Source organism: Stomoxys calcitrans, chromosome 1 (assembly GCF_963082655.1).
Source record: "Stomoxys calcitrans chromosome 1, idStoCalc2.1, whole genome shotgun sequence".
NCBI lineage: Eukaryota > Metazoa > Arthropoda > Insecta > Diptera > Muscidae > Stomoxys > Stomoxys calcitrans.
Window position 1 is genome coordinate 5,817,951 of NC_081552.1, and position 144,179 is coordinate 5,962,129.

General features: G+C 37.8%; 5 protein-coding genes and 1 long non-coding RNA gene across 13 annotated transcripts; 3 read left to right on the top strand and 3 right to left on the bottom strand.

Annotated features, from left to right (window-relative positions):
- Nucleotides 1-322: 322 nt before the first annotated feature.
- On the top strand, nt 323-1,437 carry LOC106087800 (small ribosomal subunit protein mS26). Its single transcript, XM_013252973.2, has 3 exons — nt 323-660; nt 727-1,015; nt 1,084-1,437. The coding sequence occupies exons 1-3, from the start codon at nt 452-454 to the stop codon at nt 1,282-1,284; spliced, it is 699 nt and encodes a 232-aa protein (XP_013108427.1). The 5' UTR covers nt 323-451; the 3' UTR covers nt 1,285-1,437.
- LOC106087799 (uncharacterized) lies at nt 1,281-3,400 on the bottom strand. 2 transcript variants are annotated; one of them, XM_013252971.2, is made up of 6 exons: nt 3,007-3,399; nt 2,558-2,937; nt 2,228-2,305; nt 2,021-2,154; nt 1,714-1,959; nt 1,281-1,655 (listed from the first exon to the last, which is right to left on the bottom strand). In XM_013252971.2, the coding sequence occupies exons 1-6, from the start codon at nt 3,237-3,239 to the stop codon at nt 1,515-1,517; spliced, it is 1,212 nt and encodes a 403-aa protein (XP_013108425.2). In that variant the 5' UTR covers nt 3,240-3,399; the 3' UTR covers nt 1,281-1,514. The 2 variants fall into 2 exon arrangements, with proteins under 2 accessions (XP_013108425.2, XP_013108426.2); XM_013252972.2 differs by lacking the exon at nt 2,228-2,305 and having other exon boundaries at nt 3,007-3,400.
- A 1,991-nt stretch (nt 3,401-5,391) lies between these two features.
- Nucleotides 5,392-14,443, bottom strand: LOC106087803 (uncharacterized). 3 transcript variants are annotated; one of them, XR_001221325.2, is made up of 6 exons: nt 14,372-14,443; nt 14,230-14,303; nt 14,108-14,168; nt 8,356-8,474; nt 7,022-8,263; nt 5,977-6,941 (listed from the first exon to the last, which is right to left on the bottom strand). It is a non-coding gene; the product is annotated as an uncharacterized LOC106087803 (long non-coding RNA). The 3 variants fall into 3 exon arrangements; XR_001221324.2 differs by having other exon boundaries at nt 14,230-14,435; XR_001221326.2 differs by lacking the exons at nt 5,977-6,941; nt 7,022-8,263 and adding an exon at nt 5,392-5,829 and having other exon boundaries at nt 14,230-14,435.
- A 2,563-nt stretch (nt 14,444-17,006) lies between these two features.
- Nucleotides 17,007-17,846, top strand: LOC106087802 (uncharacterized). The gene has a single exon (XM_013252975.2). It carries the CDS (start codon nt 17,115-17,117, stop codon nt 17,757-17,759), a length of 645 nt encoding a protein of 214 aa, XP_013108429.2. The 5' UTR covers nt 17,007-17,114; the 3' UTR covers nt 17,760-17,846.
- Nucleotides 17,847-21,529: 3,683 nt separating this feature from the next.
- Nucleotides 21,530-66,449, bottom strand: LOC106090471 (uncharacterized). Of its 5 annotated transcripts, none has more exons than XM_059360724.1 (9): nt 66,368-66,449; nt 65,754-66,200; nt 65,611-65,696; nt 53,221-55,333; nt 52,976-53,165; nt 52,408-52,921; nt 40,477-40,640; nt 39,225-39,441; nt 21,530-22,089 (listed from the first exon to the last, which is right to left on the bottom strand). In XM_059360724.1, exons 1-9 carry the CDS (start codon nt 66,392-66,394, stop codon nt 21,678-21,680), a joined length of 4,170 nt encoding a protein of 1,389 aa, XP_059216707.1. In that variant the 5' UTR covers nt 66,395-66,449; the 3' UTR covers nt 21,530-21,677. The 5 variants fall into 5 exon arrangements, with proteins under 5 accessions (XP_059216707.1, XP_059216706.1, XP_059216708.1 ...); XM_059360723.1 differs by having other exon boundaries at nt 65,754-66,290; XM_013256655.2 differs by lacking the exon at nt 21,530-22,089 and adding an exon at nt 38,824-39,116 and having other exon boundaries at nt 65,754-66,290.
- LOC106087801 (uncharacterized) lies at nt 25,768-39,223 on the top strand. The gene is made up of 4 exons (XM_059360727.1): nt 25,768-26,138; nt 26,300-26,471; nt 38,414-38,716; nt 38,787-39,223. Exons 1-4 carry the CDS (start codon nt 25,816-25,818, stop codon nt 39,195-39,197), a joined length of 1,209 nt encoding a protein of 402 aa, XP_059216710.1. The 5' UTR covers nt 25,768-25,815; the 3' UTR covers nt 39,198-39,223.
- Nucleotides 66,450-144,179: the final 77,730 nt, after the last annotated feature.

Here is a 144,179-nt window from a genome sequence, read left to right on the forward strand (position 1 = left end):
CGCTAGCTTATGGATTAAAAAAACGCTCTTTCCGCTAATTAATTTATACTTTAACATTGGCAGCATTTTTCTCCATACAAATCAAGCGAGAAAATCCGCTTAATGCAATGGGTATGTATGTCTGTTGCGTATTCATATCACATTAAACCGTTTCAAACAAATAAAATTTCATGTTTTTTATTTTTTGTTTCTTTTTACTTGCAAATTTAACGCCTTGTCTATTTCCGACAGTTTGATTATTTTGTTCCCATAAAAGACAACTGCGCAACAGAGTTATATTCTAAAATAATTTTCTCGCACACTAACAGCTGTTCGTTTCATGTTTCGGCTGTCAAATCGCGTAACACTATTCAGATCTTTTTTTTAAGGCAACGCTCGTGAGAATCAATACTTCTTTTTACATTCATTTATTAAAACAACTAAACTATACAATTATTGAAATACCCCAGCAATGTTGAGGGCCTCTACTGGTATTTTGAGCCGTCTTTCTGCCGCAGAGGGGAAAACTGGAAGCTCCGAATTTGCTTTGGAATTTGTAAGATGGAGACGCAAGCCCCGTTGGTTGCCAACAGCAAAGAGCAAAATGTACAGAGTTCCTGAACGAAAAGAACAAACGACAGAGGAAAAGGCTGAGTTATTGCGTCTTCATAACAACTACAAGTACGTTTTAATTAAATCAATACCTGCAGACTTCTATAATGTATGGACTTTTTTTGCCCAACTTAGGACACAGTTACGTTCCGTACGCCAGTATTTAAGGGAAGAAAATCAGCGAATTGCTGAGACATCCACTGCGGACCATTTTGTTTTGACACCAGAACAGGAAGAAGCCGATTTTCAACGTTGCCTGAAGGAAAACGAAAATTGGAACCAGGAAATAGCCCTCATTCGTGAAGCACGTCTGGCCAAGGAGCGACAAACTAAGGTCGACTATGTACAAGAAAGACTAAGACTGGCCGAACAACGAGAGGAGGAGAAAATGGAAAAAATTGAAGATTTAGTAAGAAAGCAAAAGGTAAAAAATAAATACATAAGAAACCGACATCGGAAGCTATATATTCTGCCTAATTTGGTTTTATTTAGGAACTTTCCAAGACATTCATTACACGTGACAATCTGGATGCAGCCATTGAACAAGCCATAGCTAATCCCATTGACTATAACTTCTCTATAGATCTTCAGGGAAATATGTATCGGGGACGCACCAACACTCCCGGCAACCCTGGCGGGCAAAGCAGCCAATCCCTTTTGGAATCAGAAGATCGTTTGGAAGCCAAAAATTAAGTTGTAATTAAGCCTCAACTGTATTGTTTATTGTTGCATCGAAGTTTCTTTTCTTTCTCTTTTCTTTGTAAGACATGTGAAGTGCAAATGAATGGGTAAAATAATTTCAATTGTATAGCATAATAAAAAAAACTAACAAAATGCGAAAAACGATGTTGACTTGTTATGTACACACGAAAGGAAGAATCGTGACAACTAGTCCAGTGTAGAGTACGTAGGAAAAGTATATGCTATAGTTTGTCATCATCTGTCAAGGACTCTTTCAGTAAATGTTCCCAGTCAGGTGTGGCGGTGATTTTGGCTTGTATTGGTCCCAGGTTTATCATGTTACCACTACGTTCTTCGCGATTACAGCTAATTGACATTAAATCCTAAAACAAGACAAAATCCTTGTAGCACTTTTTAAATTTTCGTTCTGCATTTATCTACCTGAAGAAATCCAGTTTCCATTCCAATGTCCATGTCAAATTGAGTTTCTCCCAATATTAGTTTCGTTTTACCAGATCGATAGCGTATCAAACGACCCACCTGACCTTCATCCATTTTCTTTAATATATGCTCTTTAGTGGATTTTTTCTGAGTTTCGGCGGGAGTTTGAGATTTCGCATCATCTGTAGCCTTGGAAGTTTCCGGGGAATCTATGTCCTCGTCAACACAAGGTAACGTATCTGGCAGCTGGAATAAAGTGGCATAGCGTTAATAATATGAAGGATGTGCTGTCAAACGATTTACTCACTTGCATTAAAAATATTTGTGATTGTGTCGTGCTTGTTAGAAGTTCATGCAACGACTGGGGATAACGAGGCAACGGTCGGTTTTGTTGCTCAGCAACGTGCATTGCTTGGATCTGAGATGCTATGGTTACAGATTCTGTTATGATGCAAAAAAAATTCATCAACTTCGTGATATCAAATAAGTTTTTCATCTCACTAGCTGTATTTACCTTCACTCGATATATTTATAGACGTTTCAGAGTTGGGGAGTTCCATTTTGATTTCAGGTTTTAAATATTTCCATTTGCCTTGATATTAAGAAGGGTGACAAAGAGTTTACCGCAAGCAAAACACGGTAAGTGACAGTGGGATATGTTAAAAGTTGTTTGTTATTTGCTCAAAATATAACTTTTTATGTTGAATGTCTTTGTGGCCTTTCAACAAGGCGTTGACAATTAGGGAGCATGTGGTAGCAACTTAGGATCAAAATTTAAAACCTAGTCGTTCCGCTCAACTCCGGTCGCATATATATATTTAAGACTTTACTTCCTTTGACCTACCTTCTTGCAATTGAACAGGAATCCTATCCAAATCAGTCTTTTTTTCATCTTCCTCCTCCTCATCATCGTCAAGCACTTTTAGTATGTCTTTATCTCTAGCCAATTCTGCTTTTAAGTCCAGCTTCTTTTCCATTTTAAGTATAGTGGGTTTTCTCATAGCAGACGGCGAATCATCCACATCTCGGGAGTAGCTGGATAGACTCGCAGCTTTTCGAATATTGACAGCTCCAGCGCCTTCAGAAAAGACACCTGCTGTTTGTATTAAAGTTGAGGCACCACCTCTGCCTCCACGACTTGCACCTCTGCCAGCCCCTCTCTCTACACCACGTCCTCGACCACGACCTCGCATTTGTGTGGTGTCCTTTGAAGTTTTAACGTTTCTAAAGTCCCCATAAAACAGATTTCTATTTCAAGTTTATGAGCTCGTCCCTAATCATAATTTTACTTACGCATTTTTATTTCTTACAGCATTCAGATTGGGTACGAATACTTTCTTGGCCGCCGATGATATACCGCCTCTGCCACCTAGCGTCAGATCCCTGGCTGGGGTCAGGGAGGATAATTTTGTTGTTCCATTTGTCATAGACATTGGTGGGGCAGATTCACGTTTGGCACTTGTGTCGGCGACCGCATTGACAGCTGGCATTTTTGAGGTAAGCTTTTTTGCATCACTTGCGGACATATGATTTGTATTTTTCTGTCTGATTAAAATGTGTTTCAAAACTTTGTGCGTAATATTTTATTAATATTAATTAAAATTAATAAACTAATATTATCAAACTATTGCAATTCCTCATCTAAATTCCACTCCATGAGAACCGAAAACAACGTTTTTCAAAATACTCAAACGTCAAATAAGCATACAGATGTCAAAGAAAATCAGAGAGTTGCCAGAACAACGAAATTAAATGTTCCACTATATATGTCTACTACACACAAAGAGGTTTAAAGTACCAGCAAAGTATCCAATATATTCAACATGTGAAAACATATGCTTAAATATAACAACTTTGACGTTATATCAAAGTAAAGTTCCGTAAACAGCTGAATATAATTTTTTCTGTTTGAAGATTATTTCATGAAAATGTTGGCCGTGACTGCGCCTCCATTCGCTTAAGGCGCTATTACACGCCACGTGAATATCCTATGACATGCCACTTTTTGTATTCACATGTTATTGAAAATGTTTGTAAAAATTCTCAATTTACATACGATTCATCATTTTTGCTACCACACATGTGTGTTGTTTTCATATGACATAACCTAAAAATTTGAGCAAAAGCTGATTTTTTTATTAGTAATAATTATCAAATTTGTGAGAAAGCGGGTTAAATCATAAATCTCTTAAAACAGTTTAATTTGGGGTTGCTTTTATTTGACTGACAACCAAAACAGCTGATTTCTTTATGTTTTTGTCAGACGGAATAGAGCAGACTCTTATAGAAAAAAATTACAGGTGATAATGTACCCCGTGTACAAATGTACCCCGTTTAATAGAGCCTTTAGTCCAATTTTGGTATACCCTTTCCAATATTTCGGCCGATATCTCACAAAAAATGCTTCAATGTTGTCTTTGAATCGGGCTTGTCTGTATAGACACATGACATAATTACCAGGGAGTGTACCGTAAAGTACAAGTGAGTACAATTTTTTCACGCGAAGTGCACTATCTGTCTACGAGTTTTGGTTGTGTGTATATTATAGTTAAGAGTCAATAGATACACAAACAACAAAAAATGGCGCGAACTAGTAACATACTCAAAATCAGAGTTGGACTGGTAATTGATTTTGATAGATAGTGCACTCAATATTTTGTTGGTGGGCAACTGCCACTACCTGTAAATTAATACATCTTGTATAGACATGAGCTTTAACTTAGCCCTTAAAAGAAATAGTCTAAAGGTGTTAAATCGCACGATCTAGACAGCCAATTGACCAGGCCCCGAACGTGAAATAAAACGTTCACCGAACTCGCCTCGCAATAAGTCCACTATTTCTTTATATAAGAAAAGCAATATATAAGAAACAATCTGCGTAATAGGGGAAATAGTTTTATTGTGGTAGCCATATATTAATATGTGGAGGTAGTGATCCAAGTCAAGCTCTACAAGTAAGCAAACTTGGTTCGGTCCATATGATCGATCGTCGCGGAAGTGTGATTGACATTGGTTTTTTTGAAGTTGCCAATCAGGCCTGTTCCGGTGACTGAAATTGTAAGAAATTTGTAAATTCAACTTTAATTTACGATTTGTATTCGCAAATTTCAGTTGGAATCGGAACAGGAGTGAATAACTCGCCTTGTCACAACGAGTATCATAGGCAAGACAAATTTTCTCGCGGAGTATACTATCTGTCAACGAGATTTCATAACGTTCGCTTGTGTGTGCTTTATAGTTAAGAACCACAGCACACACAAGCAAAGAAAAATGGCGCCAACCAGTAACATACTCAAAGTCAGAGTTGCACTAATCACTGATGATAGATAGTGCACTCGATTTTTTGTTGTTGACCAACTGCTACTACCTGTTTAATTTGTCTTGTATCATAGGCACTGAGCCAGGATGCCCTTATAAGGTGAGGTCATGCGAACAGCTGAGTAAAAATTTGTTTTTTTTTTTTGTTTTGATTTTGAAGTAAATCAGTTTTTTTCTAAATTGTTAAATACATGTTCTATTTGATCCGATATTCAACACATGAGCAACAAATCAGTGTTATAATTATGGAAATAATAATCAAAAACACATTTTAAGAAGATAAGTCGTAAAGCCAAGTTTATTTCTAAAACGACTTTGACATTTTGTTGTGTGCGCAATGGCAAAACTTAAGTAGGGCCATTGACCGAATTATTGTGAATGACACGATGTTTATTCGATTGGCAACACGGCAGAAACAGCTGGCCGTATTGGTGCCTATGTTCATGGCTGGTCGCTTGGGGACAAATATGGACAATGAGAATAAAAGTGAAAGGAAAAGGGGCATGACAGGAAATTTTTGAAAAATGGACGATTTCCTAGGCGTCAAAATAACCAAGAGTGTTAGAAGTCGCTTGAACATAAACTTAAAAGTTGTAATGTGAAATTGAAAGTCTTTTGTTTCAGTGCTTTAATGAAAGTGGTTAGGCACAACAATCGCTCATTTTCTTTTATTAACTTACCTTTTCCAGCTTTGGTAGGAAAGGTGCCCGAAGCGCCTAGGGTGAGCTCATTGTAGGTACCTTTAGTGGTTTAGGAATAGGGTTTTTTGCCCCCATTAACGCAAGCCGATTGTGCTGTCTTCAAAAAATATGAACATAAATAAAAAAAATATGATTGATTATACGACACTACAAAAAAAACTGCAAATTGGAAAGAAAGCTGTAAAAACATTAAGAAAATAATACATATATGGGTACAACAAGGAAGAGGAAAAAAAGAAGTGTATACTTGTAAGTGTTTGGGTAGTTTATTTTACTATGCAGTTTAATTTAGCAAGTAAGTTCATTCAGCTCTTAAGATTAAAGTCTTTTTTTCAGGTTTAACTTTTTTATTTTTAGGTTACAGATTCAAGTTTCAATGTTTGTTTGGCACACAATTAACAATCAATAAAAAACATAAGCATTAGCATCTCTTTCTTCTTCTTAAAAAGTGTTGGTTACGTCATACTACAAGGCATATGCCTGGCTTTAGTTTCACAACAACAAAAAAAACTTCGATTTCACTCGATTCCACACGTCCAACCAGCTTTAATGTTCAAATCCAAGAGGTCGGAAAAAGCCCAGGAAATCGGCCATCTTCCCAAAATTTCCTGTCATGGCCATTTTCCTTTCGCTTTTTATTTTCCATATTTGTCCCCAAGCGACCTGACATGCCTCGACTTCAATATGCGGCCAGCTGATTCAGCCATGTTGTCAATCCAATAAATATTATGTCATTCACAATAGTGACAATCCCATGAGCAAAGGGGGGTGACCACAACATTTATGCGAAGTATCGTCCAAATCGCTCCATACCCTGATATAGCTACCATATAAACCGATCTGGGATCTAGATTTCTTGAGCCTCTAGAGAGCAAAATTCTCATCCGATTTGGCACATATTTTGTACAACGGCTTTTCCCATGGCCTTCAACATACATGTGCAATATGGTCTGAATCGATCTATAGCTTGACACAGCTCTCATATAAACCGATCTCCCGATTTTGCTTCTTGAGCCCCGAATCGAACTATATGATATAGCACCACCTCCTCCTCCGTCCATATTTATTATTCTTTGTTTGCCTAAAAAGAGATACTGCGCAAAGAACTCGACAGATGTGATCCATGGTGGAGGGTATAAAAGATTCGGCCCGGTCGATCTTAGCACGCTCTTACTTGTTTTTGTCTTCTGCGTTTATACTCACGAAACCCTAGAATTAAATAAATTAATAAATTAGAACATGCATACACTGGCTCTATGCGATGCGTACATCATTTTACATTTACTTACCTTTTTGTTTAGTTTTTACATATCACCGATCCATTACATTAATTTGTAGTTTTTCTTCTTCTGTTTTTACTTTGGTAGATTTATTCCCTTAGTAGCAGGAGGGTGTTTCAATATACCAAGCAAATTTTTAACTTCTGTTTTTTGGCTTTTTAGCAATTTTTGGTTCTTGCACTGTTAGCTTTTGTCTTTTGGAGTTCGACGTTCTATATTTTGGGTTTTTTTCAAGTTTTTCTGATTTTACATCCAGCATTTTGCACGAGTACAACCCAACCAGCTGTGACTTCCGCATCAGCGCTTTCGCCGTGGCATGGACGATTTGTACCCTTGTCCCAAAACTTAGGGCCTTTGCATGTCCGGGTTAAAGAATATAATAAGGTAAAAGCAAGAAAAAAAAAATTACGAGAGCATTACAAAAAGAGGAAGGCTTTGCGGCGACAAATTGCCGAGGCATCGCTCTATGAGGGCGATAATACGCGTTTTTATACCCCTTAAGAATTAATGATCAGGAGATAGAAGGGTTGCTAGACAGCGGTGCTACGGTATCCTGTCTCGGTAAAGGGTGAGTCGATTTCGTCAAACGCGCTGATTTATTCCTTCATTCATACGGCCGACGAGAGTCCGCATAGGATTATAGGAAAAGTTTCCGTCATGGTCTCATTTAATAAATTGTCCCATGAGATAACATTCTTTTTGGTGCCGTCTTTGGGAAAGTCGCTTTTGTTGGCATTGATTTTATGCGTACATTTCAGCTTTTTCCCAAATTGAGAGTTTGACCACCAACAATGTCTATGTGAAGAAGCTGACGGTTGTGTCAATGATGACAAGAAAGTCCATGTGTTGTCAGCCTTTCAGGGAAGACGCTTGGAAGATGTGATAGAATAATTCCCTTGCTTTACTAAGAAATGCTTGGGTAGGACAAAGTCTGAGGTACACTATCCGGTGTCGCCCGCTGTGCAAAAACTGATGTATGCGGAACTGGATAGGATGTTGTCCTTGGCCGTGATTGAGCTGAGCGAGCGTCCCTGGAGTCATCCAGTGACACTAGTTCGCAAGGGCGAAAAGAATCGGCTATGTATTGATGCAGCACGTCCAGTCATCATCACCGCTCCAGCCATCGGAGGAGACGCAGAAAACCGGCATGATCTCACATGACCATGTAAAAAAACCCTATGTGGACAGATTATGTACTCGTAACCTTGGACAGACGAACGACCGACAGACTTCTTTTTTTATTTCAGTGGTCTAAATTTGTAGCAAATTAAAAGAAAAAAGAGTCAAAGTTTATTTATGAAGGTGGTTAGGCATTACAATTGTGCGTAGACGAGATTACTTACCTTTCAGCGTTACATAGAAAGGGTGCCCAAGGCGACATAGGTTGAGCTCAAGCTAGGTACCTTAGGTAGAAGTCGTAATATGGTTATTGCCCCATTAACGCATGCCGATTGTGGTGTCTCTGTAAAGGAGAAACAAAATACATCATTATTCCATCGCCACTTAATTATTAAGAAAGTAAAAAGTATCACATATACAAATATAATCACACAAAAAAATGAGAAAAGAAAATGATACATACATATACCAACCGACGGACATGTACTGACGGACGGATCAATAGGGTCTAGCTACAGCTGCTGATGCGGAGCCATCGACTACTGAGCCCGAATATCCGTCTTTTAGGAAGAAGTAAAAACAGATCTATCACCAATTGTTATGGGTTCACTTTTTTTTAAGCATAGCATTGTTTTACTTGATTTGAATACACTAATTGTTGTTCCCTTGAGTTATACATTCGAATTGTTCTTTTATTAGGAATCCATTTGCTTTCTTTGACTGTAATTCATTTTGCTGTCTATTTCAAAATTAGATTTCTTTTATATTTGAATGTGTTCTGATGCTCAGGAAATAAATACACCCGTTTATAACATGTGAAGAAAAGAAATCATAACAATGTTGGCTTAAGCTAGGTCAGGAGCATGTAAGGGGTAAATAAAGGTTCCGATGTTGGGGTGCCTAGTGCATGAAGGCCTGGAAGCAGCATACACGCTGATTCGGTCGGCAAGCTAAACTTGGCTAGATGAGGGATTAAATTTGATGGAACCTCCAAAACAATGAAAGTTCAAGAGTTTATATTTCGCGTTGGCGAGTTGAAGAGGGACTACGAATGCCCGAAAGCGAATTTTTGACAAAATTTCACCAGCTCTTGGAGAAACCAGCTCTAGACTGGTACTGAACCACCGCAAGTTTGTACAATTTCGGTCTTGGGATGGAATTGAGAGGGCTCTGCTGTCGCAATACCAGCGGTTCGAAAACGAATTCTAGATTCAAACGAAGTTCTTAATTGTCGTCAGCATCCCCAAGAATCCTTCGAAGATTTTTATAATGAGGTGATTCAGTTGCAAAACCAGCAGAGGCGGTTTCGCAACTGAGAGGCGGAGATGGTGGAGATTATGAGGGGCAACCTGAAAACAACATTGGCGCAGATGATATTCACAGTGAGAGTTAATGACTTGGGGAGCTTCTACAGAGAAGTTAAAAGAGCGGAAAGCCTTCTTGCAAGCCACTGTCAGCACTACCAGTAACCTAATCTGGTGCCACAGCGCGTTCATGAGTTAGCCTGGGAGGAAGAGTTGCACCCAGAGGCCATGAAAGTCGATGCAATTCAAGGCAAAACAAATTTGAAGTACTGCAATTGTGGAGTTGAAGGTGTTAGCTGGCTGGATTGTGCCGCGCCCAGAAAATTCGTATGCTATAGGAGTGGTCATGATGACTCCATCAGGAACTGCCCGAAATGTCGGGGAAACAAACAGAGGATCCCATCTCAGACTGGAGAGGTGTGGTCGACAACAGTTTAGATCCTGTTCAATCGTCTGATAGAAAGATCACCCTTCTAAGTAATTCCCAACAGCGTAAGCATAGCTCTACATTTGTCCCAAAGCTTAGAGAATTGAAGCCGTTACATGTCCGGGTTCAAGAGCAAAGGGAAGCAAAGGCGAAGATTTTTAGGATTTCCAATAAGGTTAAAAGGGCGCGCGAGCGTTACAAAAAGAGAAAAGCCTTACGACGACAAATTGCAGCGGCATCGCTCTACGAGGGCGGTGACACACGCTTTTATACCCGGTTGGTAATTAACGGTCAGAAAATAGAGGGCTTACTCGACAGTGGTGCCACGGTATCCTGTCTGGGTAAAGGGTGAGTCGACTTTGTCGACAAATCAAATTTAGTGGTACATCCATTCCACTCGTATATACACACGGCAGATGAAAGTCTACATAAAATAGTAGGCAGGGTCACAGCCACCGTCTTCTTTAATAAAATGTCTGCCGTCGTTGGGAAGGTCTCTTTTCCTCGGCATAGATTTTGTGCGAAAATTTAAACTTTTTGCCCAAATTGAGAGTTTGGCCACCATCAATGAGAGTCTTTGTGAAGAAGCTGACAGTTGTGTCAATGATGACAAGAAAGTCCATGTGTTGTCAGACTTTCAGCCGAAACGCTTGGAAGATGTGATAGAAAAATTCCCTTGCTTTACTAAGAAAGGCCGGTGAAAAGTAGGCACTATCCGGTGTCGCCAACGGTGCAGAAATTAATGTAAAGGAGTCATCCAGTGACATTAGTCCGCAAGGGCGAGCAAAATAGACTGTGCGTGGATGCTCGCAAACTGAATGCTCTCACCGTCAAGGACGCCTATCCTCTTCCGCATATTGAAGGTCTACTCAGCCGGCTTGGTGACACCTATTGTATATCCAGTGTCGACCTAAAAAATGTTTTCTGGCAGATACCCCTTGACGAATCCAGTAAATAAAAAACAGCCTTTACAATGCCGGGGAGGCCTCTTTACCATTTTACCGTCATAACTTTAGGGTTGTGTAATGCAGCACAGAGGTTATGCCGGTTAATGGACAAAGTGATTCCCGCAGCACTAAGAGACCGTGTTTTTGTTTACTTGGATGACCTCTTGGTGGTGTCGCTAGATTTTGACACTCACCTGGAGTTGCTGAAGCGTGTGGCCGAATTGTTAGCCAATGCGGGGCTCACAATAAATGTGGCAAAATCAAAATTTTGCTTTAAAGAGCTCTGATACTTAGGCTATATTGTTGGTGGAACTCTCAAGGCGGATCCAGCAAATGTTGACACTATAACGCGATTTGACTACCCAAAGATGGCCAAGCAAGTGAGAAGTTTCATGGGCGCCACCGGCTTGTATAGGCGGTTTATACCCGAGTACGCGACGATAGCTACCCCGATCTTCGATACTCTTAAAAAGGGTAGGACTTTTGTTTTTACCGACCAGACGAAGGCTGCTTTTGATCAGTTGAAACAGGCCCAGATTACCAGCCCGGTACTCTCTCTCTGTGATGCCTCCGACCTAGGAATAGAAGCAGTCCTATTTCAGAAGGATGACTAGGGTGGAGAGCATCACATTGCATATTTTTCACAGAAATTAACGTCCGCGCAAAGAAATTATTCAGTGACGGAGAGAGAGTGTTTGGCTGTGGTTATGGCCGTAAAGAAGTTCAGCCCCAATATTGAATTACCATCATCATAGCAGCCTCCAATGGTTGATGTCCCATAGGGATTTAATCGGAATACTGGCGAGGTGGAGCCTCGATTTACAGTCCTTCGCGTTCGATATCGAGCATAGGCAGGGTACCCAGAACATTCTTCCGGATACCTTGTCTAGGTACGATATGAACGAAATGAAATGAAATTGTCTACGGACTTAGGACAATTATTGGACCTCTCCTCGCCAGCCTTTAAGTCGGATGCCTATTAAAATCTTACCTGGAGTATTGAAGAGAATGCTGCAAGTTTACCCTATTTTCGGGTTATCGATGGTATCGCCTTCAAAAGAACGCGACACTACGACGGTGATCCTTTGCGTGAGGATTTCGCGTGGAAGTTGTGGATGCCGGCCGAGCTGACCGAACAATCATCATAAGGGCTCATTCCCCACCTACATCAGCACATGGCGGTTTTCACAAAACTTTGCACTGTGTAAAAGAGTACTTTTACTGGCCAAGCATGAATGTGCAGGTGCAAAGTTTTGTGAAACAATGCCTAATTTGCAAAGAAACGAAGCCAGCAACCACAACTTTACGTCCGCCAATGGGAAAGGAATTTGAGGTGAAACGACCATTCCAGCACATCTACGTGAATTTCCTAGGCCTCTATTCGCGCTCCAAGTCCGGGAATTCCTTTATTTTTATTGTCTTAGACCATATTTCTAAATACGTGCTGTTGAAGGCAATGGCTAAGGTGAGTGTAAATAAGGAATTTCAGGACTTGGTTAAAAATTTCGGCGTGAACCATATGAGGACCGCTACCCATTCGCTACAAGTCAACGCGTCGGAGCGTGTTACCCAGTCGGACTGGCAGCGATAAGGTCGTACCTTAGCGAAGACCATCGCGAATGGGATAAGCACCTTTCAGAGGTGGAGTATTCGCTGCGCTCGTCGGTGCATAGCGCGATAAAGGTGACACCGTACTACACCTTATTTGGTGTTAACATGATTAACCACGGAAGCGTGTACAATATTGCGCGTAAGCTTCAAATATTAAATGACCCGGATATCGACCTTATCCCTAACTCGGAGAAGATGGAACAAACCAGGGAGCTGATCAGATCTAACCTACATAAGGCTTACCTTAAAGGAGAAAGATCCTACAATCTTAGCTGCCGAAAGGTTAGATTCTCGCCCGGACAAGAAGTGTTTCGCCGTAGTTTTCGGTAAAGTAGCTTCTCTGATAACTACAACGCGAAACTTGATAAGAAGTTTTTCAAGTGTAGATTTGCGGCCTGTAGGGAATTTCTTATATGAAGTGGAGGATCCGCAGGGAATGAGGCAATTGGTTAAGAGTCACGTAGTTAGTAGTCACATAGGTTTAGGCTTCTAGGTTTAAATAAGTGAATTACTTTTTCTTTTGCTTTGAATTAAATATGGATTACGTTTTTTTTATTTCTATGTTTTGTAGTCCGTTTATTTGCCTTGAATGGCATACGGATTGTGTTTTTGTAGGCTAGGATAGATATAAGTTCGTTAGTTATTTTTTTATATACTTATTTTAAAGTGGGATAGCATAGTGTCCCAATGCCAGAGTAGCGTAGTGCTCTTGGCGATATAAATATATTTTTTTTTGTGGACGTCTCTGGGCGGTCGGTTTGTGACGTGTCATAGACCTCCGGAGCCTACCCCCTGTGCCCCAGCGAATCTATGACATTAGGATGCACTTCGTAGTAAGGGGAAAGACGGTAAGGACTATGAGTTTCCAGAGGACAATTATCGCGGATGGAACCACGGTTTGAGAGAGACATACGGCAGATTCAACACGGTGAATAAGCCGAAAGCGCAATATCCGGTGACGATGGCTCTGGTGCACATGTCCAGATTGGTGGTCAGGAGCACGACGCATATTTTTGGAAAAGTGAACGGTCTGGGGAAAGCTTTAGCCGCGAAGGGCAGTGTCCTGAATATGTGCTTAAGGGAAACAGAATCGACAGACGTAGAACGGAACCCAAGCACTTATTGGCTTCGTTTTTTTCTTATTTCGTGGCACGCACGAAGTTTGATTTTTTTTCTCTATATACTTGGTTCCCGGAGATTCCTTTATTTATTTTTTCCCCCGTTTCTTTTCTTTCACACGCACGTAATAGCGAAACATTTTCTAAATGCCCGGTTGTAATGATAATGTTTTAACTCTAAGAGCAAGCTTAAGGAAATAGCCGCTGAAATTTTCAATTGATTCGCGAGCAAAATTTGACAGCAAACAAATGTTTTTGTTTCCATACCGTAACACGTTTCTTTATCTGCACTTATTGTTTTCTTTATTTTATATGTTTTTTCTCAAAAAATAGAGAAAAACGAACCATTGAAATCGATAAAATAAACTAAAATGATGCCGGAAATAGATTCACGTGTTGCCACTATAATAGTTTTTGCCATTTTCCTCACTATAAACAGAGTACTACTTCTTCGCCGATTTCAGCCAACGTTTCACCGTTTTTTTATATGGAGCTTGACAGCATTCCGCTCTAAGAATTTAACTGAATACTCAGCTTAAGGAGGGAATGAAAAGGGAAAACTGACTCACCTGTTTCCTGTTGGATTGGGTTGTGCCTTATGTGTGTGGCTCATTTGTTCCAGGGCAAGACCTGTTTGGAATCGTAGGGAAGTATGAGTGCAGGACAATTATGGAAATAGAGGCATACTTACCTGTCCTTTTGAAGCCGGTCTGAGTTCCCCTTTGGTACTGATGTCAAGGTGTGGGCTACCTAGCTGTTGACATGCTAGAAGGGAGGTATTGGATTTGAAAGAGGCGTTAGGTGTCAGTTGGCCACACCTACTTAACACCTACCTATTAGCCCTGCAGCTGGATGTCAATCCTTCATATTGAGGTTTCTTTTTCCTGGGGCTGTAGTCCTCTGATCTGCCAGTAGAAGATGAGAAATAATGATTTAGTGGAATGCACCTGATATGATTTTAATTTTTTTTATTTTATTGGTTTTTGCATTTTTTATCACTTTTTTGCATTTTATTTTCTTTTCAATCTCATGATTTGGATCGTTTTTCACATTGTGGTGTGCGTGATAATGCACTTTTTCCCCGAGAGGCATTTGAGTTTGAAAATTCGAGTTTCTCTTTGATTTTAAATTGGTGTTTTAAACTTTCAACCACGGTTTCACTAATTATATTATTTCCCCAGAATAAACATTCACTTTTAGCTAAATTATTTCAGAGAAGTCTTCAAATTCTATGTAATTCGAAATTTTTTAAAATTTTTAATATTTCAGAAGGCCTATTTGTAATCTTTATCGTATATTCACAATCACTTATTATTTCGGAATCTTGACTTTTTTTAGAACTTTTTGATCTTTCACTTTTCAGGCCATTGAACTCGGTTACTCGGAGTCGAATTTTGAAAATTTTGCGCATGAACATTCCACTAAGGAATAGGGGCAAACTTCTCACATATCAATGAGTGCAGTCCGATTCAAGTTTAAGCTCAATGATAAGGGCCTCCTTTTTATAGTCGAGTCCGAACGGCGTGCCGTAGTGCAACACCTTTTTTGGAGAGAAGTTTTACATGGCATATTACCTCACAAAATGTTGCCTACATTAGGAGGGGAAAGCCACCGCTGAAAATTTTTTCTGATGATCTCGCCAGGATTCAAACCCAGGCAAAATATCAATCAATGGTTGGTATCTTAATGTTGGTATGTTAATGTACCTATACTGCATTCTATATCCAAATTAGCTCAACGGAATTCGGACCCTCGAAGAGAACACCTGACTCGGCTAAAGCATATCCTTCGATATCTGGCAGGTACAATTGACCAAAAGCTGCGTTATGAATCCAATGAAAGTCAGTTGCATGGTTATGTTGATGCCGACTGGGGAGGAGATTCGACAGACAGGAAAGCTTATATGGGATTCATCTTCTTCCTTGGTAAGGGTTCAAAATCCTGGGAGTTACGGAAACAGAAATCAGTAGCACTGAACAGTACAGAAGCCGAATACATGGCCGTTTCCGAAGCATCAAAAGAGGCGATTTATTTAAAACGGCTTTTGGCAGAACTGAATTGTTATGATGATCAGTGTACTATATTACATATTGACAACCAAGGAGCACAAAAATTGGAAGAGAATCCAGTGTATCATAAGCGTTCCAAACATATCGACATAAGATACCATCATATACGAGACTTAGTTCAGAAGAAGGAGATACATTTGGAATAATGCCCAAGTGCTATTATGTTGCTGATGTATTTACTAAAAACTTGTCAAAAGCTTAATATTATAATTATGTTGATTTAATTAATCTTAAATGAATTAAATTGTTCTTTTTGTTAAATATTCATGTTGAGGAGGAGTGATGAAAATATGGAAACTATTTTTCTGCAACACGAATGTTATTTCGTCTTACTTTCAGTTTTTACTTTATCTCTCATTCTCTCTGTAACCATCTAAGTGTAAAGATCTACGTAAATGCTTAGCATACCAAATTTACTTGAAATTAAACCTTTTTGCAAACTATTATACAAAACCAATAAGTTTTATCAAAAACTTTCCACATTAAAATAAATTTTATCAGAATTAATGTGCTCATATGAGCAGAGAATATGCGAAATCTTAATACCGTCAAACCAGCTGTTAACTGTTGTTCACGTGAGACTGCCTTATTAAATACGCCTTGACTAAAACCCTGCAAAACATCAGATTCTGACAAGTTCAATGCGCCAAAATTCAAATGAGATTGCCCAATGTAATTCCTTAAACTACTAACAACAGCATTATCTTCGAAATAAGACAAAAAAATCAGCAAGAGTTTAACCGCTTCAGAAAGATTGTTAGAAACTTTACCATTAAAAATCATATTTGTTTTATAAATAGAGGTAGTACATTTAGAATTTATAAAACTCCAAAAAGACTTTGGATCAATTTTAATATTAGTTTCAAAGTTAAGCATATACTGATTATATAAAAACTTGTTTAGAAGGTTGACTTCTCTCATAAAATTTTCATAACAGTTAACATAACTAATTGCTTGTAAAACGTATTCTTCTTATTTTGAAGTTCCTTTATGAATATAACTTGCATAGTACCAGCTAAGATACATTAATTTACAGGTAGGGGCAGTTGCCCAACAACAAAATATTGAGTGCACTATCTGTCAAAATCAGTGATTAGTGCAACTCTGTTTTTGAGTGTGTTACTAGTTCGCGCCATTTTTCGTTGTTTGTGTGTGTTATAGTTCTTTACTATAATACACACACAACCAAAACTCGTTGACAGATAGTGCATTTCGCGAGAAAAAATTGTACTCAGCTGCTTACGGTACACTACCTGGTAATTATGTCATGGTACCAGCCATAACACAATGTGAATTAAAGCAGACGATTTATCTTAAAATGAAAACTCCCCACAAAATTGGACATCTACTTGTGTGCACAACCCTTTGTCTTTACAAGCTTTAGTCGATTGGAGGTTGCCATATCGTTATACGTTCAAATACGACACAAACAAACTCAGCGGAAACAAGCGTCGTAAACATTTCGGAAATAGGAATTGTCTATTGTTAATAACTTTTGGAATACTAAATGGAAAACTCACATGATCTGGACTGGAAACAAATACGATACGCTCTACAACCGAAACGAATACTTTTCATTGACCAGCCTTCAGAATGGGTGGAATTTCTCAACTCGTATGAGGAAAATAGGAACGAATACCACGACTTTACTTCAGAACAGCTTTGTACACGATTCCTGCAGCGGGTTTTGACAAAAATATATCAATACGAATTGAATGAGCAAGAATTATGTGTGCTACGACTCATTGATCTGCATCCGAACTTTGGACAAACAGAAATTGGTTATAAAAAAATCGAAGAACAAGAAAAGATTGATTTAAGAAATAACGAATTGAATGTCAGAACCAGCATAATGAAAGATGCAGGCAACGATCTGAATTGCCAAGTAGTGCTGACTGCAACAGATCAACCAACGAAGTTTCAATTGTCTGCAGAAAATGCCGCTATACTTTCAATATTTTTGAGCTCGGATAGTGACTTGGCCAATTGTGAGCGTTTAACGAACATTGAAATATTGAGGCGACTACATAAAAACAGAAGTATTGATATGTCTTTGAGTGATGTTATAGAGAAGGCTACTAGTATATTGGAGCTCAGAGAAGCAATTGTCAACCTTGTGCGAACAAGCATGATGAGTTTGGAAAACTTTTGATCTCTGGGTTATATACAAATTGGGATATAGAAATATAAACTGTGTTTGTTCGGAAGAAACTATAATATAATATTATGTAGATATAAACTATTTACTTTTTTATTGCAATTTCAGTTCAGCCAAATGAACTACAAATGGTTTTAACCATTGGTTGGATGAGAAGCAGAGAGTTTTCTATTTCCTATTGGGTTTGATTTTTTCTAGTCGTTGTTGTAGCCGTTTGTTGTGTTCTATCCTTCGTCTGCTTGGTTTTGTTGAGTGTCGAGATACATGTACTCTGCGATTAAGATGGGGTGCGTTCAGAGGGATCTGGGTTTGGCTGAGGGATTAAACAGGTGACGTGTATCGTGTGGTTCCAGGTCATAGTGGATATATCTTGAACGTCGGCATCAATCCTTGCTCTGTAGGAGTTGAGGCAGTTGCATCTTCCGGAACGTATTTGAGCCAGCACTACTCTGGTTTGCCGGGGGAGGTCAATTTCTTCATGTGCGGTCGTTCTCCAAGGACTACATTCACGCGGTAGCTATTTACCGCATCTGCTACCGTGTCTGCATGAATGTTTTCTAGGCCCGCTTGATCTAGAGGTTCTCTCTTGTAGCGCTGAACTTCACGCTCTAAATCATGTAGATCTACTTAAAGGCTTCTGGGCGCCACAAGATGATGATTTGGATGGTTTCTGCGATAACAGCCCAAAAGGTATTGCTTAGACAGCATGTAGTTATGTCTTCGCACTGGTAGGATCTTTGTCTCCTGATGGAGGTGGTCCACATGAGAACTGAGGAGAGAGCCCGTCGTTCGGAGGGCGGCATTCTGACACATTTGAATATTATTCCACTGCGTGTCACAAAGTTGACGAGACCACACTGGCGCTGCATAACCTACCACAGACCGGCCAATTGCTTTGTACGTGGTCAACAAGGTTTCTTTGTCTGCACCCCAAGTGCTGCCAGCAAGTGACTTGAGGACCTTGTTTCTACTTTTGACCTTATTGCAGATTGCTGTGGCATGTGAGGAGAATGTGTCAAGAGCTGTCAAATGTGACGCCATGTATTTTGGCACACTGGATGGTCGGAATCATTTCTCCATCGACCATCACAGTCAGCTCAGTATTCACCTCACGCGTATTTGTAGTGAACAGTGTGGCTGAAGATTTGGTGGCGGATATCTTCAGATTTCTTGCAGCGAAATATGAGGCAAGCTCGTTGAGGTAGACGTTCAACCTATCGCAGAAGTCATCAATGCGTGGGTGGCCTGATGCCATGATCGTGCAATCGTCCGCATATGATACGATCTCTATGCCGTCTGGAGGGGGTGGAATGGAGGATAGGTAGAGGTTAAACAGTGCCGGAGATATCACCCCACCTTGGGGAACTCCCTGTTTCACTCTACGGTGTTTCGACTTCTTATCCCTAAATTCCACTAATGACTGTCGACCACACAGATAATTCGCGACCCATCGTTTCAGGCCTGGCTGGAGGGACGTGTTGACGATGTCCTCAAATAATTTGGCATGGCTGACCGTATCGAATGCCTTCAAGGACCGTCCTATCACATGGCCTGGGCTGATTGAAGCCACGGCAAATGTGTGTGGTGATGGCATGCAAAGCTGTTGTTGTTGTAGCAGTGTGTTGTACACTGAGGCGGCAGCCCTTGCCGATGAAAGACTTCATCGGGTCAATCCGGTACGTACAACCGGCTGCCACGGGATTGCAAAGCTTTTGTTGTGCTGTGCAGTCTCCGAAATCCATGTTGATGCTCGGCGAATGGAAATTCTCCTACGAGGCTCGGGAGGAGTAATGCCTCAAGCGTTTTGCCACTGGTGAGAGAAGGGAGATCGGTCTGTATGACTCCCCCAAACTCGGGTCTTTTCCAGGCTTCAGTAGCGGGATCACTCTGTCCATTTTCCAGACATCGGGAACTATAAGAGTGTTCAATGACAGGCTGAGGACAGTGGTAAGGTACTCAACTCCAGGTGAATCCAGATTCTTCAACATCAATGTAGAGATTCCGTCGGGGCCCAACGCCTTGGAAGATTTGGCACCACGGATGACATTCGTAACTTCGCCCACGGTAAATTGTGATGGCTGTTCATCGGCTCGGAGACCACGAATACGGCGAATGGCTCTCCTCCTTGCCATGTCTCTCTCGGGATGCACAATAAATTGACGGTTGAACAACCTGGCGCATCTCTTCGGATCAGTCACGGTTATCTCGCCAAAAGTGACTAAGGTCCTGTCATCCCGTCAACCGGGGTTCGAGAGTGACTTCACAGTGGCCCACAGTTTGCCTACACCGGTGCCTAAGTTACATTGCTCCAAGTATCCAGCCACAAATTCCGCTTATGTTCGTTGACTACCCTGTTTATTTTCAGATTCAGCTCGCTGAAGTGGTCTGACCCCAAAGAGATGACGGCTTGCCAGGATACGTCCCTCAGGAGATCAGGGGATGCAATTGAGATGTCTGGCGAGCTGCTGCTGCACCTCCTCGTAATCCTAGTGGGGGCATCCTCATTCACCGTGCAAAACGTGGAGCTATCTGTCTGCTCTGCCAAAGCTATGCCACGCTGGTTGTTACCTAGGGGAGAATGCCATGACGTGAGATGCGCATTTAAATCCCCCAGAACCAGACGATTATGGCCAGATAGCAATCCACTTATGTCGGGGTTGTAAGCCTGGCCATTAATCGGCACACAGCAACCAACCGGCGGTATATACACATTGTATATCTCTATCTCGGCAGTACCAGACCTGACTGCTACCCCCATACATTCCATGTAGGGGTCACTAGCGTCAAGCGCAGGCGAGATAGGTCTATACTGCACGGAATGGTGTATAACGAAGGCCATTCCCCCACCTCCATTCCTTGAGCGATCCTTACGTGGCACATTGTAACCGTGACAACTGTGCAAGCTGCAGTTGTTGGTCAGCTTTGTCTCCTGGATCGCTGCGACCAATATGCTCTTCCCACTCATAAAGTCCACGATCTCATCAATCTTGCCACGCAGTCCGTTGCAGTTTAACTGCAAGAACGATACACTTCCCGGCACTGGCCTGGCAATATTAGGGCTAGGATGCTGCTGTTGCGGGGGGGTCACATAGTCCGACGACGAGGAGGTCGAAGGCGACGACGACGACGCTTGTGATCCACTGCTGGCCATGTTCGAACAGCACCTTGCGACATAGCCAGTATGACTATACTCCCGTAGTGAAGTTAGGCCAGAGCAAGATCGAAAATGTACCCACTCCATGCACCGGTTACACCTCACCGACACCGACCGATGATGAAGGCGGTTCTGGCAAACCGAACAGAACCAGGGTCCGGGGTTCTTTTCAATCCCGGCACGGACCAGAAGCGTGCGGAGAAGGCACTCCGGGATGTGCCTCTCCCATGACGAAAAAAGGCGAACACGTACACTGAGGCGGCAGCCCTTGCCAATGAGGATTTCATCGGGTCAATCCGGTGCGTACAACCGGCGGCCATGGGATTGATCTTTGGGACACTTGATGGTCGGAATCATTTCTCCATCGACCATCACAGTCAGCTCGGCATTCCCCTCACGGGTATTTGTAGTAGCTTATGTCAGTATGTTAAGTTTAGAAAAGTATTTTTAATTTGTACTCCCTTCTTTTGAAATCTAATTTATTTACATAAAAAAGTAGTTCATGTTCTAACGTACACCCTTATGTTACGACTTATGAATTTTCAAGGAAATGTACCTCGAAAATCTTGAAATATAAATAAAAATTCTTATGAGGCTTTTTTATGTTAAGTTAAGGTGATGTAAATATATTTAAAAATTAATTTCAAATTGCCCTTCTAATTCCAATACACTCCATACTTCCAGTTTCCAGTTTCTCATACCTTTTTCTTTTCAATGAAATTTGTTTCTGCATTTGGGTATTCTTATCATACCTTTTCCTATACGATGCTATTGTTTTTCATTTTCCAACCAGTTTCTTCAGCTTTAACTTCATCGTTCTTACACTTCAGTGCAACAAATTGGAAAAAATCTATGTTGCACACATGACCTTTATAGTCCCTCATAAATTTGAAATAATTGGGATACACGCTGTATTTAAGCATTGCCTGATATAGTCCTGTTCTTTGAAGTGCTTGTAATTTTCGTTGTTTATGATATTCATGGCGTTTCTGCCATATATTAGAACTGTATAATCGCATTGCTTCTTGTTTTATTTGTGGTCTTAGGTAAATATCTAGAAGTTCTTTAATTTTATGGCGTAAATTTTTGAAATTTACATTTTTGAATGGTTCCAAAAATTTGTCTATATCTTGAATATTTTGCAACAAAGGGGGAATTTTGCAGTAAACCCTAAAAGGGAAAAAGGAGAGGGAGGAGACAATGATAAGAAAAAGCCAGAAAAATTTATAAAAAATAGTTTAGCGTAAAAAAGGAGTGTTTTGCAACGAAAAATATGTTGTAGTTGGTGTTTCTCTCGATGGCATCCAACAAAGTTTAGTAACCTTAAAGGAAAAAGGAACGAATCGTCAAGATTTTCATAAAGCTTAATCGAGTGTACAATATAATACCGAAACGAATGACACAAGTTTTAAAATAAAGCGAAGAATAACAACTGCAAACAGATGCCACTTTGGATTAAGCAAGCTATTTAGAAACGCGGCCACCTCTCTACAGACGAAGATTACACTATACAAGACACTGATACTTCCCGTGTTGTTAGATGATTCCGAGGCATGGGTACTTGTGAAAGCAGGCGAGGCAGTACTTTGAGAGTTTGAGAAAAAGAGTCTACCATTTTTGTTTGTTTCTCTTTCGAGACGAGCTCAATGATCGGAGATGCAAATGGAATAGGAAAGAAGAAGAAGACTTTTCAATCATATTAGGTGTGATGGCTTCAAGGGCCGTGCGTTGGTATGTTGTATTTGAATCGTATTAATCGTAAAAAATAGCGGCAATGGCTCTCGCTGTTGCTCCGTGTGCCAAGGTTTGAATCCCGGCCGGGGTCTGCCCAATTTTTAATTTTTCTAGTTTTTGTCTGTTAGGGCGAAGATCATTAAATTTTAAAATTTTACGCAAAATTTATTGACCAGTTGTCACGATAAGCTAAGCGCATCCACAGGTAGCCGATAGTGGAATGATCCATACGGAGTAGATGCAACGGCAGCCGCGGACCATCAGCGGTATTGAGTGGAGAGTCTCAGTGAGATGCCGGGAGGCACGGGCTTTTGCACATATACTGAGTGACAAGTTATTGTCGCCTTTAAATAACCAATGGCTCCATATTCCGCGGCGATCGGTCCTTTGGACCGGAACGAGCTTGTTCGCATACAGGAGCTTGACGAGGATCGCCACCTCCACATGAAAATGTGGCTACAACAACAACAACCAGTTTGCATTGTTGAAGTGTATCAGATTCGTATGAACTATGAACAGTTGAACTGTAAGACGACGTTAACATAGTTCAACGTATCAAAATACAACGGTTGAGTTGGCTAGGTCACGTTGTCGGAAAGATTGAATAATATATAGAGAAAAACTCTTTTGAAGGCAATCACGGTGGCACACGCAAACCGGGACGAACAGCTGTCCGTTGGAAAGACCAAGTAAGACATCCCGAAACATGGTGGCAATGATCGGGACGCCTCAAACAAGACCCAGCAGATTCACTGATTGATCTAGATGATCTATGGCGTAACATTAAACCTGTAGCTCTGGATAAAGTTGCTATTTAAACTCGCCTTGTCATATCGGAATCAAAGGCACTTACTATTTATGCAGTTTTAGTGCTGCCCGGCCTCTCACTGAGACTCTCCAAACGAGGCCGGTAAGAAGCAGAATAAGAAGCATCCCACTATCTGTAATCTGTGGACGCGGAAGCTCTCAGCTGAGCTACTCATGATAATGAGTACACAGATCAAAGTTTCAACCTGCGTGGTGCTCATAGTCATCATGTGCCGGTCTCCACTCGGTATCGCCGATTGCCCGCCACGAGATGGATAGGATATATGGATTGCCGATAACGCCAAGTAGATACCGCCGAGACAACGTATGTGTTCGAAAAGAAAAGATTTTTGCTCCTAATAGAGAACCTGTCGCAATTCGTAAAGTGGACAAAATCCGCCGAAACTCATTAACTCACATACGACTAGCGACCACCGATATAATTTGAGATACGTTTTAGGGTCAGCTGGAGAGACATGACGGCGAAGTCCTTGAAAAACATTGAATGGATGACCTAATGGAAAACCTAATAAAACGTTCGATAGGGCATGACTATAACTGTTTGAGACTTCGACTTATTGTTGTAGCAGTGTTGCTGTGCTCTATTTCTCGTCTGCTTGATTCTGTTGAATATCCAGATTCAGGAACTTGGTGACTAAAGAGGAGTGTGTGCAAAGGGATCTGAGTGGAGTGGGTCTGCCAGGGCAGTTAACTAGGTGACGTCTGCACATCCTGCACGTTGGAATTAATCCTTGCTTTATAGGAGATTTCGGCTTAAAATGCGGTAATGAGTGCTATGCAATTCATATAAAACGTGCTGTCACATAGAATTTCAAAATTTCTCCAAAATGGCTAGGAAAGAGTAGTCTCCCAATCGTCTTTTCCAAATCAATTACACTTGGATCGCACTAAGCATGAAAGTAGCATGTATGTTATAATACAACTCTTCAATCAACAAACAAATTGACGATCTGAACATATTGATTTATTATACCCTCCACCATAAGATGGGGGGTATACTAATTTCGTCATTCTGTTTGTAACTACTCGAAATATTCGTCTGAGACCCCATAAAGTATATATATTTTTGATCGTCGCGACATTTTATGTCGATCTAGCCATGTCCGTCCGTCTGTCCGTCCGTCCGTCCGTCCGTCTGTCTGTCGAAAGCACGCTAACTTCCGAAGGAGTAAAGCTAGCCGCTTGAAATTTTGCACAAATACTTCTTATTAGTGTAGGTCGGTTGGTATTGTAAATGGGCCATATCGGTCCATGTTTTGATATAGCTGCCATATAAACCGATCTTGGGTCTTGACTTCTTGAGCCTCTAGAGTGCGCAATTCTTATCCGATTGGAATGAAATTTTGCACGACGTGTTTTGCTATAATATCCAACAACTGCGCCAAGCATAGTTCAAATCGGTCCATAACCTGATATAGCTGCCATATAAACCGATCTTGGATCTTGACTTCTTGAGCCTCTAGCGTGCGCAATTCTTATCCGATCAGAATGAAATTTTGCACGACGTGTTTTGTTATGACATCCAACAACTGTGCCAAGTATGGTTCAAATCGGTCCATAACCTGATATAGCTGCCATATAAACCGATCATGGCTGAATTTTTGGATGACGTATTTTATTTTTACTTTCAACAACTGTGTCAAATAAGGTTCAAATCGGTTCATAACCTGATGTAGCTGCCATATAAACCGATCTGGGATCTTGACTTCTTAATCCCTAGAAGTCGCAATTATTATCCGATATGCCTGAAATTTTGTACGATGGATCCTCTCATGACCATCAACAAACGTGTTTATTATGGTCTGAATCGGTCTATAGCCCGATACAGATCCCAAATAAATCGTTCTCTCTATTTAACTTCGTGAGCCCCAATGGGCGCAATTCTTATACGAATTGGCTGAAATTTTACACAGGTCTCCAACATATAATTTAATTGTGGTCCGAACCGGACCATATCTTGATATCGTTTTAATAGCAGAGCAACTCTTTTCTTATATCCTTTTTTGCCTAAGAAGAGATGCCGGGAAAAGAACTCGACAAATGCGATCCATGGTGGAGGGTATATAAGATTCGGCCCGGCCGAACTTAGCACGCTTTTACTTGTTTTTCTTTTATTATTTTAGAAGATAACTCCCTGAGATAACTTTTCTATTTAATATCAATTATTCGATTTGCCTTCGTTTGAATTGAAATTCACCGCCCTTATTCTGACAAACTTAGAAACGTTCTTCGAACCCAATAAAGTTACAACTTTTCTAGTGTATAACACGATTCAGTTCTCTTTCGTCGTTGCTTCTGTTAAGTTCGATAAGTAGCAGTGCATTCTTTGTTACTATGACACATTTGGTAAACAAACTTCTTATCGCACGTGTTCTGGCCAATAATCACCACACAAACGTTGACAATATTGAGGTGCAAACCTCAGATGTAAAGCTTTCTTCAACGAATGGAGAGAATTTTTGCAGCGATATCTATGTAGCAAAAGTCACTTACAAACTGAATGGCAATGATTTGCAGAGTTCGTTTATTGTGAAAATTATGAGACCGGAAATAGCAGAAATTGGCACAAACGAAGAACAGATGTTCACAAGAGTGTTGCCAACTATGGAGGAATTTTTTAATAGATTGCGTAATGCGAAAAATAAATTGTATCCCAGGTGAGAACAAAGGAAACATCATAAACACCGTTGATTTTAAATATTTACCGTAGAAATATTAAATAAAAATAGAAGTTTTTGCACTTTAAATTTTGTTTTATCGTTTAATGAACTAGAGAGTAGAGGTGTGGATTTTATATATTTATCCTTTGTTTCTTTAGATGCTTCCTTACCGAAAAGGTCGATGGTCATGAATTCTATGTTTTGGAAGACTTGAATACAATGGGCTATTTTTGTGCCGATCGCATTAGGGGCTTGGACGAAGCCCATGCTCGTTTGCTTATGCAAAAAATTGGGCAATTTCATGCAGCTTCTTTGATGTATGAGAAAAAGGTAGGTTGAAGAAGTCATTGAAAATTTTCATTTGCATAGAGTTCTATTAGAGTATACATCTCGTTTGTAACTCAAAAGTCAAGGGCTTAGAGCGATTAAGCGGACCAAGGAGTATGTGGCTATAATAACAACCTGTGGACGCACCCGGTAGCTCGAAGCTGAGGTTCTCGCGACAGCAATGAACACCACACAGATCGGAGCTCAATGTTGCGGCCTGTGTGGTGCTCACAGCTATCCCGTGCCGGGAATTTGGCACACATTCTGCATTTTGGCGTTTTTCCTTGCCAAAGGGAGTTAAGGTTGCTGAATCTTAGAGCTGGCAAAATATCGATGACACTATTGATATTTAATTATCTGACTATATATTGATTGATATTTTTCCGATGGATACTATCGGAAAAGTTAAATTTTTGGCAGAATTAACAAAAAAAGCGATTCGACACTAAATGTATCTTTTAAGATGCATTACGCGTATAGAGGACGCAATTTTCATCCGATTAGGCTAACATTTTTTACAATGATTTCTCTTATGACTTCCACCTGACTTTAATAATCTTGGTTTTATTTGATCTGTGCATTGATATTGCTTCTATATAAATCGATCTCCTGATTTTTAATTCTCATTTTCGTTTGAAATATAGGAAATGAGAAAAAAACGATAGTATCGATATTTATTATTAAAACTGTCGAAAATATCGAATGTTGTGTATAAAGGTTTGCTACTCCTTCGTCGTCATAAATGCTGTGGTGGTCTGCAACTTGATCTTGGAACTTAGAACTTGAAGATCTAATCGACATTTCAGGGCGGCGCCCGCTTTTCTTGGTGCGACTTGGTTAAAAGCGACTTATGGATTTATTCATATTCCTGTAGGAAAGCTGCCAAAGGTGGCGCCAAGTATTTTTGAAAAATTTCCGACGAATATTCCATTAAGCAATAAGCAGAAGACTTCTTGTATACCATTGAGTGCCGCCCGATTCTACTTTAAGCTAAATGATAAGGGCCCCCTTTTAGTATCCGACTCCGAACGGAGTGCCACTAAGGGACAACTCTTTATACATATGGGTCTAAGAATATTAAAATATGAACCACATATTTTGAAACCTATGTATATCATATACCAATTCTAGAATGCTCGTATTTTGCCAATAAAACCGAAAACTATGGTGGGTACATGACATATTTAAACCGGGGGAATCTAACAAAATTTATCATCAATGATCACTATCACATATTCTATAAAAATATAATATATATACTAGCAATGTGCATGTGCTGATTTGTTAAATCGATAAATAAGGGCTCATTGATGATTTTAGGAAAATCGCTAAAAAAAGATAGGGTCTATTGTGATCAACGACGCCTGTTGACACTGCTTGGAACTAAAATATAACTGAAGATTGGCAATCTTATATATAAAAATCAATTTGTGTTTGTTTGTGTGTTCCTTATAGACTCAGAAACGGCTGAACCGGTTTTCTTGAAATTTTCACAGATGGTGCATAATTACCCCGTGGTGAAAATAGGGGACGGACCCTCCCCCTTACCCAGATCTCGGAGGTGGGTGGTGCGATTTAAGCGAAATTTTGTGTGCTCTCATATAGTACCCTAAAAATAAAAATTTGGTATCCAAATTTCGGATGGTGTACCTAGGGGGGGCTGCCCCACCCTAAAACCTACCAAACATATATTTAGACCAATCACGACAATATGGGACTCAAATGAAAGTTATTTAGGATAAGAAAACGTATCTGATATCCAATTGTCGGACCAAGTGCTAGGGGGACCACCCCAACCCCCAAACACCCCTAAATCGGACAAATTTACCGACCATGGCGATATGGGACTCAAATGAAAGGTATTTGCGAGTAGAATACGAATCTGATATCCAAATGTGGGACCACGTTTCTGGGGGTCCACACGTTTCCCAAAACACCCCCCAAACTGGACTTATTTACTGACCATGGGAATATGGGGCTTAAATAAAAGGTATTTGAGTGTAGAATACGAATCTAATATCCAAATATGGGACCAAGTGTTTGGGGTGCCGCCTCTCACCAAAAACATACCCCAAAGGGGACAAATTTACGACCATAGCAATATGGGGCTCAAATTAAAGGTCTTTGGGAGTAAAGCACGAATTTGATACCAATATTCGGCAAAAGTGTCTATGGAGCCACGCCACCCCCACAATACCACCAAAATAGTAAGTATTTTCTGACTATTGCAATATGAGGCTCAAATAAGAGGGTTTTTAAAGAGGAATACGAATCCGATATATATTGTCAAGGCCAACTCACTGAATGGCCGCCCATCCCCCGAAACACTCCCAAGCCGGTCATGTTTGCCGACTATGGAAATATGGGGCTCAAATTTAAGGTATGTGGTAGTAGACCACGTATCTGATATCAACATTTGGGGCCAACTGTCTAGCGGACGTCCCATCACCACAACAACCCCCAAATAGGACGTATTTGCTCACCAAGACAATTTGGGTCTTAAAGAGAGGGGAACTAAATATTCATAGATTTTAGGGCCAATACTCCAAACCGGACATATTTGCTAACTTTTGCAATAAGGAGTTTAAATGAGATTAGAAAACGAATTTGATATCCAATTTTGAGGGCAATGGCAATATGGGGTTCAAATAAATGATATATAGATATATGAGAATAGAGCACCTTGCTGATATATTTTCCAGGCTCAAATCCCCAAAACACCCCTAAATCGGGCATATTTACCGACCATGTGGATGTCGAGCTTAAATGAAAGGATTTGGGGGGTAGAGCAAGAATTGATTTCCATTTTCGGGACCTATTTTCATGGGTCTACCCCTTTCCCAAAATACCCCACAAACAGCAATTTTTTAGTGACCATCGCAATATGGGGCTCAAATAAAGGTATTTTAACCCCTTCCCCAAAGGGGTTAACATTTTTCGACTATGCCAATATGTGGCTCAAATGAAAGGTATTTGAGATTAGAAAACGAATTTGATAACCTATTTTGGGGCCATGTGTTTGGGGGACGTCTCATTCTGTAAACTCCTCTTAAGCCAATGGCAATATGGGGTTTAAATAAATGACATTTTAAAGAAGAGCACGATGCTGATATTTTTTCAGGGCCAAGTATATGGGGGACCACCTCTCCACCGAAAACACCACTAAATCAGACATCATGAGAATATCGGTCTGAAATTAAGTATTTTGAGAATGGAGTACACCTTACATCCAAACTTAAATTCGTAGACCAATAAAGATCATATGGGATTCAGACAAAGGCACTTATATTTTTAAACTGTTAGTCAAGTTAGCATGGCATTTCACTAAAAGATCTTTAATTGTCGAAAATAAATATTCGAAGGAAACTTTTGTTCCATATAAAGTAAAAGAAGGCGCAGCGGAGCGGGCCCGGGTCAGCTAGTGACAAATAAAATACCCTTTCTTTAAATAAAATAAAATACCCCATATTGAATGTGTTTGGTTCAATCAGACATCCTATACGCAGTATTTCATTTGCGCCTTTTGGACGCCAGATGTCGTTAGTAAAATTAGGCCCAATCTTCAATTATATTTTAGTTACAAGTAATGGTCAACAGATATCGTTGGGAAAAATGGACCCAATCTTTTTTTTGCGATTTTTCCAAAAATATATTTATGGATTAAATTAATCCGTAAACGTATTGGGCTAGTATATATATAGAATATGTGATAGTGGTTCAATCACAATGAATACAATGCCATCTATGCGTTCAAAATTATCCCTAATCGGATTTTGTCAAACCTATTCTGAATAACAATGCTCTGAGAGTTTATTCCCTAATCTCTTTTTCCCTATTCTGAATAACAATTTACTGAGAGTTAGTTCCCTACTCCCTTTTCCCCTATTCTAAACAAACTTCGAAAAAGGGAAATGCCTCCCAGGGAAGAAAGTAGCTATTCTGAATCGAAATAAAAGGGAGAATGAGTTGATAAAACTTGGGAAAAATTCCCCCAAACAAATAAAAGGGAGCTACGATAAAAAATTATGAATTTAATTGTTTTATAAAAAAATGGTACTATTTCTTACTATTTACAAACAATTTAAAATGTACGGAAATTATTTTTCACTTTTTCATCAAAATCAAAAAGAAGTTTTGTTTGATTCCCCCGGTTTAAATGTGTCATGTACCCACCATATTTCTCTGTATTATTGAAAAAATACGAGCATTCTAGAATGTCAGAATGTCTATGATATACATAGGTTTCAAAATATGTGGTTCATATTTCAATATTTTTAGACCCAAGGTATAAAGAGTTGTCGCTAAGTTGCATTCCGTTAGAGTCGGATACTTAGAGGGGGTCGTTATCATTTAGCTTAAAGTAGAATCGGGCGGCACTCAATGATATACAAGAAGTCTTCTGCTTATTCCTTAATGGTATATTCGTGGGAAATTTTTCAAATATACATGGCGTCACATTGGCTTCCTTTACTCCACAGGAGTAGGAATAAATCCATAAGTCGCTTTTCAGCAGCACTATGTCAAGCAGCCGTCCCAACCGCCAAGAAAAGCGGCCGCCGCCCTGAAATGTCCATTAGATCTTCAAGTTCTAAGTTCCAAGATCAAGTTGCAGACCAACACAGCATTTATGACGACGAAGGAGAAGCAAACCTCTATACACAACATTCGATATTTTCGATAGTTTTAATAATAAATATCGTTACAATCGTTATTTTCTCATTTCCTATATTTCAAACGAAAATGAGAACTAAAAATCAGGAGATCGATTTATATAGAAACAATATCAATGCACAGATCAAATAAAACCAAGATTATTAAAGTCAGTTGGAAGTCATAAGAGAAATCATTGTAAAAAATGTTAGCCTAATCGGATGAAAATTGCGTCCTCTATACGCGTAATGCATCTTAAAAGATACATTTAGTGTCGAATCGCTTTTTTTGTTAATTCTACCAAAAATTTAACTTTTCCGATAGTATCCATCGGAAAAATATCAATCAATATATAGTCAGATAATTAAATATCAATAGTGTCATCGATATTTTACCAGCATTTCCGGAAGCATCTAATTGTTCGATGAATACGGAAAGTTGTTATCACAACACAGAAATATGGTGACAAGCTGTAGGCCATAATTGTGTACTATTAAAAACAAAAATTACAAAAGCAACATTTAACATGTTCGTAAACTTTTTTAGCAACCTCTATAAATTAGTTTTGCACATTTTTCCATTTTATGTTAATTTTTCAAAAAAATTATTGTCAAATGTTCAGCCTAAATAAACAAATGAGGCAAAACAGCTGTCTTCGAAAATTCGGAATTCCCTCTCCCATATATTTCTTCTCCCCATTCAAACGGAATAGGAGGACTTTATTCGAGGGAAAAATTTATTCCCAAGGCGTTTTCAGAATTGGGCTGTGTATCTTTGGGTTCAATGTTAAAATGTGAATTGTCATCTTGCAATCCAATACTATTGACATCCGACCTGACACCTGTTTTATTTGCTATTTTTTGTACTATATAGTGTACAGACAATAGATTCTTATAGATGAATTTTCCCTCTCTTAAAAAATGGGAACCACGAACTACGATTAGAAATCTGACATTTTATTTTGTTTCATTCTTAAAGCTGCCATTAGACGATAAGACATGTCATATGAGCTGTCACTTTCTGTTTTCATAAGACTTATCTTATGTACGTCTGAATACGAATAGAGCGCGCTCTAATCGGCATGTATTCTCATATGTATTGTACTTTCTTAATATACATGTATCTATGTGTACGTGTTCGATGATATGTAAGCTCGATTTGAGGCTGGTATTATATAAATTTTTCGCGATATTTTTCGCTGATTATTTTTTGAGATAATAGATTTTAGAGCAAAAAACATACAGTATTTCAGTTATGCCTTTTGGATGCCAGATGTCGTAAGTAAAGAGGGCCCATTCTCTCAGATATATTTTAGTTACCAATAGTGTTCAACAGACGTCGTTGGTCACAACCTTCTTATTTAGCGATTTGTATAAAATTGAACCTTTAAAGTTATTTTCATTAAATTCATTAAATTAATCCGCTTATGCACTGTACTGTATGTACTTTCTATAGAATATGTGATAGTGGATGAATGAATACAATGCCATCTATGTATTCAAAATTATCCCTAATCGACTTTTGCAAATGCCGTACCTTATTGTATTTTAGGTCTTTGATTTAACGAAATATTGAACTGTAAGAGAAAAAAGGAAGATGGCGGTAGGGCAGTGCAGAAGTTAAGAAGAACCGTTAATTCAATTATCATTTGATTCGCTAAAAGCCAAATAATTTAGAAACGACCCAATAAACAAAATGTGAAAAATCCCCAGAAGAAGAAAACATGGCAAAAAAGGGGATATCTCTTTGAAATTTTAAATGATTAGAGCTGAGGTGCTAGCGAGATTGTGTGCAAAATTTCAAGGCCTTAGGTTCCGGGCGTCTTTTGGGAATCCGGGAGCTTGTGGCAGGCGCTAAAGTTGGTCACCTCGGTATTTCAAAAATTGTTCGGGCTGTCAAAACATCATTTGTGGTCCGATTGTAAGAAAAAACTAATCGAGATATCTTAGTAATTCTTTTTGAATTGTGTAGATAAAAGTGTCATTAAAAACCAAAAGTAAATTCTGCCCGAATTTTTTTACAAAAATCTCTAAATGAATGGTATGGCTAGGTTATGTCGTCAGAATGAATGAAGAAGCTACAGCGAAGAAGTCTTTTAAAGGCAATCGCGATGTTACCCGCAAACTGGGACGGCCAAAAGCCGGATGGAAATATCAAGTGGTAAGAGACACCTCGGAACTTGGTGTCAGGGATTATAGATGGATCGCAGATGATCAAGGCGCTTGCAAATCTATTCTACGTTCGGCTAATGGGACAAGTGTTCTGCCATAGCCAATTAAATTAAGTAAAAGAGCAAATAGTAGTGTGTCCCGTTATGATACCGAAAGCTATACTGACTTCCTTCTTACTTTGTTTAAGTAATAGCGTCGTCTTCTCACGATCAGAATATCCCTATAGGGATTTCGTCCTACCGGACGTTTTGCTTGTTGTGTTCGTCTCCTACGCCCTTAACTCGGACTGCGTCGACCCGAAAGGCTTAGAGTTAAAAATGTTTATTCACGGCAGACCTCTTACCTTCAGTGCCAAAGCGTCTGCCTTTTTCATTACACCTTACTTCGCTCTGGCTCGGTATCAAAACGAAGCGGATCTAGCCATAATCAGAGATGGCGTTAATATTTCTTTTTACTACAAGACTGTTTCTGACCATACCGTCCACACTATCTCACGCATTCCGTGATCGCCCTGATCTCCGCCTGCAGGACCGTATTATGGTCAGGCAGTCGAAAACAAATCTCAGTCCCTGGGTTCTCAATATAGACTCCCAGGGCACACTCTGTCCTCTAGCTTTGATCCATCTGTGTAGCATGATCTTCCAGATGGCAATACCAGAGTTCCGTCTATCGAAGACTGTGCCGCTGGCAGCAGTGCCTCGATCGGAAACCTCTTACATTCCTATTGTCGCCTCGACTATATCGCGATGGTATAACCTGTTCCTTTCCTCTATCCATTCTCCCATCGCCTTAAGTCTCATAGTCGCAGTGGCTGCCTCACACTTAATCTGTATGTTTATGGGTCAGATATCTAGAAAAGTCTCCAGTGCCCTCGGCTCCGACTACGCCGAGAGAGTATTGTACCAAAAAAAAGAGATATCGTAGTTACAATCGGTTCTATCAGAAATAGTAATTTTTATCAAAAAGCGGCTCAGGTTACACCCTACCTGAGCCGCTTTTTGATGAATCCACACTACCTGGAACATCGGACATTGTATTGAGAATAATACAGTGTCCATAGCCGCCACATAACCAAAGAGAAAGCTCCCTTAGCCTCACGGCAGTTGTTGCAGCAATTTGTCTAGCTAGAATGTCCAGAGGTATTAGATGTAGCATTAAATTCAGAACATCAGATGGTGTCGTCCTCGGTGAGGCTGCGATGCACAAACAAGCCATCCTTTGGATCCGGTTGAGTATTGAACAGTAGGTGGACTTTTGAAGCGCCGTCCACCAAACCACAATACCATATAGAAATATAGTTCTGACAACTGCAGTATATCCCAATGCATAACGCGCTGTCTAAGCCCCCAATTTCTGCCAATTGTTAATGGCTATATTCCAAAGTAGAGTACACCTCCTTGAGGTATTTCTCTGCTGACCTTTCTTTTTAGATCCACAAATCCCAAGACTGCCGTAGTGCATCTTTTAGTAAGCAAGTTTTTTACATTATGGAAAGCAACTTCAATGTCAAGAAATGCTACTACTGTATATTCCTTGATAGCGAGACCTATATGACCCTATATGTAGCCGACTAGGTCGTGAAGGGCTGTTTCAGTGGATTTGCCTTTACTATATGCATGCTTCTGTCGAGACAGGCGATCTTCAGAAGAAACTCCAACTCCTTCATGATTGACGTCGGTTTTACATTATTGAAGGCAAGAAATGCTACCATTGTATATTTCTTGACAGCGAGAGAATCCTATATGTAGCCGACTAGGTCGTGAAGGGCTTGCCTTTACTATATGTATGCTGCAACCGGGCAGGCGATCTCCAAGGATCTGTGCCCCAAGATATGATTCTATCAACCTCTCAAGAGTCTTCAACATAAAGGATGAAACCGGACCATAGTCAGGATTTACAGTTTCGTTAGCCTCGTCTTCTGATTCCGCCAGGATTCGTGAGCCTCGTCTTCTGATTCAGGATTTCATCCTCACAAGATTCGTTAGATCTTGTCATGACTAACTTCCGTACGCATCCAGGGGCAGGAGAGAAAACAGACACTGGAGAAACCACTCTTTTTCAAGACACTGGGCACTTGCGGTGTGGAGGATTCCTCCTTAGATGCTTCACTAGCTGCTGCTTTCGAAGTACTTTTTGAGTTCCATCCGTCCTCGCTGACCTTGAGCCTAGTCCAACCGGATGACCCACCAACATAGTGTTTGTCGTGTCCCGTTTCGATGTTTTCCCTCCCTGTCCCGATTGTGGCAGGGGGATTTTCAGTCTCCTGCAATCCGCCAGACCTTAGCGATGAGGTCGATAGTTCCTGCGGCAAGTGTTCAGCATCAACTGCTGAGTAGTTTCCTGATTCCTCAACCCCACCGTAGGATACAACTGCTTCAGACTTGTTGAGGTCTGCTAGACAGGCGGAGTTAAGAAGGAATACTGCATGTCTCCGGTCACCATCAGCTTCATCCAATCTACCAATCTTCCAGTCGGTGGTTAAAAGATTGTGATTACATTCCCTTAGTCTTCCAAGTATGGATTCAGGATATGAGGGAATTCTTAGTATCCAAGCATGCGCCATGCGTCGAGAAGGAATATCTTCCTTCTTGACTATATCTAGTGCTGCACCTGGCCAGATCTCACCAATCTTTTTTGCGCACAACGATACATTTCAATTGAGCGTTGATCCCCAAAGGCAATTAGTCTGTATCGGCCCGATACCAACCTGCATCGTCACAAATTGGAGGAGACTCAGGAAATTCCGCAAGAACATCGGAGTATACTGATGACAGTCCATTGACTATCCCATTCCAATTATTCCTAGGTATGCAGCCCTGTTCTTCTCCCTTGTCGACAACTGCCATCAAAAAACTGTCCCTAGCGACATTAGCAAAGGTTCTTGGACCCATCTTACTATTGTTCGCCCTAGTTCTTTTAGGCATGGGATGCCCTCCAGGTGGCTGCAGCCTTTCCCCGAGCCTAATTTAGGGAGTCTCTCTCCCTATTAGTGAGAGTCTTAGAGCCTCTCAATAAACCTGAGAGTGATACGCCTTCTATTATTTCAAAATCTTAAAGAGCGTGTTGGTTTGCCGGGGAAGGCTAATGGCCTATGCAAATTAAAGGCATACGAAGATAGAATAGGTTCTGCCTTGTCCTTGATACTCGAACCAAGTGTCCTCGTCAAAAGCCCCTGCTGACCAGTCGTCTGTCGGCTAGTGGGGCTGCCGCTTCACCAGTCGAGGTTTCAGTAGCAGACAACAGACTACGGCCTGATACCACCACCGCAGCTGTTGGATCTTTGGAGTCCATTCTAACACTACTCCCGGACTCTAGATTTGCCGCTCCACTGGAAACAGATGCAGATCATCAACCGCCTAATGGCTCCACTAACGTAGCTATCCTTGTGTGACTTTTTTCTTAAAAAAAGAAACAATGACCAATTACGAGTTACAAAAAAATTCTGCGGAGCGAAATAACAAAACGTCCGCTCCACTCAACGGTTCAAACAAGGCTCGCGTATAGTATATAGGCGTTGTTATTTTGAAAAACGAAATTACTTGAAAATTAAGTTAAACAAGTAAAAGCGTGCTAAGTTCGGCCGGCCCGAATCTTGGGAACCCACCGCCATGGATTCTGCAAAAAATTTATACAAAATAAATTTAGTTGAGGGCAAAACCTTTTTCTCCATACCAAACTTCTATCAAACCTGCAAAAATTTAAGCTTCTAGGAACCGAACAAGGATGATCGAGAGACCGTATTTGGCACAGTTAGTGGAAGTCGTAAAAAACCACAGCATGCAAAATCTCAGCCAAATAAAACGAAAATTTCAGCTTGTAAGGACTCAAGAAGTCAAATCAGAATATCGGTTTATATGAGAGCTCTATCAGATTATAAATTGATTTGGACCGCTCTAAGCAGAGTTGTTGGAAGTCATAACAAAGCACTACATGCTCAATTTCAGTCAAATCGGACAAAAACTGCGGCTTGTAAGGGCCCAAAAAGTCCAACCGGCAGATCGGTTTATATGAGAGCTGCATCAGGATATAGACCTATTCGAACCATGCCTGGCACAATTGTTGGAACTTGTAACAGAACATATTATATGGGAGCTATACCAACATCCTATGGTGGTGGGTATAAAAATATTAGATGGAGGAGACTCTTGATTGGAAGAATATGGTAGCATACATCAAGGCAGCGATTCATTGTAGACAATTAATTACCACAGAATTTTTTTAATTCATAAATAGCCATTATTGCTTTATCTTTGTCCGACTGTCGACTTGATGTCAAGACGTAAAATCTCTTTTTATAGGATGAGGTATACTAATCTAGTCATTCCGTTTGTAACACCTCGAAATATTCGTCTAAGACCCCATGTATATTCTTGACCGTCTCGTCGTTCTGAATCGGTCTAGCCATCTCCGTTCATCCGTCCGTCTGTCGAAATCACGATAGAGGTCGAAATTTAGATTTTGATCGTATCGGCTCAGATTTAGCCGCAATTTTAGTCCGATTTGGCTGAAATTTTACACTTCGTGTTCTTTTATGACTTTTAACAACTTAGTACGGTCTAAATCAGTCTGTAACCTGGTATAGCTCCCATATAAACCGATCGTCGATTTTTGTTGTTTTGTCAGAAGTTTGGTATGCAGAATAAATTATGCCCTACAACCTAATTTATTTTATATAAATTTTTGGAAGAATCCATGGTGGAAGGTTCCCAAGATTCGGCCCGGCTGAACACGCTTGTTTTTTTTTAATAATTGAATTATATTTTTTGTATGGATTTGAAATGTACTTTTGTTGTTATAAATAAAGAGATACTACTACGGTGGTTATCCCCTCACTTATTAAGGCGACATTTGTGAGGTATTCAAATGAAATGTGAAGATCGTGAGGACCGATCTATAGCAGAATTAAGACTGGTTGAATACACGTCTTTGCATCTAAAGGGAAGTAATTCTTAAGCGAATTTGATGAAAATTTGCATTTATATATCTGCTTTGACCTTTAATTTTAGTCTTTCCAAATATTTATGTGATATCTTGATAAAGATGATCCATGGTGGAGTGTATATACGATTTGACAGGCTGAAGTTCTATTTTTTGTTCATATTACTTATTTTTAATCTTTTTCAGTTTCCCGAAATTGTCAATAGCCTTGGAAAATCACATTTCGCAAATGGTGCCACAGATGTTGTAGCAGAGGCTATAGCTTTTGGTGGAATGGAATATGTGGCAAATATGATAGAAACTTGGGCGGGCTACGAGCAGTTATCAAGCAAAATACGAAGTCTTTCCGCAAGATTTAATGACAAGGTGAAGAAAGTGGTAGATCCCCAGAATAGTGTGGTCAATGTTATCACACATGGAGATCTATGGGTCAATAATGTGCTGTTTAGAAACGAAGCGGATACAAAACACCCAATAGATGTGCTATTTGTAAGTATATGTACAATACCATAATTTATTAGCTCTGAACTTTAATTTTTGCATTCCTCTCTTCATGCAGGTAGATTTTCAGAATTCATTTTGGGGAGGCTGTGGCTATGATTTAAATTACTTCATCTATACAAGTTTACAATTACCAGTGCTAAAGGAGAAACGTTTAGAGTTAATCGAAGCTTATTATGTAGCTTTGAAAACCGACTTGCAGAAAATTGGCTATCCTTTGGAGTATATACCCAAATGGAAGGACATCTTGGATGAGATTAAGCGCAGCGAATTAATTGGCCTATATTGCTCTTTATGCGAATTGCCTTTAATAGCCTTGCGGAGGACAACAGCACAACATTTTACGCTTCAAACTTTTGAACAACCTCAAGAGATGGCAAGAATGCGTCTTATTATGTATGACAATGAGAGAGTGAGAGATATGTTGTTGTATACTTTAAAATATTTCGAGGAAGTTGGAGTTTTATAGAAAATAGAATTGATTTTTTAAACTTACGTGGTATTGCAGATTTTAGGAAAGTCATTGGTCAATAAGGGACTTTTGCTTCTACGCTCTGGAAAGCGGGGAAATTTTCTCATATCATTGTCGAAGAATTCGTAGTGGATTTTCATGGATTCATTGATGGATTTAAGGGGATTGACTTCAAGTATATAATTACTTGCTTGGTGCGAATATGGGCCTAGCTTGGGCAAATGGCTTAGGAATTCAAATCCTGTTTAAACAAAACAAGTAAGAGCGTGCAATATATATATATATACCCTCCACCATGGATCGCATTTGTCGAGTTCTTTTCCCGGCATCTCTTCTTTGGCAAAAAAAGGATATAAGAAAAGATTTGCTCTGCTATTACAGCGATATCAAGATATGGCCCGGTTCGGACAACAATTAAGTTATATGTTGGAGACCTGTGTAAAATGTCAGCCAATTCGAATAAGAATTGCGCCTTTTGGGGCTCAAGAATTAAAATAGAGAAATCTATTTATATAGGAGCTGTATCATGCTATGGACCGATTCAGACCATAATAAACACTTATGTTGATGGTCATGAGAGGATCCGTAGTATAAAATTTCAGGCAAATCGGATAATAATTGCGACCTCTAGAGGCTCAAGAAGTCAAGATCCCAGTTCGGTTTATATGGCAACAATATTAGGTTATGAACAGATTTAAACCTTATTTGGCACGGTTGTTGAAATCATAATAAAATACGTCATGCAAAATTTTAGCCAAATCGGATAGGAATTGCGCCCTTTAGAAGCTCAAGAAGTCAAGTTTCCAGATCGGTTTATATGGCAGCTATATCATGTTACTGACCGATTTGAACCTAATTTAGCACAGGTGTTGGAAGTCATAGCGGAACACGTCGTGCAAAATTTCATTCCAATCGGATAAGAATTGCGCCGGTTTATAGGGCAGCTATATCAAAATATGGACCGATATGGCCCATTTACAATCCCAACCGGCCTACACTAATAAGAAGTATTTGTGCAAAATTTCAAGCGGCTAGCTTTACTCCTTCGGAAGTTAGCGTGCCTTCGACAGACAGACGGACGGACATGGCTAGATCGATATAAAATGTCCAGACGATCAAGAATATATATACTTTATGGGATCTCAGACGAATATTTCGAGTAGTTACAAACAGAATGACGAAATTAGTATACCCCCATCCTATGGTGGAGGGTATAAAAATGGGAAAAATTGAAAATAATTTTATAATTTCCAATAGTTGTTTCGCCAACAATTACCTTTGACTTTATTATCCTCTCTATTTGTTTGCTGCACAAAATACAATGCGGTGCTTTTTGATCTATTATTATAATACTGGAATTTCTCAATTTCATCAATACAGTATTTGAAAACATCCGTTACACTATCCTTAAAGCATAGTTTCAATGTCAACCTATCTGAGCTGGAAAAAAGAGAAACAACGACAAATTTGTATTAGTTGTAGAAGAATATTCACACTTATGTGTACGCGTGGGTGATTTTTTTGAGGTTAGGATTTTCATGCATTAGTATTTGACAGATCACGTGGGATTTCAGACATGGTGTCAAAGAGAAAGATGCTCAGTATGCTTTGACATTTCATCATGAATAGACTTACTAACGAGCAACCCTTGGAAATCATTGAATTTTATTACCAAAACCAGTGTTCGGTTCGAAATGTGTTCAAATTTTGACAAATTTTGTTCAGCGATGAGGCTCATTTCTGGTTGAATGGCTACGTAAATAAGCAAAATTGCCGCATTTGGAGTGAAGAGCAACCAGAAGCCGTTCAAGAACTGCCCATGCATCCCGAAAAATGCACTGTTTGGTGTGGTTTGTACGCTGGTGGAATCATTGGACCGTATTTTTTCAAAGATGCTGTTGGACGCAACGTTACGGTGAATGAACACATTTCGAACCGAACACTGATTTTGGTAATAAAATTCAATGATTTGCAAGCGTTGCTCGTTAGTAAGTCTATTCATGATGAAATGTCAAAGCATACTGAGCATCTTTCTCTTTGACACCATGTCTGAAATCCCACGTGATCTGTCAAATACTAATGCATGAAAATCCTAACCTCAAAAAAATCACCCTTTATATGTTAATTTAAGAGCGTATTGGTGTGTGTTTTTTTCTATAAAAAAAATCTTAGTATCATTTGCGGTATATTCTACGTAACTAACTGACAATTTTCCACTTGACAAATTTTATTTGCATAATAATTTTCTTACCAAAAGAAAAAAATAAAAGTAACATATATTTTTTTCTCCGGGAACTAGGATCTATCATAATCAACTTTGCATTACCATACAATCTCTGGTATGCATATTGTTCTCTCGCATCACAACATCAAATATGTTCACACATTTTTCCATACTAATCATATATGCAAAATATCATCATCACAACAATGATAGTGGTGACACTTTTCTACCTTCTAATAGAACCAATTGTGTGGCATATATGGGAAGAAAGAAGCAAGGATGCATTATTCAATCTCTGCATATTAAATTTTCCTCGGTCGGTTAATTTAAAGGGCATTCGAGCCAACATATTGTAAATTGTCAAGGGAATGAGATTTTCTTTTGGCTAAGGATAAGAAATAATGATATGCTGCCATGTCCATTAAGTTTCAAACTTCAGAATAGCGGCAGTAAATACCATTGATTTTCTAAATCTTGTTTGCAGTTGCGGCAGGACTTGAAATTAACACCATTAAAAACGCATCATTAATGGAAACATGTAGTGTTTGCTACGGTCTAGCGAGATATCGGTATTGAAAGGGTATTAAGTCAACAGTTGATGAATTACACAGTACAAACACTTTGCAATTGAATTTGAATTTGCATAGATTGATGTACTAGGCTAAATATACTTAATGACTCTTTATGCACACGCATGAGCGTACTAAGCGATACACTGCTTAGTGTAGGGCACTGTCGGTAGGGCCAAATCGGATAGGAATTGTGCCCTCTAGAAGCTCAAGAAGTCAAGTCCCCAGATCTGTTTATATGACAGCTATATCAGGTTATAGACCGATTTGAACCATATTTGGCACAGTTGTTGGATATCATAACAAAATAATACGTGCAGAAATTTATTCAAATCGGATAAGAATTGCACCTTCTAGAGGCTCAAGAAGTCAAGACCCAAGATCGGTTTATATGAGAGCTATATCAGGTAATGAACCGATTTGAAGCATACTTAGCACAGTTGTTGGATATCATAACAAAACACGTCGTGCAAAATTTCATTCCAATCGGATAAGAACTGCGCACTCTAGAGGCTCAAGAGGTCAAGATCAAGGTAAAAAAAGTGGTATCGCGATTTTGGTGCCAAAATTAATTAAATAGTTTAAAAGGACATTACATTTTATTGTTTGAACAGCTTTTAGTGTTATATGACGGTAAATTGTCTTAAAAGTGATGTAAGAGATGACCTATCAAAGTGGTGCAGTTAATGATAATAACAAAGCAAAAAAAGGTATGTTATAAAAGCTCTACTAGCGAACGAAGAAGGAACCTTTCTACATATTTTTTAATGAGATTTTGATGGCTAGTAAAAGCTTTAATTGAAACTCAAAACATCTCATGAATCGATCGTGTAGATCACATTAAATTAGCGTTTGAGGTTCGAAAATTGTTCTATATAAATTTAGAATATCTCAATATCGATTTAGAGTTTTAGTACCATTAACCCGCGAGGCCCTGACAACATATTACAACAGAAAACATTTCGTCTGCAGAAACTTGCAGATGAGTGTGTCATCATTAACACAACCTCCGTGTTAACTAGTTTGGGTAGTTCTATGGGGTACATATAAAGTTGAAGTTCTATGGGTTAGATTTAAAGATAAAGTTCCGTGGTATAGGTTCAAGGAAGCACCTTAATAGATGTAATCTGCACTATTTATACCAAATCAACCTCTATATAAATTGAGAATTTTTCATTATTCTTTTAGAGCTTTAGGACCTTGTATATGAGAGTTTACTGTCAAACTATACATTAAAATATCGGTAAGGATATGAAAAACGTAACTTAATAGATTTCAGCTGTAAAAGCTTGCAGATAAATGTGTGGAATCATGTATTGTTAGTACTTCAAGATGGAAACGAAATTTAGAACTGTGACCATTTACACTTTGCAGTATAGTTTGAGCATCGGAATAAAATTATGGATTCTGTTCTCAAATCGCACAAAGCTATATATAAGAGCTATGTCTAAATCTGAACCGATTTAGTCCAAAACGAGAAAATGGCGACAGTGTAGTCTAAGCAAAATTTCTTTGAAATCGGAATAAAATTGTGAATTCTGTGCTCATATTGGACAATACAATGTAGGGAGCTATATCTAAATTTGAACCGATTTGTTCCAAATCAAGCACATTTGAAGAAAATAACGACGATTTTCATTATATAACGATTTTCCCCGGCCGATACGGGATGACTATGAGCACCACACAGGCTGGAACCTTGGGCTCCGACTTGTGTGGCGCCCATCGTTATCACGGGAAGGTTAGCTGAAAGCTACCAGGCGCGTCCACAGGTTACGGATGGTGGAAAGCTCCGTTTTTATGCGGAGTAGCTGCAAATGCGGCCGCGGGCAGTCAGCGATTTTCGAGAGGAGAGTCTCAGTGAAGAGTCAGGTGGCACTGGCGAGTTATTGGCGTCTTCAAATAACCAATGCCCAACATCAGCGTCTGTTCCCAGGTTAGGGGCGGCTGGCGGTGAGCGTCGGATCTTGGAGCAAGCGGCTCGCCACAACGAGGGTTGGGGAGCTGGGCCAGTAACCCGCCCCGGAAAACTGAGAACTACTATGACAAACAAAGGAAGAGTAAAAATGGACCCCCCCAACGTTGACGACCCATGCAAACGAAAAACGGACCATGATTTGCGGATCTGCACCTGGAATGTCCGCACCCTTTATAGAGAAGGTGCAGTATACGCGCTGGCGGATGTATTAGAGAAGTATAAGGCACATATTACCGCCTTACATCAAGTGCGATGGACTGGGAATGGCGTTACTACAACACCAAACGGTGACAAACTATACTATAGCTGCCATAACACGAGGCATGAATTTGGCTGTGGATTTGTGGTTAGTCGGAGACTGAAACGCCTTGTCTCCAGCTTTACTCCGATGGATGAGAGGCTAGCCACAATCCGCATAAAAGCATCAGCCTTATTTGTGCCCATGCCCCGATTGAAGATAAGGACGAGCCAAGGATATTTTCTACGAGGGCCTAGAGAGAGAATATGACCGGTGCCCCGCCCATGGTATTAAAATCGTTCACGTGAGTGTGAGCGAATTGAGATGTACAGGAATCAGAATGAAGTCCGGAAATTCTACCAAAGAATTAAACATCAAACCGATGGCTTTGGTGCAGACACATCCTCCTGCAGAGACAAAGATGGAAATCTGGTAACTGACACAGATAACATGCTGAGGATATGGAAAGAACATTTTACCCGTTTCCGATGTTGGCGGCGAAGAGTATACCGCAGAACCAATCCCTGATGATGGCATAGAATGTTTACCTCCTAGTCAGAATGAGGTCCAAGTAGCAGTGACCCGACTAAAGAACAACAAGGCAGCAGGAGCCGACGGGTTACCCGCTGAACAATTTAAGACCAGAGGCGACACGCTGATGAGACGTATGCATCAGCTTATCTGCGCGATCTGGCTAGAAGAACGCATACCCGATGATTGGAACCTTAGCATACTAAGTCCCGTACACAAGAAAGGAGACAAGACCGAATGTGCCAACTACAGAGGATTAAGTCCTCCCCATCGCATACAAGATACTCTCGAGCGTACTGTGTAAAAGATTAAAACCTAAAGTCAATGAGATAATTGGGCCCTATCAATGCGGCTTTAGACCTGGTAAATCCAGCCTAGACCAGATATTCACACTGCGCCAAATCCTGGAAAAGACCCGAGAAGGGCAAATCAACACCTATCATCTCTTTGTTGACTAAGCCGCCTTCGATACTCCTCTACGTTCAAAGGTATTTCAAGCCATGTATGAGTTTGGTATCTCTGCAAAATTAATAAGACTCTGCAGGATGACACATGCTGATAATAGGAAAGAATCTCTCCGAACCATTTATTACCAAACCAGGTTTCAGACAAGGAGACAGCCTATCGTGTGATCTCTTTAATATCCTGCTGGAGAAGATTATACGAGATGCAGATGTGAATAGATATGGCACACTAATCACAAGAGAACACATGCTACTCGCCTATGCCGACGACATCGATATTATAGGTCGGCCCCGGAAGTAGTAATTGTAGCCTTTGAAAGAATCGAAAGAGAGACAGTGAAAATGGGTCTGGAAGTAAATGGAGATAAGACGGAATGGATGGTTTCAACTCCCAAAAAGCCTTGCACAACCGAGCAGATAAAGAAAATGGAGAAAGTTGGGAACCTCAACTTTGAGACAGTCATTAACTTTATCTACCTCGGCACCGCCGTAACCGAAACGAATGATACCAGTTTTGAGATTAAGCAAAGAATAATACTTTCAAACAGATGCTACTTGGGACTACGTAAGCAGTTTAGAAACAAGGCCACCTCTCGACAGACGAAGACTACATTATGCAAGACACTGATAGCACCCGTGCTGTTATATGGTTCTGAAGCATGGGTAATTGTGAAAGCAGATGAGGAAGTGCTTGGAGTATTTGAGAGAAATATATGGACCAGTTTGCGTTAATGGAGAATATAGGCTACGTATGAACCACGAGCTGTATGACGACGGCTGCGTTGGCTAGGTCATGTTGTCAGAATGGATGAAGAAGCTCCAGCAAAGAAGTCTTTTGAAGGCAAACACGGTGGTACACGCAAACCGGGAAGACCAAAAGCCCGATTGAAAGATCAAGTTGGGGGAGACACCTCGAAACTTGGTGTCAGAGATTTTAGAATGAGCGCAGAAGATCGAGGCGCTTGGAACGCTTTTCTACGTTCGGCTAGTGGAACAAATATTCTGTCATAGCCAACTAAAGTAAAGTAAAGTAAGTAATGACGATTTTAACGGGTTATGGTGAGAGAATCAACATCATTTTGTATTATTTAAATTCTATCCCTGGTACAAACTCATACCTAAAATTTTAGGCCGAAATATCAATATCAATATCCACTGCTTAGTGCCATCACTAAGCAGTGGTCGCTGCCATTGGCCAAAATTCAAAAAATTATTGTCTTATGTTTGGGACCAAATATGTATACATTAACTCTTAAGAGGTTAAGCATCTCAAAGGTATATATTTGAGTGATTTATTCTAACGGTACTCTTGAAGTATAGCACCAAAATAGAGAGATGTTAACTAAAGTTTTATGTTTATGTTGTAGCCATATCTGCAAGTGGAGGCGTCGATCCTCATCAAGCTCCTATGACAGATTGCAGCGGGAACATGATGGCCATTGGTTATTTAAATGCGTCAATCACCGCACAGATTGGAGCTTAAAGTTCCAGCCTGTGTGATGCAAATACAATAGTTACCCTGTGCCGGTAAGTTTTATGTAGTTTTGTGTCTGTTATGTTGTTGTGCAGGTTATTCAAAATTGGTTGATGTTTTACCTATTCCTTAGTCCGTGTGCCTGATTCTATCGAGTATCCAGATCCAGGAACTCTGCGACTAAAGTGGTGTTGTATGGCCCGAGTTCACAATCGGGACACACACCCTGCACGTTGGCATCAATCCTTGCTCTGTAGGAGTTGAGGCGTCTAAATTAGTTGGAACGTAATTGAGCCAGAACTACTCTGGTTTGCCGGGAGAGGTCAATTTCTACATGTGCAATGGAAGGCGGTCGTTCTCCAAGGACCACATGCATCCGGTAGCTATTCACCGCATCTGCTACCGTGTATGCATGAATGTTGTCTAAACCTGTTTGATCTATAGGTTGTCCCTTGTAGTGCTGGACTTTACGCTCTAGATCGTATAGATCCACCTTACGACTTCTGAGCGGTGGATACCTATCCACAAGATGGTGATTTGGATGGTCCCTGCGGTTACAGCCCTGTAGGTATTGCTCAGACAGCTTCGTTGGTACACCATTCGTTGTAGTCGGCAGAGCACATTGCTGCGCGAATGTTGATATAAATTAGAATGATCGTTGGCTACTTGTCGTTGTAGTAATTGTGGTCGTACCATTGGAATTGTATGTGGAAATCGATCTGCGTTTCCAACAAAAGAAAATTGTTGATTACGAGTCGAAGATGGCACAAAATTCCATTGCCAATTGTTCTGTCGCGACGTCGACAGAATCGGATTGCTTGCCGTATTCACTGAGTTCGTATTCGTTGATTCGACACATTCCGTCTGCCGAAAAAACTTTTCGTCCAAAAGCGCTGTACTTTGGGGCGCTGACTGGTTGATCACTGCACATCACTCCTCGGAATATATGGATTACTACATGTCATCGCATCGTCATAATCGCATCCACTGCGCTATTCCTTGACGACGTTTGCGTCATTCTCGAATCCACGAAAATCAGGCGAAGTTATACTTAGAGGCGTATAGCCATCACGCGCTTTCACACCTCGAAAAGAGTTATCGTTTATCCTATTTGCCCGAATTAATTGTTCCTGTTCGTCTAATTCGTGCAAATATATTCTTTCAATTAAGTCTGCCTTTTTCCTGCTCGTCAGCAAACCCAAACTCTTGCATTTCGTTTTCAACTGTTCCACTTTTTATACCCTCCACCATAGGATGGGGGGTATACTAATTTCGTCATTCTGTTTGTAACTTTTCGAAATATTCGTCTGAGACCCCATAAAGTATATATATTCTGGATCGTCGTGAAATTTATGTCGATCTAGCCATGTCTGTGCGTCCGACCGTCGAAGGAGTAAAGCTAGCCGCTTGAAATTTAGCACAAATACCTCTTATTAGTGTGGGTCGGTTGGTATTGTAAATGGGCCATATCGATCCATGTTTTGATATAGCTGCCATATAAACCAATCGTGGGTCTTGACTTCTTGAGGCTCTAGAGTGCGTAATTCTTATCCGATTGGAATGAAATTTTGCACGACGTGTTTTGTTATGATATCCAATAATTGTGCCAAGTATGGTTCAAATCGGTCCATAACCTGATATAGCTGTCATATAAATCGATCATGGGTCTTGACGTCTTGAGCCTCTAGAGTGCGCAATTCTTATCCGATTGGTATGAAATTTTGCACGTAGTATTTTTTTTATGATATCTAACAACTGTGCCTAGTATGGTTCAAATCGGTTCATAACCTGATATAGCTGTCATATAAACAGATCTGGGGACTTGACTTCTTGAGCTTCTAGAGGGCGCAATTTCTATCCGATTTGGTTGAAATTTTGCAAGACCAATTTTATTCTTACTTTCAACAACTGTGTCAAATAAGGTTCAAATCGGTTCATAACCTGATATAGCTGCCATATAAACCGATCTGGGATCTTGACTTATTGTGCCTCTAGAGGTCGCATTTATTATCCGATTTGCCTGAAATTTTGTACGACGGATCCTCTCTTGACCATCAACATACGGGTTTATTATGGTCTGTATCGGTCTATAGCCCGATACAGCTCCCATATAAATCGACCTCTCTATTTTACTTCTTGAGCCCTCAAAGGGCGCAATTCTTATTCGAATTGGCTGACATTTTACACAGGTCTCCAACATATAATTTAATTCTGGTCCAAACCGGACCATATCTTGATATCGCTCTAATAGCAAAGCAAATATTTTCTTATATCCTGTTTTGCCAAAGAAGAGATGCCGGGAAAAGAACTCGAGAAATGCGATCCATGGTGGAGGGTATATAAGATTCGGCCCGGCCGAACTTAGCACGCTTTTACTTGTTTCTTCCTTTAAACCCATTTTTATCGGATTACTTTTTGAAACACTATACAAATATTAATCATAAAATCACAATTTTATTAAAATTGTACAGTAAGTAATGGGGGATGACCTACTGAGTGAAATCAGCAAGTTTTTTCCTTTAAACTCTATTATCTAAAAAAAGTAAAGGGCGAAATATATTGCGCACAGCGAATCCATCATCTTAATTTTTTTCCACGCACTCTACAAGTACAAGGATTTCACAAGAAATCTATTTAACTTGTAAGTCGCTTATTTTCATTTTTCCTTTCAAAAACCGGCGATGTGTTTTATTTTCGCGATAGAAAATGGTTATCCCACTTCTGAAATTGCCAAGGATGCCTTTTTGGGAAATAAAATCTTGTGTGTGGCATCTTTAAATTAAGTTTAATAGAATCACGTCCGAATAGTTTGAATGCGATACCAAGACTCATACTGAGTTACAAAAAGAATACAACAAAAACTTCAAAATGATCATGAAATGGGATTCATAATGAAACAAGGAATATTTTATATATAAAAATCAATTTGTGTTTGTTTGTAGGTTTGTTTGTTTGTTTGTATGTTTGTGTGTTCCTTATAGACTCAGAAACGGCTGAACCGATTTTCACAGATGGTGCATAATTACCCCGTGGTGAAAATAGGGTACTACATTTTTTGATATCTGGAGGGGGGACGGACCCTCCCCCTTACCTTAATTTTCAGAAACGCCAGATCTCGGAGATGGGTGGTGCGATTTAAGCGAAATTTTGTGTGCTCTCATATAGTACCCTAAAAATAAAAATTTGGTATCCAAATTTCGGATGGGGTACCTAGGCGGGGCTGCCCCGCCCTAAAACCTACCAACCATATATTTAGACCAATCACGACAATATGGGACTCAAATGAAAGTTATTTAGGATAAGAAAACGTATATGATATCCAATTGCCGGACCAAGTGCTAGGGGGACCACCCCAACCCCCAAAACACCCCTAAATCGGACAAATTTACCGACCATGGCAATATGGGACTTAAATGATAGGTATTTGCGAGTAGAATACGAATCTGATATCCAAATGTGGGACCACTTTTCCGGGGTCCACCCCTTCCCCAAAACTGGACTTATTTACTGACCATGGGAATATGGGGCTTAAATAAAAGGTATTTGCGAGTAGAATACGAATCTAATATCCAAATATGGGGCCTAGTGTTTGGGGGGCCGCCTCTCACCAAAAACATCCCCCAAAGGGGACAAATTTACGACCATAGCAATATGGGGCTCAAATGAAAGGTCTTTGGGAGTAAAGCACGAATCTGATATCAATATTCGGGAAAGTGTCTATGGGGCCACGCCACCCCCACAACACCACCAAAATAGTAAGTATTTTCTGACTATTGCAATATGAGGCTGAAATAAGAGGGTTTTTAAAGTGGAACACGAATCCGATATATATTGTCAAGGCCAACTCCCTGAATGGCCGCCCATCCTTCAAAACACCCCCCAAGCCCGTCCTGTCTGCCGACTATGGAAATATGGGGCTCAAATTAAAGGTATGTGGGAGTAGACCACGTATCTGATATCAAAATTTGGGGCCAACTGTCTAGCGGACGTCCCACCACCACAACAACCCCCCAACTAAATATTCATATTCATAGATTTTAGGGCCTATACCCCAAACCGGACATATTTACTGGCTTTTGCAATAAGGAGTTTAAATGAGATTTGAAAAAGAATTTTATATACAATTTTGAGGGCAAAATAAAGGTATTTGGGAGTAGAATACGAATTTGATATCCAAATGTAGGACTATGTATTTAGGGCATCACCCCATCCCCAAAGGGGTTTAAAATTTTTCGACCATGCCAAAATGTGGCTCAAATGAAAGGTATTTGGGATTAGAAAACGAATTTGATAACCTATTTTGGGGCCATGTATTTGGGGTACGTCTCATCCTGTAAACTCCTCTTAAGCCAATGGCAATATGGGGTTTAAATAAATGGAATTTTAGAGAAGAGCACGATGCTTATATTTTTTTCAGGGCCAAGTATATGGGGGACTTTTCCCCCGAAAACACCACTAAATCAGACATATCGGTCTGAAATGTAGTATTTTGAGAATGGAATACACCTTACATCCAAAATTAAATTCGTAGACCAATAAAGATCATATGGGATTCAGACAAAGTCACTTATATTGTTAAACTGTTAGTCAAGTTAGCATGGCATTTCACAAAAAGATCTTTAATTGTCGAAAATAAATATTCGAAGGAAACTTTTGTTCCATATAAAGTAAAAGAAGGCGCAGCGGAGCGGGCCCGGGTCAGCTAGTATCAATATATAGTCCGATATAGCCCATTTTCGAACTTAACCTGCTTATGGACAAAAATAGAATCTGTGCAAAGTTTCAGCTCAATATCTCTACTGTAGACTGTAGCGTGATTTCAACAGACAGACGGACATGGCTAGATCGTCTTAGATTTTTACGACGATCAAGAATATATATACTTTATAGGGTCGGAAATGGATATTTCGATGTGTTGTAAACGGAATGGCAAAATGAAAATACCCCCATCCTTCGATGGTGGGTATAAAAATATAATATTACGAGTAGTTAACAAATTTCTTGGGATCGGTTAATCTTACCACAATATTGTAATATTTAATTCAATCCAAATCGGACGAAGATATACGGATGCTCTTTTGCAATTGTATCCACATGTAATTTGGAGGCAAGGTGCATCCGTTTGGCTTCCAAAATAATCAAAAAAAAAAACCCAATTTTGAGAAAAATTGAGTGATACTCTTTTTACTTTAAGCCATCGATATGTGTATTGGAGCTGTATTGTTTGTTATTGAGGAAAAAGTTGTGAAAATTTTTGAGAACATTGGTTGATAAATGCGCTTGCAAAGGCTTAGAAGTCTTTGTAGAAATTTTAGCTCTATACGAGAAAGAAAGAAACATTCAATTACCAATTCGGAGTAGCCATAGAATTTGTCAGGTAATAATTATTAATATTTCTACGGGGATGTAATTCGTATGTGTCAGAGATAATAAAATACTAATGAGCCGTAAGAGTAGATTTTAAATTAGCGCCAATGTGGCTCCGATTGCGGTCGCCATTTTGGATTAGACTGATTAACGAGCAGTAGCTGAGTATAATAAGATCCGTTCAAATGATTACAAAGTCATAGAACTTTAAAAACCAGTCAACTACTGACGAGATTGCGTTCACCGGTTGTCAATTCTGTTATAGCCACAGTTCCTCTTTTGACTTTGTCAGAGTTTTGAATGAGTTGATATTTACAACAAGTGTAGCATTTATAAATTTTCAAAACTATCTAAATTCTCACCAAAGAGTGTCGGAATAAGAGTTAGTTCCACCATCTTTTAAAAAGGATATTTCACAATCTTCCCCATCAAAGGCCATATGTAAATTTGATCCAACACAAACATTAACGGAACCAACTTCTTCAATATCATTGTCCGGCGATGAAATATCACATGTTTGCCTTGTTTCATCCGAAGAGACTAATTTATGCTGTAATGCAGCCATAGTGTAAATATAGATATCATCCAAGCCCATAATGTCCATAAAAATTGATGAACAACAGGAAGAAAATGGCTTGCGACAGCGGATAATAACCCCAGCATAGTCGTGATGTTGCATTAGCCAATTGGAGGAGGCATAACATACAAAGGTATCATCATATTTCAACTCCTCTGGGCTTTCCCAATAGGCATGCGCAAAAGGATTTGCCATCTTTGTATTGGGTTCATGGATAGTGAGGAATGTTTCTTTCTTTATAACAAGATCAGAGTCTTCTTCACTACAGACATGAGAAGAACTTTGAGAGATTTGCATATCTGAAAATTAAATCTTTAATAATAGAACCCGTTTAGTTTCATGTTGAGTCTTACCAAATTCATTCCAGTTTACTACTTCCAATTTCTCCTCGGTTCTGGTGATTAAAACTGTGCCATCATTATGGTAACAGGTCAAAACATCGTTAGTCCATATCATTTTAACACCATCACTGCGTTGAGCATAACTTTCATTGGCATAATAGTCATGCCATTCCTCCAACTGCAAAGGTGTATCCTCAAAGATCTGTAAAGGCATGGAAAAACTATTATAAATGATAAACACGAACAGCACAACTTACATTTCCATCTTTGGTCAAATGAAATTGTCTTCCCTGAGTGGTGGTTAAAACAAGATGTATATAACTTAGCTTATACCATTTCATAAGGTTACGGAGAAACTTGAGCTCATTACCAATTACAGCTAATAAATTTGCTTCCATAGACGAAAAGGAATAGCAGGCAGACATATGTATATCTGTGGACAACTTGCTAGATATCCTTTTGGTGTGTTGGTTGAATGCAGTTTTAGGTTTGTGTTTCTTGCATAGTTTATGAGTTTCATTGCATTCAAAACTTTGACTATCAGATATCTTGTTTAAGGAATCCAAGTCCTCCTCTTCAGAAACAAATTCATATTGATACAACTTATAGACTTCGCCATTATAACGCATTATCAATATAAGATCATTGCCGAAGAATACAATTACAGCTCCATTGTGGGTAAAAATTCTTCGCTTCTCCTCTTTAAAACACTGGCCTTCTTGCCAAATTTGTTCACATTTCATATCTTGATAATAAACAGTCAGTCCATTGGGATAGTTCATAACAATTTTCGAACTTTCTTGCAGTTCGTTAAGAATACGGATATTGATTTTGTTCTTTGTTTCCACAAGAATATTTTTACTTATACCTTTCTTCGATGAAGCTGAATCATTGAAGAATAGAGAGCATTCATCAAATGCAAAAGTTAAATTTTTATTCATGTCCTGGAAGCACCATTTCTCTTCGTAAAGTTTTAAGAAACCATTTTCGAAAAAATATTTGGAGGTTTTCAGTTTTATCTCCTGCCGTGTATCAGGCAAATTATAGCCTTTTAGTAGATGATGATCGGGTGGTATACCCACCCAATCTTGTGGTTGTCTAGAGTTTCTGCTTGCTGAAAGTTTTTTGTTATATTGTCGACTTGATTGACGACTGCTTCGAATGTCACGATCATGTGTTTCTTGTGTCTGAGATAGTTCACAGCTTTTTTCTTCAAAAATTTTCAAGGCTTTGAGCGATTTGGGTCTTACGAATATTTGCTCCTCCATTTGTAATGTTTTGATTTCACTTTCAACATCTCTTTTGCTTAATGATGTTCTTTTTCTCTCTTCCTTTGAAATTTTATGCATTACTGGGGTTACAAGATTCTCCAAGAACTCTTCCCTTTGAAATAGAACAAAATCTCGAAAACACAAACGACTGGGTATAACAATTAAGCGTTCATCTTCATAAACCTTGTATAGAGTTCTGCGGAAGGCGTATATTTTGTTATTCTTCTCTGTGCAATAAACTTGATAATCATCATAACTCTGAAGGAGTTTATTAATGCGCTGCTTGCATCCATCTTGTGACAAGTATAATTTTACATATCTTGGCAAGTGACCGAAAAATAAGGAGGATGATGTATGATCTTCTAATTCATCGCGATATGTTTCAGTGAAATAATTCTTCCATAGATTGTAATCCATGTATGAATCATAGATGTTCTCTTTTTGGGGAAGATTTGTATTGACTAACAAGTTATTCAATAGCTCATTGGTTTCCTCTATGAAGAGGCGATTAAAATTTTTCACTGTCATAACACTTTCCAAGGGTGATGTAAAAAATCCTTCAAAACTATTATTTGCTTGAGTTATTTTTAGCAGTGGTTGTTCATTGAAGTCACCCACTTTTTCTTTGTGGGGTTGTACACATATTTTGAATAAATTGTCCATATAAGCTGCAATGGTTGCCCAATCTGAACTACTAGCTGTTGAATAACGTTGCTGCATAACTGAAGATTCGAGCAAATGGCAAAGTTCTGTAAGATCAACTTGCTCAGACATGGTTACATTGATTTCTTGAAAAGGTCTTAAGTAATATGTTTGATATTGTTGATGCAGTACTTCAATGTCATATACACTCCAGGTCAATTGATCATAAATTTCCCTCTGATGCTTCGCAGCCAAACATTTTGATATAACATTTAAATGATGAGTAAAAATACCGACAGACTTCATTGCATCAATTTGTCTTGATTCGTAGATAGAAGCATTGACTGCCCTAAGAGTTTCTATAACAACATCTCTTTGCTTATAATTGTTTAGCAAAATGTCGTAGTTACTTTCAGCTGGCAAGAAGTGAATAATTCCTTGGATTGGTTGTTGTTCCCTATTTTGGAAAAGGATTAATAAGTGTACAAAAGAAAATTTAAATGGAAGGGAAAGACATTCAGAATATTTCTAAAGGGTGTTGTTTGCTATTCGTAAAGTATAAAATCTTCTAAAACAAATCACCCAACGATGACCCAAAGACTTAAGACAAAATTTCCGTTTTTATTTCATCATTTACTTTTCTCTTTCTTATGGTAAAATGCTAGTAGAAGTCTTTCATGTTTTCTTATGTTTTAATTTTATTGCTTGGGAAAAGCTTCTTGTTGCGTTACACATAAATTTCGCATATGTAATGCTATTTTCGTATAAATACATGATGCATGTCTGCAAGTGTAAACTTACAGATAAAGTTATTGAATACCCTACTAACTAATGGCTAGGCAAGGATTATCGGTCTTGTAGAATGAGGAATAACAAACTGTGGCATCAACGAATTGCTGATAAAATAAAGGAGAGTCAATAGACCCACCAAATAGGTCAAACGAAACTCAAGAATAGAAAACTTATTAAGGAGATACAGATTTTTTATATTCTTATGTATAAAATTAAATATTTTTTTGGTTTGTTATGCGAAACATTTATTTATCAAGTTCAATTCTCTAAAAACAAAAAGTTAAAAACAATCAAGCATGGTATTGACTAATAATAAAATTTTTAAAAAAGTGATTAATTTTATAGATACCTAGCTGACCCGGGCCCGCTCCGCAGCGCCTTCTTTTAATTTATATGGAACAAAAGTTTCCATGGAATATTTATTTTCGACAATTAAAGAGCTTTTAGTTAAATACCATACCAAATGTTTACCCTTTGGGGGGTGTTTTGGGGAACGGGTGATGCCCTAAATACAGGGTCCGACATTTGGATATTAAATTCGTATTCTTCTCCCAAATACCTTTATTTGAGCCCCATATTGCGATGGTCACTAAAAAATTCCTGTTTGTGGGGTATTTTGGGAAAGGGGTAGACACCTAGAAAATTGGTCCCGGAAGTGGGTATAAATTCTTGCTCTACCCCCAATACCTTTCATTTAAGCTCCACATTTACATGGTCGGTAAATATGCCAGATTTAGGGGTGTTTTGGGGATTGGGGTGATCCCTCAAACACAAAGCCCGGAAAATATATCAGCAACGTGCTCCATTCTGATATATCTATATATCATTTATTTGAACCCCATATTGCCATTGGCCTCAAAATTGGATATCAAATTCGTTTTCAAATCTCATTTAAACTCCTTATTGCAAAAGTCAGTAAATATGTTTGGGGGAAATATAAATATTAATATTTCCACTCTCCTTACGACCCAAATTGTCTTAGTGAGCAAATACGTCCTAGTTGGGGGTTGATATCGTGGTGGGACGTCCCCTAAACAGTTGTTGATATCAGATACGTGGTCTACTCCCAAATACCTTTAATTTGAGCCCCATATTTCCATAGTCGGCAAACATGACCGGCTTGAGGGATGTTTTGGGTGATGGGAGCCCACTCAGTAAATTGGCCATGAAAATATATATCGGATTCGTGTTCTACTTTAAAAACCCTCTTATTTGAGTCTCATAGTGCAATAGTTAGCAAATACTTCCAATTTGGGTGGTGTTGTGGGGGTGGGGTGGCCCCATAGACACTTTTCCCGAATATTGATATCAGATTCGTGCTTTACTCCCAAAGACCTTCCATTTCAGCCCCTTATTGCTATGGTCCTAAATTTGTCCACTTTTGGGTAGAGGCGCCCCAAACACTTGGTTCCATATTTGGATATCAGATTAGAATTCTACACTCAAATACCTTTTATTTAAGCCCCATATTGCCATTTTCAGTAAATAAGTCCTGTTTGGGGGGTGTTTTGGGGAAGTGGTCGACCCCCAGAAACGTGGTCCCACATTTTAAATTTAAAAGCATAAACGGTATGTATCTGTTTCCGTAAAAAGCAAGATAACATAGCACATGAGACATACAGCAGTGAACGAAAAAATAATCCACACAATCATATTATATATATATATATATATATATATATATATATATATATATATAAATAAATGAATTTGTCTTTGTTTGCTTGTGTGTATGTTTGTTTGTGGGTTTGTAAATTTGTTTGTTCCGTATAGACTCAAAAACGGCTGAATCGATTTCTTTCAAATTTTCACAGATTGTGGGGAGTGGTCCGATATAGGTAGGGGGGCGAACCCTCCCCCTTACCCTAAAAGTACGACCCCAAAATAAAAGTCAACCGATCGGGACAATATGGGATTCAAATGAAAAGTATTCAGGAGTAGACTACGAATTTCATATTAAATATTTGGATCCAAGTAACTGGGGGCCGCCCCGGCCCCAGAACACCCAAAAAAATGTTTATTGGACGATAATCACAATATGGGACTCGAATGAAAGGTATTCGGGAGTAGATTACGAAAATGGTCAGGAAGGAGGAAAAGGCTTTTTAGTCTGTTGATATTGGAAGGGGGCGGACCCTCCCCCGTTACCCTAAAAACACCACCTAAAATCAAAAGTGGACCGATAGGGACAATATGGATATCAAATGAAATGTATTGGGAAGTAGAATACGAATATGGTATTAAAAATTGGAATGAAGTATTCGATGGGTGGTCCAACCCAAAAAACTCCCCCAAAACAAACATATTGGACGTAAATATCAATATAGGACTCAAATGAAAGGTATTCAGGAGTAGACAACGAATATGACATAAAAATGAGGTACAAGTAATTGGGGGTCGCCCCACCCTCAAATATAATATAATTCGATCCCAGCTAGATGAGCCTAAAATTAAAGGCAGTTGGTAGCAGATTACGAATATGACATTAAAATTTGTGTCCAAGAATCTAGGTGGCGCTTAACCTCCCCATTAAAACAATGGGGGATCAAGTGATACATATTTTTATGTGGAGTGCGTCATTCAAATTTGTGCTCAAGTGGCAGATGGAGTGAGGCGCCCCACACCAATCGGCTGTATACACCAATAATGACAATATGGGGTTAAATTTAAAGTATAAGGCTGTGGACTGCGAATATGATACCATTATTCACTATGCTATAGCTGCCACGAACTATACTATAGCTGCCATAACGAGAGGCATGAATTTGGCTGCGGATTTGTAGTTCGTCGGAGACTGAAACACCTTGTTTCCAGCTTTACTCCGGTGGATGAGAGGCTAGCCACAATTCGCATAAAAACCAAATTCTTCAACATCAGCCTTATTTGTGCCAATGCCCCGACGGACAAAGACGAGCAGACCAAGGATATTTTCTACAAGCGCCTAGAGAGAGAATATGACGCTGCCCACCCATGATATTAAAATCCTACTGGGAGATTTTAATGCAAAAATAGGGAAGGAAGACATTTTTGGTCCAACAGTCGAAAAGTTTAGCCTCCACGTGATAACGTCCAGTAATGGGTTGAGGCTGATAGATTTCGCCGCTGCAAAAAACATGGTAGTTAGGAGTACCAGATTTCAACATAAAAATATGTACAAAGCCACATGGCTGTCACCCGATCAAAACACGAGAAACGAAATTGATCACGTTGTGATAGATGGAAGCATTCATCCAGCGTGTTAGATGTACAATCGATCCGTGGAGCGAATATAGATTCGGATCATTACCTCGTTGCAGCAAAGGTTCGCACCCGTTTGAACATGGCCGGGAAAGTACGATCTGACACTTCCCGGAAGCTGGACATTGAAAAGCTGCAAACACATCAAATGGCAGCGGCATACTCCACTCGACTGACCCAACTGCTTGATGAAAGCACTTCTTGTTCCGATGATATAATGGCGCAGTGGCAAACTGTTGTTCACTCCATGAAAAATGACGCGAAATCCGTACTTGGGTACCGGAAGCATCCTCCAAGAATCCCATGGTAGGACCAAGAGTGTCGTGATGCTACTGAAGCCAAGAATGCGGCATAAGGAGCAACCCTGCAATTAGTAGCAACGCGCCAGATGAAGGAGAGGTATCGGGAGAAAAAGTGAGAGGAGAAACGTCTATTCCGCAGAAAGAAAAAGGAAATGGAAAGACGTGAGTGTGAGCGATATGAGATGTACAGGAGTCAGAATGAAGTCCAGAAATTCTACCAAAGAATTAAACATCAAACCGATGGCTTTGTTGCAGGCACATCCTCCTGCAGAGACAAAGATGGAAATCTGGTAACTGACACAGATAACATGCTGAGGATATGGAAAGAACATTTTACCCAACTGCTCGTTTTCGATGTTGGCGACGAAGAGGATACCGCAGAACCAATCCCTGATGATGGTATAGAATGTTTACCTCCTAGTCAGAATGAGGTCCAAGTAGCAGTGACCCGACTAAAGAACAACAAGGCAGCAGGAGCCGACGGGTTACCCGCTGAACAATTTAAGACCAGAGGCGACACGCTGATGAGACGTATGCATCAGCTTATCTGCGCAATCTGGCTAGAAGAACGCATACCCGATGATTGGAACCTTAGCATTGGAACCGTACACAAGAAAGGAGACAAGACCGAATGTGCCAACTACAGAGGATTAAGTCCTCCCCATCGCATACAAGATACTCTCGAGCGTACTGTGTGAAAGATTAAAACCTAAAGTCAATGAGATAATTGGGCCCTATCAATGCGGCTTTAGACCTGGTAAATCCAGCCTAGACCAGATATTCACACTGCGCCAAATCCTGGAAAAGACCCGAGAAGGGCAAATCAACACCTACCATCTCTATGTTGACTAAGCCGCCATCGATACTCCTTTACGTGGGTCTGGAAGTAAATGGAGATAAGACGGAATGGATGGTTTCAACTCCCAAAAAGCCTTGCACAACCGATCAGATAAAGAAAATGGAGAAAGTTGGGAACCTCAACTTTGAGACAGTCATTAACTTTATCTACCTCGGCACCGCCGTAACCGAAACGAATGACACCAGTTTTGAGATTAAGCGAAGAATAATACTTTCAAACAGATGCTACTTGGGACTACGTAAGCAGTTTAGAAACAAGGCCACCTCTCGACACACGAAGACTACACTATACAAGACACTGATAGTACCCGTGCTGTTATATGATTCTGAAGCATGGGTAATTGTGAAAGCAGATGTGGAAGTGCTTGGAGTATTTGAGAGAAAGATTCTTCGTAAAATATATTGACCAGTTTGCGTTAACGGAGATTATAGGCTACGTATGAACCACGAGCTGTATGACGACGATAGCATAGTTACACGCATCAAAATACAACGGCTGCGTTGGCTAGGTCATGTTGTCAGAATGGATGAAGAAGCTCCAGCAAAGAAGTCTTTTGAAGGCAAACACGGTGGTACACGCAAACCGGGAAAATCAAAAGCCCGATGGAAAGATCAAGTTGTGGGAGACACCTTGCAACGATATTGGGGGGTTATAACAGAACACCACGTGCAAAATTTCAGCCAAATCGGACAAAACTTGCGCCTTGTAAGGGTTATACCTAAATATTAACCGATATGGCCCATTTGCAATCCAGTTTTCCAAAATAATTTATCGTACTTCGTAAGCAAGAATTTTCAAAGTGGATTAAAAATCTCTCCACAGATTTTTTTTTTGTTTTTTGTTGTTTCTCGCTTATGAACATTGTAATTTCAGAATCTCAAATAATTTTCCGGGTGTCAGACGTTTTTGTTTGAAGTTAGTTCGCGGAGACTTACTATTGATGTAGGTCGTTGGGGATTGCAAATGGACCATATCGGTCCAGATTTGGATATATCTCTCATATAAATCGATATCCTGATTTGACTTTTTGAGCCACTAGATGTCCAATTTGGCTGAAATTTCGCACGGAGTGTTTTATTATGATTTCCAACAACTGTACCATTCAGTCCAAATCTGTCAATAACCTGATGTAGCCCCCATGTAAACTGATGTGCCGATTTGCTTTCTTGAGCCCATGGAAGCAGAATTTGTTGTACGATTTGGCTGAAATTTTGTAGAGTGTGTTTTGGTATGACTTTCAACAACTGTGTCAAGTACGGTTCAAGTCGGCCAATAATCTGATATAGCTCCCATATCAAGCCATCTCCCGATTAGTCTTCTAAGGCCCTTAGAAACTTCAATTTGTGACGGATTTTCAGAAGCTTGGTACGTAAAATACACATATGTCTTCAACTGAGTACATTTGTGGATATCGATGCAGAATTCATGATGTGGGTTCCCAAGATTCGGCCGTAACGAACTCGGCACGTTTTTATTTGTTGTTTTAAGTCTCCGAAATATAAGTCTAATTATATGTTTCCTTGATTACCTTATTATTTTAGTCAATATAGCGACGACCGTCCGCCTGTCAAATCCATTCTAATTCCTTTTATTGAAGAAAGCTATCCACAAATATTTCTATTAATTTTGATATTTTGAGATCACCTACCTAGTACATATACGGTGACATTTGTTAAAGTGGCAGTCTGCCTACAGATTCACTTAAAAATTTTAGTCAATTGTAACACCGCAGGAACAGAAGTAGGAAAACTCGTCCCTTTTAGAAGAAGGAGCTTAGTATCTGAATGACAGTTTTATACGAGTACCATACGTCTTTGTAATACTCTTCCTCACAATATCCAAAACATCAGCAACGCGCCAATTTTAAAAAAAAGGTTCAATTTTTCTTCGAAATTAAAAGTTTATTTTCTTAAGAAGGATATATGACTGTCTTATAAGCCTGCACTATATCTATAAGATTTAATCTTGTTGTGTAGTATTCCTTAAATTAAAAAAAATAAATAAAAAAAAAATCTACACCATTTTCAAGTATAATTCAGAAAATTCCAATGGAAATTCAGAAATTCCATTTGTAATTCAGAAATTCCATTTAAAATTCAGATATTCCATTTGAAATTCAGAAATTGCATTTGAAATTCAGAATATTTCAATTAAAATTCAGGAATTCCATTTGAAATTCAGAATATTTCAATTGAAATTCAGAAAATCTATTTGAAATTCCATTTGAAATTCAGAAATTCCATTTGAAATTTAGAATATTTCATTTGAAATACAGAATATTTCATTTGAAATTCAGAATATATCAATTGAAATTCAGAATATTTCAATTGAAATTCAGAATAAAAGCAAATACCAGAGCATCCACTTGAAAGTTAAAGTAAATAGTAACCATAGCATTTATCTCAATTTAATAATTTCTTAATATAATAACAGAGTAACCATATCATCCTGTCATTTGATTATTTATCTATAAACATTTAGTCAGTTTGAAGTGAATCGAACATCATAGTGTTCGGTTAAAATGGAGATAAAGGAAAACTTCGCTTTTGCGTCTATAAAATGAGAAGAGGATTTGTAGAAAAGGTTATACCATGTTGTCATTTGTCCCATCCTAAATGTATGGAGAATATCGATCAGACATGTCCCACAAAACCACATGTTCTATTGGATCAAGAAGCTGAACAAATACTAACGTGGATCGAAGTGGAACACACCATTACCTTAAATTGCATTAAGGAAAAAATATTGGCCCATTTAAAAAAAAATGTAGCTATTTCCACCATATCCAATGGACGACACACATTTCAACCTGTTCTGAAGAAAAAACTACAGGTGTGCCCGTATGGGTACTAGAGCTGTACAGACTCTACCAAAATCAAGAGGACCAAATATGCATCTTATTGGAGCAATAGGGATGTGCGGCGTCATAAAAATGGATAGACGGCATTGGGCTTTCAAAGGAGCTGATACAAAGGAGTGGATACAGTCAGTTTTCTCAATGTGGGTGGATATGGGGAACCAGTTGTCAGAACTTGTTTTAGTTGTTGACAACGCTCCATGCCACAATAGATTGGAAGAGATATTTTCACAGTCTCCTGCATCTCTTTTAAGATTGGCTCCATATTCACTGCAAATGAACCCAATTGAAACAATATGGAGTAAAATTAAAAGCTATGTCAGATGTCACATGCATTTCATGAAACTACTTGTAATTTTAGAAAATATAAATACATATGTAGATCGCATGACCAAAAACTTCCTTATTATTTCATACTTCATAGTTTTTTAGATATGATATTGTTCTTAATTTCAATTGAAATATTCCGAATTTCAAATGGAATTTCTGAATTTGAAATGGAATTTCTGAAATTCAATGGAATTTCTGAATTACGAATGGAATTTCTGAATTTCAATTGGAATTTTCTGAATTACACTTGATCGTTGTATATCGCTTTAAAAAGCTCAACAACTTGTGAATGTTCACACCGGCTAAATCAACCTTCTGACTGCCAGTGTAGGACACACAACCAGGAACTATCTTGCACATTCCAGGAGAACCGATATCTTTGGGTATCCGACATGTAAGCTAAGTTTTCAGGGTCAGATCCGAAAGTCAACGAATGATAGATGGTCACAAAAGGGGTTGTGAATATGGCAAAATTATGTGGCCTAATCTAGACTTGACCGCTTTGCTGTCGATGGTGAGAACAAATGTGTTAGTCATTGTGTCCGTCATGACAGGTCACTCTCTGATCCGAAAACATACTGAAGGTTGCCAGTAATGACTTTTGCAGAAGCTGTGAGGACGTCGAGGAAGAAGAGTCTATAGATGACTAACACATTTGTTCTAACCATCGACAGCAAAGCGGTCAAGTCTAGATTAGGCCACATAATTTTGCAATGTTCACAACCCCTTTTGTGACCATCTATCATTCGTTGACTTTCGGATCTGACCCTGAAAACTTAGCTTACATGTCGCATACCCAAAGATATCGGTTCCCCTGGAATGTGTAAGATAGTTCCTAGTTTAGCAAGCTTGTCTGCTCTACAATTCCCTGGGATATCTCTGTGACCTTACACCCAGAACAGGTGAATTTTGAACCATTTAGCCATCTCGTTGAGAGATCTGCGACAGTCGAAAATTGTTTTTGAATTCAGAAATACGTTCTCCAGGAATGAAATGGTTGTCTGACTGTCTTAGGAGATATTTATGTCAAGCGATTCCACCACTCATTTGATTGCAAGGATCTCCGCTTAATAAACACTATCCTTCTCGATAAGACCAGTCAGAGTACACCCCAAAGCGCACCTGGTCGTCAAGTTTGGAACCATCCATATAGAAGTCTCTGAAACTTCTATTACCAGGGGTATTGTAGTTCCAATCGTTTCTATCAGGAATAGAGGTACCGTAATTTTTTTCAAAAAGCGGCTCAGACAAAACATCGGCCATTGTATCAAGGATAACACAGAGTCCGTAGCCACCGATTGACCAAAGAGAACGCTCCCTTAGCCTCACAACAGTGGTCCCCCTCAGTGCGGCTATGATGCACGAGCAAGCCATTCTTTGGATCTGGCTGAGTATTGAACCCTAGGTACACTTTTGAAGAGCCGTCCGCCGAACCGCAACACCATATAGCTAAAAAGAACTACTTCTGGTGTGCACGGATTTACGCCTAGGCCACTTTTATAAGCCCACTTCGCTGTCACACGTAGAGCTTCCTGAAATATATCTTTAAGAGTGCTGGTAAACTTTCCCGCAGTAGCAACGTGACCTAAGCGCCACATAAATTTCCTCTAAACAATCAAGTCCGGCAAACTTTTGCAACTAGACGTGGCAGTGATCACGTCCAAGGAGCTTACGAAGCAAAAGCCTGGTTACGAATTTTACTACGTGGTCAACATAAAGTTCACCAAGTGCTAGTAAGCCACTTAATAGCTTCTACATAGGGCGGTCATTTGATTTCGAGATGTTCATCACAGTTTTTTTTTTATTAAAATTTTAAACGAATTTCCTAACTAAACTTAACTAAAATATGTAGTGTGAATTATAAGTCCCTAGCACTTATCCTATCTGCGGGCTCCTAAATCTTTGAAAACCCAAGTAAAGTGCACTTTTAAGTAGAATCTCGTCTACAGTTTCCTACTTGGCTTTTCCTTAACTCACATAGTAATGCATTTTTGAATGACTCAAGGAGTTTTGCTTCAGTCGCTCCTTAAGTCATACATTGGCTTGTATTCAAAAGGAAAACTTATTCCACTACTTGTGATGGAAATAAACACTTGTTAAGTTTATTTTAAGTTATTCACCCCTCATTGTAGATGCTACGCAACGCATGCAGAAAGCAGTAGCAGTGGAAAGGCAGCCAACTTTGGCAAAATGTCATGTCAACTTAAGACTTTGGTATTTAAATACCAATTTATTGTCGAGTGAAGGGAACATGGATTTCAATACCCAACGCTGCAAAGGCTTAAGGGATACATATTTAAAGTTTGGAATAGAGTTTCTCTGAGATTTAAAACAAATGCAAATACTTGTTATGTTACCTTAATAAATCCAAATAGAAATCTTCAGTTATTTGGCCTATGATTACAATAAACAAATTATCACCAGGGGGATCATCTTCTATGTACTAAAACAATAGAATTTAAAGTAACCCATGGTGACCTCACAAATGCATAGAACGTACTTTTCGTTTTGATAGCTTTTCCGTTTGTCCTACGCTATTGTGTTCTTTTACTATCATGGTAATACAATCGCTTTCTTCTGCATCCTTTTCTCGTGACTTTTTCGGAGCCTTCTTTGATTTGACAGATTTAGATTCGGTTGGATTCAAATAGTTCTTGTCCCTAAGACTCTTTGAATTTCCCGTGAATGGAGTTGCTTGTTTCTCTTCCAGATCTCTTAGCCAATATTGATAAATATCAAACATAAGTTCTTCATTGATTTTCTTATTGACGACATCAAAATCATTCATAAAGTTGTGTATTGCTTTCATAACTGCCATCATGAGTTGATTTCCAGAGTCATCTTTAATGTGGCTCTTGCGTTTTGATGAACGTGGTTGATTATTTAGGTGCTGTTTCAGGTCATCTAGATCGAGTATAAACACCGAACGTCTAAGGCCTGATTTAACCTTATTTTTAAATGCATATTTTACGGATTTCAAGCCATTGCCATGGAAGTTGATGCAATAAAGGTTATAATTTTTAGTATCCTTTAAATGCTAGGAACGAGTTAGCATATAGGGACTTTTATATTAGATTTAAGGAGATTTTGTGCATTTTTATAGTAGATATTTACCATTGCGTTCAATCTCTTTAAGCTCATATCGCGTTATTTACGATTCAGATTTATAAAAATATATTGAGAGACAATTATTTCGATATTTATTATAAATAAATATTGTAATGAATTTGGAAATTCCAATGTTATGTCATAGATATACATTGAGAAAAGAATGGGACGTTTGTTTGTTCGAAAAGATTACAGGACGTTCGACAGTTGGACGATATGGAAAATTTTAATCGCCCAAAAGATTCTTGATTCTTATCAATGAAAATTCTTTTAGCATCACATTGCCCGTTGTAGAGTTTATTGGGAAATTTGTATTTTCGCACCATTCACTGTCCATTAGGCTTAAAGGTGGATATAAAGAAGAAATTTGTTTAGCTTCGCAGAAAAGCATACCCAATTAAACGTGCCATCACGGCGTCCAAAATTGGACAGAGTACGACAGGATCCACTGTTCAATTCTCAACCTGCTGCATCACAGTCGCACTGAGGACATTGTGGACACTGCTGTCGCTACGGACGCTGTATTATCACACAATGCCCTATGCTCGATGCTTTTCGATAAAAAGTACTGCACACTATTCCTGATAGAACCGATTGGAACTACGATATCCCTGGTAATAGAAGTTACATAGACTTTTATACGGATGGTTTCAAACTAGACGACCAGTTGGGTTTTGGGGTTTGGGGGGGGTTTGTGTGTTTTTGGGAGAAGTGTTCGGAGGGCCGGCCCCCCGAACACTTGGTCCCACATTTGGATATCAGATTCGTATTCTACACTCAAACGCCTTGATTAGAGCCCCAAATTGCCATGATAAGTAAATAAGTCCTGTTAGTAGGGTGTATTAAGGAACGGGTGGAGCCCCAGAAAATTGGTCCCACATTTGTATAAAAAAATCGTATTCTACTTGCAAATACCTTTCATTCGAGTCCCATAGGTGTTTGGAAGTTAAGCAAGAATCTGATATCAATATTCGGTGGCTATTGAATGAAAGCTATTTGAGATTAGAAAACGAATTTGATATCCAATGACCAATGGCAATGTGGGGTTCAAATAAATGATATTTGAGAGTATTTCACGATGCTTATAATATTTAGGGCTAAGAGCTTCTGGGTGTCAAATGACAGGTACTGGGGAGTAGAACGCAAAATTTATACCTACTTTCGGGACCAATTTTCTGGAGGTCTACCACTTTCTCATATGTGGCTCAAAAAAATTAAGTGTTTTGGGAACCACACCATCCTCCACAACACCCTTAAATCTGACATATATATTTACCGACCATTGCAATATAGGGCTCAAATGAATGGTATTTGGGAGTAGAGCACGAAATTGATACTCACATTCGGGACCACGTTTTTGGGTTTCACACTACACCCTTAAACCACCAACCACCATCCTGGGTGCCTTCCCACTCCCAAAATCCCCGTGAGAATATCGGCCTCAAATAAAGTCTTTTAAGAATGGCCCTAAACTCTCCGAGCGAATTCATAGGCCAATTAAGATCATATGGATTCAGATAAAGGCAGTTATATTGTTATACTGTTAGTCAAGCGATATACCATTTTCGTAGCATGGAATTTCACTAAAAGCTCTTTAATTGCCAAATATTAATATTCAAAGGATAATTTTGTTCCATATTGCCCAATATTTTTTTTGGGGTTGGACGACCCTTCGCATACTTGAACCCAATTTTTAATACCATATACCCTTAATTTGAGCATCATATTGATATTTACGCCCAATATGTTTTTTTGTGGTTGGACGACCCCTCGCATTTTTTATCCCAATTTTTAATACCATATTCGTATTCTACTCCCCAATACCTTTCATCGGATACCCATACTGTCCCTATCGGTCCACTTTGATTTTAAATTGTGTTTTGGGGTAACGGGGGAGGGTCCGCCTTCTTCCAATATAAAAAAAAACTAAAACGCCTTTTCTTTCTTCCTGGCCATTTTCGTAATCTACTCCCGAATACCTTTCATTCGAGTCCCATATTGTCATTATCGTCGAATAAACCTGTTTTTTGGAATCGGGGCGGCCCCCAAATTAATTTGAAGCAAATTTTTAATATGAAATTCTTAGTCTACTCCTGAATACCTTTCATTTGGGACCCACATTGACCCGATCGGTTTATTTTGAGGTCGTACTTTTAGGGTAAGGGGGGGTCCACTCCCCTACCGATATCAATAAATTATATAGCCTATTGCTCCTTCCGGACCACTCCCCACAATCTGTGAAAATTTGAACGAAATCGGTTCAGCCGTTTAAGAGTCTATACGGAACAATCAAATTTACAAGCAAAGAAACAAAGAAACAAACAAACAATCAAGCAAACATTGTCTAAGCAACGACGGAAGTAATTTATAAAATCCTGGAGTTGAAATTACCCAAAGTAAAGTTCAAAAAAATAGTTTCCAAAAATAATCTGCATAGGGAAAAGGGTTAGCAGAAACTAAAAAGATTAAAACTTTGAACTACCGATGGCTAAAACGCACTTAATTTTGGTTAAATGTCATCCGAAGCCAGTTTATGTTATCAGTTATTCAACTCTTTAAAAAATAACGGGGGGAAGCCACCACCACTTACCTTTATTTTCACATGTGAATTTTCCTTACTACCAGGGCATACTGTAGCTACGATATGAATAAAAGATTTACTTGGAAATTCTTTACATGCTCATTGTAACTGTGATAGTTTTGATGGCCACTTAACTTAAATTAACATTTGGTCTGAAAAGGATACTTGGCAAAGGGTAAGTGGCACAAATGACACACAACCCCTTTAGCTGCATCGAGTTTCGCATATCTACAAAAACATTTACATCATAAAAGGATGCTTATTTCGTTACAAGCAAGATTAATGATAGACTCTACTCTTGGGAAGTTAACAAAAGAATGCTAAAAAGAGCGTATAATTAGTATTTAACACTTTTGTCGTTACTGTACTTAATGTGGTAGCGTGGTAGAAATCCTTTTTTTGGGCTGTTCTTAATGTGTTGCCAAGTTCAGTCAATAAAAAGTCATTTGCCACAAACAGGCAGACAGACACAACATCACACATGTCCTTACCATGCTTAAGGCACATGTGATGACACTTATCAAAATTAAACATAATTTTTCATTTTCTTTGGGGCAAGCTTTGGTAGCTCTGAAATCTTCCCATTCCCAATGTGGGTAGTGTATCCTTTTTTAAAGCAAAACAATTTATCACTTGTCATTAAAAGCTTACAATTCTCTACATACGTACACGACTCACATGACTTGGAATAATTTTAATGAGCTTTACCAGGAAAATTATCATGAGGCTAGGAATTTAAACAGAATTTTAATTGCGTCTTGGGAAAATTAATTTTTAGTTGCTTTCAAGAAAAATTGATGATTATGTAAAAAAATCTCTAACACATTTTGTGAGATTAATCTGAATAATGATTTTTATCTGCAATAAGGTAAGATATTCCCTCCCAATCAAATGAATGGCAACGTTTTGATGACATGTAGAAATGAATTTGTTCACCTCACTTCCAACTCACCAAAGACTCCGTTTACTTGTAACTTGTTTGTCATTTTCAAAGATATGTGTTTTCAGTTAAATACATCATGTCTTTGAAATGTTTTGCGGGCATTTAATTGCATTTTGCAAAAGCTTTTCATATAGCACTTTCAATTAAATTGGATGAGGCTGCACTCCAATTCCTATCCCCCTTCTCCCAATAGCTATAGTATTTTCATATCTTGCCTTCGAAAAAGGCCGGAAGTTAAGTGCATTTCTCAATATGGCCGTTACGTCTTGTTTGTTATTGTTGCCACCCACTCTCCAATAAATTAACGGAAATGCATACAACCTCTTTACTGAAATTGCAGTATCTAGCCTTGCCTAACCATACTATACCGGGTTTATAGTCATATCAGTTTACCAGTTGAAATGCAAATATCCACAAGCTAAAGACAAACAGACCAACCGACCACAACATTGGAATCATTGCAAGCGTCACAACCCAACCCATCCATCCATCCATCATACTCCTGCTAACGCGTAGATGTCCTATGTTCTGAGTGGGTACTCTTTTAATTGAAAGGTGAGATGCATTGGCAAATTTTATAAGCCCATAGTCTGACTTTGGCTTCGAACTCATCTGGCTAGCTCTTTACTGCTCTACCTAAGTCATGTCAGAAAGAAATCTTTCGCACCAACAGCAAAAAAAAAAAAAACAATTAGACAAACTGCATCGAATCAAGTGAAGTTATGACTTGAATTACAGACATTGCACCCTGAAATTTCTTATGGATTCACTTTGAAAATTGACTAGGGTTATTAAGAAATGTAGGAAACGAAAGGCATGAGGCAATGGCTATAAACTTCAAATAAAAGTTAGGGATGCCAATTCACATGCATTATTGAGGTCCAACTAAAGCTACCATTAGACGATCAGACATGTCATATAAAACTACAAAAATAGCAACTCTGAAATATGCTACTTTTTCGATTAAATCGAGCTTTTATTTCATCAAATATACATGTAGACACATGTCTATAAAAAAAAGTACAATATATAAGAGAATATACGCCGATTAGAGCGCGCTCTATACGTATATGATGTACATAAGACAAGTCTTATGAATACAGAAAGTGACAGCTCGCATGACATGTCTGATCGTTTAAAATCTTACATAAGGGAATAATTAACGCATTTCGGTACAGAATTGTAATGGGATATTTAATATAAATGACGATAAGCATCACAAATTTGAGTAATGTCTACTTAGTATGTTCTTTACGAAATATAAAAGGAATTGGAAGAACAATATGGAAAATCAAGTGTTGCTTTAAGTCATCCCTTTTTGCGATTTATTCATTACCATTGCCACCTACATTTTTCAATAATGACCGAGCAATTGCCAATGGTTATGTTTTGTGTACATTGTTCTCTGACATAGACGAGCTTTGGTTTATAACGATTATTTGTTGTGGGTGATATTCATTTCTTCTTCATTACCCTTGTTACCACCTAACCCCAAATGGCATTTCTTTTTTCTTTTGCTTTTAAAAGTAAACATTTTAATGCATTTGCTACGGAAATTGATTTATGAGTTTTCTTTTGCTTGCAACTAACTACAGAAAGAACTCTTCTCGTAAACCAATGTAGTCGATAAACAAAAGGGGATCTTTGCACTCATATGTCTCGAGAATCCATACTCAAAGCATATGAATGCAAGGATAACTGTGAAAAATAAAGGGTTTGATGCGTTGTATGCATGACTGGCTTAGCGTAGTCACATTTGCCTGCAAAGCCTGAGCGCCATCCAGTCATTTTACAGTGCATCGTATGCCTCAGTGGCATGGTATTTGGCATAAATTAGGGGTAACATTTGTTTGATTGCCATGTTAATTACGGTTTTGCACTCACAAGTGAAATCACTTAAATTACTGAACAGAATGCGACAGAATTTAGATTGTAGGGTGAGGAAAGGAAAGGGAAACAGCTAAGATGTCCAGGATGACAGAGGAAATTAAAACAAATATTAAGAAAAATATTCTTTGAAGTGGATAATTATAGAAATGCAACTTGTCTATTGACGCATACCAAAGAAAGGATCGATTATGGCATCTGAATTTAAGAATGTAAGTAAATTTGGAAAAAATTAGTTCGAAAAAAAAAAATTGTGCATAGAGAAAATTGCAATGACATTTTATCATTTGATAACATTCTATTACCATTTTGTCTTAAGAGAAAGTTGAAGCACATTTTGACTCAAATATGTTCCAATTTGGACCGAATACTAATAAGTACAAGTCAGTGTTCAATTGTATATAACAAGATATTGATCTTATTAGTAGCTAAAGGGTGATTTTTTTGAGGTTAGGATTTCCATGCATTAGTATTTGACAGATCACGTGGGATTTCAGACATGGTGTCAAAGAGAAAGATGCTCAGTATGCTTTGACATTTCATCATGAATAGACTTACTAACGAGCAACGCTTGCAAATCATTGAATTTTATTACCAAAATCAGTGTTCGGTTCGAAATGTGTTCATTCACCGTAACGTTGCGTCCAACAGCATCTTTGAAAAAATACGGTCCAATGATTCCACCAGCGTACAAACCACACCAAACAGTGCATTTTTCGGGATGCATGGGCAGTTCTTGAACGGCTTCTGGTTGCTCTTCACTCCAAATGCGGCAATTTTGCTTATTTACGTAGCTATTCAACCAGAAATGAGCCTCATCGCTGAACAAAATTTGAACACATTTCGAACCGAACACTGATTTTGGTAATAAAATTCAATGATTTGCAAGCGTTGCTCGTTAGTAAGTCTATTCATGATGAAATGTCAAAGCATACTGAGCATCTTTCTCTTTGACACCATGTCTGAAATCTCACGTGATCTGTCAAATACTAATGCATGAAAATCCTAACCTCAAAAAAATCACCCTTTATATCTAAAAACAAACCGATCTGAACCATATACTACATGGATATCGAAAAGCCTAACAGCGAAGCTTCTAGGAACCGAGCAAGGATTATTGAGAGACCGGTTTACATGAGAACTATATTAGGTTATAGACTGATTTTGGCCGATTTTGGAACAGTTTTGGAATTCGTAACAAAACATTGAATGCAAAATTTCAGCCAAATCTGACATAACTTATGGCTTGTAAGGGCTCAAGCAGTCAAATCGGCGATCGCTTTATATGGGAGCTATATCAGGTTATAGACCGATTTGAACCGTACTTGGTACAATTGTTGGAAGTCATAACGGAACACTACGTGCAAAATTTTAGCCAAATCGGACAAAAATTGCGACTTCCAGGGGCTCAAGAAGTTAAATCGAAAGATCGGTTTATATGGGAGCTATATCAGGTTATAGACCGATTTGAATCGTACTTGGCGCAGTTGTTAGGAGTCATAACGGAACACTACATGCAAAATTTCAGCTAAATCGGTCAAAATTGCGGCTTGTAAAGAAATCAACTCCCGATTTGGGAGAGAAGTCGGGAGTAGTCAAACCGGGAGATCGTTTAATATGGTTAATCTGAACCGATATGGCCCATTTGGAATCCCCAATTACCTAATAATAAGTACCTGCGCAACATTTCGAGACACTTAGCCCTGGTAACCTTTTATTTGAGCCACATATTGCCATGGAGGGAAATGTGTACTATTTGGAGGTAGTTTTGGGAAGGAGCAGTGCGCTCAATACATGGTCCCACATTTGGACATCGGGTTGGGTGTTTTGGGGAGGTAGACCCTCAGAAAAATGGTCCCGAAATTGAGTATCAAAATCAAGCTCTACTCCCCAATACCTTTTACTTAAACCCCACATGTACATGGTCGTTATATATGCCCGAGTTAGAAGTGTTTTGGGGAGTGGGGTGATCCCACAAATAATTATTGCAAAAGTCAGTAAATATGTCCGGTTTGGACAATATCGAGCTCCACTGTCTGAAAGACCCAAATGGTCTTGGCGAGCAAATACGTCCTATTTGGGGGTTGTTATGGTGGTGGGACGTCCCCCAGACATTTGGTCCCAAATGTTGATATCAGATTCATGGTTTACTTCCAAATACCTTTCGCTTGAGCCCCATATTTCCATAGTCGGCAAACATGCCCGGTTTGGGTGGTGTATTGAGGGATGGGCGGCCCCTCAGTGATTTGGCCTTGAAAATATATATCAGAATCGTGTTCTGCTCAAAAATACCTCTTATTTGAGTCCCATATTGCAATGGTCAGGAAATACTTCCTATTTGCTTGGTGTTATTGGGGGGAGTGGCCCCATAGATATTTTTTCACGAAAATTGATATCAGATTCGTGCTTTACTCCCAAAGACCTTTCATTTGAGCCCCATATATCTATGGTCGTCAATTTGTCCTCTTTGTGGCATGTTTTTGAGGAGGGACGGCCCCCCAAAACTGGGTCCCATATTTGGATATCAGATTCGTACTCACTTCAGATCAGATTCGTACTTCAACAAACAAACAAACAAACAAAAGAAAAGAAAATTTCATATAAATTTGGTCTTTATAGAATTAAATTCCCACGAAACCATTCGGTTTGTCTGTAGGTTGAGATCTTAGCCAAGCTGTAGTATTTAAGTCTAAAATAAGAATAACAATCATATAATTCAAAATTTTACTAATTTAAATTGTGCTTACAACAATACTTTTAAAATTTCTTATTCATTCTTAGTGTGATATTAAGTACTTCTTGACCATATTCATTCTTATTACATTACTAGCTGACCCAGGCCCGCTCCGCTGCGCATTCTTTTACTTTACATGGAACAAAAGTTTTCTTGGAATATTTATTGTCGACAATTAAAGATCTTTTAGTAAAATACCATGCTGCGAATATAGTATATCGCTTGACTAATTGTTTAACAATATAAGTGCCTTTGTCCGATTCCCATATGATCTACTCACATGATATCTGATTTAGGGATGTTTTCGGGGGTGAGGTAGTCCCCCAGGCACTTGGCCCTGAAAAATATCAGCATCGTGCTTTTCTTTCAAAAACCATTTTTTTAAACCCCTTATTGCTATTGGTTTAGGGGAGTTTACACGATGAGGCGTCCCCCAAACATATGGCCCAAAATAGTTTATCAAATTCGTTTTCTAATCTTTAATACCACATATTGGCATGGTCGAAAATTTGTTACCCTTTGCGGGGTGTTTTGGGGAAGGGGTGATTCCCTAAATACATGGTCCTACATTTGGATATCAAATTCGTATTCTACTCCCAAATACCTTTATTTTGCGATGGTCACTAAAAACTTGCTGCTTGTGGGGTATTTTGGGAAGGGGTTGACCCCCAGAAAATTGGTCCCGAAAGTGGCTATCAATTCTAGCTCTACCTTTCAATACCTCTAATTTAATCTCCACATTGACATGTTCGGTAAATATGGCTGATTTAGGGGTGTTTTGGGGATTAGGGTGGTCGCCCAAACACTAACCCCGGAAAATATATCAGCAACGTGCTCTATTCTCATATATCTATATATCATTTATATGAACCCCATATTTTGGGAAAGAGCTTGACCCCCAGAAAATTGGTCCCGAAAGTGGGTATCAATTCTATTTGGGGATTGTTATAGTGGTGGGATGTCCCCTAGACAGTTAGTTCCTAATGTTGATATCAGATACGTGGTCTACTCCCAAATACCTTTAATTTGAGCCAAATATTTCCATAGTCGACAAACGTGACCGGCTTGGGGGGTGTTTTGGGGGATGGACGGCCACTAAGTGGGTTGGCCTTGAAAATATATATCGGATTCGTGTTCCACTCTAAAAACCCTCTTATTTGAGCCTCATATTCCAAAAGTCAGCAAATACTTACTATTTGGGTGTTGTTGTGGGGGTGGGAATGGCCCCATAGACACTTTTCCCGAATATTGATATCAGATTTGTGCTTTACTCCCAAAGACCTTTCATTTGAGCCCCATGTGGCTATGGTAGTAAATGTGTCCCCTTTGGGGGAGGTTTTTGTGGAGAGGTGGCCCCCAAACACTTGGTGTCATATTTGGATATCAGATTCGTATTCTACATTCAAATACCTTTTATTTAAGCCCCATATTCCCATGGTCAGTAAATAAGTCCTGTTTGGGGGGTGTTTTGGGAAAGGGGTGGACCCCCAGAAACGTGGTCCCACATTTGGATATCAGATTCGTATTCTACTCGCAAATACCTTTCATTTGAGTCCCATATTGCCATGGTCGGTAAATATGTCCGATTTAAGGGTGTTTTGGGAGTTGGGGATTTGCGACAAATAGTAGCGTTGTAGATTCCTTCAATGTTCAGGATGTCAAGTGATTTAAAAAGATTATGATGCCTTGATGTGTTTTAATTGGTTTTGTTGTTTTTGTATAGGAATTTTACAAGTCGGTTTTGATACTTTTGGAGCAGCCTACATTGCTTTGATTTACCCCAAGCCGTGATTCCATGTCATAATTGTGATTCGACGAGAGAGAAGAAGGCTTGCTTTAAGACATAGTATGGTGAGCAGTTGCTTAGATGGTATAGAGCAAACATGGACCTTCGTAATTTTTTAGTAAGTTCTTCGATGTAAGCTTTCCATTTGAAATTATAATTGTTGTTTTATGTAGGCAGTTAAAATTGTGAAAGGTTATCTCAATATCTGAATGAGGAATGTGTCGAGGTCTAATGTGCATTAGTTTTGTTTTGCTGGAGTTTATTATAAGGCCATTGTCGTGGCACCATTTACAGACTGTATTAAACTCAGATTTCATAACTTTTTCTGCCTCTTTTACGTCTTTGTGTGAAACGACTATAGAAGTGTCGTAAGCATATGAGAACATTTCGCTATTATTCAGCAATTTCGTCGTATATGTATTGGACCCAGTTTGGAACCCTGCGGTACTCCGAAGCTTGTTGTTATGTGACTGCTCATCGTATTATCTATTTTTACCCTATACTTTCTGCAATTGAGATAGCTCTTGAACCAGTTTAGGCAATTGCGTCTTATTCCCGATTTTTCTAATGTGTTCAGTATCTGGGTGTGAGACAGGGTGTCGAATGCTTTGCTAAAATCTATAAAATAAAAAAACAAGGCAATGGTTTTTATTATCAAGATTTCTATTGATGCAGTTGGAGAAATATCCGAGAAGCTGATTTATATTTTTTTCCTTTTGGAATCCATACTGGTTTTCGCTTATTACTTTATATTTCTTCAGGAAGCTATTTAGTCGCCTAACCATGATTTCCTCCAATACTTTTTCTATAACAGATAGAACAGAAATGGGTCTATAATTGTTGAAGTCAGCTTTGCTACCATTCTTGTATATAGGCCATACTAATGACGTTTTTAAAAGTTCGGGAACAATTGAGTCATTAAGGCTTCTGTTTATGAATGTGGTGATGATTGGCGTTAGATATTCCGCGCCTGCTTTTAAATCCACAGCTCTCACGACATCAATCCCAGCACTTTTCCTTTCGTTTAGAGTTTTTAATATATGGTATACCTCTTCTTCATTGGCTTCTTCCACGAATATGGACTTGGACTGGTTTTGATTGGGCAAATGTAAATTATTTTATTTACAGTGTTGTGGCAAATTTTTCCGTAAATTCTTTTGTATTTTCAGTTGAAAAGTTTTTTTTAATAGTCTCATCTATATTTTAAATTTTTTACCTGTTTTTTTATTTATAATTTGACATGTGCCGCGTATATTGTTTTTATTTTGCAAAAATTTATTGTAATTGTATTGATTTTTTGAATAGTTTATTTTTTTATTTAGTTTATTATTGAAATTTTTATATATATTTTGTTAGTTTTGTTGTTTTTGTTCTTTAACCATTTTTTGTGCAATTTATCCCGTATTTCGCAACATTTAAGTGTTTCGTTGTTTAACCACGGATGTAGATTTCTTTTTTTAAGTTGATTTTTTACGGAGTATTCGCATTTTTTATATATTTCTTCGAATTTCGTATAGATTTTGTTGATTAAATCATTGGTTTGGTTTATTATCATTGTCCAGTCTGTATCTTTTACCAATTGGTTAACTTTTCTATTATTAAATTTAACTTTTGTATTACCCTGTGCATCCTCTCCTTTTCTTATTTTTGTTTTGTTTCGTTTATATGATCCAAGCATCCTATTATCTCGCAATGATCTTATATTTATATGAAGTATTGAAAGAGGATAATTCATAATTTCATTTTTAATTTCACTAAATTTTTTTATAATTTCGCGTGTGTAATTCATTTTTAATTCATAGGAAGTTTTTCGACGACAAAAAAGTTTTGTGTACTTTATTTTTTTATGTACGTGTTTTTTTTTAAGAAAAAATGTATAGAGCTTTAGCTCGCAAAGGATAAGAACAACAGTTTTTGTTTTCACTTAATGTCTTTTTTTATTTCGATTTGTGTGTTTAATTGCATTTTGATTTATTTTAATGGTAATCGATTTTAGTCTGATTCATTATATAAACTTATTGGGTTGCCCAAAAAGTAATTGCGGATTTTTCATAAAGTCGGCGTTGACAAATTTTTTTACAGCTTGTGACTCTGTAATTGCATTCTTTCTTCTGTCAGTTATCAGCTGTTACTTTTAGCTCGCTTTAGAAAAAAATTGTAAAAAAAGTATATTTGATTAAAGTTCATTCTAAGTTTTATTAAAAATGCATTTACTTTCTTTTAAAAAATCCGCAATTGCTTTTTGGGCAACCCAATATAAAGGATGAGCTTTCGTTTTTGCGCGCATATATAATGCCATTTCGCACCCATACAGACTTCCAACCGTTTTCTTTTGCCTTCATCTTTGCTGCCCACAAAAGACGCCTATTGTGCATAGTCAGCTCATCATTAATATACACATAACCACCGCTTTCATTTTCTGGTTCGCCTTTCACCACACTTGTTTTTACACGATGGCTCTTTAGCTTTCCCATTAACTTCTTTTTCTTATCGAGAGTTGAAAATTCCACAATTATTTTCCTCTTCCTTTTTATTTTATATACATGGCTTATATACTCTCTACTCACATCTACGCCAAGAGAATCCGTAATTCTCTTAACAACTACTTCTGCTTCGATATCCATGTCTTCCACATTATTTATCTATATGTTTTTGTCTATCGATTGTTACTCTAGTCTTTGTATGCGCTTGTTGAGTTCATCTATTTGTTCGGACTTTTCTTTATCTTTTTTCTGTAATTCGCTCACTTGTGCTGCTATGGTTGCTACATTTTTATTCATCTCCACTAATGTTGAATCCAAATGTGACTTCAGATCCATGCTTAGCGATGAGATCCTTGCTGCAATTACCGTTCGCTTTCAGTGCTACAGCTCGACTCGACTCATAGAAATTTTATCTTCAGACAAATTTTATTTTAACATAAAATTTCAAAGAAATATTGTCTTTAGAGAAAAATGCATAGACATTTTGTCTTGAGCGAATATTTCATAGAAATTTTGTCTTTAGATATAATTTCATAGAAATTTTGTCTTTAGAGATAATTTTATAGAAATTTTTATTTTAGTGAAAATTTCATAGAAATTTTGTTTTCGGAGAAATAGTCATATAAATTTTGACGTTAGAGAAAATTTCATTTCATTTATCTAAAAAAAAAAATTCAAAGTAATTTTATCTTGAGAAAAATTTCATAAAAATTTTATCTTGAGAAAAATTTCATAGAAAAAAACGAAAAATAACATAAAATGTTTGTATGGTCTTCCGCGTCTAAAAAAAATGAAGGTAAAATTAATAATAAAAACAAGGCAAGGATGATGGTTTCAACAAATTAAACTAGTAAGCGAAGAGATTTGTGAACGCTGGTAGCTAGAACTTAAAAGTAATTGCAGAGTACACTCAACTCAAATTTCTAAGCAAACAAAACAAGTAAAAATGCGTTAAGTTCGGCAGGGCCGAATCGGGAGATTAGTCTATATGGCAGCTATATGCTAATCTGAACCGATCTGGGCCAAATTGAAGAAGGATGTCAAAGGGTTTATCACAACTCACTGTCCCGAATTTTGGCAAAATGGGACAATAAATGTGCCTTTTATGGATGCAAGACTTTAAATCGAGAGATTGGTCTATATGGCAGCTATATCCAAATCTGAACCGATCTGGGCCAAATTCAAGAAATAAGTCGAAGGGCCTAACACAACTCACTGTCCCAAACTTTAGCAAAATCGGATAATAAATGTGGCTTTTATGGGCCTTAAACCGTAAATCGGTGGATCGGTCTATATGGAGGCTATATCAAGATATAGTCACATATGGCCCATCTTCGAACTTAACCTGCTTATGAACAAAAAAAGAATCTGTGCAAAATTTCAATATCCCTATTCGTAAAGACTGTAGCGTGATTTCAACAGACAGGCGGACGGACATGGCTAGATCGTCTTAGATTTTTACGCTGATCAAGAATATATATACTTTATAGGTGGTGGGTAAAGTAATTACATTTAGGATGTTTTTCCTTTTTAAGGCAATAGCCTCTATAAGGGAATCTTTCAAAAATCTGTTCAAACTTTAAAGTATCAAGCTGTAGCCTTAACTACAATCCATATCTTCTAATGACATTGAAAAATGGTAGTACCATATTACTTAACCAAAAGAAACGCTTGAGCCATTTGACGAAGAACTGTTACCAGATAATTTTTCTTAATATATGTATGACAAAAGAAAAACGTCGTTGTAATTTTTCCCCCGTTCATGGCATTCATATGCAAATTTTTAAAGGCAATGCTAAAGAACGGCATATCAAGTATTTGCTTGAGTTCTTGTGATAGGGTTTTTGAAAAAAAGTCAACAGACAATATTGTCACACATATCCCTTTAATGCTCCAAACAAAACCATTGCCACAAAAAAAAAAAAAAAAAAACAAAAACACAAATGACAACAAAGCTGAGGAGTAACGTTATCCTTGTGGAAGGATTTGTTGAAATGAAGAGCAAACATGCAACTAATGTGGTTCAATTTAGCTGAACAATAAAACAAGAAGGCGATGAGGAAAGTACGAATGTGGAAGCCACTAAGTCATCATATGCACCCAAAGCTATTGTTCAGTTAATGTTTGAGTCATTTTTTATGCACACGTTCTTATATATGGGAGTATGTATATATGTGGGAGCGTTTTGCATATATTTTGAAAAGATCTAACCAAGTTACAATTTATCAATTTCTGTTGTTTCGGTTGAAGCATATCAAATTGTTTTTAAAGGAATATTATTAATGCTTAACTATTAAAATGATAAATCGTTGATAATTTACATGTAAGTATGTGTCTATGCTCCACATTGATATGCATTTAAGGACATGTGTGTAAAGTGCTGCTGATGGTGGTGGTCGTTATATTCAATTTTCTAAAATTTTGTTTTATTAAAAAATTGTATTTGCCAAGATAACGAGCGGTCATTACTTTGCCAACACAATAGAGGGTTGGTTGGTTTGTGGCTATTGTTGAAGCAAAGCAAAATGATATAGGGTTGGTCTACTTCGTTGGGCTTTTCTACGAATGGCTACATATAAATATTTCTTTGTACAATATATCTGATATATGTGAATGAATTTATGTTCTATAATCACTATGTTCGAATTCCTTTTTCCAGGATTCGTCATTAAAAGTTTCGCATTTTTTGCCAAATAAGATTTATGATGTGCAAATTATGGGCCTGAGCAACTCAAATAAAAATAGTTTTTTCTTCCTCTGATACACACCAAGCTCAAGTTTTTTTTTAATTATTTATTTCTTGTTATACGCACATTTAGGGTGGTTAAACAATTAAGGAATACATGTCTATGCTTTCTGGAACCTCCTTCGCACTCCAAATACAAATGTGTGTCCATTTCCTGTTTAGCTTAATTTCCTCCTGCAGAAATTGATGTTGAGATTATCATCGTTGGGGAAACTATCACAGAAAGTTACCATGAAATATGGAAAAGCAAATGATTGATTATCTTAAGAATAGGGAAGTCAAAAAGATTTATGTGAAGAAGGACAAATTATGTAAGACAAACATTTTTCCTATAATTATATTTCTGCTTGACATCGTTACATGTGAAAAAAGTTGTTCAATCATATTTAAAATAGATTCGATAAAATTTTAATCTAGCCTTAGTGGTAATAGAATGCCAACTCACTGGATGAGGCTGATGCCAACGCGAGCCATGTAGATTTCGTAAAAGACTGCTTTGGAAACCACAACAAGTTTAAAGGAGTTGTATAGCAATGATTTAACAAGTTATACAACATAGCCCTGCAAATGTTTTGGATCGCCAAACAATTTTCCGCGAATCTTCTCGACTAAGAGTTGTAGGTGATTCCCCCGCAATTGTGTACATACACAATAAGAGAATTGGTCCTGCAAACTAATAATCGTTTGCGACTATCGAAACACTTTTGCCATAAAGAGGTTTTTTTTGCAACAAAAGAAATTACTTTGTTCCGTTTACAATAAAAAAGTTAGTTATGTTCAATAACGCAACTAATAACGAACTAACTAATATGTTGAAGCGAAACGTTACACTGTTAAAACATAAGAAAAACATAGCAATAAAAGTATTTTTTTTGGTTGTAAAAATGTCCCAATGGTTTTATTTTTTTGCGTGTAGAAGAGTTGCACTTTACTTGCCTGGACGAGTAACAAAAAAGTGTTTTGGAAAATGTAAAACGCATATGAAGATTATTTGTTCATCAAAAACGTAACAACTACGAAAAAAACTTAAAAAAATAATTGTATTACTTTGTGGTGGAAAATTCTATTTGGTGTTGTGGAAGTTGCCCACTCAAAACAAAATATCGAATAAAATAATTAAATATAAGTCTAAAATTCACCAGTCATGAAAAGAAAAGCAATCGTGAAAAGTTAACTCAGGTGATTAATAAACAAATCTTCTGGACGAGTATGATGCAATGGGTTGCGTAACAATGATGGAACGATAATGGAACCATTACCGACTTTCTTAAGATTCCGAAGACTAGGATATGCAAAGATCCTAATATTAAAACATCAGGTAGTGCAGTTACGGGAAACTCAATGAAGCCTAAATAACACGGAGCAGACGTTGAGATCATCACCCACTCCCAAGAGGCCCATCTAATGGGGGACCAATGACTGAGGTCATCCAGATAAACCTCCACCGGGGCGAGACAGCTTATCACGCTCTGATGGCGAAAATCAGCAAGGGCAAGATTCATATTGCCTTAATTCAGGAGCCATGAACAACCCGGAACAAAGTTTCTGGACTGAACCATAACAACTACTAATTATTCTATGCTAACACCGGTAATTTAGTTATTAAAATTTAAATTATGTATTTTCCCCAGAGTTGTCAACGTCGGATGCAACAGTGATGAGACAGGGAGACGGTAGAGCATACCTGGGATCACTTTATCTGCCTATCGACTCCCCGACACCGCCACCTACGTTGGAGATGCAACGGTAGCTTATCAAAGCAAAACATACAAGAAATGAACATTAATAAACGGGGCCAAGCCCTGGCAGAGTTCTAATAACCTAATAACACTTAATATTGGTAACACCGCTAACTTTCTTAATAGGATTAGGGAGGAGGTATTAGATGTAACAATATGTTCAGAAAATTTAATCAATGAGGTTCAGGATCAAAACCATGGAACGCATTGTGGATACCATGGTAAAGAGTAGGACATCTACCGCACACTTTAAATACAAACAGCATGCCTATGTCAAGGGAAGGTCGGTGGAGACTGCCCAGCATAAAATAGAAGAATCCTTCGATGCCAAGACGTATACATTGGCGGTTTGCATTGACGTCGAGAGGGCGTTTAATAATGTGCGGACCGACACATTGATTCAATCCTTTGACCAGTACCGGGTGAACCGGGTCCTTAGAGACTGCATAAACTATTTGCTAAGGAACAGGTGGATAAATTGCGGGCAGGGTTGCCAATCAAGAAAATTATTCCCTACCAAAAAATCCTACCAAACCCTACCAAATGTTCTACAAACCAAAAATGCGGTAAGTTTTTAAAGCTACTTACGGGAAGTTGGTCATTTTGCTATTCTATTCGCAACACATCAAATTATAAATTTCCAATCCTACAAAGCAGTAGTCGTTATATTCATAGGCAATCTAGACATTTCCGTCTGTCTGTTTGCTAAAAACACTCTACAGCCTTAATTTCAAAGATGGGCTGTATATTGATTCATCAAAATGGGGCTTTCGCCCCGATTTCAACGAGCAACCGTGCCGAGTTTGGATAAGGCTATTTCCAGATTTAAGGGGTTGAGCCCATAAATACACTTTTCTACCTATTTGCTACGTTTTAGTGAATTACATGGCTTCAGTGAGTTACATGGACCCCTCAACATCTGAGCATGGACTGACTGACTATATTTGTAAGTGGCTGCCATATTGTCCTGTTTTTCGATTGAAGGAATGCAAACAAGTCGCATTTCTTACTTAGTATTTACGAAATTTGGAAGAGATCCCTCAACAATCACACCAGTTACAATCAATTTCAATCCCAATATCAATTTCCAATCCCATGGCAGCCGGTTCTACGTACAGGATTGACCCGATGTAGTCCTTTATCGGCAAGGGATGCCGCCTCAGTATGCCGTACAATACATTGCCACCATAACAACTGTCAATTTCAGAACTTACGGCATTTTCCTGAAATTTGAAGCAATGAGGCTCCTTGTAACAATAATTGGCCCTTCGCATCAATGGTCTTATTCTGCACTAAGGTCCAAGAAGGTCCAAGAGAGAGGACTTTGTAAGCTAAAAGAGGAGTTGTCGAGTGTCAAAGACACTTCGAGGCTTAGGTAATTGATGGCAAAGGAAGCCCCGTATACTGGTAATCTGCAGAGGCCAGATGGAGTTTGGACGGAATAGCCCGGCGACACTTTGGCTCATTTGTTGGATACACACTTCCGTGGCTGCGATCCTGTGGGCCAGGATGGATGGAAGCTAGAGGTGGTGGAGGACAATGGCTTGTGAGAACCCATGAGAGTGTTCTTTGGGCATTGGCCACCTTTGGACCGTATAAGTCTTGAGGTCAGGATGATTTCTACCCTTTGATGTTGCAGGTGGACTGTGATTATCTGATAGACAGGTACGTCGCATTGTTTCGGGCATGTATCAGATACTCGTATGTGCCCCTGTCATAGAGGAGGGTAAGAGTGGTATTTAACAATATTCATCCGTCTGCCGGCTCTGATGAAGGCTGTGTGGAGGATGGCATTACTGGATGGATAATGAGTATGCTTCTGCATAGGGAAATCATGGCCAGCATTGGAGACACTTCGGTGACGGTGAATACGACCAGGGGCACGCCACAGGATGGGGTTATTTCTCCACTGCTATGGATTCTTGTGGTTGACGAGATTCTGTGCAAAATTCAGACCCTAAGGGTGAAGGTATGCGCTTATGCTGACGACCTAGTTATCATAGACACCGAAAAGTTCCTGGACACCCTGTCTGGAGTTCTGCATATTGCTCTTGGGGCCACGGCTTCTTGGTCTTCTGATTGTGGTCTAGGCGTTAATGCCGGGATGAAGGAGTTGGTGTGGTTCACGCATGTGCGGGACATGGATAGGGTGAATAGGGTGGCTTTGATATTTATAACTGGAGCTATGAGTACAACTGCAGCAACGTTCTTGGTGGTTTTGATAGGTATAATGCCGATTGACCCTTACGTCAGGAAATCGGCCAAGAGGACACTGTTAAGGCTGTCGCAACATGGTCAACTTCGGAGTCTGCCTGCCAGACACACATGTATATTCGATGGGGCTATTGCTGACGTGCGGAATGACTACATGACGAGGGTGGATACAAGTGATAACACCTGGAATGACAGATACGGCGGATCAGGCTTGGGGTTTCAATATCTTTACAGATGGATCGAAGATGGATAGTGGGACCGGTTGTGGAATACACATTGCGCGGAACCACGATTGGATGTCTCTTATCGGATGAGGGACGATTGCAGTATCTTCCACGCGGAAGATACTTTCCGATTGCAGGACAGCGGAGTTAGTGTTGTCAAGAAAAGTAGATCGGTCGGATTGTTTAGCAGATGGAACGCAACAGCAGGTTGTGAGCATACGAAACTACTACGGGACGAACGCTCCAACCGTAACATAGATGTGCTTTAACGATGGAAAGGATACACCTAGGAACGGTCATAGGATTTCTAACAGGACTCAATAAGCTAAGTACCCATATGTCTCGCATTGCCATTATGAATGATGATATCTGTCGCTGGTGTCATGACTGACGCCGCGGAACTTAGTTATCATTTTATTTGCCAATGTCCGGCCTTAAGTCATAATAGGAATAAGATACTGGGCTCTTTTATCTTTCAGGCATTGGAGGAGTTAAGAGGACTGAATCCAGGAAGATTGAAGCTTTTTGTCCTATCATCAACGTGGTACGAGAGGGTACAGTGGTCAATTGTGAAGCAATCAGTGACGGCTCCAGTTAATCCACCCAGATCGAAGCGTGAAACGGTATTGAAGAATCTGGGTCCTTTTCTGAAAATAACAATATTGGATTTGGTCAGGTTTAAACTAAGAGCCCATAAAGAGCAATATACGTATAGAGCATCTATCATCGACTGGAGTTTCCTCGGTGAGTCCGAAAAAGGACAATATCGTCTGTATACATAATACCTCTAATAGCGCCTTCTCCAATGCGTACACCAGCGGGTAGAACCTCGTGTAAATCATTAAAATACAAAGCGAACAGTAATGGGTTGAGTAAACAGCCTAGACGGACTCTCTGAGTAACCTCAAAAGGTAAAGATAGCGTTGAACCATTCCATACTTGACTAGTGGTGTCACAATGAATCAGACCCAGTATATTAATAATCTTCGTAGAGAGACCCACTGTGGCCAATTTATAAAAGAGAGAGTGAACTATGCTTGAAAGATTAAAGATATTATCATTCGTCGAGTAGCTCCATCTAAATCTTGCCTGTTATTCGTTCAGAATCCGAGCTTTCTCATCTTTGTGAAAGCTTCCTGATAATAAGGCACTAATATATTCGTGGAACGAATCGTTTCCTATTCTAGGTGGCCTGTCTTTCAACTGATCCACAAGTTCCCGAGTTCTTGACTGTAGTCAATCTTTCAATGTCCGAGTTGTACAAAGCCAATTTCTTTCTATTGCAAAGTTTTTTTTAATCTGCTATAGATGCCTCAGTATCTGTGGAGGATGGAAGCCTCAGTATCTGTGGCTGATGACTTTTATGAAGAAATATCACCCACATCGCGTATGTCTAAAAGATTACTAAAAACAATGTTTGAAATTAAATTAAATAGAGAACACACCGACGGGGGGTTTACTGGCAACAGTTCGATGTTAAGAAGGATTGATTTTTTCATCGCGGGGACGAACATTCTTCCAGAATTATGAAAAATGTTTGTTGGGAGGAGATGTGTGGTGGGAATTTAGAGGATGCCTCAGTATCTGTGGTCGATGACTTTTTTGAAGAAATACCACCCACATCGCCTATGTCTAACTGATTGCTAGAACCAGAAATCCGTTCCAGTTTGACTGAAATTTAATGAAGAACGCTCTGACGTGGGGACTACTGGCAACAGTTCAATGTTTAGAAGGAAGGCGTAGTACCAAAAGGCAAAACAAATTGTCGGCAATATTGCAAAGTATGCTGCTAATGGTACAGACATGCAGGAACGTGATAAGGCGGATAAGATGAAATATGCAAAGATTGTGAAGAAGTTCAAGAAAGCAAAGTTTTCTCAAACCGCACATCCAAACAGGAACATTCGCTGATTGAGGATTCAAGCTAGCCAAAAACAAGTAAAAAGGCGTAAAGTTCGGCCGGATCGAACTTTAGATACCCACCACCTCGGGTATATATGTAAACCACCTTTCGTCAAAATCTGGTGTAAAATGCATACCTTTTGTCCCATAGCAGCTATATCGAAATATGTTCCGATTTGGACCAAATAGTTAAAAGTACACATCATTCTCCAATTGTGTATAACAATATATTGGTCTTTTTAGCAACTATATCTAAAAATAAACCGATCTGAACCATATACGACACGGATGTCGAAAAGGCTAACATAAGTCACAGTCCAAAATTTCGGCGAAATCGGCCAATAAATGCGCCTTTTATGGCCCCAAAACCTCAAATCGAGAGATCGGTCTATATGGCAGCTATATACAAATCTGGACCGATCTGAGCCAAATTGAAGAAGAATGTCGAAGGGCTAAACTTAACTCACTGTTCTAAATTTCGGCGTTATCGGACAATAAATGCCCCTTTTATGGGCTCAAAACCTTAAATCGAGATATCGGTGTATATGGCAGCTATATCCAAATCTGGACCGATCTGTGCCATATTGCAGAAGTATATCGAAGGACTTAACGTAACTCACTGTCCCAAATTTCGGCCTTATGGTACAATAAATGCCCCTTTTATGGGCTCAAAATCCTTCAATCGATTGATCGGTCTATATGGCAGCTATATCCAAATCTGAACCAATCTGGGCCAAATTTAAGAAGCATGTCGAAGGGCCTAACACAACTCACTGTCCCAAATTTCAGCAAAATCGGATAGTTCATGTGGCTTTTATGGGCTAAGACCCTTAATCGGCGGATCGGTCTATATGGCAGATATATCCTTATATGTACGAACTGGCCCTAATTAAAGAAGAATGTCGAAGGGCCCAACACAACTCACAGTCCTAAATTTCAGCAAAATCGGTTTAGAAATGTGGCTTTTATGGGCCTAAGACCCTAAATCGGCGGATCGGTCTATATGGGGGCTATATGAAGATATAGTCCGATATAGCCCATCTTTGAACTTAACCTGCTTATGAACAAAAAAGAATCTGTGCAAAATATCAGCTCAATATCTCTTTTTTTAAAGACTGTAGCGTGATTTCAATAGACAGACGGACGGACATGGCTAGATCGTCTTAGATTTTTACGCTGATCAAGAATATATATACTTTATAGGGTCGGAAGTGGATATTTCGATGTGTTGCAAACGGAATGACGAAATGAATATACCACCATCCTTCGGTGGTGGGTATAAAAAAGACGAAAGTCAGTCACGCCAGTCGCTGGCAAAAATCAAAATACAACCTGATGCTTGTCCTTATGAACGACAAGACAGGGTTGTTTCTATAAATGACTGATCCGAAATCGTCACAGAACTGGAGGTTGGTGCAGTGGCCCTTGAGATATTGGTAAACAGGCTCTTCGTAGGCCTAAGAAAACGAGGTAAATATATACGTCCAATGACTTGGACGGCGCCGAAAAGCTGCTGGATGAAATGTAGATGCTCCACAAACTCTCTTAAATATCCAATGATGCTTATGGAAGTGCAGATTAGCCTAAACCACTGTATGGTTTAAGAAAATTTTAAGATCCTACTATCTAAGGAAGATCTTGGCATAAGCATACAATCAGGCGAACGAGGTTTAAGACCACGGTTACAAAGCAACATACTCATGACAGAGCAATGCGCACTTGAACTGCTGAAGCCCTTTATGCAATATTACACCTTTTGCCAACAGGCATTCACATCAAAGCGAGTGGCGTATGCACTACTGCAAACCCAGTAACCTCAGAGGCTAGAGAGACAGAACATATGGAGATGGCCGCATCCTTCAGTATCTTCCATGGGATTCGATAACTACAGTTGACTATTGCGATCCGTCTGTGACCTTCGATCATCCATTTGAGGTCAAATTTACGAACCGATGGACTTTGTCATTGTTTATTCCTTCCGGTCTATGGATCGGTACCCGACTGAAAACACAACTCCACACTGAGCTCAGCTCTATCGTCTTTCTCCCACTAAATACTTCCCGTGAAATGATTGCCAATCTTGCAATAGTCGAATCGATTTAAAGGACCTCACTAAAATCGCACATCGCGCCTATATCTCTAATGCCAGCATAGAATGGGCATTATTTCAGCACATGTCTTCAGTCCCCACAGTGGCACAAATCATTTGTGGGCAGGTTCCTCCTCCTTCTTGCTTCAATAATGCAGAAAAACAAACAAGAAAAACGGGACATGGCTCATTTAGGGCCATCCGTAAAACCCCGGCTTATATCAAAGCCAAGGTAAGTGGGCTCCCGTTCAATTGTCGAAAGTCATCCGACCATTGTCGCTTTTCGTCCATCTAATTACTAACCAATCATTAAGACCCTGCAAAAAAAGCGTCTTACATCTCCATGCGCTAGTCATTTGCTTTTAGCATTATACATTCAATGCAAATCAGGTGTACTGGAAAGATAACCACCGGCAAGTTAAAATCCATCCAGTGATTGTTATCGTTATAATGCAATAACAGTCGATAACACGAGCTTAGCACTATATTATATAAAAACAGATATATCATTGGTTTTATTTTTTTTTATTTATTTCAGTGCAATTTTCAGTGATAGTTATCGAAATCATGCGATTACAGATATTAATAACCGGTTAGTCGTGATTTGCACTACATTGTACTGAAATAAAACACAGCAAGTATAACTTGGTATAAATAGTACACATTTTCGTTATATAACAGTAACAAAAACGAACATAAAAAAATTGTAAAGGTAAAATACAAAATTTTGAACAAAAAATTCCTTCCCAAAAAATCTAAAATTTTTGCTCCGAATCCCCACCAAATCTTCAAGTCACCAAACAAAAATTTAGTCCCCATTTTTGAAAATAAAAACCCAATGTGGGGAGAAATCTCCGATATTGGCAACACTGTACAAAACAGCTATATAACTCATGAGTAGATCCCCAAGCAAAACATGTAATGTATCAGTAGACACAATCCTATGCTCAGGCAAGCATGCGAGTTTAGCCAACCGTTGGCAAGAAAGGATGTTTTTCATTCCTGCGACGATTGTGACTAATCCATGCCAAACTGATGCTTCATAAGGCGAGTAAGCAACAAACAAACAACCACATATGGCACGAACATCACGACGAGTAAGACCCCCAATCTCTTCTCAGAATACGCTTAACCTTTCCAGCTTCTCCAGTCATTCTCTCTTACACTCTATCCAAGTGGACCAGGAAACTCATTTTCTCTGAAGCAGTCATGCCTATACTGGCTTCGCCAATCGAATCAAGGTGCCCAAAGTTTATATCTTTTTTTTAAAAGTCGAAAAAGATTTTTTGCCTATTTTCAGAGAAATGTTAAACGTCACCCAAATACTCCATGTCCTGTAAGGCGGTGATACATCTTTATTGGAAAATAAGCAAAAGCGTGCTAAGTTCGGCCGAGACGAGTAGTATATACCCCCTCCATGGGTCGCATTTGTCAAGTTCTTTGTATGACTTTTTTATATATATATATGAGCTTTATCAAGTTATTGACCGATATGGACCGTAATTGTCATGGCTGTTGCAACTCATAGAAAAACACAACCTCCAAAATTTCAGGCAAATCGAGTAATAATTACGCCCTCCAGAGGTTCAGAAAGTCAAATTGGGAGATCTGTTTATATACATCAGGTTATCAGCCAATTTAGACCATACTTGGAACAGTTATTGAAAGTCATACCAAAACGACATATGCAAAATTTCAATTAAATTGGATAACAATTGCGTTCTCTTGAAGCTCAAGAAGTCTAAACGGTAGTTCGGTTTATATGGCAGCTATATCAGGTTATAAACTGTTTTGTACCATACTTTGTACAATTGTCAGAAGTGATACCAAAACACCATGTGCAAAATCCGTCAAGTCAGATAAGAATTGCGCCTAATTTCGACTAAATCGGATAAGAACTGCGCCCTATAGTGGCTCAAGAAATAAAATCGGGAGATAGGTTTATATGGCTCCCTTTAGGTTGTAAACCGTTTAAGACCATACTTGGCACAGTTGTTGAAATTTAAAACAAACCACTTCATGCTAAATTTCAGCCAGATCGGTAAATAATTGCACCCTCTAGCAGCTCAAGAAGTCAAGATCAGAGATCGCTTTACTTGGGATCTATATCAGGTAATGAACCATACTTGGCATAAAATTTCAGCCAAACTGGATAACCCGTTAGCTGCTAAAGAAGCCAAGATCCGAAATCGATTTATATGGTTGTGAACCGAATAAAACCACACTTAGCATAGTTGTTAGAAGTCAAAACAAACTACTTCATGCTAAATTATAGCCAAACAGCTAAATAATTGAACCTCTAGCGGCTCAAAAACTCAAGATCCAAGATCGGTTTATATGGGAGCTATATCAGGTAACTGCAGTTGTCACACCTATAATGCTATATGGTGTTGTGGTCTGGTAGATGGTACTTCAAAAGTCCACCTACTGCTCAATATTTACCGGATTCAAAGGATGGCTTGTTTGTGCATCACAGCCGCGCTGAGGACGATACCATACGATGCACTGAATTTAATGCTACATCTTATGCCTCTGGACATTGTGGCTAGACAAATTGCAGCGACCACTGCCGTGAGGTATAAGGAGTTTTCTCTTTAGTGGCGGCTACGAACACTATGTTATCCTTGATACAATATCCGATGATCCAGGCAGTGCGAATTACACCCTACCTGAGCCGTTTTTTGATAAAAATTATTGTACCGCTATTCCTGATAGAACCGATTGCAACTACGATATCCCTGGTAACAGAAGTTACACAGACTTCTTTACGGATGGTTCCGAACTAGACGTCCAGGTGGGCTTTGGGTTGTACTCTAAAGATCTAGAACTGGTCAGATCGAAAAGGTTACCCAACCACTGTTGTGTGTATCAAGCTGAGATCCTTGCAATTAAGGAAGATTGGCATAAATCTGACAGCCAGGCAGCCTCGACTGTCGCAGATCTCTCAACGCGAGAGTGGGAATTACCTTACACATTCCAGGGAAACTGGAATCAGTGGGTATGCCTCTAGCGACATGTATGCTAAGTTTTCAGGACGAAGCCAGAAGGACAACGAATGATAGATGGTCACAAAGAGGGGGCTGTGAGCAATCCAAAACTACGTGGCCTAATCTTGACTTGAAGAGGTCATCGAAGAAGAAGAAGAGGACATCGAAAAAGAAGAGACTATATGTCCCACACTGGCAGTCAGAAAAAGTTCCAATTTAGGTTCTCTTACTTAAACCTTACCTTGAGAACTTGTCTGATTTCGCTAATGTGAAAATTCGCAAGTTGTTGGGCTTCTTAAAGCGATCTGGATGGTTCAACGGTAGGAACTAGAAGGCATCTTCCTTCTTCTGTTCCTGTGGTATCACAGTGGACGAAAACGAATGAATCTGATGGTAGACTGCCACTTAAACCTTACCTAACCTATATCAGGTAATGAACCGATTTAAGGCATACTTGGTAGAGTTATTGTCAAGTCAAAACAAACCACTTCATGCTACATTTAAACCAAATCGGATAATAATTGCGTCCTCTAACGGCTAGAAGTTAAGCAACAAAATATGTTTATATGGGAGCTTTATTAAGTTATGATCCGATTTGGATTATATTTGGCACAGTTGTTGGAAGTCAAAAAAATCGAATGAGAATTGCGCCCTCTAGAGGCACAAGAAGTCAAGATCCAGGATTGGTTTATATGGCAGCTATATCAAAACATATAGCGATATAGGTCATTTACAATCCCAACCTACCCACACTAACAGGAAGTATTCGTGTAAAATTTCAAGCGTCTAGCTTTATTCCTTCAAAATATAGTGTCCTTTCGACAGAGAGACAAGTTAGATTGCTTTCGATAGAGGGCGTGGAATTACAAAATTAGTATACCCCATCCTATGGTGGAGGGTATAATAAATTATATTTTATCGAACGAATGCGTTAACGAAGTTTAGACGAAATGTGGAAATCCAATTGAGAACTGTGTCATTGATATCTAAAATAAGGTATTTATCAAAATGATGTAGATTGGTTCAGTCGTAGAAGTTCAGCTGTTATGACGTAACAAACATATTTATATTCTTATAAACTTCCCTTGATGTCTTATACAAATATTTATAACAATCAAGTTTATCAATATCTCCACTCTTATACTTACAGTTTCCTGTTTGTATTTTTGGAACTAAAATTGCTCAAATATTATTATGTTCACTTGTTTCTTCGAATATGAATGTCTTCGAAGAACAAAAGAATTATTTTCGGTAATTTTAAAAATATTGCAATCGCATGAATTTCACACATTCTAAAATTAAGTCATTCCACTTAAAAAACACGTTCTTGAAGAGCCTTAAAAATAAAAGAACATAACAGCAATGCTTGCATTGAACGCAGATAAATACAAGAAGCCCCTTTAAATGTGTACTTTTAAGCTTAAATGTACAAAGAATAAAAATGCGTAAAATGTGTTAATAAGGCAAATTTTGAAGGCGCACGAAAAAAAATCCATTGAAAATTAATCGTTTTGGTAAACAATTGAAAAATAGCCCATAGGAGAAATACAACTAAGAAAAAACTCAAATTTTATCGAGAGCAGAGTTTTAGACACTTGCTTGATTGATTCTTGGCGATAAAAGCGCTGACTAAGAGGCATATCAAATTCATTTAAGTTGCCTCAAGTGGATCTACTCTTCTGCTTAACTTCTTTCCGAAAAACTCTACAGTTTTTGTTGGCAATTTTAAAGTATGTGTTAATCCTCTAGGACAACAAAAAAAAAAAGAATACAAAATCCCTTACATTTCCAATTTATTCCCCTGTTTGTCATCTAATTTCCCATTCTATTTTAATTTGATTTGCTTTACATGTGCCATCATTGGCTTTTGTTGATTTATTAGAAGAAAAAAATTCCATATTACATGCAGTACATGCATGCGAGACAATTCATGGCAAATTAAAAATTGAAAAGAAATTAAATCAACTTTTCAAATGGCTTCCCAATTTTTCCATCAATTCTCCACAAAGTAAATATACAAAAAGCAAAAAATGAAAAAACAAAAGGAATTCATGCACACAAATGCCACAAGGGGTAAAAAAATCAGCGAATTTTTCAAAGTAACGCCAAATAAATAGAAAGGCACGACGGCTGGCTGGCAGGCAGAAAGCACAATACCCAAAGGAGTTGACATCCTGACAAAAAAAAAAAATGGAAACAAAACTTTGTGCATTGCCTTACATTCACCATGGCAATATACAAGTCTACCGCATCGAACCACAAAATCTCGATGGAGACAATCATATGAATATTTTTAGAGAGATGATTGGAAAATACCCGAACTTGTTTTTTTGCTATTTGAATTTTCTAAAAATTTACTGTGTTTTTTTTTTCTCATTTTCTATCAATCGATGTTTACTATGGATTCTACTAGGTTTCACTCAGTATGCAACAGCAGTGTAATTAAATTATAAGACTTTAGTTTGTTTTTTCCAGAGCAGCGAATGTTTAATCATGGGGTGCATTTACATACATGTGAGTGAGGATATGGTAGTAATAACTCATCTACAAAGTAGAAAGTGGGTAAAATGTGTGCAAAAGCTAAGGCTAAGTCCTTCAAAGGCCTTTATACAAAGTTAGTTGAGTTTTTACATAAAGAAGCAAATAAGCAGATGCAGAAATGGTTTGGGTTACTACGTAACCCTAGCAATATTCCGACAGTAAATACTTTGGCAATATCTTCATGCATTTGAGATATTAAAATTCAAATCGATGGCTTTGCAATCGGCATATCGACTCCGGCTCGAAAGACAAAATTTTTTTTCGACTCTGACACGGGAGTATACTCCGGAAAATGTATTTTTTGAATTAAAAACCATTAAAATACCATAACATATCGGATTATTCATTTCAGAACCTACAAATTATATATATTCTTGAACGCTGTAAAACTTAAAGATGATCTAACGAGGCACAGTGGCGCGGTTTGAGTTTTATCGTTGCAAAAATCATATCTTTTGAACCGAATAAGATAATTGAATGACTGTATATATCACAGTGAAATGGATGTAGTCGTCAAAATTAGATGCAATGTACTTTGAACTATCCCAAACTTCGGGATCGATCGAGCCGCTGACATCAAAGTGAATTCTCTCAAGTGAACGAGTAGACTTTTCACACGTGTTTTATTAAACGGGTCACGACATTGTTTCCCTCGATGCAAACGTCACAAAAATTTAATTAAAATCCACACTACACGTCTTTTTGAAAAATAACACAAACTTACTTTAATTACTAAATAAAACTTTGTTTCAGAAAGAAAGTTAATAATTTTTGTATAACTTGTAAATTTGTAAATGTATACTGCACCACAACCACCACCCCCCACCATAACAAATCGCGCATGAATGTTTTTTATGGTATTTTCATTTCTGGCAGTCCCAACAGAATGCACGATCTGGTTTGTTTTGCTTTGTAAGCAATATTCGAGGACACTTTTCAACCCAAATATTCACCTTTGAGAACGAATGGGACATTATATGACTTTTTGATTCAAAAATTGTTTTTTCATTGCACGAATGAATGAACTTTTGCCTATTCATGACTAAAATAACGTTAATTCCATTTAAATGTTAAAAAAGGTTCCGCACCAACCATCAAATTCCGCACCAAAAACGTGTCAAGTCTTATAGTATTCACGAAAAGCCACATTACCTATGAACAAAATGAGATATTGATCATAAAAATCGCTTTATATACTTCGCTTTTATTAACAATTAAGTGAAGGTAGTGGTGACTATATAAATAGGAACACCGCTTTTAATTTTGAAAAATGTACGTTTTATAGAAACTAAGTGATAAAAAAATATATTTTTTCATAAGCAATCTCATGAGTTTATATAAAAAGGTAAGCAAATTTGTCATCCAATTTTTGCTTCAACAGCTAATTCGGGATACTTATGTTATTCATGCATCAAGTAAAAAGAGGTATGATTTGTGTAGCCTAAGTTGGTTCTTCAGGTTGTTCTTAAGGTTCTTAGGGCTCAGATATCCTATTTACTAGGTGGATGACGCTTTCGTGTAAGTACTGCTCTTCAATTTGGGGGAAGGCTTGCAATTAACTTTTGTAGCTAACCTGGACGATAGTTACCCAAAGTTCTTGTACATTTTAGAATAGCTCATCCGAATTCCAACTTGTTTTCCTCCCAAAGCTACGGAGCATTTTTTAATGGGTTTGAATACAGTGATCCAAGAGGATCAGACCAACAAAAACCAGGGCTTAACGCCCCTGTAGGCATGTTTTGGGCATTCTCGTCTGTAATGAATGAAGGCGGACAAACATGGCTACGTCGACTTAAAATGATATGGTGATCAAAAATATAAATGGGGTCTTGGACCAATATTTCGATGTGTTACAAAGGGAAGTTTGTATGTCCACATTCCATGGTGGCTTAAAGATCGACTTAAAATGATATGGCGGTCAAAAATATATATATATATATGTGGTCTTGGACCAATACTTCGATGTGTTACAACGGGAAGTTTGTATATCCACATTCCATGGTGGAGGGTGTAAAAAGGTCTTTAAATGTGTCTTCCTTTCCGCCTCTTTATAGCATTGGGTATAGTAATGTGACACATCTGTACACATATGTGGTTAACCACGGCAAAGTCAGTGGTTTTACAAACATCCTTTGCAACACACATGCAGGGCTACGGTTGCAGCTATGGCTGTCACAATAGAAAAACAATATATCATAGTCGTATTGGACAGGCGCACAATGTTGTTTCAAACCATTCATCCAATGTGTCATTTATAATTCTTTTAGAACAAAAAACATATATTTAAACATGAGACAGTGATGAAAATGTACTCGCCCAACCAAATGGAATAAATGCAAATAGAAAAACGAAAGTGATTCACAATTCAGATGCAAAAATTGCCAATTCATAAATTTAATCGAAAATTGTGTTGCGGGGGAGCAGCTCGATTGACCGTGATATATTGGATATGTGGAATGTTATATTTACTGTTCATGAAATGGTAACACATGCTATTGAAATGTTTGACATGTTTTTGCTTTTTTTGGAATATCAATAGGTATTTGTAATGGCAAAAATGTAAAAAAAAGTTGTGGAGCTAACCATAGAATAAATTTGAAACATTTTGAAATCATTTGCAGCAGTTTAAAAAATAAGCCTTTTAAAGTGTTCACAGTTTATAATCTGAACGCCCAGACTTTGTCGATTTCAATGAGCAACTTAATTCTATACCATTCACGGTTAAGACAAAAGCTTGACTTTGTTTTACTCACCTTCAAAATTCATTACTTGAGATGAAAAATTTTTTGATTTGATAAAAACTCGTATGGTTCAAATGCATGAAATATTGACACTCCAAGTTTTTTAATTCATGAAAAGAAAAAGTGAAACTTATAACAGACACGATTATTGAGTTGTTATTAGCATTTAAATTTTTTTTTAAATAACTGATTATATTCGATTTTAGTGAGAAGATGTAACCGTTTAAAATTTTTCTTTCTACACCGATGAGAGATTTTATTAAGTTTGCCTGCTTTTACCATAATTCATGGTATTATCTTCATTTTTCTCTAGTCATAACTAAACACGTATTTCTTACCATTTGCTAATTCCCACTTAAGAATGTGTAAGTTTTTGTTTTACTTTTTTTTTAAACAAAAGAGAATAAAATTATTTCTGGAATCTTAGTAAATACAATGGCCTTGTTAAAAAGATGACATTTCAATTGAAATAAGAATTGGTAAGACACCATTTCTTATCCCAAAAAACGTACATTTCAAGAACCCAAATGAAGGCGGTGATGAAGCTTGCAAAGAAGTCAACAATGATATGACAACAATGAAAAACTGCCAGCCATCCAGATTGAAATTAAATGCCTTCATGAGACAAGCAAATATTTTAATTAATATAAAACAAGAATGGCTAGAGAGATGAGGGTATGTTACCAAAAACACATCATTATGAGGATTTATTTCTATAGGTTCTTCTTAAACATTCATAATTGTTGCTATGTCTGTCATTTGTTACATCTTATAGTCATGCTGTTTTATTTTTGCTATAACTTGATTTTTTCCCCCAAAATTCAGCAAAATATTTCAACATTTCCATTAGAATAATTGTTTACCACTCTCTCTGTATATAAAATCATAGAACAAAGCCAACATTTTGCCAAAGGTACTCAGCCATATTGACATTTTTAACGCTTACTTTTTTAGAATATAAAAAAAATCTAACCCCTCAGAGCTTGACTAGTGTTAAATCAGAATAACCCAACAAATATAAAGATGAAAGGTTAATATCAACGTTATCTCGAGGGATTCAAATTCAAGCAATTCTATTAGCAAGTAAAGCAACATTTTTAGATATGGGTAGGTTACATTTAATGATGTTATCGATTAAAAAAATCTATAATGCTGTTGCGGTTTTTAAGTTTAATAATAATTGCTTGAAATAAACCAATTAACCCTTTTCTCTCAATAAACCGTAGAGTAAGAGAATACATTTCAAGTATTTTCATTTGTATGCAAACGCCTTTCTTTTCCTTTCTTAAATATATTTGGCTAATGTTTGTTTGTTTTTCCTTATTATCTTTTGAAAGTACTTTGTTTCCTTGAATCCGCTAATGTGTGCTCTTTAAAAATGTTATTTTAAGCATATCTAAATGAGATCAAATGTTTTGAAAAGCTTGGTAAAGATATTGAGGAGGAGAGCAGCATAAAGTTAAAGTAAATTCAGAGTGTAGGATATTTGCGTTAATGGATGTGTTTTTCATAGCATACTTTTTGTAAGCTTTGCATGTTATAAAAACAATGCATACTTTAAGGGGCAAACTAAATGGGGCCAACAGAGGGATGAATATTTTGAATACCGCTAAGAGAAAAAACACTTCAATGGAATCAAAATGTGACGAATTTATTTCCGTAACAAGTAAAAGCGTGCTAAGTTCGGCCGGGCCGAATCTTATATACCCTCCACCGCATTTGCCAAGTCTTTTGAATGTCTTTTACAATATATATATGAGCTACAAGTTATTGACCGATATGGACCGTGCTTGTCATGGCTGTTAGAAGTCATAGAAAAACACCACCTCCAAAATTTGAGGCAAATCGAGTATAAATTGCCCCCTCCAGTGGCTCATGGTGTCAAATTCGGAGATTGATTTATATGCCAGCCTTATCAAGTTATCAACACATTTAGACTATACTTTGCACAGTTGTTGGAAGTCATACCAAAACAATAAATACAAATTTCAACAAAAGTGGATAAGAATTGCGCCCTCTAAAAACGTGAAGTCAAGAAGTCTAATCGGGGGATCGGTTTTTATGGCGGCTACATCAGGTTATGGACTACTATAAAAAAATCTGCCGTTTGAGAACGGGTGGAGACATCTCTTTAAAATTCTAAATCGCTAGAGCTGAGGTGTTACCTAGATCATATTCAAAATTGGTGTCGTTGGTCACCTCGGTATTTCGAAAACTTTTGCGAGCTGCCATTCATCTGTGGATTGTGTCATTTGAATTTTGCTTTTATGCATGATTTAGGTTAGGCAAGATTTAAGTGACAGTCTGCCATCAGACTCATTCAGACGTTTTCGTCCATTGTGATACCACAAGATCAGAAGAAGGAATATGCCTTCCAGTTCCCACCATTTAACCACCCAGATCGCTTTAAAAAGCCCAACAACTTGCGAATGTTCACATACGCTAAATCAGAGAAGTTCTCAAAGAAATGAGAACCAAAATTGGAACTACTTCTTACTGATAGTGCGGGACACACACACAGAAGTTGTTCTATACTCTATTCTTCTTCGATGTCCTCACAGCTTCTGCAAAAGTCGTTGCTGGCAACCTTCAGTCTGCCAGTGTGTTTTCCGATTAGACAGTGATCTGTCATGATGGACAGAATGACTGATACGTCTGTTCTAGCCAATGCCAGCAAAGCAGTGAACCTCTTCAAGTCTAGATTAGGCCAGATAGTTTTGGAATGCTCACCATCTATCATGTCCTTCATACCCATAGATTACAGTATCACTGGAAAGTGAAGGGTAGTTCTTAGTCTCGCAAGCTCGTCCGCTTTACAATTCCCAGGGATATCTCTTTAGCCCGGCACCGAGAACAGGTGAATTTTGACCTGTTCAGCCATCTCGTTGAGAGATCTGTGACAGTGGATGACGCACTCCATTTAAAAATATCTTTCACTTGATCCCCCATTTTTTTAAATTTTGCAAAAATACTTCCTATTAGTGTAGGTCACTTGGGATTTTAAATGTGTCATAGTCATATTGGTCTATGTTTTGATGTAGCTGCCATATAAACCTATTTTGGATCTTGACCTCTTGAGACCCTAAACGCCGCAATTCTTATCCGATTTGTCTCAAATTTTGTATAAGATATTTTTTTATGACTTCCAATATCTGTGCCATGTTTGGTTCAAACCGGTTTAAAACTCTGAGCTTCTAGAGGGCGCAATTCTTATGCGATTTGGCTAAACATTATTTTATCGACTTCTCCTATGACCTTCCATATACGTGCCAAATATGGTCTGATTGGGTCCATAACCATTATAATATGAACCGATCTCCCGATTTTAATTCTTAAGCCACTAAAGGGCTCAATTCTAATCCAATTTTTGCTGACATTTTGCGCAATGACATCTACTATGGTCTCCAACAGCCAAACCAAGCATATTCCGAATTGGTTGATAACCTGAAATAGCTCCAATAGCTTTGCATTATCCTTTGTTTGCCTATAAAGAGATGCAAATGCAAATTTTGACCATGAACATTCCACAAAGGAACAGGGGCAAACTTCTTACATATCAATGAGTGCAGTCAGATTCAAGTTTAAGCTCAATGATAAGGTGCCTCCTTTTTATAGCCGAGTCAGAAAGGCGAGCCGCAGTGCAACACCTCTTTGGAGAGAAGCTTGCAATGCGTCTATTGTTACAGTTACGTTACGATTCGCATTATGTTTGAAGAAGTACGGTCCAATGATGTCACCAGCCCATAACCCGAACCAGACTTTTCTGGATGCATTGGTAGCTCTTGCAATGCTTCTGGCTCATTTTGACTTCAAAATCGACAATCTGATTATTTACGTATCCATTGAGCCAAAAATGAGCTTTGTCGCTAAACACAAGAAGCGCTCGATGAACTTTCTTAACAGAGCACTCATTTTGATAATTAAATTCAATAATTTGCAAGCGTTGTTCGTTTGTAACACGATTCTGGTCATATTATAGACCAAACCTAAGATGTGTGATAGTGAAACAAAACACGAAACGTGCGTGAGCTGTTTAAACCAGTGTTGCTAAGAAGATAATAGCTAAAAAATTACCCTTTACTAAAAAAAAACATTATTTCAAAAAATCGGAAAATTTTCCCGAGTTTTCAAAGAGCAAAGTCCGAACCACCAAGTTGGGTTTATGTTTTTTTTCTATTTTTAATTTACTTATCTAGGGGACATATATCTTATATATAAAAATCAATTTGTATTTGTTTGTATGTTCCTTATAGACTCAAAAACCGCTGAACCGATTTTCTTGAAATTTTCACAGATGGTGCATAATGATCCCGTGGTGAAAATAGGGCACAAAATTTTTTGATATCTAATTTTCAGAAACACCAGATCCCGGAAATGGGTGGTTCGATTTAAGCGAAATTTTGTGTGCTCTCATATATTGCCCTAAAAATAAAAATTTGGTATCAAAATTTCGGATGGGGTACCTAGGGGGGCCGCCCCACCCTAAAACCTACCAAACATATATTTAGACCAATCACGACAATATGGGACTCAAATGAAAGGTAATTAAGATTAGAAAACTTATCTGATATCCAATTGTTGAACCAAGTGTTAGGGGGACCATCCCAGCCCCCAAAACACCCCTAAATCGGGCATATTTACCGACCATGGCAATATGGGACTCAAATGAAAGGTATTTGGGAGTAGAATACGAATCTAATATCCAAATGTGGGACCACGTTTCTGGGGGTCCACCCCCTTGCCCAAAACAGCCCCCAAACAGGACTAATTTATTGACCATGGGAATATGAGGCTTAAAAAAAAGGTATTTTACTATAGAATACGAATCTGATTTCCAAATATGGGTCCAAGTGTTTAGAGGAGCGCCCCTCCCCAAAAACATCCCCCAATGGGGACAAATTTACGACCATAGCAATATGGGGCTCAAATTAAAGGTCTTTGAGAGTAAAGCACGAATCTGATATCAATATTCGGGAAAAGTGTCTATGGGGCCACCACACCCCCACAACACCACCCAAATAGGAAGTATTTGCTGACTATTGCAATATGAGGTTCAAATAGGAGAGTTTTAAGAGTAGAACACGAATCCGATATATATTTTCAAGGCCAACTCACTGAGTGGCCGCCCATCCCCCAAAACACCAGCAAGCCGGTCATGTTTGCCGACTATGGAAATATGGGGCTCAAATTAAAGGTGTTTGGGAGTAGACCACGTATCTGATATCAACATTAGGAACCAACTGTCTAGGGGACGTCCCACCAGCATAACAACCCCCAATAGGACGTATTTGCTCACAAAGACAATTTGGGTCTTAAAGAGAGCGGGACTAAATATTCATAGTTTTTAGGGCCAATACCCCAAACCGGGGATAAATGAAATAAATTGGGGGGTTAGAGCAAGAATTGATACCCACTTTCGGGACCAATTTTCTGGGTATCTCCAAAAATAGCCAACAAACAGCAATTTTTTACTGCCCATCGCAATATGGGGCTTAAATAAAGGTATGTGGGAGTAGAATACGAATTTGATATCCAAATGTGGGACCACGTATTTAGGGCATCACACCTTTCCCAAAAAATCCCCCAAAGGGAAACAATTTTTCGACCATGGGAATATGTGGCTCAAATGAAAGGTATTTGAGATTAAAAAACGAATTTGTTAACATATTTTGGGGCCATGTGTTTGGGGGACGCCTCATCGTGTAAACTACTCTAAGCCAATGGCAATACGGGGTTTAAATAAATGGTTTTTAAAAGAAGAGCACGATGCTGATATTTTTCAGGGCCAAGTATCTTGAGGATCACCTCACCGCCGAAAACACCCCTAAATCAGATATCATGAGAATATCGGGCTGAAATTAAGTATTTTAGGAATGGAGTACACCTTACATCTAAAATTAAATTCGTAGACCAACAAAGATCATATGGGATTCAGATATTATATTATTAAACTGTTAGTCAAGCGATATACTATTTGCGTAGCATGGTATTTCACTAAAGGCTCTTTGTCGAAATTAAATATTCCAAAGAAAATTTTGTTCCTTATAAAATAAAAGAAGGCGCAGCGGAGCGGGCCCGGATCAGCTAGTCTAGCTATACTCCTCCGAAGTTAGCGTGCTTTTAACAGACGGACAGACATGGCTAGATCGACATAAAATGTCATGACGATCAAGATTTGAGAAGTTACAAACAGAGTGAAGAAATTAGAATACCTCCATCCTCCATCCTATATATTTGTCACAAAAATTCTGCACTTTCATCATAGCAATGTCCCAACATATCTCACAAATGAAGTTTACTTGCCGAAAATTTCCTGCACTTACTATATTTGCGTTCACTTTAAAACTAAATTAATACCACATTACAGAATGGTTCCAGATGACACACGTTCCTCAGTTACAATAGGAAAGATCCCACCGAATCGATTCAATATCAAACGAGGTTGTACTCAGGGAGACTGATCTGCTGGAGAAGATTATATGAGATGCAGATGTATCTAGGTATGATACTCTATTTATAAAGAGTCAGAACTTGGAGCGTTCGAGAGAAAACAAGTAAAAGCGTGCTAAGTTCTTGGGAACCCACCACAATGGATTTTGGTAAAAATTTATACAAAATAAGTACCAAGCTTCTGTCAAATCTGCAAAAATTACAGCTCCTGGAACCGAACAAGGATTACCGAGAGAACAGTTTACATGCGAGCTATATCGAGTTTTTGACCAATTTAGACCATACTGAAAAGTAGACAGATACATACACATCTGAAAAGTAGACCGTTTAATTCCCTTACGAAATGTTTAAAATCAAGTTTAAACAATAAAGTGCCAATCTTAATTTTTGTACATTTTATTATTCCCAAAATCATTTTCCATTTGCAGGCTTTAAAGACAAAATAATAAAAATATTAACAAGGGTTTACTAATACTTTTTTTACAAACATTTCCACAATATTCCATAATTTTTATAACAGACCAAATAAGGTGTGTCCTTTTGGTGATAATAAAAGAAAATTAGTGCGTTTCTAATTGCTTCCGTTGGAAATTTGCATAAATACTAAAAAAAGAAAATAAAACCGGAAATTCTATAAAAACGCTTAATTTTCATAGGAAAAATATGATTTTCTTATAATTTCCCTTTGGAGTACTGTATGAAGTTTTTGTTTTTTATTTAAGGGAAGGAGGGTAAACAATTAAAAGCAAGTCATAACGGACGGTCATAAAAATACTGAATTAATGAAAATCAGCACTAACAAAAATAACAGGCCTTTTATGATCCTGGTTTTTTTATAGGTGGCTAGGACTCAGTTGTTCAGCAAAGTATTAAGAAAGGAAGTTTTAATGAGCCGTCTTTACCCCTTCGCTGGCAATAAATGTAAAAAAACAAGAAACCATTGCAGGACACTTTATTCTCCCACTTGCTCTGGTGTTGTTTTGTTGTTTTGATAATTTCATAATTTTTATTTCCTTACATATTTTTTACGATTCTTTTGCCATTTAACAATGAAGACAGACGTCCATCTTATTCGAATGACTATTGTGAATGTCTAACTCGCTTTTAAATGTGCTCTACTGTCATATTTTTAATTACCGTTAAAGCACAAGATTTTATGATTAACCCTTTTGTGCCAAGGGATCTAGAATTAAAATCTTTTTTCAGCCTTAGAGGCAAATGTTTTAATTATTCAAGACAATTCGTCAATAGAAGGACATGGCAACAACAAAGCATGTAGGTCTATGGAGAGAAGTTATTGGGAAGGTCAATGGCGTGGGAAAAGGGGTGATGTCGGGGAATGTTTATGTCACCCATAAAGTGAAACATACATCCCGGGATTAACAAAATTAATAATAAAAAAAATATAAAAAAAACTAAACAAATTTTCTACAAAAATTAAATTTTTGCTAAAATTTATTTAAAAGAAAAAAAAGTTAAAGAAAACTAAACTTTTGACAATTAACAAGTTTTTAAAAATTTTTACAAATTTTTCTGCGGACATAAAATTTTAACAAAATATTTTAGAGGCAAAAATGTTGACAATATTTTTTATGAATTTAAAAGTTTGAAGTAATCTTCATAAAATTTCTATAAGAAAAAAAAAAAAAAAATATTTCACAAAATTTTCTGTAACTTTCCCTTTTGCTATTTCCACGCCTATGGGCCTTGTACAATATATCAATCAGGCCAGAGAAGAAAGATGCTTTATTTGTTCAGTAGCAAAACCATAGAAGTAGAGTGATAAAAGAACAACACAACACCAAATCATCAAATGAGATGGGTGACGACTATTATGGTCTTGTCTGTCTATTCGTATCTTTGATGACTCCTGGCATTGTTCTCATGGAAAAGGAAATTAAAAGAGTGGTTGTTTGATGATGCCATCAAGAGCGACCCATCTGTTTCTAAGGTGACCAACCAAGGGTGTCATTTTGATGATTGTTTATTTTGTTATAAAACTCAAAGAACAACAAAAACAAAATATGATAATTTAGTTAACTTTTTATAGATGCCAAGTTAGTATCAGTAACTGGGCGACCGCCAGTGCTTTAATGTTTTTAAACATCATAAAGCCATAAAATAATTTTTCCAGCAAAAAGAGAGCTGCTAATAGAGATCTGTTCTAAGACAAAATAAATTAAAGGTTTTTAGTTAGTCTTGAAAGAGAAATAACAAAGTTTTAATTAAATTTCCCGTACAAATTGGTAATGTTAAATGTCATTGCATTTTTTCTCAGTGAAAAAAGAGCACCTTCTAAGAAAGGTCAAACAATCACGAAAGTAAAATTTAAAAAAAACTATCTATTTTAAGATGCAACGTTCAACAGTTTCTTTAGATGCAGTCTCAAATTAGTCTTTCCTGCAGCTAGTCCCCATTAAACCCTGTTTGATGGTAATTATAGGGCAAAGGGAAAAATACATGATGAAAAGAAAAAATAAAATTAATACAGAACGAAACACAAGGTAGTACTTTACGACTTGTTGTTGGTTTTTTTCTAATGATGGAAAATGCAAAAAGACAAACAAAAGATAATTAGTCGGAAGAATGATTACAAACCAGCAAACAATAATTTTACATAGAAAAAAAAAAATTTCCGAAAAAAATACAAATGGGTAATAAAACAAATTTAAAAATGCTTTCGGTAAAAAAACAAGTAACCTCTCCCATGTCATCAGCCAAATTGAATTGCACTCTCCAGATATGCAAATTTGCCCATGAACATTGCATTGAGGAACAGGGGCAAACTTTTCACCTATCAATGAATGGTGTTCGATTCAAGTTTTAGCTCAAAGACAAGGGTTCTCCTTTTTATAGACAAGTGCGAACGGCGTGCCGTAGTGCGAAGCCTCTTTTTTGATGGCTTGGTACCTCATAAATGTTGCCGGCATTACGAGAGGAAGTTCTCTCCAGGATTCGAAACCAGGTGTTCAGCGTATAGAGATTAAACATGTAAAAACGTCCAAGTTCGGCTAGCCTAATAAAAGCTACAAATATATCCTTATAGCCCAGTTTGATTTGAATTTGAATTATTTTGTAATAAATCTAATCGAGTATTTATTGGAACAAATAGGGGTTCTAGAAGTCACATCCGGTGATCAGTTTAATGGAGGTTGTTACTACATTTTCCCATGAACACTCAATTAAGGAACTGAGGATACTTCTCTCATATCAATGAGTGCAGTCCGATTAATGTTTAAGCTCAAAGATAAAGGGCCTCCTTTTTATTGCCGAATCCAAACGGCGCGCCGCATAGCGCCACCACATGGAAGAGAAGTTTTAACAAGGTAGGATACTTCAAAATTGTTGCCAGCGTTAGTAAAGGGGAAAACACCGCAGAAAATGTTTCCGAAGTTCACGCCGGGGTTAGGCAGACATGTTAACTTCTGCGCTTCGGTGGCCTCCTTCTATGTAGGTGATATCAGATTATAGATTTGAGCCAAATCTGGTAAATAATGTTTCTAGGGGCTCAATAAATTAAATCCAGGAATCGGTTTATATGGGGGCCAAAGCAGTTTATAGACCGATAAGTATCATTCTCGGCACAGATGTTAAAAATCTAACACAAATCTTTGTGCCAAATTTGAGACGAATCAGGTAAAAATTTAGGTCTCTAGGGGCTTAAGAAGTCAAATTCGGGAATCGGTTTATATGTGGCTATATCAGTTTATAGACCGATTAGGATCATATCTGGTACAGATGTTTATAGTTAAAACACAAGTCCTTGTGTCAAATATCAGTCAAATAAGGAAAAAATTGAGGTTTCTAGGAGCTCATGAAGTCAAATCTGTTCTTATTGACTAACATCAATAAGAAGAATCTGTATCTGGCTATCTTTAGGCGACCGCTATCGTGATTTCGACACGCGGAGGGACGGATGGAAGAACATGGCTAGATCAACTCAGAATTTTGAGACGATCAAGAATATGTACACTTTATGCGATTGCAGAGTAATATTTCGAGGTGTTACAAATGGAATGACTAGATTAATATACCCCCATTATATGGTGGTGGGTATAAAAAATAAATTTGAGACTTTGGTTTATATGGGAAAAAAAATTAAAATAAAATTAAAAACAATCATACCTGGTAAATACGCTTTAAAAGAAAAACACATACTAAATAAAACAAATAATAACATGTTAAGTTCGATTGGGCTGAATCTTGGCAACCCCCCACCATAGATTCTGCAAAAATTTACGCAAATGAACTAAGTTGAATGATGTACCTTACGTACAACTTTTCTAACAAATCTCACCAGAATTTTAGGACTACACAGAAAAAATATAGACCTAAATTTAACCGATTAAACATGGTATTGGTTTATAAAAAACTTTCCAAACAAGGTATTAATTGCTTTCATTATTTTTGACATTGATTACAGATTTTTTTGTACCTTGGTAAGTGATTGGTAAAGAAGACAATCGTTGAACATATTTTTAATTGTACGAATTAAATTGTTATTTAATAATACAAAATGTGAGTCTATTTCTGCGTTCTGTTGTGTCCTTCTTCACACACATGTAATGCGAAGAAGTGCGAATGAGCCAAATATATCTAGTTTCTATTATAGACAGATACATACTGGCGTAGGTAGATAAAAAATATCAAGAAAAATAGAAAGTGTGGTTTTAATTTGTGCCTCAATAAAATAAAATAACTTATTAAATAATAATTGTTAATTAAAAAATAAAGCAGAAAAATTGGGATGTGAACAAATGAAATAAGTTCATTGCAAACGAAACAAATTTGAGGACATGGAAGAATTTAGACGAGGTATTTATAAATATTATTATACCCTCCACCATAGGATGGGGGTATACTAATTTCGTCATTCTGTTTGTAACTCCTCGAAATATTCGTCTAAGACCCCATAAAGTATATATATTCTTGATCGTCATGACATCTGTATGTCGAAAGCACGCTAACTTTCGAAAAAGTAAATCTAGCCTCTTGAAATTTTGCACAAATACTTCCTATTAGTGTAGGTCCACGTTTTGATATAGCTGCCATATAAATCGATGTGGGATCTTGAATTTTTGAGCCGCTAGAGGGCACATTTCTTATCCGATTTGGCTGAAATTTAGCATGAGGTGTTTTATTATGACTTCCAACAACTGTGCTGAGTATGGTTGAAATTGGTCCACAACCTGTGTGGGGTCTTGATTTCTTGAGCGTCTAGAGTGCGCAATTCCTATCTGATTTGGCTGAAATTTTGCACGGCGTGTTTTGTTATGACTTCCAACAACAGTGTTAAGAATAGTTCAAATCGGTCCATAACCTGATATAGCTGTCATATAAACCGATCTAGGGTCTTCTCTTCTTGAGCCACTAGAGGACGCAATTATTATCCGATTTGGCTGAAATTTAGCTTGAGGTGTTTTGTTATAACTTCCAACAACAGTGTTAAGAATAGTTCAAATCGGTCCATAACCTGATATAGCTGTCATATAAACCGATCTGGGGTCTTCTCTTCTTGAGCCACTAGACGACGCAATTATTATCCGATTTGGCTGAAATTTAGCTTGAGGTGTTTTGTTATGACTTTCAACAATTGCGCTAAGAATAGTTCAAATCAGTCCATAACCTGATATAGCTGCCATATAAACCGATCCGAGGTCTTGACTTCTTGAGTCACTGGAGGGCGCAATTATTATCCGATTTAGCTAAAATTTTGCATGTGGTGTTTTGTTATAACATTCAACAACTGGGCTAAGAAGAGTTCACATCGGTCCATAACCTGATATAGCTGCCATATTAACCGATCTGTGATTTTGACTTCTTGAGCCTCTAAAGGGCGCAAGTATTATCCGATTTGGCTGACATTTAGTACCACGGCTTCTCTCATGACCTTTAACATACGTGTCGAATATGGCATGAATCGGTTTATAGTCTAATACAGCTCCCCCATAAACCGATATACCTATTTTACTTCTTCAGCCCCTAAAGTGCGCAATTCTTACTAGATTTGGCTGAAACTTTACACAATTACTTCTACTATGGTCCCCAATATTCAGACTTTCAGGGGCCCAAGATGCCAAACCAGGAGATCGTTTTATATGAAAGCTATATCAGGTTGTAGACCGATTTGAAACGTACTTGACACGGTTATTGGAAGTCATAACAGAAAACTAGGCGTAAAATTTGGGCTAAATTGGATAATTATAGCGGGTTTCAGAGGCTTAAGGTTCAAAATGAGTAGATCGGTTTATATGGGAGCTATATGTGGTTATACACAGATGGTGGAAGTATTAGGAAAATACAGGCAACATTTTAGGGTAATTGGATAACAAAAGCGGCTTTTAGGGAGCTATAACCCAATTTGGTCGCCCATGTAAACGAGTTAGTAGCTTGTTCGCGCAGGGATCGTGAGTTCAATTCCCACCAACAGCCTGGTTTGTCGCTAATATGGCATCACTATGGTGAAGCCTACATAAGTTTGTTTAAAAAATACTCCACTCTAATTTGAACCGATGTGGCCCATTTGCAGGGACGGACATTGCTAGATCGACTTAGAATGTCAAGACTGATAATATATAAAAACTTTTTATGGCTTGAACTTGATATTTCGAGGTGGTACAAACGGAATGATAAAATTTGTACATCCCTCATCCTATGGCTGTAGGCATGGTTAGGTTAGGTTAGCTTTAAGTGGAAGTCTGCCATGAGACTCTGTGATAAAGCAGGAACTGGAGAAGGAAGATGTCTTCTAGTTCCTACCGATGAACCATCCAAATCGCTTTAGAAAGCAGACGGTCTATAGTATCTTTCTTCTCGACGTCCTCACTGCTTCTGCAGAAGTCGTGGTTATGTGTATAAAAATCGTCAATATTTTGTTTTTGCAAAAAAACGTCGCTATGTCATATTTCCAAAAAACATTTTGTCGGAGTTGGTTGTAGGAAATTCACACAATAAAATTGAGAATTTTTTGAGATACTAAATTCCGTTCCGTTTCGTTAAAGGTGTAAGTCCAAAAACTTCAAATAGTTTTTTTATGTATTGTAAATCATTTTATGTTACAGTCGGATGTCTAAAGCACGGTAACTTCCGAAGGAGTAAAGCTAGCCGCTTGAAATTTTGCACAAATTCTTCTTATTAGTGTAGTTCGGTTGGCATTGTAAATGGGCCATATCGGTCCATGTTTTGATATAGCTGTCATATAAACAGATCTGGTAACTTGACTTCTTGAGCTTCTAGAGGGCGCAATTCCTATCTGATTTGGCTGAAATAATATATTACGAAATGGTGCAAGTTTGTGCAGTGTGGTCGAAGAAAGATTTTGGGCTCAAATTAAAAAGCTGTTGAAAAACTTGAGTAGTGTAAAACAAGTAAAAGCGTGCTAAGTTCGGCCGGGCCGAATCTTATATACCCTCCACCATGGATCGCATTTGTCCAGTTCTTTTCCCGGCATCTCTTCTTAGGCTAAAAAGGATATAAGAAAAGAGTTGCTCTGCTATTAAAACGATATCAAGATATGATCCAGTTCGGACCACAATTAAATTATAAGTTGGGGACCTGGGTAAAATTTCAGCCAATTCGTATAAGAATTGCGCCCATTGGGGCTCACGAAGTAAAATAGAGAGAACGATTTATATGGGATCTGTATCGGGCTATAGACCGATTTAGAACATAATAAATACGTTTGTTGATGGTCATGAGAGGATCCGTCGTACAAAATTTCAGGCATATCGGATAATAATTGCGACCTCTAGGGGTCAAGAAGTCAAGATCCCAGATCGGTTTATATGGCAGCTATATCAGGTTATGAACCGATTTGAACCTTATTTGACACAGTTGTTGAAAGTAAAAATAAAATACGTCATGCAAAATTTCAGCCAAATCGGATAGGAAATGCGCCCTCTAGAAGCTCAAGAAGTCAAATCCCCAGATCTGTTTATATGACAGCTATATCCGGTTATGGACCGATTTCAACCATACTTGGCACAGTTGTTGGATATCATGACGAAATACTTCGTGCAAAACCTCATTCAAATCGGATAAGAATTGTGCCCTCTAGAGGCTCAAGGAGTCAAGACCCAAGATCGGTTTATATGGCAGCTATATCAGGTTATGAACCGATTTCAACCATACATGGCACAGTTGTTGGGTATCATAACAAAACACGTCGTGCGAAATTTCATTCCAATCGGATAAGAATTGCGCACTCTAGAGGCTCAAGAAGTCAAGACCCAAGATCGGTTTATATGGCAGCTATATCAGGTTATGGACCGATTTGAACCATACTTGGCACAGTGGTTGGATATCATAACAAAACACGTTGTGCAAAATTTTATTCTGATCGGATAAGAATTGCGCACGCTAGAGGCTCAAGAAGTCAAGACCCAAGATCGGTTTATATGGCAGCTATATCAGGTTATATACCGATTTGAACCATACTTGGCACAGTTGTTGGATATCATAACAAAACACGTCGTGCAAAATTTCATTCTGATCGGATAAGAATTGCGCACTCTAGAGGCTCAAGAAGTCAAGACCCCAGATCGGTTTATATGGCAGCTATATCAAAACATGGACCGATATGGCCCATTTACAATACCAACCGACCTACACTAATAAGAAGTATTTGTGCAAAATTTCAAGCGGCTAGCTTTACTCCTTCGGAAGTTAGCGTGCTTTCGACAGACAGACGGACGGACGGACGGACGGACGGACGGACGGACGGACGGACGGACGGACGGACGGACGGACGGACGGACGGACAGACGGACGGACATGGCTAGATCGACATAAAATGTCGCGACGGTCAAGAATATATATACTTTATGGGGTCTCAGACGAATATTTCGAGTAGTTACAAACAGAATGACGAAATTAGTATACCCCCCATCTTATGGTGGAGGGTATAAAAATGGTACCGGGAGAGTAGGAGAAATAGTATTTTAGTGCTGCATTGGGTACTATTTGGTACTTTCTTTGTAAATTGAGTTAGAACTCTGAATTTTAAAACACCATGGCAATTTTAATTGGATAATTAGAAGAGTTTTTGGAAATTTTTACATTTAGGTACTTAAAAAGTACCAAGAATTTACGAATTTAGAAATTTGTCTTAAAAGACCTCGGCTTCAAAATTATGAGGATAAAAAAGGAAAGGAATAATAGTACTGGTAATGGGAAAAAACTAACGTTTAGTATCGCAATTGGTATCATTTGGTACTTTCTTTTCAGATGGAGTTTGAGGTCTAAAATTTTACATGTAGGTACAAATAGGAAATATTTGATGGGTGACTAAATGATCTAAAGGTACCAAGTAGGCACAAATAGGCAAAATATGTTAGATGTCTAAATGATCTCTTTAAAATTTGAACATGTTGGTATCAATTACAAAATCCCTAATTGTTTTCCATACCACGCCCCTTAATTGGTTTATGTCTGGTATTGTATCCTCTTCCAAGTGCCGGTTTTTGTTAGCAGCAAAAGCCGGGCAATGACATAGGAAATGCTCCAACGTCTCATCAGAGTTCACTTGCCGTACCGATTTTGCATAAGTGAGCCCTTAGTCCTATGTGTTACGACCATAGGCATTATGGGGCTCAAATAAAAGGTCTTTGGAAGTAAAGCACGAATCTGATATCAATATTTGGGAAAAGTGTCTATGGGGCAATCCCACCCTTATAACAACACCCTAATAGGAAGTATTTGCTGACCATTGCAATATGAAGCTCAAATAAGAGGTACTTTGGAGTAGAACACGTATCTGATATATATTTTCAAATCCAAGTCACTAAGTGGCCGCCCATCCCCCAAAACACCTCCCAAACCGGTCATGTTTGCCGACTATGGAAAAATCGGCCTCAAATGAAAGGTATTTGGGAGTAGACCATGAATCTGATAACAACATTTCGGACCAACTGTCTAGGGGAAGTCCTACCACCATAATAACCCCCAAATAGGAAACGAATTTGATATGCAATTTTGAGGCCAATGCCATATGGGGTTCAAATAAATGATATGAAATATATAGATATATGAGAATAGAGCACCTTGCTGAAATATTTTCAGGGCTTAGTGTATGAGGGACCACCCCACTCCCCAAAACATCCCTAAATCAGGCACATTTACCGACCATGTCAATGTGGGGCTTAAATGAAAGGTATTGGGGGGTAGATACTCACTTTCGGGAGCAATTTTCTGGCGGCCTACCCTTTCCCAAAACACCACAGAAGCAGCAATTTTTTTTTTTTTGAGATTAGAAAACGAATTTGATAACCAATGGCAATATGAGGTTTAAATAAATGACATTTGAGAGAAGAGCACGATGCAGATATATTTTCAGGGCCAAGTGTCTGGGGGACCCCCTCACCTCCTAAAACACCCTAAATCAGACATCATAAGAATATCGGTATTTTAGTGTAGAATTCGGATCTGATTTCCAAATATGGGTCCAAGTGTTTACGGGTCCGCCTCTCCCCAAAAACATCCCCCAATGGGGACAAATTTACGACCATAGTAATATGGGGCTCAAATGAAAGGTCTTTGGGAGTAAAGCACGAGTCTGATATCAATATTCGGGAAAAGTGTCTATGGGGCCACCACACCCCCACAACACCCCCACAACACCCCCCAAATACATAGGAAGTATTTGCTGACTATGGCCATATGTGGTTCAAATAGGATGGTTTTTAGAATAGAACACGAATCCGAGATATATTTTCAAGGCCAAATCACTGAGTGGCCGCCCATCCCCCAAAACACAACCAAGCCGGTCATGTTTGCCGGCTATGGAAATATGGGGCTCAAATTAAAGGTGTTTGGGAGTAGACCACGTATCTGATATCAACATTAGGTACCAATTGTCTAGGGGACGTCCCACCAGCATAACAACCCCCAATAGGACGTATTTGTTCACCAAGACAATTCGGGTCTTAAAGAGAGTGGAACTAAATATTTATAGGCTGATTTCTAGCTGACTTTTGCAATAAGGAGTTTAAATGAGATTTAAAAAAGAATTTAATATACAATTTTAAGGCCAATGGCAATATGGGGTTCAAATAAATCATATATAGATATATGAGAATAGAGCACGTTGCTGTTTTTTTCCGGGCTTAATGTTTGGGGGATCACCCCAATCCCCAAAATACCCCTAAATCAGTTATATTTACCGACCATGTCAATGTGGAGCTTAAATGAAAGGTATAGGGGGGTAGAGCAATATCCCATTTTGGGTACCAATTTTCTGGGGGTCTACCCCTTTCCCAAAATACCCCACAAACAGCAATTTTTTAGTGACCATCGCAATATGAGGCTCAAATAAAGGTACTTGGGAGTAGAATACGAAAATGATATCCAAGTGAAGGACCATGTATTTAGGGCATCACCCCTTTACGAAAGCACCCCCAAAGGGAATAAAATTTTCGACCATGCCAATATGTGGCTCAAATGAAAGTTATTTGAGATCAGAAAACGAATTTGATAACATATTTTGGGTCCATGTGTTTGGGGGACGCCTCATCGTGTAAACTCCACTTAAACCAATGGCAAAATGGGGTTTAAATAAATGGTATTGGAGAGAAGAGCACGATGCTGATATTTTTTCAGGGCCAAGTATCTAGGTGATCACCTCTCCCCCGAAAACACCACTAAATTAGACATCATGAGAATATCGGGCTGAAATGAAGTATTTTAAGAATGGAGCACATCCTACATCCAAACTTCAATTCGTAGACCAATAAAGATCATATGGGATTCAGATAAAGGCACTTATATTGTTAAACTGTTAGTCAAGTTAGCATGGTATATCTCTAAAACATCTTTCATTGTTGAAAATAAATATTCCAAGGAAACTTTTGTTCCATATAAAGTAAATGAAGGCGCAGCGGATCGGACCCGGGTCAGCTAGTAGTAAATAAAAATGAATAAAAAACCAAACAAATGATAATTTAAAAAAGTGTAGAAATCACCTTAAACAAAATTGTTTAATGAGAAATACATAAAAAATTGCACCAAATTTTCTAAAATTACTTTAAAGAGAAAATAAAACAGACAAAAATTTCAGGCCTCGGGAAACGAACCTGGGTTTGCGGTAGAAATGGTGTTGGATTGAACATGAGGATTTTTACCCTTGCCGTATTGCATGCACCTACGTATGACTGCAAACTGCGATGAAGGGGTATATTGTCTACTACAATTTTGTTGTTAAAGTTAAAGTAAACCTTTTGCCATTCATTACATTAATTGTGTGGTGGCTGAGTTGTTAGAGTATGCGCTTTGCATTTGAAGAGACCTGAGTTCAAACCACGCTGGCAGCAAATAGTCAACTTCAAAAGAAGCATTGGATCGGGTATGAAAATTAAATTTAAAACACGAAAAAAGGGGCAACCTGTCTCAAATACAATTGCCTAACTAAAAATAAAAAAATGGTTCTTTCTATTTTTTTGCTTTTTTAGCTCATACAAATATCCCATTTTTCGCAGTGCTGCAAAAACAATTTTAAGAGCAGGCCTTTTTTAATTGGCGATTTTGCAGGCCAGATCTAAACACTGTTTTTGTAAATGGACATACTTTGCAGGCCCTTCTGCAAAGTATGTCGTATATCGAGCAATGAGAGGTCCTTGACATTGTGCCAATGACACACAATGTTATTTTGAAATGGTGTTTGCATTTGTGTTGAAGTACTGGCAGCTGCTTTTGCAGACACATGCGTATGCATGTATTTCGCCTCTCTCCGCTACTGGGCATACATTTCAAAGCTCAAAGTTCCAGCCCCTGTGGTGGTCATAATTATCCCTCCTTTAAAGGGATTTTTGAGCGAATTATTTTCCTCCTGAGGCTTATCGGTGAATTTGTTATATCTTTAATACCATCATGGGGCAAAACAGCAAATTAGTGACATTATTATCACACATTTCCTTAGTATTAAAATCGTTCATTACATTTAATATTTATGTTACATGGAAGATCAGAAGGTTAGGTTGAAAATGTGCATACGTCTAAGGGAGAAATCGGCTTGTTGTGCACTCCTAATACTAACAAGTAACGAGACATTAACTTTGAATATCCACCACCTCGGATATATATACCAAACGCTTTTCGTCATAATATGGTGAAAATTGCATCATTTATGAACCTACAGAACCCGTGCCAATGTCTAAGGGTCCAATACAATTCACCGTTCAAGACGGTAAAACAGAATATTAATCTATTATATGTCAGCTATTTCTGAATATAGTCCGATTTGCACCATATAGGTCAAATATTTTTTATTATCATAAGATTAAATTTTTCTTTCCTTTTTTGCTTTTAATGTAACGTAAATGTTGAAATAGATTATTTAAAATGTACATATTTCCAATTATACTTATATACAATTTGAGAGAAATTGTTTGTTGTTTTAAATCGGGAGATCGGTACTTATGGCAGCTACATCCAAATCTGGACCGTATTAAACTGGGATGTCGAGGGACATAACACAACTCACTGTACCAAATTGCAGCGAAATCTGATAATAAATGAGGCTTTAATGGACCAAGGAACTTAAAACGGCAGATCGGTCTATATGGAGGCTATATCAAGACATTATAAGCCATCTCCGAACTCAAGCTGCCTGTAGAAAAAAAGAAACTTTGAAAAGTTTTAGCTAATTATCTTAATATTTAAAGCCTGGAGCGTGATTTCAACAGGATGGACGGACATGGCTAGATCATCTTAGATTTTACGACGATCAAGAATATATACACTTTTTAGGGTCGGAAATGGATATATCGATGTGTTGCAAACGAAATGACAAAATGAATATATTCCCATCCTTCGGTGGTGGGTATAAAAAAAACTTGTCTAAAATATACAAAAACTAAAACAAAATGGATAAAATCTAATCGAACCACTCAGAAATTCAAAGTAATCTGTCAAGACTAGCTCGAAGAAGATACCATCCTGCATACATTGGTAGAAGATACGCCCACCACATCAACCGGAAAAGCAAAGGAAAGACCAAAAACAAGGATGGAGGATTGTTCAATTTACACAAAAAAGAGAAAACTTTCAGATGCCACCAATAAATTGTCCACGCCGCAATTATCGTAATCGCTGTCTATCAAATGTCAACAAAGGACAATCAAAAAATGTAGGTCGCAGATTTAAAATCTGTTGCTGTTTCAAGTTCATAGCGTTAAAAAAAGATTAGAGAAAGCATTCCCACGCCTCCAAACATACTCATTGCAAAGTATAGTTTGGAAGAAATCTTGTCCTTGTTTATAGACCTGCAGCATGGGGCTCACATTTTACCCGCATATAGGCATATTACGCAAGCCAAATTATATTCACACCAAAAAATAATTCGTTTGATATAAAGGAGATTTTCGCCAAGTAAACTAGACCAGTTGATAAGTAAACCGATCGACTCAGAATCACTTTCTGATTTGATCTAGCTATGTCCGCCAGTCTGTCCATGCAAATTTGTGTACAAACTACAGGTTGCAATTGTCATCCGATCGTTTTCAAATTTGGTACAGGCATGTTTTTCGGCCAAGAGACGAAGCCTATCGAAAGTGGAAAAAATCGGTTCAGATTTGGATATAGCTCCCATATTGCTCCCGATTTGCAGTAAAAATGCAATAAAATGGTCATTTGTTAACCGATTCTCTTTAGAAGGTAGGACTTTCTCTTGACTCTCGACATTACTGGTGAATTTTATGGAAATCGGTTGATTTCCGCTTTCCTCTACAATTACCACAATATCTGAGAAGTTTGGTCAAAATCGGTTTCCATTTAGATATAGCTCCCATATATATGTTCCTCCGATTTTGAGAAATATTGCAATAAAGTGCTCATTTGATATCCGATTCTCACATAATTTGGCAGGAGGGATTTTTTTATGACTTTCTACATTACTGATGAATTTCATAGAAATCGGCCCAAATTTAGATATAGCTGCCATATATGTATATCACCCGATTTTCACTTCTAGAGCCACTGCAAGCGGATTTATTGATCAATCTCGCCAAAATTTTGCACAACGGTTTCCTTGACGACTGCCACAATATCAAAGAAGATTGCTCGAAATCGGTTCAGATTTAGATATAGCTCCCAGATTTAGATATAGTTTGTCCGATTTTGAGAAATATTGCAATAAGTGTTAATTTGTTAACCGATTCTCTCGACATTTGGCAGGAGAGATTTTCTTATGACTCTCGACATTACTGTATATATAGCTGGGTAATGTGCAATTATGTTGTCAATCGTCAACCGTGGTTATTACAGTTTAAACATATTTGCTCGAAATTTGATACGGATTGTTTAATAATTGGTTCGGTATTGGATATAGCTCCCATATTGTACTTACAGGGTAGGTGAAGGGTATTATACAGTCGGTACCGTCCGACTTTTGCCCTTCCTTACTGGTTTTGGGATAAATTCTTGGAAGAAATTGTGACAAATTTAAAGTTTTTTTTTTTTAACCTGACAATACCTTCCATTCTTGATATATAAAACATGTTATATTTGGGTTTCAACTAGTTTTTCTTTATTTATAAATGAACTTAACGTCAAACGTTTGAAATAGGTTGAGCATATTGAAAAGGATGTCTAGTTCAATTTAATGTTGAAATATATTTCAAAGTCAAATTTTTACTCATTATAAGCAAATCTCGGTTGGTAATTCAAACTCTTTAAGAGTATATTTGTATGATTGAAATTTCTTTATCGCGTAAATGTTTCAAAGCAATGTATGTGCCTGCATGTTGTGATTTCTTGTACCTGGCAGCCACTTGATGATTTTTGTCATTGAACATACCGACACTTTAAAAATTGTCACTATCCAAGTTTACCATGCGCACTCGTCCAAGCTGCTAATATGTACCTACTGATTTTTGCTCAGTCAAAACAAAAAAAGGGAAAATGTTGTGTGTGATAATGTGCCTATATCAGTGACGAGCACACAATTGCAATTACTTACAAGCCCATGAGCCTGCTTGGGATTAGATTTTTGTATACGTACGAAGTAATGAGCAATAGTGTGAGTATTTTTACGAACCACTGGTCTATACGCTCAAATACTCATTCTTTCTCTCTAGTAGGACAGACACAAGAGACTATTTATTGGTCCGGTACACGAATAATCGTTTGCGACTATCGAAGCACTTTTGCAATTAAAGAGTTTTTGGTTTTACAACAAAAGGACGGTCCTTTTACCGTTGACCGTACCGTAGGGTTACAATAAACAAAGTTAGTTAGGTTCAATAATACTACGTTTATGGCTACGATATGTTGAAGCGAAACGTTACACGGTTAAAATAAAGGTAAAACGTCGTAATAAAAGTATTTTGTTTGTCGTAAAAATTTCCGAACGTTTTAATTTTTTGCGTGTGCGAAAACTAGTCTGCAGGATCTTATGGATCATACTACAAAACGGCTGCTGGAGAGTCTTCCTGAAAATTATGTGGCGATTCTTTCCAAGAAACTTACATTGATCAGTAAATGGGGTTGCGATGGATCATCAGGACAATTCATTTATAATAAGGATAACTTCCGATGCAATAATATCTAGCATCTGATGTTAACCTTCACCGGAAGAATCCACGTCCTTCATCAGTACATTATTGCCGACAAATAATGTGTAAATTTGCAAAGGAATCTGGAGAACTCATGAGTTCTATGGTGAAATAAATTAAACAACAAATAAGCAAGATTGCGCCCACAGTGTTCATCATTGGAGAAGAGAAATATTATATTTATATTGAATTCAGCTGCAAGTTCCATCTGACAATTATTGATGGAATAGATGTAATCAAACTGATAGGAACAACCTCAACAGTTTCATGTCCAATTTGTAACAAGTAAAAGAGGCATTTAGTTCGGCCGGGCCGAATTTTGGATACCCACCACTTCGGATACATCTTATATATAACAAATAAAAGCGTGCTAAGTTCGGCCGGGCTGAATCTTATATACCCTCCACCATGGATCGCATTTGTCGAGTTCTTTTCCCGGCATCTACTCTTAGGCAAAAAAAAAGGATATAAGAAAAGATTTACTCTGCTATTAGAGCGAGACCTGGAGACCTGTGTAAAATGTCAGCCAATTCGAATAAGAATTGCGCTCTTTGTGAGCTCAAAAAGTAAAATAGAGAGATCGATTTATATGGGATCTGTATCGGGCTATGGACCGATTCAGACCATAATAAACACGTATGTTGATGGTCATGAACGAATCCGTCGTACAAAATTTCAGGCAAATCGGATAATAAGTGCGACCTCTAGAGGCTCAAGAAGTCAAGATCCCAGATCGGTTTATATGGCGGCTATATCAGGTTATGAACCGACTTGTACTTTATTTGACACAGTTGTTGAAAGTAACAATAAAAATCGTCTTACGAAATTTCAGCCAAATCGGATAGGAATTGCGCCCTCTAGAAGCTCAAGAAGTCAAGTCCCCAGATCTGTTTATATGACAGCTATATCAGGTTATGAACCGATTTGAACCATACTTGGCACAGTTGTTGGATATCATAGCAAAACACGTTGTGCAAAATTTCATCCCAATCGGATAAGAATTGCGCACTCTAGAGGCTTAAGAAGTCAAGACCCAAGATCGGTTTATATGGCAGCTATATCAAAACATGGACCTATATGAACCATACGTGGCACAATTATTGGGTAACATAACTAAACACGTTGTGCAAAATTTCATTCCAATCGGATAAGAATTGCGCACTCTAGAGGCTCAAGAAATCAAGAAATCAAGACCCAAGATCGGTTTATATGGCAGCTATATCAGGTTATGGACCGATTTGAACCATACTTGGCACAGTTGTTGAATATAATAACGAAACACATCGTGCAAAATTTCATTCTAATCGGATAAGAATTGCGCTCTCTAGAGACTCAAGAAGTCAAGACCCAAGATCGGTTTATATGGCAGCTATATCAGGTTATAGACCGATTTAAACCATACTTGGCACAGTTGTTGGATATCATAACAAAACACGTCGTGCGAAATTTTATTCCAATCGGATAAGAATTGCGCACTCTAGAGGCTCAAGAAGTCAAGACCCAAGATCGGTTTATATGGCAGCTATATCAAAACATGGACCGATATGGCCCATTTACAATACCAACCGACCTACACTAATAAGAAGTATTTGTGCAAAATTTCAAGCGGCTAGCTTTACTCCTTCGAAAGTTAGCGTGCTTTCGACAGACAGACGGACGGACGGACGGACATGGCTAGATCGACATAAAATTTCACGACGATCAAGAATATATATACTTCATGGGGTCTCAGACGAATATTTCCAGTAGTTACAATCAGAATGGCGAAATTAGTATACCCCCCATCTTATGGTGGAGGGTATAAAAATCAATTAGTGTTTGTTTGCTTGTTTGTATGTTTGTGTGTCCCTTATAGACTCAGAAACGGCTGAACCGATTTTCTTGAAATTTTCACAGATGATGCATAATAACCCGTGGTGAAAATATGGTACTAAATTTTTTTATATCTGGACCCTCCCCCTTACCCTAATTTTCAGAAACGCCAGATCTCGGAGATGGGTGGTGCGCTTTAAGCGCAATTTTGTGTGCTCTCATATAGTACCTTAAAAATAAAAATTTGGTATCCAAATTTCGGGTGGGGTACCTAGGGGGCTGCTCCACCCTAAAACCTACCAATCATATATTTAGACCAATTACTGCTATGTAGGACTCAAATTAATGGTATTTAGGATAAGAAAACGGATCTGATATCTAATTGTCAGACCAAGTGCTAGGGGGACCACCCCAACCCCCAAAACACCCCTAAATCGGACATATTTACCGACCATGAAAATATTGGAATCAAATGATAGGTATTTGCGAGTAGAATATGAATCTGATATCCAAATGTGGGACCACGTTTCTGGGGGTCCACCCCTTCCCCAAACACCCCCCAAAACCGGACTTATTTACTGACCATGGGAATATGGGGCTTGAATAAAAGGTATTTGAATGTAGAATACGAATCTGATATCCAAATATGGGACCAAATGTTTGGGGGCCGCCTCTCACCAAAAACATTCCCCAAAGTGGACAAATTTACGACCATATCAATATGGGGCTCAAATGAAAGGTCCTTGGGAGTAAAGCACGAACTTGATATCAATATTCGGCAAAAGTGTCTATGGAGCCACGCCACCCCCACAACACCACCCAAATAGTATGTATTTTCTGACTATTGCAATATGAGGCTCAAATAAGATGGTTTTTAAAGAGGAACACGAATCCGATATATATTTTCAAGGCCAACTCACTGATTGGCTGCCCATTCCCTAAAACACTCCCCAAGCCAGTGATGTTTGCCAACTATGGCAATATGAGGCTCAAATTAAAGGTATGTGCGAGTAGACCACGTACCAATACCCCAAACCGGACATATTTGCTGACTTTTGCAATAAAGAGTTTAAATGAGATTAGAAAACGAATTTGATATCTAATTTTAAGGCCAATGGCAATATGGAGTTCAAATAAATCATATATAAATATATGAGAATAGAGCACGTTGCTGATATTTTTTCCGGGCTTAGTGTTTGGGGGACCACCCTAATCCCCAAAACACTTTGAGGTCGGGCATATTTACCGACTATGTCAATGTGGAGCATAAATGAAAGGAATTGGGGGTTAGAGCAAGAATTGATACCCACTTTCGGAACCAATTTTCTGGGGGTCTACCCCTTTCCAAAAATACCCCATAAACAGCAATTTTTTACTGACCATCGCAATATGGGGCTTTAATAAAGGTATGTGGGTGTAGAATACGAATTTGATATCCAAATGTAGGACTATGTATTTAGGGCATCACCCCTTTCCCAAAACACCCCCCAAAGGGTAACAATTTTTCGACCATGAGAATATGTGGCTCAGATGAAAGGTATTTTAGATTAGAAAACGAATTTGTTAACATATTTTGGGGCCATGTGTTTGGGGGACGCCTCATCGTGTAAACTACCCTAAGCCAATGGCAATATGGGGTTTAAATAAATGGTATTTGAAAGAAGAGCACAATGCTGATATTTTTTCAGGGCCAAGGGTCTGGTGGATCACCTCACCCCCGAAAACACCACTAAATCAGATATCATGAGAATATCGGGCTGAAATAAAGTATATTAAGAATGGAGTACATCTTACATCTAAAATTAAATTCGTAGACCAATAAAGATCATATGGGATTCAGATAAAGGCACTTATATTGCACTTTACTCTTTTAGTCAAGCGATATACTATTTGCGTAGCATGGTATTTCATTAAAAGCTCTTTGTCGAAATTAAATTTTCCAAGGAAAATTTTGTTCCTTATAAAGTAAAAGAAGGCGCAGCGGAGCGGGCCCGGGTCAGCTAGTATACATATACAACTCAAGGTTTAAGTCGAAGGGAGTAACACGACTCACTGTGCAAAATTTTGGAGAAATCGGATAATAAATGCATCTTGTGTGGGACCAAGATCATAAGTCTGGAGAACGATATATATGAAAGCCACATCCAAATATGGACCGAACTGAACCATATTGGGCAGGGATGTCGAGGGGCTTAACACAGCTCACTATGCCAAGTTTCAGCCTTTTATGACAAATGTATCATAATGTAGTCTGATCAAGACCTTAGTTGGCGCGGATGTCGAGAAACCTAATAAACTCATGCAGCAAATGACAACGAAATTGGGTGATAAACGCACATTTTATGAGCCCAGGAACTTCTATGGGGAAATATATATAAATATATATATATACGGCAGCTATATCCAAATATGGTTCGATGTGGTCAATACTTGGTACTCAACGAAGGTACAAACATAACTCGCTCTGCCAAATTTGATCGAATTCGGGTTATAAATGCAGTTTTAATTTGCATAAGACTTTAAATCGACAGATCGGCCTACATGGGAGCTATATCACGATATAGCCCATCTTCGAACTCCACCTGCCTATGAACAAAAACAGAATCTGTGCACAGTTTCTGCTCAATATCTTAAATTTTAAAGACTGCAGCGTGATTGTCTTTAACCGACGACCAGTCATATAAGTATGAATATACTTTATGGGGTCGCAAACGAATATTTCGATGTGTTGCAAACGGAATGACCAATTAAATATACGCCCCCATCCTTCGGTGGTGGTACTCTATTTTTACCGGAGACGAAACCCTACATTGTGTTAAAATATCAACAAAAATGGCTCTGTAAGTTGTTTGTGTGACACTCATTTTACATTGCTTCCAACTTCCATGTGCTGCTAGTTTACTCCAGCCTTCAAATCCACCAAAGCAATTTCGTACTAGGAGGCCACATAATTTTTACACTCCCTAACACTTCAATCCTTGCAACAGTAACACAGTACAATCATTTATATGGATTTATTAAAATAAAATGCACTTTTTCTTCTATTTGTTGCAACAAAAAGTTCCCCTGTACACAAACATTCTTCGTTTACTTTTTTAGTTAGGCTATTAAATTGCAAAATCGTTAAATTATTTAAATGTTTCCAACAAATGTTGCCACATACGATATAATTTTATTGATGGTGCAGTTGTCACTTAACGAAAGAAACAGTAGAACTTAGAAACATACACGCAAAAAAATAATTCGTTTCGAGTAAAATAACTTTTCGCCAAGTAAACTTTCTTTCCTAAAAACGTTAGATTTTGTTTGCTATAAAAGTACACGTTTGTTTACTATAAATTCTTGCAAGAATTCGTGACAAATCTAAAGGTGTCACAAATTGATTTTGTTTAAAGAAATATATTAAAATTTATTCTAAACAAAAATTTCATAACCATTTTTTGTAATGACAAAATTTTAAATTTATAATATTCTACAAAGACAACATTTTGCTGTGGACAGGGCTGCCTTAAAATTATTTTTCTTAAGGACAAAATTGTAATGAAATTCTTAGTAAGAACTAATGAAATTTTTTCTAAAAAAAAAAATTTATGATATTTTTCTAGAGACAAAATTTCAGCGTTATAAGCTGTTATGACAAAACTTCAGCACCGGCCGGACCCCTCTCGAAATTATTTTTTTAAGACAAAATTTCTTTAATATTTTCTAAAAACAAAATTTTTATAAAAAAATTTTATTTAATTTTTTCTAAAGACTACTTTTTAACGATTTTTTTAAGGATTAAATTTCCGCGAAAAAATCTCTAAAGACAACCTTGCCTCGGGATTATTTTTTAAAATCCAAATTTAAATTTCGCATATGGTACCGGAAGTGGAAGAAATGGTACGTTTAGTACCGCAATTTGTACTTGTTGGTACCTTGTATGTTAATTGAACTAGATCTTTGAATTTTGGAATTTAGGTGCACTATGCCAACCTATTGTAAATTAGTATGTAAAAATTTAGAAACATAAAAGTACCAAAAATGGTAAAAATAGGTGAAATTTGCATAGGGCGAACGGATAGAGCTAGAACTTCAAAATCTGGCTTAAATAGTTGTTGTTGCGAAATAAAGGGGATAGATAGAAATAATTAGAAAAATAGTAATGAGAACGGAAGAAGTATAAGGCCGATTAGAGTTTTTTTTTTTTTTTTAATTTATATTTTTTTATTAGGCACTAAAACTTTGAAAATGTTCTTTCTTTAAATATAAGGCTATAACTATTAAAATTGCGATGCAGTTACATCTTAATATTGGGTGTGCAATCGTGGGCATCGAAGCGACCGGGCATATGCTAGTATATGCATAATTTAGAAAATTTATATTGACGTAGCAATTTTTTCAAATTTTTTGAATTTTAAAAATTTTAGAAAAAAAAAATTTTTATTTCCTAAGCACCTACAACAAAAAAATCATTTTCCTAATATTTTGTGACCATTTAGAGAAGAAAGGTGGTTTTAATAATTTTGGCATAAAATAGAAACAGCTGTCAAAAGAAGTACGATTATTGCCATAAATTAATTTTTTTATAGAAACCATCAAATGCAACAAGACATTAAAGGGGATTCCAGAAATCTTACTCCAAAAAATTCAAAGAAATTTTTTCGTTTGATATTTGGGATATAAAAAATTGCGGACTTTTGACAAGCCAAATTTCCCCAAAACTTGCCGGGAAAAATTGTTGTAACTGGTTTAAGTCGTCTACTTTACACCAATCCAGATTTCATTACGATACCTCTTTCCTAACTCGAGCTAGAATTTTTCTAAGGCAGCTCTATTCTTCGGTATTTTTCGTCGTCAATGCGAACCTGGGCATGCGGAGCAGCAGCAAGGGCCGTTGTATACCGTTCGAAGCCATTAATACAACTTCCAAAAGATATTTGCACTATGTTGGCAATCAGTGTAAAATTCAGCTCCGTATTTTTGACCAAATGGCACCGCCGATGTGTCAGTTGCTGCACACAAAACCTACCACAACTTTCAAAAAAAAGTATCTTTACCAATTTCACAGTAACAAGAATTTTGGCAATTTTCGATTTTGAAAAAATGTTGGTGGCCCCCCCAAAATAAAATCCTGGCTACGTCCCTGGCTGCCATATAGACCGATCTCTCGATTTAAGGTTTTGGGCCCATAAAAGGCGCATTTATTGTCCGATTTTGCCAAATTTGGGACAGTGAGTTGTGTTAGACCCTTTGACATCCTCTCTCAATTTGCCCCAGATCGATCCAGATTCGGATATAGCTGCCATATAGACCGATCTCTCGATGTAAGGTTTTGGGTCTATAAAAGGCGCATTTATTGTCCGATTTCGTCGTAATTTGGGACAGTGAGTTAAGTAAGGCCCTTTAACATTCTTTTTTAATTTTGTTCAAATCCGTCGAGATTTGGATATAGCTGCCATATAGACCGATCTCTCTATGTAAGGTTTTGGGGCCATAAAAGGCGCATTTATTGTGCGATTTCGCCGAAATTTAGAAAGTGAGTTGTGTTGGGTCCTTCGACACCCCTCTTTAATTTGGCCCAGATCAGATTTGGATATAGCTGCCATATAGAACGATCTCTCGATTTAAAGTCTATGTCCCATAAAAGGCACATTTATAATCCGATTTCGCTGAAGTTTGACACAGTGACTTATGAGATCGGTCTATATTTGGATATGGGCACCAGAAAGACCAATATTTTGTTCTACAAAATTGAACAATGACTTGAACTTATTAGACCTCTCAAAGTCCATGTCGAATTAGGTCCAAATCGGACCATATTTCGATAAAGCTGCTATGGGGGCATAAATTATGAATTTTTTACCGGATTATGACGAAAGGTGGTTTGTATATAAACCCGAGGTGGTGGGTATCCAATGTTCGGCCCAGCTCAAATTTACGCCTCCGAATTGTTAATTTTAAAATAGATTGTGCATATTGAAAAGGATCAAGTTCAATTTAATGTTGTATTATAATTCTAACTCAATTTTTTTCCAATTTTATGCAGATCTAAGTTGGTAATTCAAACTCTTCCAGAGTATATTTGGATTTATTTTTATGTTATGACACACAATTATATCAAAAGTCTTCCATGTTGTTATAATGATTTTTGTCATTGGACGTATTTATGGCGAAACTTTGAAAATGGTCAATTACTGGTCTATACGCTTAAATACTCCCCCTCTCTCTCTCTAGTAGGTGAGATACAAGAGAATAATTATTGGTCCGGTAAATGAATAATCGGCTGCGGCTATTGAAACACTTTTCCCGTTAAAGGGTTTAAGGTTTTACAACAAAAGAAAGGTACTTTTGCCGAAGACAAAGTTGCTAAAGGGCATACAATAAACAAAGTTAGTTACATTCAATAATGCTTAGTTTATATGGCTACCATTTGATATGATGAAGAAAAACGTTACATAGTTACAATAAAAGGAAAGCTTTGCAATAAAAGTACTTTGTTTCTCGCAAAAATGTCGGCAACTTTTTATTTTGTTACGTGTAGAGGGACAACATAGCATAGCATTACTCATCCTCCAATGGTTGAGTGATTGTGACAAAAAGAGAGCAGAATAAATGAATAGAATTTTTTGGGGAAAACATAAACGGAAATATTTTTTATGACTTTACTCACACTGTCGGTAAAGAACCATACATATGAATGTACACGAATACCTTTAATGTGAGTAAAACGCTGCAAATGTGAAGGGGAAAAAGCAACCAGAGTGAAGAGCGAATATGTGTGTCATAAAAACGAAGAGAAAACTATAAAATATCTACGATAACTGTTTGTATGCTGAAATGCATGAAAAATGGAAATCGAAATTATTCATCGAAAATTCACACATGCATCATCCCAGCGGCGGAGTTCATGTCCGTAGAAGATTTCTTTTCAGGCCTGTCTAGACAATCCAGAGGCCTGCATAGCACATTGCATCTTCCTTCCTTTTTGAAAATTAACCCTTCTTAAGCACTTATACAGTTCGTATTAAAGGCACTTAGATACAAACAAAATGATGTTATAAAAAATAATCAATTAAATTAAATATACTTTGTACAAGACTATTTTAGTTCTCTTTTTGAGGTATATTTTTATTGACGAAAGCTCTCCAGCCATCACATATTACGGCAAGGCTTTATTCTATCTCTTTATTCGTCAAATCTTAAATTAGTGTAAATATAACAAAAAGCATAAAATGTCAATATGACATTACAAAAGAGATTTTTTTAAATTAAATAATAGAAACTTAACATCACTCAGAGAAATTTGTTAGTAACAAAACGCAAAACAAACTCAGCTTGCATCATGTCATTCTAAACATCTGATTAAAGGAAATGAAATTCAATGTGTACACCAGGGTTTGAATTGTTGACTTCAAAATAGTAACAGCACAGAAACTTGAACTTTTTTCCAGTCAAAAACAAGAAAAAAAAACTAGCAACCTGATTATTAAGGCTGTGACTATGAAAAGTAAAAAGCAGCAGCAAAAGCCAAAAACCAAACAAAAACAAAAAATAGAATAAGCGTTTAATACAAGCAAATCTATATGAATCGGTTTGAACTGCTGAACAATCAGCATTTAGGTTATATAAAGTATATATTAGATCATCGCAAAATTCTAACATGTTTGTCCGTAGGTTGTAATTATGCCGCAGCCCTTAAAAATTATAATGTTGCGCTGACATTTTGCAAAGACCTAAATTTTTGTTGTACGCAGTTTAAGTACTTAAACGGGCAAAATCGGACCATAATAACAAATAGCTGGCATATAACCCGAAATTCCGATTTTGGAGCTTAAGCTCATAAAAGGCGCCTTTGTACAAGACCTCTCGATTTAGGCGCCTAATATTCAGCAGATCCGACCATTTGAAATAATGGACGCAAGTGATGATTAATACTCTTTTAGCACGTTTTAAACGTTTTTATACTCACCACCATAGGAAGGGGATATACTAATCTAGTTATTCCGTTTGTAACAACTCGAAATATTTGTCTAAGACCCCATAGAGTATAGATATTCTTGATCGTCTCGACGCTCCAAGTCGATATAGCCAAGTCCGTACTTCCGTCCGTCCTTTGCACAGATACTTAATATCAATTTAGGTCGTAGGGGAATTGCAAATGGGCCATATCGGTTCAGATTTAAATATAGCTTCCATATAAACCGATCTCCCGATTTGACTTCTTGATTTCTTGGAAGCTCCAATTTTTGTCCGATTTGGCTGAAATTTTTCATGTAGTGTTTTGTTTTGACTTCCAACAACTGTGCCAACAATGGTCCAAATTGACTTATAACCTGATATAGCTCCCATATAAACCGATTTCCAGATTTTACTTCTTGAGACATCTCAAGCCGCAAGCTTTGTCCGATTTGACTGAAATTTTGCATGTAGTAATTTGTTCTGACTTCCAATAACTGTGATTAGTATGGTCCAAATCGGTCTATAACCTGATATAGCTCCCACGTAAACCGGTCTCTCGATCATCCTTGTTCGGTTCTTGGAAGCTTTAACTTTTGCTCGCTTGACAGAAATTTAGTATGTAGAATTAAATTATGCCCTACGACAAAATTCATTTTGTATAAATTTTTAGCAGAATCCATGGTGGCGGGTTCATAAGATTCGGCCCGGTCGAACTTTGGACGCATTTACTTATTGCTTTTAATGTTTTCTGTATAAATATTTGCTCGACAATGCAAGTCGAGAAACAGCAAGTATAAATCAAGAAAAATTTAATAAAACTGAATGGTGAACTAACTCAATATGACCATAACAGCAAAATAGTTCTATTTTTTACCCACCACCATAGGATAGGGGTAAACTCAACCAAATTTGTTATTCAAAACAACAAAAGTGTTTGCTTAAACGGCAGTTTTTGTCTGCTGAAAATGAGAAAGCAGACATTACTGTTGCAGACATTAGGGCTGCTGTATTAGCAAACATTTCTTACCGCTAATTGAACTAACAAAATCTGCTGTTTAGAGTACACAAATCGCTGAAAAAAAATGTTTATGCTACTTTTTATGTTTGCCTGTCAATTATTTGGATTAGTTTGGTATTTTTTAAAATTTTTTTTAGACATTTTGTTGAGAGATATGATTTTAATTTGTGTAATATTACTGTAAAGAAGCTACCTGTTCCATCCATTGGTATACATTTCGAAATGTGGTAGCTCAGCTACATATCGCATTTTTGTTATTGCCCTGCTAATGTGAACATGACTGGCATGACCTTTCGTATCTAAATTTAAAGAAACAAGTAAAAGCGTGCTAAGTTCGGCCGGGCCGAATCTTATATACCCTCCACCATAGATTGCATTTGTCAAGTTCTTTTCCCGATATCTCTTTTTAGGCAACCAAAGGACAAAGAAAATAATTGCTATAATATTGGAGCTATATCAAGTTAAGGGTCGATTCGGACCATAATTGAATTGAATATTAAAGAGTAGAAGTCATTGTGTACAATTTCAACCAATTCGAGTAAGAATTGCACCCATTAGGAGCTCAAGAAGTAAAATAGAGAGATCGGTTTATATGGGAGCTGTATCAGAGGATTTCGGATCGCACTTGACACGTATGTTGAAGGTCATAGGAGAAGCAGTTGTACAAAATTTTAGCCAAATCGGATAATAATTACGCCCTCTGGAGGCTCATGAAATCAAGATCCCCGATCGGTTTATATGGCAGCTATATCAGGATATGGATCGATTTGAACCATTTTCGGCACAGTTATTAGAAGTCATAAAAAAACATGTCAGGCGAAATTTCAGAATTGCGCCCTCTAGTGGCTCAAGAAGTCAAGTTTCAAGATCAGCTGTGGCACCTATATCAAAACATGGACCGATATAGCCCATCGGACCTACACTAATAAGAAGTTAGCATGCTTTCGACAGACAGACGGACGGACGGACATGGCTAGATCGACTTAAAATGTCATTACGATCAATAATATATATACTTTATGCGGTCTTAGACGAATATTTCGAGGAGTTACAAACAGAATGGCGAAATTAGTATACCCCCAATGTTTGGTGGAGGGTATAAAATCATTATGGAAAGTATTCTTCATTCAGTGGTGATTATAAACATCCATTGAGACACACATTTACATTTGTGTTTAATTTTTCTAATTAAGCAGAAGACATTATCAGCAAACAACAGACTTTTCAGCAGTAAGCCTGCTACTCTGAAATTGCAGTATTATTGCTCTATTGGCAGAAATACTGCTACAAAAGCAGCAAAATTAACTACTAATATTCAGCAGACAGTATTTGCTATTTTCAGCAAATTTTTTTCTATGAGTGTAAATTCATTTAGTCATTCCGTTTGCAACACATCAAAACATCAATTTCCGACCCTACATAGTCTATAAATTTCGGATCGTGATAAGACGATTTAACGATCTCCGTGTGTCTGACTGTCCGTTTGTTGTAATCACTCTACAGCCTTCAAAAATTGAGAAATTGAGCTGAAATTTTGCACAGATATGTCTTTTCTTGAACGAACCAAATCCATATAGACCGATCTTCCGGTAAAGGGTCTAAAGCCCATAAAAGCTTTATTAACCGATTTTGGTGAAATTCAAAATAGTGAGTTGTTTTAAACTTCTCAACAGCCATATAGACTGATCTGCCGGTTAAGGGTCTGAATCCCATAAAAGCTTTATTTTTCAACCGATTTCGGTGATATTTGAATAAATGAGTTGTTTAAGTCACCCGAAATTCGACCCAATTATCAAATCAGACTATATAGATATAGCAGTCAAACAGGCCGATCTTCCAATTAAGGATCTTAATCCCATAAAAAGCAGATATATTGCCAGATTTCGTTGAAACTGTTACTTGTATTTGAGTTCTCGGGACCGAAATAAAATATGATTGAGACCAGCCCCTAATTAGATATAACAATGGATATAATAGTGGAGTTATAATAAAATATGATGATTATTATGTCGTTGGTGGTGGGTATCCAAAGTTCGGCACGGCCAAACTTAACACGTTTTTACTTGTTTTTAATTGCTTTGGCTGTTGCTTTTGGTTGTTTATTTTTCATAGTCACAGTTAAAGCAAATAGTCAAGCAGTGAAAAATAGTCAAGCAATTCAAACCCTGATTACAACTTACTTTAAGAAGAAGAAGGCAACGTGTTTATGGCATACTAAGTTTAGTAGCAAGAAGAAAGAAACCCTAATGGCTGTTTACAGGCCTTACACCTACTTACAGGCATAAGACCCACTGCGAATGAAAAAGTCAGACCGAACTCAGGCAAAGGGAACAATTCGGCAACCTCTTTCCTCATTCCGCCGCTGGGATAGTGTATGTAATCACATAGAACAAAACACACGTTCTTATCTAAAACGTGCCAAAAACTCAGATGAATACGAGCATTTTTATTCACAGATGTGCTATGGCAATTTTTGTGGCTTAACACATACATATGCCAAAGTATTTTATACGCCGAAAAGAGGATTGCTACAAGAGTTAGTTCATCGTTAACATTTATCACAGTAAGCGATGTGAGCAATCGCAAGCAATAATGCATTTTAAATCAATTTACTTGGTTCAACGCTAAGAACTAGAAGGCAATTTTCTTCTCATGTTCCTCTGATCTCACTATGGACTAAAATATCTAAATGGGTCTGATTACCACCAAAACCTTACCTAGCCTACCCGACAGAAACGTTCCAGGTGATCATATGTGGTTTTGAGTGTGTTGTCGATCCTACCATATACAAAAATTTAAAATCCTTTGACGGTCATAATCTGTCTTCAAATTGAAAGTAAGGTAACCCTCTTTGTGATATTGCCATATTTTGGCAATGTGTAAACATAACTTCCCTCTAATCCAATTTTGTCGTAGATTAGAGCCAAACCAACACAGTCTTTGTGTTGTTTTGGCGGTAGCCATTTATTTTAATTTTCACTTAAATATTTATGCAGTTTTTATACCAGCATTAAAATAAATAGGATTTGGAAATGACACAAATATATGTGCGCCGTACTCAAAATGCATTTTTTAATATTTTCCAAGAAGTTATTGAATGGAAATTTATGGAAATGGCATATAAATAAAATATTGCGATAAATTTTTGTTAAAAATTTGAAAGAAAAAAATAGTAAAGAAAACAATTATGATAATCCTCTTTAACAGAAACCTCCCACGTTATTGGTTAATTAATGTATTCTAAGGAAATTTTCCAATCCTTCGATACGAAAGGTATTGTCCTGCCTCAATTATAGTCGGATTAGTTTCAGTAGTTAGTTCGCTATTGTTAAGGTAATAAAAGTTTCTCTATTCTATGGACATTACACATTTGGCAAATATTTATTGAAATATCAACAACATATAGAACATGATCCCTGCCAGATGTCACAGAATAGCAAGATTGTCAACCAACACCGAGGCAAATAAATACAGCTTATAGTATTTTGTATTAGTTCTTGTATTGACTATACATTTTAGTACTCTACATTAGATAAGGTCTCCTCCACCCCTTAGTTGTCGCTCAATATTGACATCTTAATTTATTTGGATGACATAGGCATGTAGTTGTGTAGGTGGTTGCAGAGTAGAAATTCCTCACATTTCATGCATATTTTTAGTTCCGGTAAGGAAAATTACAACAAAATATATACGCAGTTTTATTATTAATTCTTGCTGCACTTGTATTTATGAAATTATCTTTTGTATGCCAGAAACTATCATTACAACTTGAGGCAGAGGCGTAGACAAAATCTTTAACAGGAGAGGTACATATTTAAGAAGTTCTCGAAAACTATGACTAAATAAATGGGTTAACCAGAGATTGAATTACGAAATACTATTGTGGTAGTTTAGATAAAATCACTTGGAAAATTCAATCCACTGCAATGCCAAAGGAAATAAAAATGTATACTTTCTCGTTCCACGAGTTGCAAGAAACAGATTACTGTTCGATACTCAATAGATTAAGAAATCTGTAATTGAAATATTTTCGACAGTACTCAGAACAAGTGTGGAGTTTACACCCGGTACATATTCGATAGATTCCCCTTTTGCGACGCTTTACAGATGTTTAAAAAATTGTTACTTGTAACAGCCTAGAAGGCATCTTCCTACTGGGAGTGTTCTTGTGGTATAACAATGGACGAAAAAGCCTAAGGTCGGGATCTCGTAGAAAAAATAAAGTTGTTGTTAGTTAACCGGAACATTAATTAATCGTGGGGAAAAAACTCCTGTTTAAAGTGTTTTAGAAGATATGGCAACATTATGCAGCAATCAGCAATAAGAGTGTTCGCGTACTCAAAATTTGAACCAACTTTTATGGAAAGTCGTTCGTTTTCCAGTAAGAGGTATGAAGAGAGTATGAGAGCGAAAAACATTTCGAGAGTTTTTAAAATGACAGGCTGCAAATTTCTGCTTTAGGTTTTTTTTTTTCTCATCAGTGTCTACCTGCAAAATTGAACGGATAAATTGTTACTGGATAAGTACACGAACACACCTAAAATTAAGCAGAAGAACATCGATACAATTGTAACTGGAGAATGAGGAAACGGCTATAAGCAAGTCGGATTGCAGACTGCCACTAAGTTTTTAATCAAAACGAGCCATTCCGTGAATTGTGGTGATATATTGTTGTTTTGTTACTTGTCGTGTGATACAAACGAAACCAACATATTAAAATCACTTTTCAAAATAGCACATGTACTTTTTTGATTAGAGCGTGCTCTTTTTCTTCTGACAAAAACATAAAGAAATCAGCTGTTTTTGTCGTCAGTCGAATGAAAGCAACCCTAAATTCAATTGTTTTCACAAATTTATGATTTAATCAGCTTTCTCACAACTTCAACAATTATGACGCATAAAAAATCGCTTTTGCTCAAATGTTTAGGTTATGTCATACGATGTGAATACAAAAATTGACATTTCATAAGACATCTACATGCCAGACACCATGCTTCTTTCTATTTAAACCTTATTGTAGACAAAGGGGCTCGTTGTACCCCTGATATCAGTTCAAGGATTTGGTTCACTTTTGCTAAAATTTTTAGGTTATGTCATACGAAAAAAACATACAGGTGTGATAGCAAAAATGATGAATCGTATGTGTTGGTACATGTGAATACAAAAAGTGACATTTCATAAGACATCTACATGCCAGACACCATGCTTCTTTCTATTTAAACCTAATTGTAGACAAAGTGGCTTGTTGTACCCCTGATATCAGTTCAAAGATTTGGTTCACTCAATGAAATTTGTTATTCAAAAAAGCAAAAGTTTTTGCTAAAACAACAGTTTTTTTGCAGAAAATGGGAAAGCAGACATTACTGCTGTTTCAGTAAACCTATTGCTGCTGTTTGAGCAAACATTGCTAAAATATTGAAAAAAATATGCTGAAATGAAAAAAATGTTTGCATTCTAAGGACGGTTATGAGTTTTGATTACTTTGGGCATTTTTTACGAAGGTAGTCGAGCTAATGACCGTAACACATGATGTTGGAAGAGAAGATTTTACTTTTTTTGGAATATTACTGTAAGGAAATTACCTGTTCAACAGATCCTTGTACACATAGCCATTTCAATGTTATAGCTCTGGTAATGCTCACAACGTGGCACAACGTCGTGGCAACGGGCTCTATAGCATTTTTGCTTTTATCGTTATTATGTCTAAGAAAACAAGTAAAAGCGTGCTAAGTTCGGCCGGTCTGAATTTTGGGAACCCACCACCATGGATTCTGATAAAAATTACACAAAATAAATTTAGTTGAAGGGCAAATATTTATTCTACATACCAAACTTTTGTCAAACCAGCAAATATGAAAGCTTCTAGGAACCGAACAAGGATGATCGAAATATCGGTTTATATGGGAGCTATATCAGGTTATAGACTGATTTGGGCCGTAATTGTCACAGTTGTTGGAAGTCATAGCAAAACATTACATGCTAAATTTCAGCCCAATCCGACAAAAATAGCTGCTTGTAGGGGCTGAAGAAGTCAAATCTGGAGATCGGTTTATATAGGAGCTATATTACGTTATAGACCGATTTGGGCCATACCTACCACAGTTGTTGGAAGTTATAACGGTTTCCAGAGGCTAAGGAAGTCAAATCGGGAGATCGGTTTACATGAGAGTTATATCTAAATCTGAACCGATATGGCCCATTTGCAATCCACAATGAACTACATCAATAGAAGGTAGCTTTGCAAAATTTCGAGCGGCTAGCTTTACGCGTCCGACCGTTATCGCGATTTCGACAGATGGACATGGTTTGATAGACTCAGAACGTCGAGACGACTAAGAATATATATATATATATATATATATATATATATATATATATATATATATATATATATATATATATATATATATATATATATATATATATATATATATATATATATATATATATATATATATATATATATTTATATATATACTTTATGGCGTCTTAGGCGAATATTTCGAGGTGTTACAAACATAATGACTAGATTAGTATACCCCCATCCTATGGTGGGGAAAAATTCACTAAAGAAATTGGAAATAAAGGGTAATTTTTTAGCTATTATTTTTTTGGTAACACTGGTTTAAACAGTTCGCCCAAGTTTCGTGTTACAAACGAATAACGCTTGCAAATTATTGAATTATATTATAAAAATGCGTGCTCTGTTAAGAAAGTTCATTTCATTCATTCATTTAATTCATGAAAGCTCATTTTTGGCACAATGAGTGCGTAAATATGCAGAATTTTCGATTTTGGATTGAAGATCAGCCAGAAGCATTGCAAGAGCTACCAATGCACGCAGAAAAAGTAACAGTTTGGTGCGGTTTATGGGCTGGTGGCATCATTGGACCATACTTCTTCAAAGATGATGCGAATCGTTACGTAACTGTGAATGGTTAACGCTTTCGTGAGATGATCTCCAACTTGTTTTATCTAAAATGCAAGAGTTTGAACTGCATGACATGTGGTTGCAACAAGACGGCGACACATGCCACACAGCTCGCATAACAATGGACTTATTGAGAGGTAAGTTCGGTGAACATTTTATTTCATATTCGGGACCGGCCAATTGGCCGCCTAGATCGTGCAGTTTAACGGCTTTAGACCATGTTTCGTGGAGCTATGTTAAAACTCATGTCTATACAGACAAGTCCACTTCAATTGACGAATGGAAAGAGAACGTTGAAGCATTTATTCGTAAGATACCGTGAGAAATGTTGGAAGGAGTAAGAGAGCTCTTAAAGAGTAAGAGAGCTCTTAAAAATCACATGTTGTAATGACTTGGTTGAGAAACAAACTTTTCTATGAAATTCAACTATTAGCTTCTGTGGAGAAATGAGGAAGGGAGCGAAAGACTTGCATATTTTGATAAATATTTGCTGAACCTATGAGCGAAATAATCTATTTATAACATTCAAAGAACTACACCATTCTTACATGCGCCAATTACAAGCACAAATGTTTGAAATTGGTGCATTTCTGCCGTATTTACAGTTAAAGTCCAAAAATTTTTTGACAGAGCAAAAAAAAAGGAATTTGAAGAAAAAGTAGCTGCTTGAAACGCTCCTAAATCCAAGTTCCTAGGTGTGGCTTATGATGAGAGTTGAGTGGATGGTGTGGCCTGTATTTCGTGAGAGTCGTAAGGCCATCAGAAGGTTAACCGCTGGTGTTCAATGGACATGCAATTCTCAGCGAGAAGAATTGCAACAGTGTTCTACAATACCACGACCAAAAAGTTGGCGAGCCTTGTTACTAAGTTTATTATTTGGCGTTTGCATATGGTTAACATGCAATAAGTAATGGTGGGTGCTTCCGTATTTTTGGCATCTATAATTGGATTTGGAATCTCCGAACCAATGACTCCTTGCTAAACAACTCCCTTTGTTGTCATCTTAAGGAATTGTTGACAAATTCGTAAAGGATGGCACTGATAACACAATTTGCATTTATATACGTTCGACTCTCTGGGCAATTAGTTTGAAAGAGATCTGAAAAATAGATAAAAGAAAAAACAAGATTATGTTTTACGAGGTTCTTCATGAATGTAAGGAACTGCTGACTAATTGAAATGATCGGAGTGCGTAGAACTGACGTATGGTAGTAGTTGTTGTGCCGGTTGCAGTACGCACATCTGCAACCCGGACTTTATTGCCATTCACTCGCAGGTAATAAATTACCTAGAGTAATGTTGGAGGTGGGTCTTTTCTACTTACATCGTTTTTGCAAGGTTCTAAGGTAATCGCTTTTCCAACTTAAAGCAAATTGATGGAGAAGGGCCTTCAACTTCAACCATCTATTAATCAAAGATATGTCAATGAGATCGTGTTCCGAGAGAGCTAATATGGGCTCACCTTTAAGGACGTGTCCCGAAGTTAAAGCAGTGTAGTCTGAGGGATCTTCAGATACGGCAGATATAGGTCGTGAGTTTAGTACTCCTTTTATTATAGCCAGTAAAATGTGAATCTGTGGGAGCCGACAATTTTCTTAGTGTGTTTTAAAGCTCTTAACTGCGGCCTCTCAGAGACCGCCGATGTCAGCAGCGTTGACTTTATAAATTGAAAAAATTGAGCAAAATTTTGTTTGCCACCTTCGGTACCCCAAAAACACAAATATCCCAAAACCCACCCGAACGGACATGTGTACCGATTGGGACAATATTGGTACTAAATAGTACTAATTGCAGTACTTATCAAATATGAAATGTTGAAATCATACATGGAGTGGAGTACGATTTAAACATTTCATATTTGGTACAACTTGTCGAATATTTGCCAAGATATCGATAATTTTTAGCAAATTTTTTTAATTTTACGCTTCCCCGTTCACTATAAAAGTTAATATACTATTTCGTAATTTTTGGTACCAAAATGAATGATTTGTTAAAATTACTTAGTCAGCTAACATATATTTCTAAGGAGAATCTTAATATTAAATTTGAGAGCTCTAGTTCAATCAGTAAAGAAAGTATGAAATGGTACCAAATGCGGTACTCGACGTACGTTTCATCCGTTTCCATTTCTATTCTTTATATTCTTTCTATCTACCACCAATATTTCGCAACAAAAATAATTTGGGTCAAATTTTGCAAAGTTCACCTATTTCGTACCTTTTTTGGTACTTTTTTGTTTCTAAATGTCCAAAAACTCTTTTGGCATCGCAATTTAGGCTGCCATAGTGTATCTTAATTCCAAAATTCAACGCTCTAGCTCACTTAACAAACAAGGTATCAAAAAGTACCAATTGCAGTATAAACGTACCGTTTTTCTGTTTTTGGGAAATTTTTTTCTTATTTTTTCGAGACGCTCTTTAATTTGATCCTTAAATAATGTTTTTAGTTCCATCCGTTCACGCTGGGTAAAAAGTCACCATTTCGTACTTTTTAGAATCTAAATGTACGAATATCACAAAACCCCGTCTAATCGCGCGCCAACGACCCAAAGCCGTGCCAAATTTGATGACTCTAGCTTTAGCCGTTTTGTCTGGACATTGATCAGTCAGCGAGTCAGCCAATCAGTCAATCACGCGTCTCTTTTATATATAGAGATAAAATGGGGTAGAATTTTGTCTTTAAAAATACTTACGAAATTTGTCTATAGAAAAATTTCAGGAAAATGTTGTTTAAGTCAGATAAGCAAAATGTTTTTGCAAAATTTGGTTTAAAAAAAAATCTCGAAGTCAGGTTGTTCTTTAAAAAAAAATTAATAAAAGTTTTTTCTAAAGAAATATTGTCTTAAAAAATTTATTTCCGTGCTGAAGTTTTGCCATAAGAGAATATTACGCTGAAATTTTGTCTCTAGAAAAATATCTTTAAAATTTTTTTAGGAAAAAAGTAGTTAAAATTTTGTTTTTGCTAAGAATTTCATTACAATTTTGTACTTAAGGCGGCCCTGGCCTCAGAAAAATGTTGTCCTTGTAGAATATCATAAATATGAGATTTTGTCATTACAAACGAACAATGGTTGCAAATTATTGAATTTTATTAGCAAAACGCGTGCTATGTTAAGAAAGTTTATCGCGATCTTCTTCCATTTTATGGTCAGTTTAATCGACCCACAAAAACGGCTTTTCGGGCTATTGTGACTAAATTTCGCATCAAATTTACATTGTTGGTTATTATACCTTACGTATAGTGCGAACTGGCTGCAGCTGTATCGAGCAGTGTTAGTGATGACTATCCGTTCGCAGCAAGATCAGCACTGCAAGAGCTACCAATGCATCAAGAAAAATTCACAGTTTAGTGTGGTTTATGAGCTGATGGCATTATTGGACCGTACTTCTTCAAAGTTGATGCGGTAATGTAACTGTGAATGGTGGGCGCTACCGTGAGATGATATCCAACTTTTTTGCCAAGATCTTGACTTGACATGATGGTGCCACATGCCATACAGCACGAGTAACAATGGACGAGTTCGGTGAAAATTTTATTTCACGTTCTGGACGGGTCAATTGGCCGCTTAGATCGTTCAATTTAACGACTTTAGACTATTTTTATGTTAAGGGTCATGGCTTTGCAGACAATTGACGCATTAGAAGACAACATTGAAGGATTTATTCTTGAGATTCCGGCCGAAATGTTGGAGAGAGTATGCCGAAAATGCACTAAGCGGATGAACCATTTGAGGCGCAGTCACGATCAACATTCGCATGAAATAACCTTCAAACATTAAATTATAGGACCATACTATCGATTCAAATAAATATTTCATGAATTTTTCTGAATTTTATGCGTTTTTTTTAAACTTTCCTATAGTTCTTAAAAATCACGCTTTATAAACAAAATACAATTAATGGTAAACATGTCAACGGAATTTTAAAAATGTTACCAATAATAATTTTAAGTAACCTTTTTAGTTTCTATTTATCCCTTTAATGTTACCGCCTCTGTTTCTAGAGCATTGTCTTCAAATACATCTTGTACACGTATTCGACTGTAAAATATTGCATTTTTATGATCTTCCTTTCCACTTGCACACACTTCTATTCAAAGGCAGGGCTTTATAATGTAATATGCAGTTATGTGTTCGTTGGTTTTTATTGTCTTTCTCGATTTCTAATATTTATTTAAGATTTTTCATTAAGATATGCTCTAGCCACGTCTTCTTCGTGTAGGATACAGTAGCTCTACTGCACACATGCTGACAGGCAGCAGGGCCACAATATCCATAATTCCGATGTGTTGCAAAAATAGATAAGAGATTTTACAACACCATTCCTCAATGGTAAATGGCAAAGAACAAAAGATGTGTCAAATTTATGAGTGAAAATATAACAAAAAGTGTAGTACAAATTTATAACTTTATCTATGGAAAGAAAGAAGGAGTTAAGGTGTGCTTTTCAGTCATGGTAAAGAAATCCACTTGAAAGACTAGATACGTGTGTTGGAATTAATTTTCCTAACATACCAACCAAGTGGTGTTATTAGCTTTTGTTTGAATAACATATATTGTAGTGAGTGCATGAGTATTTTGATTTTAGTTTGGTATTTCCGTTTCCTGTGTGCAAAGTTCTTTGCACTTTGCTTTTTTTTCTGTCTACTGGAAAAACATTAACATGTCAGCAACAGAGTATGCAGTTTTTTTGTGTTATCCATGAGAAAGGGTGAAGCGTGTATGGTGTAACCTACACTCATAGAAAAACGTTCGCTGAAAATAGCAAACACTGTCTGCTGAATATAAGTGGTTAATTTTACTGCTATTATAACAGTAGTTCTGCTATTACAGCAGTAGTTCTGCAATTTTAGAGCAGCAGGCTGACTGCTGGAATGGTTGTTGTTTGTTGAAAATTATTGCTGTTTAATATGAAGCGGATGCTAGTAAAAAAAAAAAATTCAGAGTAAATGTGTGTCTCAGTGGATGTTTATTATCACCACTGAAAGCAAACTCTCCATAATCTTTTTTCTTAAAATTTGGAATCAAAAGGACATGCCTGTCATGTACACATTAGTAGAGCAATAACAAAAAAATGCGAGCGAGTTCAGCTACATTTCGAAATGTATACCTATGGATGGACCAGGTATCTTCTTTGCAGCAATATTCCACAAATTACAATAATCTCTTCCAACAAAATTCTTAAAAAAATTTCTAAAAAAATGAATAAAGTAATCAATACAAGTAACAGGCAAACATAAAAATAAAAATAAAATTAGCTTTTAGCAGATTTTTGTACTCAAAACAGCAGATTATGTTTGCTGATTTAGCTGACCGAAATGTTTGCTAATACAGCAGCCCTATGTGTTTCTAAAACAGTAGTAATGTCCGCTATCCCATTTCAGCAGACAAACTGCTGTTTTAGCAAACATTTTTGCAGTTTTGAATAACAAATTTGGTTGAGTGTAGTCTAATCTAAGGCCATACATGAGCTGTGTTGCATGTTTGGTTTTTGTGGGTTTATCAGTTTTGTTTCTGTTGCAAGTGT

Bases quoted from the DNA above. Each gene is read 5' to 3' on its own strand.
- LOC106087800 (XM_013252973.2), top strand. From the start codon at position 452: ATGTTGAGGGCCTCTACTGGTATTTTGAGCCGTCTTTCTGCCGCAGAG. The intron at 661-726 runs GTACGTTTTAAT...TGCCCAACTTAG, and splicing joins CGTCTTCATAACAACTACAA to GACACAGTTACGTTCCGTAC. The intron at 1,016-1,083 runs GTAAAAAATAAA...GGTTTTATTTAG, and splicing joins ATTTAGTAAGAAAGCAAAAG to GAACTTTCCAAGACATTCAT.
- LOC106087799 (XM_013252971.2), bottom strand. From the start codon at position 3,239: ATGTCCGCAAGTGATGCAAAAAAGCTTACCTCAAAAATGCCAGCTGTC. The intron at 1,960-2,020 runs GTGAGTAAATCG...ACTTTATTCCAG, and splicing joins CACAAATATTTTTAATGCAA to CTGCCAGATACGTTACCTTG. The intron at 1,656-1,713 runs GTAGATAAATGC...GTCTTGTTTTAG, and splicing joins TGGAAACTGGATTTCTTCAG to GATTTAATGTCAATTAGCTG.
- LOC106087802 (XM_013252975.2), top strand. From the start codon at position 17,115: ATGGAAAACTCACATGATCTGGACTGGAAACAAATACGATACGCTCTA.
- LOC106087801 (XM_059360727.1), top strand. From the start codon at position 25,816: ATGACACATTTGGTAAACAAACTTCTTATCGCACGTGTTCTGGCCAAT. The intron at 26,472-38,413 runs GTAGGTTGAAGA...AATCTTTTTCAG, and splicing joins CTTTGATGTATGAGAAAAAG to TTTCCCGAAATTGTCAATAG. The intron at 38,717-38,786 runs GTAAGTATATGT...CTCTTCATGCAG, and splicing joins ACCCAATAGATGTGCTATTT to GTAGATTTTCAGAATTCATT.
- LOC106090471 (XM_059360723.1), bottom strand. From the start codon at position 66,394: ATGAGCTTAAAGAGATTGAACGCAATG. The intron at 66,291-66,367 runs GTAAATATCTAC...ACTCGTTCCTAG, and splicing joins TAAAGAGATTGAACGCAATG to CATTTAAAGGATACTAAAAA. The intron at 39,442-40,476 runs GTAATTGTTGGC...TTGTTTAAACAG, and splicing joins AGAGGATAATAAAGTCAAAG to GATTTGAATTCCTAAGCCAT.